The 133,818-nt window shown below is 39.1% G+C and overlaps 2 protein-coding genes and 1 long non-coding RNA gene across 6 annotated transcripts; 2 read left to right on the forward strand and 1 right to left on the reverse strand.

Moving 5' to 3' along the window:
• Positions 1-23,479: 23,479 nt before the first annotated feature.
• TRMT44 (tRNA methyltransferase 44 homolog) lies at positions 23,480-43,625 on the reverse strand. The gene is made up of 11 exons (XM_074587477.1): positions 43,164-43,625; positions 39,213-39,330; positions 38,257-38,476; positions 36,913-36,981; positions 34,139-34,246; positions 32,587-32,658; positions 29,306-29,412; positions 28,486-28,669; positions 27,449-27,836; positions 26,413-26,529; positions 23,480-23,938 (listed from the first exon to the last, which is right to left on the reverse strand). Exons 1-11 carry the CDS (start codon positions 43,591-43,593, stop codon positions 23,706-23,708), a joined length of 2,046 nt encoding a protein of 681 aa, XP_074443578.1. The 5' UTR covers positions 43,594-43,625; the 3' UTR covers positions 23,480-23,705.
• ACOX3 (acyl-CoA oxidase 3, pristanoyl) lies at positions 43,533-81,127 on the forward strand. Of its 4 annotated transcripts, XM_074587474.1 has the most exons (19): positions 43,562-43,701; positions 45,422-45,553; positions 47,138-47,316; positions 48,853-49,086; positions 50,140-50,211; positions 51,634-51,723; positions 53,697-53,840; positions 54,682-54,770; positions 64,310-64,406; positions 64,824-65,006; positions 66,417-66,539; positions 68,923-69,043; positions 69,545-69,664; positions 70,350-70,463; positions 72,130-72,245; positions 74,882-75,056; positions 75,566-75,633; positions 76,328-76,414; positions 79,872-81,127. In XM_074587474.1, exons 3-19 carry the CDS (start codon positions 47,149-47,151, stop codon positions 79,989-79,991), a joined length of 2,121 nt encoding a protein of 706 aa, XP_074443575.1. In that variant the 5' UTR covers positions 43,562-43,701; positions 45,422-45,553; positions 47,138-47,148; the 3' UTR covers positions 79,992-81,127. The 4 variants fall into 4 exon arrangements, with proteins under 4 accessions (XP_074443574.1, XP_074443575.1, XP_074443577.1 ...); XM_074587473.1 differs by lacking the exon at positions 45,422-45,553 and having other exon boundaries at positions 43,533-43,701; XM_074587476.1 differs by lacking the exon at positions 45,422-45,553 and having other exon boundaries at positions 43,677-43,701; positions 48,837-49,086.
• Positions 81,128-81,294: 167 nt separating this feature from the next.
• On the forward strand, positions 81,295-85,846 carry LOC141743411 (uncharacterized). Its single transcript, XR_012587035.1, has 3 exons — positions 81,295-82,120; positions 82,282-82,401; positions 84,236-85,846. It is a non-coding gene; the product is annotated as an uncharacterized LOC141743411 (long non-coding RNA).
• Positions 85,847-133,818: the final 47,972 nt, after the last annotated feature.

Consider the following 133,818-nt stretch of genomic DNA (forward strand, 5'->3'; position numbering starts at 1 on the left):
AGACCTCAGGTTAGCCCCAGCTCACACCTGACCAACAAATTATTTGTGCAAAGGCATGTTTACTTCTAGCATACATTCAGCCATTAAAATTTCTTGATGTTGTGCTAAATATTTTGCCTCTGGTACAGCCAGGTCTCAAACTGCAAGGAGCCATTTATTGCGTGTTCTTTAATGCTCCTTAATAAACACCACATGGTTAATAGTGCCAGCAATTTCAAATACTATGACTATCTGTGACATTTTCAAAGTGCTCCCCTGCTAGGAAAGACTGTCTGGGAATAGTTAGAGAGCAGTCACCAGGTCCCATCCAGTCAAGCCGGCATGAGTCCAGGAGAAGGGGAATCAACTTGAACCATTGTATTAGGTTTGTAATAATATTTGGAAAGTAAGTTTGTCCTGACATGAACTTCCTTCAAAACGTAGAGCTCCTGATCCCACGTAAATTGGCCTTGACATTTAAGCAAATTCAATTTTCAGAAGAGTTTATATGCAACTTGAGTAGACACATCAAAATATTTTTCTCTCCATACATCGTTATTCAGGCTCGCCAAAAAATTATTTTGTGTGGCTGTGGAGCTGTATTTAACTTCACTGAAGTGTATCAGGCAAAGAACTAGGACAGGAAGAGCACCTTCCCTTAATTTAGATATATGGCTGCAGCTTGGACTGCAGTTTTGCCTCTGAGGGCAGAGATTTATGTGGCTGCATGAACTCGAGCATATTCACTTTGTTGACTCTCTGAGGTACGCAGCTGGTTTCAGAGTGGATAGGCACAAGCTGTACCCTAGAGCTTAAGACTCCAAGTGCCATAGACTTTAAGACTCCAAGTACAGTACCATAGATAATTTTATTTTTTGATGGCTTGGAATTGCCACTTTACACAACCTGCAATACAAATTCCCTCTCGAGTCTTCTTTCCATCACCCCTCAGCACTTGGGATACACGGATGCTCTGCACCTGGATAATGCAGTTCCTGAAGAATCACTGTCACAGTCCCACTGTATCATCACCACTAGAGACAGGAGTACGTATTGTGACAATGCTTCGTGCATCTGTCTGTTATGGGTGATATTCAAATTCAACTTGATCTGGGACATGGTTCAGTGAACAGTGAACTTCTTCCTAGCACAAGGAAACAGGAACACGTAAGCCAAAGCCATTCCCATCACTTCACCTGCATATCTAATGAGGAAGGTGGCGGGTGCTGAGACAGTGAAGCAAGAAAAGAAAATACGGTATGCTCCCTTGAAGGAAGAGAAATGGAAATGAAGACTGATGGTTTTTGCTGTAAATCCACATAAAGGGCTCTTTAATCTCCATAAGCTCCGTATCCATGATAGTTAGCAAATAAATTTACTAACTGTTAGAAATCTATGGCTTGTGGATAGATTAGGATGCATGCAAGATGCAAGACAGAACAGGGAAATACCTGCCTTGTTTATTGCTCTCCCTCCCCCAGCATCCATTAGGACCACAGTCTGAGCTAGGCAGTTCTTTAGCCTGATACCCAGTTTGTTCCTCTTAAATTCTGATCAAAAGATCTATGAATCAAGACGGTTATGTTCTCAGACTTACATCTTGGAAAGATACACTTAGATGCTGGAAATCACTAATGAGCAACGCTCAGCTTTTTTTTCCCCCCAGTGAATCCCATCCTAACTGCAGCTGTGAGTGAGATATTTTAATGATTTAAGTATTTAGAGACTAGACTTTATGGCCTAATTTTCCAGGTATAGGCCCCTTTAAGTGATTTTAATTAACAGGAGGTGCTTGTATACACTGGTAAAAATAATTACTTCTCCTTCTTTACTCCACTGAAGAAAATAGATTTTCTGTAGGCTCAGAACTTAGCCTCATGATTCTTTTACAGCTGAACAGAAGAATCTACAACAGACAGAGGTCATGCTGACTACAGCCCTGAGAACAACACTATTTCTTATTGATTTCTTTTGTCCTCTAAAAAATAAATTTAAGTCCCTAGTCCACTAGCCTAATGTTTGATCTGGACAGAGTAACACTACGGTAGTTGAATAAATGACCCATAAATTTTCAGTAATACACACCCGTTTTATGTTTAAAAGCCCTCATATAAAATTTCATTACCCCATAACTTTTCTGTAGTATGTTGGTTAATGTAAGGAGAGCTCTAGCCAAGTAAAATACAGTTATGTCATTTTTATTATTCCCCTTCAAGTAATCAGACACAACTTCCAGTCCTGATGTAAGAGGACATATCTTAATCGCAGTCATTAGGGTCTGTCTTTAGCTCTTGATGTTGAAAGCTAGAAAGATGAAACCTGTTAGATGAAAGAGAATGTCGGTTTTTGATGTATAACCCTCCTTCTCGCTCCCATTCCTTGACTGTAAAATTTATATCCATGGAAAATCAGAACATTTTTCTAGCACTATTACCAAGCTTTTATTCCCCAAGCTTTGCTAGACATTTCACCTAAGAAATTATGAGGTTAATTTATATTTACTCTAAATCAATATGTTAATGACTCTACAGTCTTTATGTCCCTCACAGAATTAATGAGAGAAAAAGGCATCTCTCAACCTCTTTATTTTCTGTACGCTAAACATTCGTAAGAGTTGTTTAAATGAAATCAAAGACAGAATCTTCTTGGAAGTGCTCGTTAATGTGCAGAGGCCTGAAGTCAGAAAACCTATTCCATTATTATTTATATATAATAACGTACACATATATTTCTCTGGGTGAGAATTTAGACAAACTTGCACAATGATATAGCAAAATAAACTACAAAACACAAGTCATCAGCATCAATGAGGATGCGGATTCAGTAATTCAGTAACTCAGTTCCATTTCCTGCATCCATTTCTACTAAAGAAGAGACAAACGTTTATGTTGACAATCAGTTATACAATCGCCAAATTGTAAGCTGTCAAATTCACATCTTTTAGGAAGGTACTTCGGCAGAAGAAGGAGCATAAATCAGCTATATTATTAACTTACTACGTATTGCAAAAATGACTACAAACATACACAGTATCAGTCGTGTCTCAGCTGCAGATTCAACTAAGTAGGCTCAACACTGTTTCCGATTACATGAACATATCCGACTGTTCTCTTATTCCCTCACCTTCTCTAGCTCCGTGGGTAATTGTTTAAAACAAAATAGAACAGCTTCAACACACGACCTTCAGACAAAGAACTCTTCATCTCCTTTCTCCAAAGTGAAAGCAGATGTGGGTTCAAATCAGTCACTCCAGGAAGAAGCCGGACCCCAGGCTTACTATACCTCTGGGAAGTTCTCCAAGTGGAGGGTTAATAGCTATTCTAAGAGGCCCTTCCTTTTCTCCTTATGGAAGGAAAAACAAGACTTAAGCAGAGAACTTATGCAAGACTTTGCCCAAGCTAAAATGTGAATGAATCTATTGGTTTTCTGTCGGGACCTTTTAAGTGCTTTTAAAGAGCACTCCATCTGGTCTAAGTTAATTCACTTGGGTTTGAGGCTATGCCTATAATAATTATAATTTACAGGTGGACCAAGGTTGCCATGATTGTCCATATTGCTAAATTGTTAGCTTCTCTAGTACAGCTTTGGCTTATGCCAACTACTGATCTCCCAGACAATGTCCACGCTGGGAAATAGTTGAGGCCACTCTGGGGAGGGGAAAAAGCCAGATGCAAAAAGTGCCATGTCATTTGCCATCAAAGCCACAACCCTGGCCTTGGCACACTTGTTTACTGGAGCAGGCATGGACAGCCTGCCTTTCCTTGGGTACTTTATGCTGTGCCAGACTGTCTTAACTAGGGAACAGGTGATTTAGAAGTTCAGTCTTGCAAGAGATAAATATCTGTGGCAAAAAAGTCTTTACTTTCCCTATGCCTTCCTTCATTACATGTACAATGGAATAATTTTTAATTCTTTTTCCCTTTTTTGGTATAATTATGCAGACTGTACGCTTTGACAAACATCCAGCATCTGGCAATAGCCCAGTTATGCACAAAACCAGGTGAAAAATTAATCTCAAGAATCTGTGAATACCTCCATTATCTCGAAGACTTGAAAAGACAAGAGATGTGAACTACAGTTAGTATTTGCCCTAGATGCAAGGAAAGATCCTTGATTAGCAACTATTTACACACAAGAACAAAGTGGTCAAATAACATGATGCTTTTAAGTTGGCCTTTTGAGGGACTGCACATAAAAATGTGTTTGATAGATAAAACAAGTATTATTGATCATGAAAGAAAAAGAAACGAGCCCTTTACATCCAGGGGCATTTGCCAACAGTGTTACCTTGGTTTAGAAGAAAGAATATTCACAGATGGGGAAAACAGGTTCACTGGGAACATGCCAACAAGATGAAATTAAAGCAGCAAAAAAGTAGGAAGCTTTCAACAAATCACAAGTGAGAAAAGGCAGCACCTTCTCATCTGTGTGGTTGCCATCTGGGGAAAATTTTTATTCTGTTCTTTTGCCTTTCTTTCAAGCAGCAAAAGATTTTGAAATGCTGACTGAAAAAGCAAACAGACAATAATCACCCTCTTTGCAAAATGCATGCAGTGATTGCAAAAGCGTTGCCCAGGACTCTCCATGCTGAGGCAGGTGAAGGCAAGGGACCAGCTTCTGGGGAAGGGAGATATGCTATGGAGCAGCTCTGGGCTTTTTCTGGGATGGTGCAATTTGTGTTCCTGAGTGGTGGCTGAGGGCACAAAGTGGCCCCAGTTTCACAAGTTGTTCTGCATATCACTATGAGACATTCCTTCTGATAATCTAGTCCTAAACCATGAGCTGAATTTTAGCTCAATGCCCTTGTTCTTCTCTAAGTAAACACTGCAGGGAAAGGGCAGGGAGCAAGGGAGGGCATTGCATGTCTAGGCTATAGTAGTAGACCCTGTCCTCTGCAGTGACAAAATGGTCCCAGCAGGAATATGAAAGTAGGAATGAAAATTCATCATCAGTCAGGTGCCTTTTTTTTTTTTTTAAAGTTTTAAACGCTCTTTCATGAGCTTTCTTACAAGTAGATTTAAAATGGAGCAAATCAAATTTAGTTTTTGTGGGTGAAAAAATAGCAGCAGATGATTTCCTTTCTACTTCTTTGGAAATAAAACACATCATTGAAAACTAACTGTACATTTTTAATACAAAGTAGAAAAACGCCAAGAAGTAAGACTGAGAGAACGAATGCCTCTAGAAAGATGACTCAGTTACCCCACTTCCTGAATAAAGCAGATTTCAGTTCAAGTTTCTGCTCCAAACTGGGCATACCAGGTCAGGTCCCCCTGTACTCCAAAAAGTGCTGAATCCTGAAAGCCTGTGTCTCCTCCTTGGGTAAATGCCTTTTCCTGCTAACTATACAGATGAAATCTTGGCTACCTTGAATTCCGTGGCAATCCTTTTACTGAAACTTAATAATGATATAGTGTTATTAGACATATAAACTACCATTACATTAGGCTTCTGAAAGGAGAGGCAGGGTGTTTAGCAATTTTGAAAACTGTACCTTTTATTTATGTGCTAAGTATCACGTAATCTTCTTAGCATAATTATTTTTCATCTCTTCTGCGAATTCCTGACTTTGTTTTCCTTTACTTACTGAAAACCAGTTTGCCTGGTTTTGGTATTGTGATGTCCAGAATTGAAAACAATTCTGGTTCAAAAAAGTCACCGAAAAATGAGGCATATCTTCTCAAACCAAGGTTAAATATCCTCATGTCTTACTACTGAAGACACATAAAAAGAGTTTTCTTCCAATAAGTCACTGTCCACTCCTTTTTTTTTTTTTTGGGGGGGGGGGGGGAGGGGGGGGGCGGGGGGGCTGAAGAGTTTTATGGTTAAAATTCATATCAGGACTAAAGTAACATGACTTCTTTCCCTGATGTGCCAGAGAGGACTTTTATGTGCTTCAATCTGGAAGAAGCACCATGGCTTCACTTGATGAATGCCTCTTGGAACAGCTTGTCTGGTTTAAGCCAGAAAATTGCTTCTCCTCAGAATGCTCTGCCCTCTGAAGAATACATCTGTATGTGTGACAGCTTCTCAGCTGTAAAATCTATAAAAGAATGCCATTGCGTTATAACACAATGTATTATGAAGATAATTTCTCTGCTGTTTTGGAGTTGCATGAGTATTGATATGAGAATCATTACAGAAATCTAATCATAAAATAACTAAACTTGTTACTCTGCCATTCAGCGTTTAGTGGAAAATATCTCCCTACCACTGAGTTTTGCATTGTTTGGACTATTTATTTTTCCTCTTACATTAGATCATGTGGAATCAACTCTTTGCTACCTTCTGCAGGTATTCTGAATTGCCCTCATTTTCCTGTTTGACTTATTTCTTCATCTCTTTCAAAACTCTTCCAAATTTAATGTTATCTGTAGATATCATTAATGTTGCAGGTTTCATTTTTATTGGTAAAAATGCAGGACAGAAGTTCTCTTTGAAGAGAAACACATAAAATAACAGCTTTCAGTGAAAAAAACCTGAATCTATTTGCAATATATCACTGACCAAAATTATCTGTAGTTCTGCATAGGAATACTGGCTGTACCTAAATTATTGATAGGAACACCGCAATCAGGTATATTACACAGGCCCATTTCTTACCTGGCAAGATCTGATTCAGTGGACTTAAGCCAAGGATAAACCTAATCTAGCACATCTTTGCTGACATTCATTGAAATTCTGGCGTCATACATTAACCATCTGTTGAAATGATTTCATGACATGAGAATATCCAAAGCTTCTAAGGAGTAATACATTAAATTTATTAGCACATATGTTCAAAGAATTTAAGGCCAGAAACTTTGTAAATATTGAAAGCACATTTACTTAGTGACTCCAATGTCATTTATTGTAGCTGGGTCTTCTTTCAAAGTGTATGATTCTCAGATGCCAAACTAAGCAGTGCAAATCATATTTATTTTGAAGTGAACTTTAAAAGGCCTCTGTCTTGTGTAACAAATTGGTAAGGCAAAACTAACAGCACAAAACAAAACTAGTTTCAAATGTCCGTATGAAACTTTACATATGACTCCACAATATTATTTTAGATTTCTGATCCATTGGGTTTATTATTCTTGTATAATTGGTGTTGTCCTCTGACTTCATAATGCAAGTTGAAGACATGAGGAAACAAAACCAATTTTGTCTCTTGAAGTAAATTAGAGACAAAGATTATTTTGCTTCTGTTTCCACAGGACTACCCTATCTGCAGAAGAATATTTGCCCAGTGCTGATTTTTTTGTTGCTGTTGTTGTTAAATGGGTAAACGTAATATAGTAACTGGGCTTATTTTGAAATGAAACAGTCCAAAAATTTAAATTGGAATCTGTTCACAAAGCTGTACTGATCTTTGTGGATCGTGGGTGTATTTGACCTTTCTAGATATTTGTGACATCCTATCATGTCCCTCTACACAATTCTAGATACAGAATCATATGATAGCAATTAAATAAGATCAAACATTCAAGAAGTAATAGTGTACATGGATACCATGATAGCCCTCACAACATATTCAGTGCTGCCTAATAAGCAGTGTAGAGAAAACGTAGAGTAAAATTCTGAGATAAAGTAGTGTGTTCTGACTCTGATACTGCTGCTCATGTGCTCTGCTTGATACCCTTTCTTTTTGTAACTACCAGATAATCAATGCTTCAGGTTAAAAAAAATGTTACTTTTAACTATTTTCACAGCTATTTCAATTACGATCAAACAGGACAGAAGTGAGTTTAATTGCCTTAATGCTTCAAGTTTTAGAAGATTAGCTCTAGAAGCATCTAAATGCACATCCTCCCCTGCTTTCTCCTTGCTCCCTGGGAAGAGGGAGTTATCTGCCAGCCTAACCCAGCAATAAATTAAGGTACCCCCCCTACTGTCACAACAGTTATGAAGATTGCTTCCTTGCCATGCTGCTGCAGAAGGAGAGTAAGCAGGTGCATATATAACCTTCAATTAAGTGTATTGTAGAGCACCACCTGTGTGTACCTTAGAGATGATGTTCAGCAATCAGACAGCATGATTCCTTAGCTCAGACTGGGCTGCCTGCAGTCTTAGATGGGCAAGGTTATCCAAGTGGATCTTCTCCTCCTTTCCACTTTGGGCAGGGAGTTGAGAATTTACACATGTCCTCCAACTAATCACCTGACACCTCTTTTGAGGCATTCACCATATTTCATATTTGGTCTCTCCAAAGCATTATCATAAAGATGTCCGAGGTAGAATGAATCATTCTTTTGCGAAAAAGTAAAATAAATCAAGGAGCTGATTTCAGAAATCAAGTGAAATGGGCTATTTTGATAAATCATGAAAAGGTGTATATATTTTTCAAGTTGGAAAAGGTAGATTTTGAAGAATTTGCCACGGTTTTGAGGAACTGACACTTTATGATGGGAGAATAAGAAGTTCAATGAACATTTTCAGGTACCCCTGGTAGTAGGATCTTATCCTATATTTCACTGCACAAGCATACAATTTAGGTAACTCTTTAATTCTGACTCTCTGAAACCAAACTTTGTGTTGCCAAAACTTCTATCACTAAAGCAAAAGCTACATTAATTCCTAAATTGTGCACTGATGGAAAAATCTCTTTTATCTAAAGTAGAACTGATAGCACAGTGTGGCAAGGGTCATCATTTCATTTTGATTATGCGCCCCCAACTCCACAATGTTTCTAAATAAAATGGCAATTCTCCAGAGAAGTGTCATAGCTTAATTGTCACTTTTCTCCTGAACTGTGATAAATATAGAGTAATGTAATTAATGCAGCAGCAAGAAAAGTGCTGCTCCTCGAGGAGAAGAATTCATAAGTTCCCTCGTGTTGTCCTAGCAACTTTGCAGAGTTGACATAGATTCTTCTCTTTGAAGGCGGAGTAGGTACATGTCAGTTCTGAAACGTGTTATCTGTCATCAAATTACCTTGAGCACTGAACAGAATAAAATACTGGCTTTGTGACATGATTTTAAAAAAAAAAAAAAAAGTCCTGCATGCTAAAATTGCTAAGATAGATAATCAAGCAGATGAACTTAGTCCCACTTCAAAGTTCACTGAAGTAAACAGAAACACGAAGACAGCTAAAAGAACAGACTTTCTACACATGTGTAGAGAGCCAAATCCCTTCATGATCCCCTCAATTTACAAAAGAATTAAGTATCAACATACTTCAAAAACGGTGGTCCTGAATCACTAATGAGAAAAACAACATCATAATTATTGGCGTACAAAAATATGCCTGTGTGTTTCTGGAGATCACATAGCAACACAGAAGATAAAGTAAAATGTACAGTGGTATTGCATAGCACTGACTTTGACCATTCCTCCTTATCTACTGTAGATTCTTAGAGTTGGGCTGCTATGGGTTGTTTGTCTTGGACAACACTATTTACTGATGCCAGCATGATGTGCCCATCTCCTAGCATTCAAAGTACACAGCCCACCACCATCAGAGCAGCTTTCTTGTTCTGGTGGATGCATGTGGTTGCTTGGTCTTCTTCCTGCTAGGAAGCCTCCATCAAAAGTTTTAGCCAGATGAATTCTGTTTTAACATCAAATGAAGCCTGTAGTTTTATACTCTCTCCATAGTTTCATTTTCCATTCCCAGATCTGCAAGAGCTCCCTGTTCATCTTGCCAACACGCACTTCTGCCATGCTGTTCCTTTCCCTTTTCTAGTATTTTGTTTATTTTAAGAATTTCCCTTTGGTGCTCTTTTTTCCCTGATATGGCACCAAATCTCTTGGCTTAGACAATTCCTCCTCCACCTGCACGACAGCTGCAGCTTGAATCCAGTCATCTCTGGGGATGGCCCGTTCCTCCTCAGTTCCAAGCTGCCTCTCACCCACCTCTGACAATGCCTCAGAAGGGCTCAGATTTTAATTTCTCCCTGCTGTCCCTCTAGTTCTCAGTCGTAAGTTGTTGATTTTCACTGCCCCTTTCTGGTTTAAGTAGATTCAGTTTTATTTTCTGCCAATACAAAGACTGAAGTTGCTGCTCTTACCAGATTCTCAATCTATCCTCAGATCAAGGACACATGCTCTGAATTTCAATTGTATGCAGGTTGATTTGACTTCAAAAGGGGCACAAAAATACAGACAAAAATAATAATTATATCATCCTCCTGCTCCATGTTTTGTCATCTTGCTTTTACCACTGATTTGCTGTAAACTGTATTTAATGTTCTTTAGCTACACAAGACAAACAATTTAATTTAGAGGAGGAGATTATTTGGTTAAACTGGTATTAAGGAACATGTTAAGTACTAATAGTACTTAGGTTCAATTTTTTTTTCCTCCATTGAAAACATTATTAAAATAAAAAAGGTATCCTATGACAAAAATAATCTCTCCAGATAAGCTTTTATCAGTTATTTTGATGACGTGTTCAAAATTCTTCTTACATGTCAATGGTGTGCTACAGCTACCTGAGGAGATATCTGCTTCTGCTGTATATTTTCAGCAAATTCAGAAGATTACTAATTGGTACATATACCTTCAAGAAAGGCAAGTAGGACAGTCAGCATGACTACAATTAATCTAACATGGGCAAATTCTCAATTAAATCCTGTATCAGTTTATCTATTAAAAAACAAGTGCTGGAATATAATTACAGTCAGTAATGATGATTTTACAGAAAGTGTATCTTATTGACCAAATCTTATTTAATTATTGGATCAGGTCACAATTTTCATTAAAAAAAGATAACTGTGAGGATATATTTAGACTTTTATAAGGCATTTGACTTATGCATAGATGTATGATAATCTGATGTAAAAATTAACACTATACATTATTAATAAAGCACACATTAAGTGAATTAAAAAATGGCCCACGAATCTCTAGAAATGGTCACTAAAGGGAAAACACTGTGGAACCCAAGTAATTTTTAATATGATTCCTCAGGGTTGGCACTGGACTTCAGAATACATAACGTTTTCATAAATGATTTTGAAATAAGGCTAATGCAATCTTAAAACAATTACAGCTGAGAAAAAAAAAGGCGGAATGATAAAAAGCAAAGATGAAACAGTTATATAGAATGATCTGAAGTAATTCAGCATATGAAACTATTAATCCCACAAAATATGTTAATAAAATCACATTCACATTATACATCTAGAAAGAGAAGTGCAAATCATACCCACAGAATGGAGGGTGCATTAGCAAAGCAGTGACTTAAAATGGACAAACAAATGGTAAACAGAATTATTTTATCATTAGTTTCTGAGTCCTATGAAGACACAAGAAAGGCTAATATGTTCCTTCAGTATATGAACCTAGGAAAAGCAAGATTTTACTTCAGTGCATTTATTAATAGCACTGAAATGGAAATGCTGCTTCCAATCCTGGTGTCCACATTTGGAAAATCATGGCGCAAAACTGAAGAGACACAAACATGAAAAAATTAAAAGCTTATAGTGCCTACCTTCTCAAGAAGAGACCTACAAGGATGCTGAGTCAGAGCATGATTTGTAATCAAGCAGAGGCAAACCAAGAAGCAGTGGTCAAGTTGAACAAATTCAAATTGGAAACAAGACTAAGTTTCAACTGCAGGAGTGATTAAGCACCGAGACCTTCAATTCAAGACAGCGTACATCTTTGAAAGAGAGTCACAGACCTTTTACAACCTTTAGTTCTATCAATCTATTATAGCTTAATGAAGAAGCAATCAAAGGTAATAGGGATCTAGCATGAAGCTCATTGCCATCTGAAGACTTTTCCCATTGAGCTAAGGACTACAAAAAAGAAAAACTGTGACATTTATGAAGTTTTTAAACCATTAAAGTTAACACTTGAAATTGAAACAGAAGGTTCACTTTCTTCAGCTCAGCCCATTCTTTTCTCTGCTTTGGGGCTTTTACTTGCAAAGGGTGTTAAGCAAAGATGACAGTCACGCCACAGCATAAAGGACACAGCCTCTACTCTGTGTATGCCAGAAATAGACATATTAGGACAGATCCTTTGTTAGCATAAATCATTGTAGGCACTTTGTTTTGGCTCAATCTCACAGGAAAAAATGCAATTCCCAAAATCAGGGTTTTGTCAAACACGATTTTCACACGACCTAGAAGAAGCATTAACGTATCCCTCAAATAGTTGCAAGATGCTGCAAAAGGATTTTGTGATGCTGTCCAAGTGGCTTGGAAAAGGCTTTCCAGGTAAGTGAGTGTGAAAGAAGCTATAAAAAGTTTTAAAATGTGCCTAGGGTCTATTGATTCAAACAAATCATCCAACTCAGCTAAATGCTTCTTCCTTCCATAAAACCCAGATTACATCAGAAACAACCCACATCTGATGTTCAACTTGCATTTTAAAAAGTGCAGGAGTAAAATCTCTTCTTAGCATCCCAGCTTGGGCTACTCAATTGTTACAGTAGTCTGTTAATTCTAATGAAGGATCTAAGGAGGAACACAGTAAAGAGCCAGTAAGGGTGAAAATCCTTTCTCTCCCTTCAAAAGATAACATTCCCTAGACCAATGCATTGTTAGGAGAAATCAACCAAAGCTCACATATCTTGTCACTAGAATATAGCTCCAACAGTGTTAGGCTATTAGAAATGAGTCACCGAAAAATCCAAAGAGCAATACGTAGGCTTGGGGGAAGAAAAGAACCACAAAAAATTAATCATTATATTAAATCAGCTCAGTTGAGGATCCACGCAAGCAGACTAGTGCAAACCCTTGCCGAGAAAGCTGCTACCCACTGTGAATGCAGGGAGGAGGTACCCAATCTTGCTTCCATGACTGTCATGAATTTTGACAGATGACAGACAGCAGCCTCATAGTCACTGCGCCAGCACCCTCAGGTGAATTCCAACCACCCCCACAGATTTGAAGAAAATCAGCCTTTCTGAGTAGTCTCTAACCTGGTGCTCCCCGCTGTTTGTTGCCATCTCCTTCCCAAACTGCAGCAGTACATGCAGAAGTCAGGGAGCAAGCTTGCCTATGAACAGTGAAGAAGAAAGGTCTTGAGAATTTCAGCTTTCTCCCCATTGTCTATCACTAGACTCTTGTTCACCAACAGGCACATTTTTTCCTAAACTTTCTTTGGTAGTTAGACCATTTTTGGAATCTATTCTTACGATCGTTAATGTTCCCCGCTAGTTTCAGCTGCAGCTGGGCTTTGTCATATCTAATTTTGTCCCTAAGTATCAAAGCAATGCTTTTACATTCTTCCTTTTTTGTTTTTTTTTTATTGCTGTCCACCTTTTCCTAGATTAACCCTTGGAGAACTCTTCCTTCACCCCAATGATCCAGCCTCCCATACCATCAGGGTAAAAACTAAACAAACACATACATACATAAAGGATGTCAAAACAACGTGGTGGTGAGCGTGAAGATGATATGAATATGCAGACAGACATGAATACACAAACAAAAAAAGAAGCTTGCCTCTGCTGTTTTTTTAAATAGCCCTTTAAAGTCACCTTTACACATGACTAGGAGGTTAGCTGCAGGAGCACAGAACTTTGCACAGAATTCAAATTAGGAAAAAGTATGATTGCCAGACTCATTGAGACCTGTGTCCATCTGCTTCAGTATTCTCCATCTGACAAGGGGTAACAGGAGATGTTTCGAAGTAAGACAACCCCATTAAGGGCAACTATAGGACAACATGCTCTTTGAGAAATCAGTTTCCTCCATTCAGATGTATAAAGGATGTCTTATGTCCTGAAGCGTGCAGCTTTATGTCCTTTTTTCTTCCTAAAGTCTTTTTTATTTTAATCTCCTCTAATATGTCAGGAGATTTTCTCATTATCTATTACCCTTTTTTGATCCTATTAAGCTTCCGGCTGCAACGATATCAAGAGACAGTAGGGTTCAGAGGTTAATTGTGCCTTCTATTCGAAAAGTACTTCCTTTTTTCCATTTTAACTGTGTTCATTTTTAAATAATGCTAAAATAGGAACTGAAAAAAACCCTACAGCTCAGTTTAAAATAAAAATGAAAGAAAAGAGAGAGAACTAAATTATGACACTCAAATAATTCTTTCCTGTAAGCCTTGGGGAAAACTTGATGGCACTGAGAAGTTAATGTAAATTGCCACTGTTAAGGTTAGATTAGAAAAAAAAATTAAAAACTAACTCTTTTAATCAGCCCCTGAGCTGGCGTGAATCAGCTTAGTTCTTTGGGAGTTATTGAGCCTGATGTGATTTATATCACCTGAATATCATGCCCTTTGATCTTTAAATATCTAATAATTTTTTACAGATCTCCTGCGGCCTTCTTGTAATGTATGTACACCCTTCTTAAGTCACAGTGTACAGAACCAGACCTTCTACTTTACCTTTGGTCTCACCTCCTGCTTCCTATGCATCATCTTCCTGTTCATAAATCCCAGAATTATATTTATCCCTCTTTTGCAGCAAACACCATTGATCCCTATTCAGTTTTTGATCCATTATAATATCATCACCTAGTCAGCAATGCCCCATGTTGTATTTATAATGCCCCCTCCCTGCCTACAAACACACATCTCTCCCCATGTATTTAGCACTTGAACTTACTGGATTTCATCTCACTGATTTCAAATCACTTATGCAATTAATCAAGATAATTTTGAATTATAATCGTGTCTCTCCCTTTCATTCTTCCTCCAGGAACTGCCTCCTGCCAGCCAGGGACTTTGCTTTCTAGCTACAAACTCAGTTCTGCATCAGCGTAATTTAATTCAAGGAATGTAACAAGTAGCACAACATTGGCATATTGTATAGCCTCCTTGGAACTTGTTATACCAAAGCTCAAAAGATTTTAAGATTTAGTTTCCTCTTTCATAATATACATGCCACTGCATCGTGCATTTAAAACCTACCTACATAATGTGTTTTAATACTGAACCTGTACTCATCCTGCTTCTGTATTCACACACACAGCGGTTCTAACCATCTCGTGAAAAAGCGCATATTTAACTGAAGTCATTCACCCATTTTTGCTCGTCCCTACCTTTAATTATTCATTCTTGTTATTAATACTGTTGTCAAAATTCACATTAAAACCCCTTACCTTCTCCATTTTAAGCACTCATTTACCACCATCCACTCCAAAATGCGCACAGTATCTTCCATGAAGCATAGTCTGAAAATGTAATAAGCATAGCCTTTATTCCATCATCCACATTTTATAAAAAATTACATATTAGGATTCTAAAACTAGCACCTTTTGCATAAGGCCTTTTAATGCATCCTTCAGGCCTATTGTGTCTCTAGAAGTTGTATGTCAACCAGCTAGGAACAAACTTCATCTACATGGGCTTAACTCATTAGTCTAAGCATAACTATCTTGTGCCATTTGAGATATCCTAGGACAGGTGATACTTCCACACAAGATATGATAAAGGACCTAATGGAGGCCCTATACTGGCCCAGGAGGGCTCCCCTGGGCCAGAAGCTGGAGACCTGGTGAGATACCAGGAGACAAGATGTATCTCCAATGGCACTTCATGTTTAGGCAGATGAATTGTTCTTTATATATTTCCCTGTATTCTTATAAATATGTCATATAATGTGCCAGTGCTTGCTTATGTATAAGCCTGGAATCATGTGAAGGATGCTTCCATATGGAAGAAGACTACATTGCAGCTACACTCTTCTGAAAGAAAGTTTTATGCCTCCCATCTACATTCGCTTTTGACAGTTAATGAGTCAAAGGAGAATTGTTCAAAGCTGCTTGACTTATGCTAAAAAAAGTCTTACAAAGAACTGAGCACACACGGATCTCACCTCTGCCTGCACACCTTGCACTTGTTAGAGGAAATGCTGAAATGGTTGACATATTCAGAAACAAAAATTTCAGTCTATTTTCAGTGTCAGCCAGCCAGTAACCACTATTCCTGTGGACATATACTGTGCAATGTAGGCAGTAATTATTTCTTTCAGAAAGATCCAAGGAATACAAATGCAACCCTGAGTTTCATCCTCTAAAAACCTTTGGTTGTGCTCACCTACTGGGATCTATCTTATCTCCCTTTCTCTTCAACACACACTTGGAGGAGGAAACATAACCTATAGGTTTCTCTGCCAGGAACGTACAGCTGATTCCCTGCTTGACTCTCCACAGATGTAGACATTACTATCTGCAAAATGTCACAATGCTTGGCAGAAATGAGTTCCTGTGCAAAGAGCAGCAAACTTATCCTGACCCTACAGAAGGTCTAACAATGATCCACAGAGGAAAGTACTTCGAAGAACTAGCTGGGGCACAACCTGTTTCTTTCATCAGAAACATCAGTCCCCTATTCATCCAAATGGTGTGAAGCTGCCAGATTCTGTTCCATCGCTGATTAAACATCGACTATCATTATTTGTGGAGGAAACACACATAAAAAGCCATTTCCCATTAAGTGCACACATTTAAGAATAGCATTTCCAGCCAAAGCTGATTGCTTGTTGACAAAATTACAAAACATGTCTGGATTTTACAAAATTAAGCCCATAATCTACTGAAGTGCAGAGGTGGAGTGCTATGATTGATGAGTAATGGCAGCAAAGGTGTTCAAAGGAACCTGAACCTGCATCAAGGCTTGATCATGTATCTCAAAAAAGTTAACAGAAAATAGCTCATTGCCTTCGCAGGCCCTTAATAAAGGGTCCTCTTCTGGACCCAGAGGAGAAAAGAGGTGATTTTCCCTTTTTCCATAACACCAGTATCTGGCTGTAAATGAGGCATGGGAGCAGTGGGGCTTCCCATCCAGCTGCAGAGGTACCTCCACCCTGTGGTCAAAGCAACAACCAAGGGACAGATTCCACTCAAGATGCACTGAAGTGTAGCTTTATGGGCCTGTCTCCAGGTTGACAGTGATGTGATACATCAGCACTGGAACATTCTTTCCTGACCATCAAGTGCCATTTATACTGGCTTAGAATCCCTCTACCCAGAAGTCAGTCTTTGGCTAAATTGCTGTCCATGGAAGTTCCTTCTCCAGTTGCCCAGGAGGGGGACTGCTACTTCTTGTTTGGCTGTTCTTATGGTAGACATCAATATCACCCATTTTCTCTCACTCACATCATCACATTAATGCTTCCTAACCTCTTTACGATGCTTTCCAAAGTCTTAGCAGTGATACAATATGATGCAGTATCATCAAAGAAAGAAACAAACCACGGTAGCACAAACTGAAGGAACTCCCTATATAAATCCAAAGAATAAATATTTTCTGAGGAAAGCATCAATGTTTAAACAGAGGGAGTGTTTCAGTGACTGAGACACCATGCAAATCAGCTTTGCAAGCTCTGTGTCAGATGCAAATTGATGTTAAATATCTGGTGGCAAAGAGTAAGAAAGATGACAAGCTCTCTTGTGCAGTAAGTTGAGCTACCAGTAATTACATGGCTGAGACACATTTTAACAAGGTAACTTTGGCTGTGCTCAGCCAGCATCTCGCTGATCCCCTTTTCTTGCAGAACATCTGTAAGCAAACCAGCAGGTCTATTATTTTTATTGAGACACCTGGAATTTAGTATTTAGCTACTCATTTAGTCTTATTGGTTTTTTTACACTGTTATTTAGTTTTGTTGTTTTATTTTTACTGTTTTGAGGGCATGAAGTTCATAAATATCTTTAAACACCTTTTCCTATTGCAATGGTCATTTTACCTCCAAATGTTGACTGAGCAAGAAAAAAAAAAAAGAAAGAGTTCATAGAGGCACTTAACTGTACCATAAAGATACTTCTTCACATAAGGACTCCTAGGAGACACTAATTTGTACCACTGTGTGGCATTTGCCTGGTTTTGACCACTATAGCTACAGAGATTGCAAGAAGCCTTTGGAAAGGAAAGATTCTAACATCTCTCTTTATTTATCAGGAGGTATCAGGACAATTCAGGACCTTCTAACTTACCAGAAGAGAAAAGTTGGCAAAAACTGACCTTCTTTTCCCATCCTCTGCAAGACATAGGACACTATGGGTGTTTTTAGAAAAGAAAGCAATGTTTCAGAGGAAAAAAAGATTGCAACATTACTTAAATACCCAGCTTCTTAGTAATAATTGGAATTTCAGCTTGCCAAGAAATGACTTGAAATAATCTAGTCTCTTTTATCTAATCAGGGCAATTATCAAAATAACACCACTTACTTGTAATATACTTCAGTTACTTCACTTAGGCAGTTATATTTATACAGAAGGAAGATCCTAGAAAGAAGTAAATTCATATTATCTTCTCAAGGGAAAAAAATACAGGAATACCCTGGAAGAACGATGCAAGAACCAAACTGCCTACAACGTCTAATGAAATGCAACGCAGCCACCAGCCCACCGCCCCCAGCGCTGGAGAAGCAGCCGCACGACTCGCTGAGCTCTGGAACACACAGCTGCGGCTGCAGTTGCCTCTCTGCAGCTTTTTCACTTTCCCCACCTGCTGGCCACGCTGGAAAGCTGCACAGCACCAATATGAAAATATCCGGCTCAAGTGATTCTGCCCTCACACCGAGGTACTTCCACAGGCAATTAGTGAAGTTTCTTTGCATTTTTTTTTATTGTTAAAAGTGAGATCAGCATCTTTGATGAGACACCCCAGTAAAAAAACAATGAAAGAAAGGGCAAAAATACCCTATCATTAAAGCTTTTCAAAAAACAGAAGACATTCCCTATCTGCTTAGATTCCAAATACAAGAAAAAACATGACTGCTGGGCTAAACTCAATAAAAAGGGTCAATATTTATGTTCACATCAGTATCAGATCATTGCTAACAGGTGATGTGTTCGCTATAGGATTTAAAGTCTGAAACAATCTCACAAAACAAAAGTCAAATAAAATAGAAGACAAAAAAGGACCAAAATTATTATGTCTATACTATTCCAAAGTATAACAGAAATAAGGATAGCAATGCCTGTACTGAATGGATTTCCTGATGATGCACCAAAGGCCAGTGAAGACGGTGCTGCAGAGTAAAAGCATTGCCCCTGGGAAGGCTACATATTCAAACAAAAAAAGCGTGACGTACTGCCGAAGACAGCTAACTTGAAAACTCTCTGCTGTCTCAATATTTTGTACCTGAGAAAAAGGAAAACAGCTTTCCCTTCCTCTCTCAGTTCCATGTTTACTCACTGGATTAAAAACTACTAACAAAGCTGACAATCCAAAGCAATAAGACTCTCGTTGCACAGTTGTTGTATCTCCGTGTACACACCACTCGTAATATCAGTTAGCAGTGAGGACAGTTTCCTTATTGCTACTATAGCAAAGCAATCATCAAAGTATTCAAAATTCAGGGCAGGCTTTCTGGGAGAGGATTGTTTTGATTTTGTATACAGTGTCTGGTGAGCTGTCAGACAAGATGACTGACTGGCAACTTGAATGGCAGTGTTTTTGCAGCGTGGCAGGTGCTCTCAGCTTCAGCAGCCAACACCGGCCCCTTGAGCGGGCACAGCACCGCATACCTGGGACGAGCTGGATACACAGCTTTGTGCGAAGTTCAGTGCAGATGGGTCCACCGATCTCCGAAGAAAAATCTGCCACGATGCTCTCCTGCTGCAAAGGAGTATGAACCTGCACCTATTTAGAGCTGTTGAAACCTGTTAGAATAAAATTGTAGAGGGAAGAGGGGAGATGGGTTGCAATTGCTATGCAGATTTCATCTGGCAGCATTGCAGTAGCACCCCATTAGAAGCATCTTAAAGCAGGGCTTAAAAGGTGGGAAATAAGCACTAAAGCAGTTACATATTTCTACCTGATAAATATGAACAATAAGTTATAATACAAATGAACGGCATACACCCAGCAGGTCTAAATAACAGTGTCCACTAAAAATTACTTAGAACATGCAAACTCCAGCCATGAAACCATTGCCACGTATATACAGTGCTGCTGCGAGAGGCTTACAAAAGAAGAAATGCTCCAACACCCTGAAGGAAAAATCTTAAGATGCTACTCACATGTCCAGCACGACAGAGTGGCAGAAAAAAGGTGACTGTGAAAGGAATTTCCTCATAGTAACTAACATGACCGCATTACATTCTGGGTGAATTCCCAATTAATTGCAATTTTTGTATGAAAATAGTCTTTCAATTACATAAATAGCAGTTACCAGCAGTAACAAAACATAATGTCTGACTTCAGCAGATGCCAAATGCTTAGACACTTCAGTGGACACCTGTCCCAATATTTGTTTTAGCTGTCACTCGGTAGGATTGTCACAGATTTTACTTTTCATGTCTGTTGATTCTGAAATATTTGCCATTATGATGCCCTAAGCAAAGCTATTGATTGCTCATTCTTGTCTACTTTATCTTGCTAACGCTAGATTCCAGCTCATAAAAACATGCTGAGATAACCGAAGATGAAGAGTTATTTATCAATTAAAACCTTGCATCTGAACAAAGAAGCCCCAAAACCCGTAAGAAGCAGACTGATTTTATTACAAAGCATATCTAGAGGCCTACATTAGCTGTCAGACAAGCCATAAGACTTCCTCTAGGAATTGCTCTAAATCTGGGTTAATAAATTATAACATGAAGTAGTAACAGTAATATTGTAAACAGACGATCCAAATGATATATACACAAAACATTCTCCTGGTTTGAAGGGTGCCAGAAAATAGACAGTTCTGAAGCTGTATACAGATATTACATAAGTAAAAATATTGTGATTTTTTTTCAATTTTAGGGATCTGATGAAAAACTAAAATGCAGTCCTTTACTGAGGTTTAAGGGAGAAGGTAAACACAGATTTTTTTGTTCTTAATTTAGAATATTTATCTATACACTTAATGAAACTGTAGCTCACCTACATATGAAAACACAAAATCTTTAGGTCCCAGCATTTCCGATTGCAATCTGACATCTAACTTCTCTTTATGTGCTCACTTTTGCAAGGTACCTACAAGAGCAAGTTATTTTCCCTCTATAAAACAGGCTTCAAATAAAGCCAAATTAACTAATGGGTAGTGATGCTAATATACTAAGGAGTAAAATTACAGTGTCACCTGAATTATTGAGACTTCATGTTTGATTCCTTCATGGAGCAAGAGTTTTTATTATCAAGAATGAAACTGATTCTTACTCTCTATAGTACTTCATCCATTGACAAAATTGAATATTGTATTAATGCCATTTTAAGACTGTGGATCATAGAGCAAGCATCAAGATAGAGAATTTAGATAAAGTAGAGCTATTTGACGCCTTTAGCAGTTATCTTCACATTTAAATGCAGAATTATATAAGGATGGCATTTGGATGCAAAATGTTCTCTTACCATTTCTCCAAACAACAGGGAAGTTTCTGTAATTACAGAAGACTTTCTGGCTGGCTTGCCACCTGCGGTGATGCCAAACATGAAGGGGAGCCGCCATCCTGCATCTGTGACAGATCTGCACGCTGGTGAGTTCAGAAACAAAGTCTATAAAAAGGAGGCAGTGTACTACAGTAATACAGTGTGCTATGCTAGTTACCATAGCATTGCACATATAATAAAAAAAAGGTAGTTTTAAAACTAATTCACTAGTCATGTATATATTTGTGACTTCAATGAGTCAAGCAGGTTATTTCATTCCCCGTTTATTGTAAAGAAGGGGGGAAAAAAAAACCCAAATAAACCAAACTAAAATACAACCAACCTTCTTCCAGCTTCTTAATCCTGACTTCCTGAAAGCCCATCTGAGGGGCCCCACAGGTAAATTCTAACTCAGGAAATGACCTATTTCAAGTCAAACACATCCTACCCCAAGGTGAATCATTCGGGAAGTCACCAGTGACTGGAAAAGAATTGAAAGTCTGTTTTTGCTCTTGGCACCATCCGGAAACAATCTCATTTTGGAGATGGCATGAACTTAATTTTACAGGGGCCTCCTCCTCATCAAGCATATCAATATGTTTACTACAGTAAATAAGCATCTTGGGGAACACTTCTTACTCTGCACATAGCAAAACAAAGGTTAGGGCAACATCATCACTTGATTACACAAGTTTATGCAATTCCATGGCTTTTCTCAACTCTTGTCCCCTCGATAAGCTAAATATATTTCTGAGATTCTTACAACACTAACTACACTATCAATTGCATTCCCTTATTTTGCTGCCCTGCTTCATATGAGTTGCAGTTTACCTGGCTTATACTATTCTTCCCCTTAGTCCAATAACCTTAACTGAACTACATCCAATTTGCCCCTTAGAATGTGATTCACCTCTTCTTTTTAAAATGCGTAAATTCTGTAATGACCGCAACACAGCTCTGACTAGCACTAAATTCAGGATAAGGTATACAACATTGCAGACCAGAGCCACGGGGAAAAACGCTCAGAGCCCACCACAGCTCCTGTTAGAGGCAGGCCAGGTAGCTGCACGATGTGACATATTGGATAATGTGGTATGTGATGCATGAGTAAGGTGCTGCTGCAATCATCAGTCGCGATTATCCAGAAAGAGCCACCTCCAGGACCAGAAGAGAAATGTAAAGGGAGAAGGGGGAACACACAACACTTCAGTCAGCTCTTTGCTCCCACCCTGTCAGTAGATTTAGGCCCTGCTGCTTCTGCATGAGATGGACTGCAACCTGTTGGCTTAAAAGTTAGGGCGTGAGAAAAGTGGCTTTGGAACTGTTTTGAAAAGTGGTCCCAGTGTCACCTTTCATTTTTCCTCTGCTTTGTATTCAATTACTTCCTTCCTTTGTTCTTCAGATTCCCTGAGCTCCTAGAGAGTTCTCACATGGCTTACTCAGTTACCCCTAGACCTCTTCGTCCTGCAGTCAGTTTCTATGTCATTGTTCTTACCTACACATTTCTTCAGTAACTTTCCTGCCCCCCCCCCCCCTTGCCCTTTCTTCAGGAAGGTTTAGAATCAAAGTCTTTCTCAGCAGATCAGCGCAGAGATTCCACACTATCAGTATACGAGGCCAGAACCAACACAATTGTTGGTTCAGCAGATACTGAACTTTACAAGTACCTAGCAGTTGACAGATACAAATTACGACACATTCAATGACTGTCACTGAGTAATAATTAGGATTTCTGCTATGTTAAACCTTTTAAAGAAAATAATACAGTCTATCAAGAAAATCATAACCTGCTCAAGGTGCTAAGACATTCCTTTGTTATCTGATAAGCAGAAACCCTACCATTCCATTATTAAATACATTTTCTACTGTTACTCCTTACTTTAAAAAGAGGGAAAGGACAGTACGGCCTACAGAGCCCTAAAAACCTACATCTACATGTGAAGCCTTCCACAGTAATTTCCCAGAAAGTTATTCTTCAAACCAACACTCATTTTGAATCAGTAGGGGAAGGAAGGAAAGAAGGTGTGACCAAGAAAGTAAGGGTAATATGTAGTATTACTCCACAGTTAACATGGAGAGGAAGCTGTCAGGTCAGGAAAGAGCGAGCTCTTTCCAGTTTCTCACTCGCAAGTCTTAAGAAACCATAAATCCTCCTGGAAAATTCACAACAAAACAGCTGATTTTGAGGGTCTGAAAATGCTGCATCGTGTACATTTGATCTGATCGAGGATCATGAAGAACGTCCCGGGAAATTAAGTTTTTTAACTTTTCTACTTACACAAACACACACTAGACATGCCATGATAGAATCCAAAAATATTACATATATTTTACTATACCTTTTCCATGTTAATTAAAAAAAATAAAGAATTAAAAATAGAAAAGGACTTGTAAACCAACTGGAAAATAAGATGCAAAGGAATGAGAACAAAACCTCTATATTGTACAGATCTTCATGGACTAGGCAGTCCCAAAGTCAATCACAGATTCAGTTATGTACACAAGCTTAAACATAAGTGGATGCATTTTATTACTGTATATGTTTTTTCTTTTTAATAATCTGAGACTGCCTTAGCTCCTCAGTTCCATGAGCATATGGGCAAGATTCAGAAGGCAAAGAACAACCATCAGGATGATGAAGGAAAAACCAACAGAGACGTGTTTTAAATGCTTCAGCTGAAAGGCGTCGTTTCACTTCAGGCTTAGTTTTCCTTGATGGTTTCTCTTTTCTCCAGTCACGAATATGAACTCCCCCATTTAGAACTAAGATTTAAAAACAAACAAAAATGCAGCTGTTAATAGACAGCCATGGGAATTGTACTGGAAAAGATGCATAGTGACATTCTGTGAATAAAATATATATTCTACAAATGGATCGTTCAGGCAGAACCAAATGTGCCATTTGTACAGAAACAGAAAGAAGTGCAAAACAAACGGAGATAATATAGACACAGTCTAAAGAAGAATTGATTGATCTCCCTGTGAGATGTTTTACTGTGATGCTGAATAGTTTGAGGCACCTTTGTATCATCTTTGTAAAGGTTTGTTCATTTGTTTCAAATATAGCAGTTTGGATCATTTAGACTAAAATCCTGTGAATTTAGATTGCAAGTCCTGACAAAGAAGTTTCAACTGCAAGAACTGTAATCCTTCCCGTGTTCTAAACTTTATTACTCCACATTTAAAATGTGATTACCAGCAAAAATCTAGTAAAAGTCTTCTACTACTATTACTACACAGAAATGCTCTGACAAAATGGTTCACTGACCCAAAAATGCACTGCACCAAAGAGAGGACAAGTCTAATCCTTCATACGAATCAACAGTGAACTATAATTGGTTATTAAAGATTAGGCTTTTTCTTTTAAATTCATTTGCTGTATTAGTAGCATAAACTGCACACACACATTTATGAACCTCTGTCAAGTCCTTAAATGTGTAAACAGAAGAGAATAAAAGGAAGTTAGTAAGAGAGAAAGAAAAAACATAGATGAAAAACAATGGTGTAAATGAGGAGAGAAGAATCTGCCACTTCTAAGCTGCCATGCTCTATTTTCATATTCTGCTTCAATCATACGTTCTGTATCACACACTTGTAGCTTGGAATAGTTAACTGGTACTTTTCTACATTCTGATAATTGCTATTCAAAAGGTAACGAGTCCAGTTACCTTTCACACATTCAAGCCTGGATGAATTCATGCCTCCAGGTTTCCTTGTGATACACAAATAGATCTGTATAAAGCCAATCCAGAAGTGGGTTCAGCAGAGCTTTAAAATCTCTTTCAAAAGATGAAGAAAAATGAGCAGATATAATGCTATTTATGATCAAGCATACGTATTTTTTTTTCTTCGAAAATCAGCCCTGTATTGGACAAGATGCCTGATCAAAAGAAACTGACACAGGCTGGTTACTCTAAGCCCCTTCTTTTGCATGTGTGTGAGCGTGTATCCATCTGTTGTCCACGTCTTTAAAACACTTCAGTAAAGATGACAAAAGAGCTGTAGCCATGTTCTTCTCTGTCCTCTTTGGCACGAGCAATGTCCTTCTAGACCACTCGCTGATGCAAGTCCCTTGTTATGGTGACATGCTACTGAAGGAAAGAATCAAATGGTCTCTACTGAAGCCCCAGGGACTTCCCATGTGATGTAAATTAACTGAGAAAGATCTGGCCTTACTCCTAGTCTTTCTTCAGAGGTAATGCGCAGACAGCATCCACGTCAAATAAAAATCTTCGTTCAGTGTAACAGGTTGTAAATCTATTCCACCTATCCCTAATGAAAGGGAATCAAATTCAGACACATAATGAATGCAGTGTGACCGACTCTTTCCAATGCATGGTAATTCAAAAAGATTTCAGTATGGCTTCACATTTTATAATTGCCAAGTGTACAGAAATCCTTAGTGAACACTAAACTTGGTTAATTTAGCCACTGGCAACAACTGGGTTGCATATTCAGGATGATCTGCCATGGATTAGTTGGTCGACATTCTGCAGCTGATGTAGAACTGTTGGGAGATACGAAGCTCGCACGCTTACAAATTTAACACAGCCAAAAATATTGATAAAACCTTGAAGATCTTGTATTACTGCAAAGCTAGACCTTACTTTTGCAAAACTCCACACTGACAAAAAAACAACCCACACAAAATCAACCAAACAAAACCCACCGCCACATCATTGCAACAGGAAAAAAACACCCCAAAACAGTTATCAACAAACAACAGCCAACCCAGAAACTTGCTACTGAGCTCTTTCTGCCATGCTCCCACAGGCTACATAAACACAGTAACTCTCATAGTTACGGTTTCTTATGGAGACTAGTTTTATCTTGTGTTGGCATTTACACTGTGGGGTTTGGCAAGGCCAGACTAAGTCTCAGTTAAATGCTTTAGTGAACTTGCTCTGCACATGACAGCCCTAAAATCATCAATACTTTACTCAAACAATAGCATTAAATTAGCCACTTTAACTAAAGGGTTGTCTTTTCAGATACAGTCGGTCTAGAACAATTCTTTGCTCATAGATGCCTTATCAACCTAATTCAAAAGAATTTTACTAACAGTATCTTGGAGCAATGGGTACATAAAGACTATCCAATTTTCCACAAAAGTGTAGAAAGTAGTTAAAAAAATCACCACCATAGTAATTTTTTAGTTCAGTTTAACTGCACATAGAGAAGATAAAATAATGGTTAAAGAAAAGCAAAACAAAAAATCCTGAAAACCCCGTCTTTACCTTCGAATACTTGATGATTGTTCTTCAGTAGCGTCTGCAGGCCTCCATATTCACTCTTCAGCCTTTTTAAAGTCTCTTTATTTAAGTGTTCTGCTACTTCTTTCAAGGAAAGGCTTTCTGCAATAAATAATGGTGTAGCTATTAAAAATGTATATATATAAAATCCTAAGAATATCTAACTTCTATATAAATTAATAATTATATGTGGAATCTATGACTGATCTACAGTACTGGACCAACTGTTTGCTCCCAATATCATGCATGATACGTATTTTATATGTATATTTTCTGTAAAATAGCAGCTTTCATGCTACGGGACTCAAGTCAGAATCTCCACAGCAAGACACATTTTTTTATTTTCTTTGCCTTCTTTACAGTAGCATATAACCTTCACTGCAATAAGCATTGTTTACATGCTTGTAATTAGAGAGAAGAGAGAATGACTCAAAATATCTCCTGTAACAGTAACATATGACAAACTACAGTGAGTAAATAATAAAAATGGATGGAGGAAAATGAAAAGATGGCAGTAGTGAGAAGTGAATGCTTGTAAAATTAACAGCAACTTCCATTCTTCTTCTTCCTAAGACTAAACTAAAAATTCCTAATTATGTCATAACCAAACGGCACTTCGAGGCACTTCTTACAGAATTATAGCTAATTATTATGTGACTATCTAAAAAGACACTTAATATTCTCACCAAATAGATGTAGTGTCTTCTGTTTTGGTAAATGGGGAGGGGTTCTGAGTTTGGTTTGTTTTGGGGTTTTTTTTAAACAAAAATTGATTGATTCTGTCCTAGTAGTTAAGTGTAGAGGGAAAAAAACCCACACCAATTTCAAAATACTCTTACACACCTTATTGGCATCCCAGAGTGCAATAAAACACAGCAGAAAAAAAAGCCTTTGATTGCTACTGTACTGTTCTTGGCATTTCCTAAAGTCTACTTCACTCACTAAATGTACAAACATGTAAATTCATTGGAAAAAACATTGTCTACCAGCAGAAGATAATGTAAAGGAAAGACAATCTCACCTCCTTGATTCCAGGTATTCGTATTTCCACCATGCATATTAGAACATGATTTTTGGGGGGTTGCATTTAACAGCAAGTTTGCCACACTGAGGACCACATCATCTACAAAATCCCGAGGGAGTGAAGCACAATTCCTGATTTGTTCTACTTTTTCTCTGGGTTGAAATCCAGGCATCCAAACTGTACCAGCAGTTTCAGTCTCATTTTCAGGAAGTTCCGAGCCTGCTTCTTTGAATACGTCAGAGTGATCCTTATGATTAAATCCAACTCTTCTGTCATGTGTAACCACAGGACAGGTCTGACGATTATTAATATACTGTGTTATCTGCTTGTCAATCAAAGCATGTTCTGTAGGTGGATAGGTCCTATTTTTTCCAATAAGGCAAACCTGTTTTAGTAGAAACAGGTAAATAACTATTTATATCGAGTCCCATACTAACACACAGCCCCCCAACCTGCATGTCTCATGTGCAGGCTTCTAAATGTACCTACAGGAGATACCCATTTAAACTCAACCCTCATCAACATCTGGGTTTTTTTTAATTTTAGTTTTCAAATATTGGTCCCACAGAAGAAATCCAGTATCAAACTATAATCCAGCACGCCATACAAGCACAGAACAGAAAAGACTGTTCCCGATACTCAGATTATTTACACAATTAAAGCTGGACGCCTCCTCCTACTCTAAGAACGTTTCACAGCAAAATTAAGTAAAAATAAGCAAAATAGGCAGCTGGAAAAATTCAAGCAAAAATGGGTTCTGTAAGTTTTCCATCCTATAGGGCAACATAAGAAATAACCATAAAACCTTCCATTCTTTCTTGTCTCTAGGATTGTACCTATGACGTTAAGAGCAGGTTACTCAAAGAAAACAATGAGTACTTTTAGTCTCTCTTCAGAGCATATTGTCTCAAGTAATGCAACTGAGTATAGTCTGATCTTACAACAATAATAACGAACAAACATCCATATGCTTCAGACAGCTAGCAGCTTAAAAAAAAAAAAAAAGATAAAAACCCTACACAGTCCAAAATTACCCTTTTTGTTGATGGAATTCTAAGGCAATCTTCTTCCACACGAAAGCCGCATACAAATCCCACTTGGGCAACAAAATCAAGATATTCTCTGTACTGAGTTTTCTTGCTTTGTCTTCGGCTGTATTTTCCATGGAAATCAAAGAAGCAACACGGCAGCACAAAGTAGCAACATGAATAGGAAGACCTAAAAGGATAACAAACTGCTGAATGGAAAGTCATTTCAGAGAACACACAAATTTAACAAATAACCCATCAGATACAAGCAATAACGGAAATTTTTATTAAGTGATGCAGCTTCACAAAATAATATTTATATGTTCCTCTTTCAGTAGATCTATTAGCATAATCAAAAATACTGTTTCGCAAAGTATTTGCTGTAGCAAATTACTGTGCCAACTTGGTTTGCAGAACTAAATCTCTAGATATTAAGCTATTGCAGCTGGTTGTGAAGAGTACAACAGTTCAAGGAAAGGCAGAACCAACAGCAATTTTATTGAAAAAAAAACTCAAACAAACAAACAAAAAAAATCCCCAACCCTCAAACAACAGATTCACACCTAAAGGATAAAAATCAATTCTGTTTTCTTAACTTCAAAAGCAAAACGCTGTCCTGAATTTTATGAGAAAGTAAACACTACATCTGTGCTTCTCCAAAGGAAGAGAAACATTTTGTAAAAATAATCAATTTGCATCAAAAGCAGCAAGACCTGAAAGGAGAGCAGGTGTGTCTGCAAAAATGACAGCTCTCACCAAGCGCACATAGGTAATTACGTTTTGTTTTTTAATTCCTTCCCTCCCACTCCCCTCCCTCCACAAATACCTGGCTGCAATTACAGGTATCCATGGTGTTAATTCATCTGAATGGTTTCCTATGAGCCAGTCAGTGTCTGGAAAGAGATGACTGTCACCTGGCACGATTGTAGATTCCTAAAAAAACAAACAATACATTAAGTGAATTTTATGATTTCTTTAAATGCATTTTATTTATTAATAAAGCACTAAACAACGATATAAAATCATACAAGCTGACAAATACAAGGTGAACAAGAACCACAGGCACCAACAGTACTTTCCTCAATCTGCGCTTTTGCCAGGCAGTAATTTTTTATAGCTACAAAGAAGTAATTTAGCAATAGCTACCCACAAAATACTGGTCAGACAAAGAGCGAAATAACAATTCTGATTAAGATATCTGGCACCCTAAATATTTGTAAACAAATATACATTGGATTATGATTCCTTGAAATTCTCCTGTCACATGTATGTTTGCACTCAGTTTTTCAGAAAGGCACTTAATTTGCTATGTCTTACAGTCCTAGGACTCACATAGCACTTAATCAGAACAGAGCTTCACTGCTATCTTCTCTTCTTTCACAGACTCTTCCCAAATCAAAGTCTTACAGAACACCACCCTTCACACCCTATCATTCACATATAAAAAAAACTTATCCACCCTAACACTCTCCCTCTTCTCTATGTTGCCATTCCATCCCTTTCCAAGTTGTGTCAAGACTACCTTATGATACATACAACAATAAGAAAAAAATCGTATAGAGAAAGAAGATTTCTTTGGTGGCCTTTAGAATAGCATTTTGCCTTGTGGAAATTCAAGATATATGGATTGAGGTGACATCAGCACAGAGGTCTCCCCAACACAATACTGACTCACAGAATAGTGACTAGTCTCAAGAATACCCTATCCTGATATTCTTTAAAAAACAAAAAAAAAACCAAACAAAAAGAAAACAAACAAAAAACTAAAACCAACCACCAAACAGGATGAATTTTTCATACAGGTTAAATTTTAAAAGTTCTAGAGTGCCTTTAATGTTTCTTTCTCAGACACACATTTTCTTACCTTGAACTAAATACAGCAAAGAAAGTACTTAAAGATGTTGATACTATGAAAGTACATATTCTTCTCTAAAAACATGTATGAACCTCAAAATAATTATTGGTCATATTTGAAAAAAAGCTTTACATTTGAATCTGCACAGAATTTTAGGAAAAGCCCTGAAAATTATGCCTATACTCTCATTTCATATAAAATATGCATGCTTTATGAGGTCAAAATTCACATGTATATGTAAAATAGCATCTGTGTAGGAATTAAAACACACAAACAACGCTTACTAGGGAATTTCTGAAATCTCAGACCACCCCTGTCAATTCGCCTCATCAGAAAGCACTGCCAGGTGTTTTAAGTATCAGTATGGTGTATCATTGTCCACTTTAAATATGTATCTCTGACCATTTTTAGTTACATTATCTAGAAATGTATATGCACATGTAACAAATTTCTTTTTGGCAGGTTACTAGATGTTAAACGAAGTGTTTGATAAGTGTCTTCTTATGGTTGATTGAACAAGTTACTCCTACATCACATTTCAGTTTTGATCATTTAATTTTGGTATAGCATGAATTATCATTGCCATACTCCACATTTTGACAGTCAGCCATAATAAAATTTGTATTCACCATGTCTGACAACAGTTTGGCTATGCACAGTACCACCTGTTACATTCATTTATATTGTTAGTATTGGCACTGAATGTCACAGATGGCAATATTCACCCTACAACTCATGCTTTAAGTAAAGATCAAAACAAAATTAGCTTTGAGGGTAACAAAAGGCTGTGAGCAGGTGCCTTCCCCCTTAGCCACCGGAGCCTTGCAAAATCATTTCACCCTTCCTGTTCATTATATAAATCCTTGACACATATATTTGTCCTTTCCTTATATGCATATTTTGGATATTTTTATCATTTCTGTCTGCCTTTTTCAAGTGTTTTCTGTGATTTTTTTTTCTTTTAAAAAAGATGAATACACCCCATCCTTTTCTATTTTGTTCCCTCATGCTGCAGAGAGGGGCAGCTGATGCTCAAAAGCTTCCCTATGAGTCAAGAAATCTAAGAAACTGTAAACAGTCAGAGCTCAATGTGAATTCAATGTACAAAATTCAAAGATTTCCATAATACAGAAAAAGAGTCAGGAAAAGGAATATATAACATGAAGGAAAAGAGAAGATGCTGTTTGGTACGATCCAGGAATGAAGGAGCACCACAGCTTGATGTTTTGGATTGTTTCTTGAAGCTTTTCACCTGGATACAGACTGCAGCAAAGGAATCTGTCAGTTTTGGCAATCTGTACCCAAAATGGCAGAGTGGCAAAAAGAAACCTGCACAAGACTGTGAAAGCTCCACCTCCCATCTGTGAAAACGGCTGCTCTTTTGTTGATTTAATGTAAGTTGTCAGCATTGAAAGATATGTTGAATTAACTTTTAGACAAAAATACTAGAGAGTAACTACAGGCGGAAAATTCTTTTAATATATTGGAAGCTGGTAATTTTTGAGATAACAGAGTGAGAAATTTTATGAGCCTACAGCACAAGAAATCAGGAACACCTCACCTCCAAAGGGCAACTGTTGATCAGTAACACACTTTTACAAGTATTAGATCAAAAACAGCTGGAGTTAAAGTGAATGTTCCTGTGCTGGAATTCTTCCTGTTCTCATAAAAATGCTAATGTGGAACTTGAAATATAATCCCTCTTTCAGACTCATTTTCCTGTTCGTTTTTTTGAAGGCTATTACTGCAATTACTTACCACAAGGTCAGTGCAGCAGAGGACTGGTTCCTTTGAGGTTCAACAACAATTTTGTCCCCAAAACAGCACATAGCACTAGAAAGTCAGAATCACTTTCAAGAATAAACTACTCACAACTTTAGATACTAATATCTTTTATGAGGTACAGTGGTGCAAACAAAGCTGCTTGATGTTGATCTTCCTGTAAAATCAAAGATTGTTTTATACTGTGCTTGTCTGTACATGAAATAGGAAATCATGCTAGTCTTCTCAGCTGGAAAATACTTAAGTTGCAAATATGCAAGGGTATAATACAGCATTGCTCTAATAATCCCCTTTACAACTTACTTTATAGTCCCAGAGGACATATGGGTGGCATCATACCAAACCCACAGATCACTTTAGGAAGTCTATACACCAGTATGTTTGATTACATTTGCATCAACACAACCAGAAGCAATGAACAAATGCGTAAAATTACAAAGCAATAAGACTGACATACATTTGCATAATACCTCTAAATGAGTTTCTGGTCCATACATGTCCCATATTTTTCTTCTCCTCACATCGATTCCTCTACCTGAATGCTGAAATATTTGAAGAACAAAAAAGTATTGTTTTTAAGTACTACTTCTAGCAGAAGGTGTCAAACAGGCTCACTAAGTGTACATATTGATATTGATTATATCATTCATACTAAAATTTAGGCACATAATGAAACACAGCTTCACCATTCAGGCAGAAGCTGAATACTTTTAATCCCTTCTTTCCCTTCTAAATATGAAGGGAAAGACTAGGAAACATTAAGAATGTATCTGGTTTGAAATTTTACCCGGGAACACCTATTAAGACTGCTCTTGGAAATCTGAATCTCTGCAAAAGTAAAAGCATAACATTATTTTTTGTTTGTTTTTAAAATATCTTTCATAAGATGAGTATTACTGTAGCACAGAGAAGAGTGCTATTCTAAGCAGTGCTTGCTGGCAGAACCACCTTTTAACTCAATTTAACTCAACAGTCAATTAGGCTGTTGGAGTCCAAACACATTTTTCCCTGTGTGAACTGACAGGAACAGGAAATAGGACTGAAAAGCAAAGCAATAAATGAAGAATGCAGAAGTAACAGTATTTGAACTTCAAGAACCCTGTGCAGAACTAACCAAATTCAATTACTAAAAAAGTCTCATAAAACTCTCACACGTGATTTTTTTGAGAGTCAACAATGTTTGTCAGTGCTACAGCAGCGATGAGCTAATGATGTACGAAAAGAAATGTCTACAGGGAAAATAGTGTCTTGTATTAGATCAATTTTTTCTGGCCACACAAGGAAAGAGAGCTTGTGTTAGGAGAACTTGTACTTTTTTACCATGCACAATGACATCCATTGATCTAACAGAAGGTGTTAATTTCCCCTACAAATTTTACCATGTTCTCCCTAAAGCGGAAAATACAATTTTCTAAGAAAGATGGACCCAACTTCACTGGGTTTTGTTCAGTCTCACTGAACATTTTTGTTCTTGTTTCAGAAACTGTGCCTCAAGAAACCGAATGTTGCTGTTGCCACATTTTCACTCTCAAAAGCACAGCATGTTGTTAGGCATTTTCACAATTAACAAATCCCAGGATTGTTTTTAAAGATATAGAAAAACATCTTCAGGACATGACAAGTAGAATTCAACTTCAATAAAATTAAGTTTATGAAAACCTTCTCATTTAAAGGCTCTTGGGAAAGAGAAACTCTATGTTAAGATTCCTTATTCCTTTTTGCTTTGTCTACAGAGTAACTAAGTTACACCACCACTTTTTGTTTTCCTTCTTAGTTTCTTACCTCAGAAAAATAGCCTTGAATTGAAATGAATTGCACTAATAAAAATATATAAATAAGTGAAATAAGGTTTCTAAAGCTCTGCTAGGATTTTTTTTCCTGCCACTAGAGTGAGAAATTTGTATTTTAGCAACATGAATTAACTGAATTTTGGATATTTGTATACCAGATAAAAGGAAAGCATTACAACAATATTGACTGTCTCTATTTTTTAATTATTATTTTAAAAAGCAGTCTATTTACCCCTTCATTATTTAGAATATGAACCAGTAGACCATTTCCACATCCAAGATCTACAAATGACTGTTTCTTGGTCAACCCTTTTTCCTTTCTCTCTTCTTCCCAAAGAATCTAAGACAAGAAAAGAAAACATTTTAGACTTCTGCTCTCAAGTTTCCCTGTAACAAAGCAGCAAATGTTATTGGAAATGAAAGGAGAAAGCTGGGAGAGAATGCAGATGTGACAGAAGACACCCCCTGTACTCAACAGAGAAAATAACTTGAGAGGAGAAAAAAAAGACACCCAAACAAATAAAACTGTTTATGGAGAGGGCAGGAATTATGTTGCAAAGTATCAATCATTTTCTAAGTGCTAAGCACATCCTCCACTCCCTTCTGAATCACTGGAAGTTGAAATTTATCAAGGCTATACAACCCTGGGCTAGAGTAAGCATAAATGTACAATAAACTGCTAAGCCAAAGGGTGCAAGAGGAAGCAAGGGAAGTAGCAAGTAATCTTCAACAGTGTCTCTGCAAGTAACTCCACGGAAGCATTTATATCCACTGTATTAAAGAAAGAATTTGTGGCAGAGCTGAAAATAAAAACCAAAATGTTCTTTGTAATCAATTGGCTATATATTGGTACATGTAACATCACTTTCTCCTGAACAAAGTGTAATTTACCTAGTTACAAGTCCTTCCTTCACTTCTTCCTTCAATGAGAAGCTACAGACCACCACAACTCTGCACACTTATTTTTAACTATGACTAACAAAAATCAAGAGTATTTAACCACAAAAATTAGTATTTGTAATGTTCCTGCTTGCTAAATTGTCAGTGTTGCTAGAGGGAAAGAAACTGCAGATAATCCATGAGATTATCAGGCTGGGTTCACATTTTCAAGTGTACTACTTTTGCACTCCAGGCTGTATCCCAAAAATCCCTAATCACTTCCTACACACATCACACCTATCCTCCATCCCCTGCTGAGTTTCTCACAATGCAAACTGACTAGCCACTTCTTTGGGCATGTGCCTAGACAGTAGGTGATCTTAATATGACTGCAGAGTAAAATGAGGTCAGATGTAGATGCTGTAAATCCATAAAAATTTAACACTGGACCTACATTCTCTTAATCACCTGTTTAACGTACCTCCAAGTAATGAGTTATTGTATACCACCATATAGATACCTTAAAATTTTGCAAGGAGGTTAGGTTATTAATACCATACTTTAAGCTTTCATTTATATAAGACAGTTACTGGATTAGTTTAAGAAGTTTTTGAAAATTAGTGTTATGTCAGCTAAAACATATTATCGTTGTAAACTAACACTCGTCCACAAAAATTTGCAAAATATTTTCAAGAGTGTCATTACAAAATGTTCTTGTGGCTACAACTAATTTTTGACATCTAATATTATCATGGTGGTAAAAATGGTAAAAGATAAGACTACTACATAGCTATTTCCACAAGCCAGTATCACAGATTAGAATAGTTCCATTGGAAGGAACCTACAATGATCATCTAGGCCAACTGTCTGACCACTTCATCATGATCGTTTCTCTGATGTAAAAAGTTCTGTCGCACCAACGTGACAATCAAGATTTTGAGAGTAGTCTAGGTCAGTCAGGCTTCCCCAGACAATTTTAAAAATTTTCATGTGAAAATAAACTGAGGTTCTAAGTTGATAAACAGTCAATTATCAAAATAAATTAGTCCTCAACAAGTTCTGTAAATGAGCTGACTTATTTACAAATACTGACTTAGAGACAACATAAGAGGTATCTACATTATACTTCAAGGTATCTACTTCAAGGTAGACATGCTTTTAACTGCACTCTGGAAAACAGTCAAAAAATATTGATGTGCCTATAGAGTGACAAATTTTGATGCTGGTTAAAAAACTGAGGTTTCTAGTGATTGCAGGTGGCAGAATTTTCATAAATTCTTAAATAGCTAGGTGCCTTAGAAAACTGCACCAAGCATTTATCTGCATTCCTAGCATCTAGAGTTGGCCTTATTGCATTTGAAGACAGGATTTGATCTGAACTTTTATGAGGGAAAGACGAAGCAGTGAAAAACCTTTAGCATAAAATTAACAAGTTGGAGAAATATGTATAAAACAATAGTTTCTGATCTGCAAATCGGTCTGTCTAATCACTATTTTTCTGCTACGTCAGTGCTTTTTGCTTTATCACTTAAAAAAACCCCAACAAACAAACATCTTGTCTGTGTAGATCATAAACTTCCTGTGATGAAGAACTGCAAATCTTTATCATATCCTCACAAAGAGATTTTAGTACCCCTCTAAACTTAATTTTCATTGTTATTGTGGTGAATTGTGTGGTATGGGGCAGTATGAAAACCAAATCAACTGATTTTCCCTGTGCTTTGTGACATTATTTTTTTCCCAATTGTTATAAAATACTTACCTTCTGTAATCACTTACTATATGTAAATCCCTGAAACGCTATTGAGAGTACTACCAAAGATCAGAATACAAACACAACTTGAACAGTTATAAATGTCACTTTCAGTTTATATTACGCTTGTAAATATATGACCTTTGTCTCTCTGCTTAAATGAGAGCAAAGGCAAAAAAAAAAACAAACCCCCAAACCTCCTAAACCTACACTCTTTCTCCCACCCCCTTCCTTTTGCCTTGTATGGCTGTAGTAACTTCAGCATTCTATTTTAAAGAATGCAACAACTATAAAATGAAAATACCTCTTTAGAGAGGCTCTACGTCTAGGAAATAGAACCTTACAGAATATTATTAGGCAAAGCAGTTCCCTACCAGCAAGTAAGTGGCAATGGCAACGTCTTCATAAACAAATTTCTCAGGATCTGTCACTTCAGGCCACACCTTCAGAAAAGATAAGAGAAAAAATATTTTCTGCACCTTCTTAAATTACTTCAAAAAGTGCTCAGTTAGGTACTAATTCACTTCAATAGGCTTCTGCATGTCATCATTTTGCATTAGAACCTCATTAAAAATATACACAAAGAATGTAAATAAAGACTGTTTGTGAGTCACACAAAAGAATAACGGCGTAAATAATGTCTGCTGTCATACAATCAATAAAGTTTCCAAGAACATTATGGCTTCGTATGTGCAGCTCACAACAAATAAACTGCTGCATCTGTTCTGTAATAAAGCATGCATCCTTTTGCTTAACTCTCTCAGAAGAAAAATACTTATATTATTCCTGTTATGTGCAACATTGGTAACATGAGCGTTTGTAAATTTGTTTTCACAACATAACAGGCAAAGAATTATCCTGGCACAACAGAACATGAAGAATGAAATTGTGAAGTAGGAAGACAGAAAGTGAAAGTGGAAGTGTTATCCCTGTTTTGTAAATGAGGAATTGAAACAAAGATTTAAATGCTCAACACTACACTAAGTCTACTGCACCGCTAAAGGCTGAACCATTACCTTACCCACAAGTCCAATTTTCCTCTCATATATATGTTCCTATTAATACAAATATCAATGGTAAAACCTTTCAACATTCTCACAGTACATTTTACAAAAGCATTTACCAATTTTTTTGCTTGTAGACAGAGTCTGGTGCATAAGGATATAGGTATTACTTCACACAGCACTTAAGATAATCACTGTCATTTTTCAGGATTCCCAGGATAAAACAATACTACAACATTGCTCCTCTAACTCAGAAAGACATACTAACATTGCATCTAAATTTAAAGAGTAATAGGAAATTTAACCTGCTTACTAACCAGTGCTGTTTCCAGAATCTTTCAAGTTTTGGAGAAGGTGGCACTTTATTTATGCCTTCTAGCATGGATGACTTAGTATTTACATCCACTGACCTACTGCTCACTTCTTATTTCAAGGGAAGCATTCTGGAAAGTATTTAACTCCTCCAGACATTTTGTGTGAATTTGGCTCCAAGTCTTGCTTTTCCAGTTCCGTTCTTCCAAATACTGAATTGTTTGTTTCCCACATACACAGAAAAAAAACCCCAAACCACCAAACTATAAAACACACATTTCAATTAAATTGCTTTTTTTATTAAAAATAAGAATTCAGTAGAAGAAGCAGTTTCACTAAACAAAAAATAACAAAAACAATTATAGGAAAGCATATTATTACTGCATTTACTGACAAACTTACCTTAACCATCTCTTTGTATTTTTCTTTAAGGTCTTGATAAACTTTGCTGTATTTTGCTACAGAAATGAGTGAGAGTGTACTTTTAAACTCACTGGGCTTTTGCTCCACAGACCATTTAGCCAGTTTGGACAAAAGTTCATTTCCAAGCCATGCTAGTTTTGGGTATGCAATTCCATCTGAAAACCAGTCTCCGGGAAATGGAGCTACAATAGACAAAGACCTTTAAAAAAAAATAATAAAAACTTCATATACATATAGTGTATTTTATTATCTGAGCTACCCCCAAAAAATTAAAAGAATGATTAAGTGGAAAAAAATCAGCAGATCAAACAGAGGTGTAAAAGTAGACGAGGGAATAAGGACATAGGTAATACACAAAACCACAATGACTGAGGACTCGCAAATGATGAACAACCTGATTTAGCAATATATCCAAAGACTAATTAGTAAAAGTGAATTCATGTAATTCATGAAAACAACAGGAAGATTCAGGAGGAAAATACATCAGTTGGCACATTTCATTATTTCATCATCTCTAACTTTATCCAGATTTCATTAGAGCTATGCCCTCAGATGCTCATGGTCTATATTTCAATGATTGAACCTCAGCAGGTGCCAAACAGCAATTCCAATTTGACCCAAAACCTCACTAACAGCCACAGAACCTGACCTCTCTCACAAGCATAGCTAGTTTCTCGTGATCAGAATATGCATACTTTTTCTAGACCACACACATGTACAGTCAATGTACACATTCAAAGTTGAAACAGATTTGTTTTGTGTTGATTTCGGTATTGCAGATGTTTCATTTTCAACACAACACTATGCACTAAAATCACACCACTACTGCCATTTACTAATCAAGCATCAAATTATGCCTAGATATCAACGCTAAAACACGGTGTGATCCTTACAATAATTCAGGGTTTGCTTCCTCTCTCAGTCCCAGCACTTACCATTCCTCATCTTTTATGTGTGTAAGTTGAATTTGATAAATATTGCACTTTTTAATCTGGTATTTTCCTTCACTGTCTTCCTCCAAAGGCAGAAAGGTCACAGTTCCATTGTAAACATCTGAAAAGATATTTAAATAGTGATATATTATTCCATGGTGCAAACCATCCTGGTTAGCACCAAAATAAACTTTTGCTTCCTTACTACTTTAAGTGCAAACTAGTGAGACAAGATTTAGGACAATGCAGGAAGAACCACAATGCTAAGAACACAATGCTAAGAACTGTTTCTCAGTGCGCCTGACATCTGAAACTACTGAACTGTTTTGAGTGCTCAAAATTTTGCATTCTGCTGCATGATGTTTTCCAAAATATCTAAGGCTGATCAGTAAGATTATTCATGTTCTTTAAACCTAAACATTTGCATAAAGTAAAAGCTATGAGACTTTTCTAGCACAAAACTGCTGCTTTACCCTATCCCACACTAAACCTGGAGTCCTGGGAAGCACATTCCAAATTAATGGAGACTTACATATCAGCCTGGTACTAGATGAACAATCAGTGCAATATTAAAAAATAATCAACAGTATTATCAGTATCTATCAATTTTGCTATGTTCAAACACATGATCTACTGTGTTATTTTAATTAAGTATAGCTATGCTTTATGTTTAGCAACATGCAGCTTTCCCAATTAGAGCTCCCGGCTTAAGCACCGTGAAAAAAACCCCAACATTATCTGTCCTAAATTAGTATCTCATAACACAGAATCACAGAATGGTTCGGGTTGGAAGCGACCTTAAAGATCATCTAGTTCCAACCCCGCTGCCATGGGCAGGGACACCTCCCACTAGACCAGGTTGCTCAAAGCCCCATCCAGCCTGGCCTTGAACACTTCCAGAGATGGGGCATCCACAACTTCTCTGGGCAACCTGCCTTAGCACCCTCACAGTAAAGAATTTCTTCCCAATACCCAATCTAAAACTACCCTCTTTCAGTTTGAGGCCATTACCACATGTCCTATCATTACACTCCCTGATAAAGAGTCCTTCCCCAGCCCTCCTGCAGGCCCCCTTTAGGTACTGGAAGGCCACTATAAGGTCTCCCTGGAGCCTTCTCTTCTCCAGGCTGAACAGCCCCAATTCTCTCAGCCTGTCCTCATAGCAGAGATGCTCCAGCCCTTTGATCATCTTCCTGGCCCTCCACTGGACCCGTTCCAACAGGTCCATGTCCTTCTTGTGCTGAGGACTCCAGAGCTGGACACAGTACTCCAGGTGGGGTCTCACCAGAGCCGAGCAGAGGGGCAGAATCACCTCCCTCAACCTGCTGGCCATGCTTCTTTTGATGCGGCCCAGGATGCAGTTGGCTTTCTGGGCTGCAAGTGCACATTGCCAGCTCATGTTGAGCTTCTCGTCCACCAGCACCCCCAAGTCTTTCTCCTCAGGGCTGCTGTCAAGCCATTCTCCACCCAACCTGTATTTGTGCTTGGGATTGCCATGACCCAGGTGCAGGACCTTGCACTTGGCCTGGTTGAACTTCATGAGGTTTGCACAGGCCCACCTCTCAAGCCTGTCATGGTCCCTCTGGATGGCATCCCTTCCCTCCAGTGTGTTGACCGTGCCACACAGCTTGGTGTTGCCAGCAAACTTGCTGAGGGTGCAGTCAATCCCACTGTCCATGTCACCGACAAAGACGTTAAACAGCACTGGTCCCAGTACTGACCCTTGAGGAACACCACTCGTCACCGGTTTCCATGTGGACATTGAGCCATTGACTGCAACCCTTTGAGTTTTAGCCAGTTCCTTATCCACCCAGTGGTCCATTCATCAAATCCATGCTTTTCCAATTTAGAGACCAGGATGTCATGCGGGACAGTGTCAAACGTTTTGCATAAGTCCACGTAGACGACGTCAGTTGCTCTCCCCTTATCTAACAATGCTGTGGCAACAACACAGAATTCCACCAAATTTGTCAGGCGCAGTTTGCCTTTGGTGAAGCCATGTTGGCTATCACCAATCACCTCCTTATTTTCCATGTGCCTTACCAGAGTTTCCAGGAGAATCTGCTCCATGATCTTGCCAGGCATAACTCTGAAGGGAGGCTACCTGAGAAGACCTGGTTTTAAGTGAATGTGCATGTATTATGTTAATATATTAAGTTATGGTCAGCAACTGCACTACTGATCTCAATGGTATCTATCACCTGTGGAATAAAACATCTATGTCCAGTGACAGATTCCAAACACTTGAGATTTAGGAAGTGTCAAAGATTTTGGAGATGAGCTATGAACAGCTGCCCACACCCTTAAATATCTCTACCATATTTCAAGACGATATTCTGCAATTTTTGTCACAAGTAAAAACAGAGAGGGAGGAAAGCGTGTTCTTTTGAAATAACTTACAAATAAAAAGAAAGGAGACTGCAGCAAAACATGAATGGCACAATACAAGCTAGTACTCACACACAACTAATTTTTTTATCTTAACATCTTAATTTATTCCCTATGTCCTTCCTAGAAAGTGACTCTAAAAGCATTTACTATACTCCATATGGTATATGATATATATGGATAATTACTTTATAAACCTGTTGCAAAAATCTTTTTAGTTGTTTACCTAGAGTAATGTCTTTACAATAACTTCTTAAGTTCTCATTTTTGAAAATGTTTTTTCAGTTACCATCAAAACAAATATTCTGACAACTACAAACCTTCAAATCAAGAATGCTATATTGGCTAAGTAATCAAATTTCAGGTTGACTCCAAAATTTTCTGAGCAAAACAGGAAAAAACTAATTAGCAACCGAGCAAACATCAAGTCTTGCTATCTCAGACCATCCTTAGCCACTTCCCTAACATTCTGATTTTTTTTTTTTAATATTTTAAACATATTAATTAAAAAAAATTTCTCTTATAGCCTTTTTCTTACAGATAAGACTCTCCAGATGTAGTTCAGGAACATCTCCTCTTAATATCAAAAGAAAAAAAAAACATAAAAGTGCTGCGTATACTTTTTTTTGAAGGCATCAGAATAAGAATCGCTGGCCACAAGAGTATCCTGTCAGCTGTCCCCCATAAATGACTACAGGTCTTTCTGAATCATAAATTTAATTGGGTCTGGAATTCTGATTCTTGTCAAAAATTATCCAGAATTTATCTTAAAAAGGTGTCAACCTCTACCATATATGATTTTCTTTCCATTAGTAGGGTTTACTGCAGTGTATTACCATCATATAATGTAAGTGCCTAAAAAAATAATTAAAAAATAAATAAATCAAGCTTAATTTTCAGCAATACTGAAGAATAAGAAAGCTGACAAAAACAGTTCAGCTTGGCCAGGCAGGTGCCACAGCTGCCTACTTTTCTTCATTAACTCTGCACTTTCAAAGGCTACCATCACTCCTTACAAACCTGTAATTAGGTTTGCACTACAAGCAGCATTTTTGTGTGGGCAGCTTACTCATGACAGGACCTCGCACGATGACGGTCCTTCTTGCCTTTTCTCTTTAAAGGAAACAAAAAGATCAGAGAGTTTCTGTATCTCTTCCTCAGGAGCAGGGTGCCTGGCTGCCCTCAGTGCTTTTCCCACCTCAGCAGTACCTTACACATGACATATTATCTCTTCCCCTACTATGTTTTCCTCAGGTTGAAGTGGAGCTTGTTTAGAGTCAGAGTCCTACAGGTGTCTGACCTCTGTCATTTGTGTTTCAACTGCTGACACTTCCTGAACAAGGAAAAATAAAATCTAAGCAAACGAGAAGGGCAAAAAAAAAATATCCATCTGCGCTCCCACAAGTAAGGAAAAATGTGTCATTTATCTCTTTTGCGAGACAATCTCGGACGGGACGGGCCTGCAACAAAGGCGGCCCCTCACGGTGTGCGCTCCTGCATGGCGGGCGCCCCCGCTGCCCGCCGCCCCGCGCTCTCTCCCCGCTTCGGGGCCGGGCTCCCGCTCACCTTGCACCGCCAGCTCCCTCCTCGGCGGGGCGGGGGGACCGACCGGCCGCCCTCGGGGCAGCAGCGTCCTCAGCACGGCGCGAAGCTCGGAGCGGCGCCCCGTCCCGTCCCATGGCGTGAGGGGCGGCGGTAGGTGCCCGTGTCCCGCCGGCAGCTGGCCGCGCACCTCCCTCCACAGCCGGCCCAGCTCCGCCGCCCCGGCAGACACCTCTCGCCCCTCCTGCCCCCCGCCGCCCCACGCGGCGATGAGGGGGGAGGATGCTTCCCCACCTTCCCCGAGCGGCACCGTCCCCTCCGCCTCGATGGCGGCCCCGCACAGACGCCTGTTGGCCACCTGCGGCTTCTCCAGCCAGACGCGCACCGCCGCCCAGAAGCCGCGGGGCAGCGCGGCGCCGCCATCCCGCACAACCGCCGTCCCCACCAGCCCCATGGATGGCCGACCCGCCGCCACCACCGCCGCCGCCGCGCAGGGGAGGAGGCGGGCCGCGTCGCAGGCTGCTCCCGTCAGTTCCTGAGGCGGGGACGGCGGCGGCCGCAGGTAGGTACGGCGTCTCTTCACCCCAGGACGGGGCTTCGAAGCCGCAAGGGAGGCGGCGGCGGGGCTGCCCGCCTCACGGCGCAGCGGCCGCGGGCGGGAAGCGCCTACTGTCCGCCCTCCCCAGGCAGCCGGGCCTGCCGCTGGGGGTGCCGGCCTGCAGCTGAGAACTACGCGGTACCGCCTGCGCCCGGGGGCAAACGTGCGCTGGGGGATTTTTACCCGATTTCTAGGTTTTGTGTGAGGAGGGTCTGTGTGGTTGTGACAGCGGCCACGGTACCTCAGCGCGGAAACGCCTTTCTGAACGCGGGCTCCAAGCGGGGAGCGCTGAGTGACAGCCTGACAGGCCCCCGGCCACCACACTCCGCAAGGAAACAAATCTCGGTACAATTTTTCGTAGTAAAACCCACTACATTGTGTAGTCTTTTTTTTTTCTCTTTTTTCCCCTGAGAGCAGAAACGAGGCCCCGCCCTGAATTCACGCAGTTCAAATAGCGGTTTTGCAATGGAACCTCAAAGGTTTACTTCCCTGCCTTTAACCTCTCCAGTGCTGTCTCTCTTTGGCTAACTGCCTTCACCGTTTTTTTTTTAAATTATTTTCTAGCGGCTCTGCATTTGTGAGTAACAGTATTTCTGACAGAGTAAGGGTACAATATCCTTACTCTTGTCGACTACCAAGTGTCTTATCTTGGTAGCTAAGTGTCATCGTTATGCAAGATAATTGGCAATAATACACTGCAAACAGAAACAGAAATACTCCCTCAAGATTTGCAGACTGTTGTTGTCCAGTCATGAATTCTAATTACTCACAAGAGCAGCTTCCACGTAAAAAGTGTTTTCGGCTCAGCATTTCTCAGTGAAACTGCAGCAGTTCTCAGCAAGTTGAAAATAACATGCATTATTTTCTGCTGCCACATCCACATGCAGATTTCAGAATGTCAGTGCAAGGCCGAAATTAACACTAAGGTTATTCTTTAGGGCAGTCCTTTGTTACTTTCCTCCTGTAATTGCTGGTTTTCATTTCCTAATTAGTTTTGAAACCGTTTGCTTGGAACCAAATTATATTAAAACATTGTATGAAGGCAGAGAGAGAAACTGTACTTTTTTTGAAGTACTGTATCCTTTTTTATGAATGCTGAGATTTTCTCATTTCAGCAATCTCATTGATTTGCAAAGTAGATAAAGTTAGATGCAACAAGTGCAGTATTTTGATGTAAATTTTTCTCTGTTCTGAGCCAGAAGCCTTGAACTTCTGTCTGATTTACCTGTTTTCCAGCTGTAAGAGTAATGTCTGTTTACTTGGCTTCAGGTTGAAATGCTCTTTCTCAATGCCTTTCTCCCCCTCCCTTTTATTTCCAAACCTGTTGCTCAATAGTGGAACCGCACCTTCCTAAAACCAATTTGGAAGTCATGTGCAGAAATACTATCCTGCAGTCATCTTCTACTATGTCTGTACTGTCCAGAACTAGAAAATGACCTCCATAAGAAGATTAGGTTGAAAGAAAAGAAATGTAGCAAGGAGGCAAGGAAAAAAAAACTGACGGAAAAAGCAGAATGACAGACTAATAGTTTGTGTACTTTGATATGTTCATAGTCCATACTGAGCTCTTTGCCAGCCCTGGGCCCAGATGTCCTCCCAGTACCTTCGAAAATTGCTTCTTCCAGCCAGTCCCCTTGTGTGCCCAGCTTCTGTTCCTCTGCTCGATCATTTTTGCATTTTACAGGCGTAACACAGATCTCTGCCATCTGCATGAAGTGACACAAGTTGCTGGGTGTGATATGAGCAGGTAGCAGCAGAGGGCACTCAGACATCTGCTTCTGGAAGCAGCAGAGGCATAAGCCTACCTACTCCTTGGGTAGGTTTTACCACAAAGCGAGATTCCCCATCTCTCCAAAACCAGAGCAGTTGTACCTACTGATAGTGAAATCCTGCTGGTTCTGTTCAGTCTTGCAATACACTTGCATGACCCGTAGATCTACACGACAGAATGCTGGCAGGCTTCATGGGACCTTATGACCTCTGATCACATACGCAAGAGGGGTCAACTCAGCACAGAAAAAAGTGTATTCAGAAAAAAACATTAAGTGGGAAGACAAACTGAAAATGCAATAAGCCACCACATAACAGAAATGAAAATTTAAACCTCAGTGAAGAAAGAATTAAAAGTAAAGTTCAAGCGTGGTTGCAAAATTCATACTTTGTATTATTTTAAATTTATTCTCGAGTATGGCAATATGATAACTTAAGAGAAGTGCATACCAACGTGCTTACAGTTTTCCAGAACTGCATCATCCATGTAGAACAAAAACCCTATAGTTATATGTGTTTTGTAGAAATCACTACTGTGATAGTTTTATTTTACTTCATTTGTGCAGTCATTTATGCTGCCATAATCTGTACCTTTTACAGACCCATTGCAGACAGAGCCTTCTGCTTGTCCCATTCACCTGTTCCATTCAAGTCAGTGTTGTGATGGACAGTTTGTTGACATTGTTCTGGTTTACAATTCTGAATGTTCACCGTATCAAATAGCATAGAGGGTTTGAGGTGTTTATGTTTCCCCTATGTAAAGCTACCTATTTGTTTCTGCACCATACTCCTAATGATCTAGGCAAATATACCCAGATAGCATAGCGCTCACATAACTGAGTGGATCTGTGGGAGCTAACCAAACAAGATTAAATTAGGCAAAGGAGATGCAAATGTGCAGAATTTTACAGAAATTTCTTCGTTGCAGTTGGTGTACACGAAATAAAGGTTTTATTACCCACTTACTCTTTCATATATTCAACCAGTGGAAGATAAGGGCAGAGTTCCTACCATTTCCCTGATGTCTTCTGTCTCATGTTTATCCATGAACAATACTTCGTTACTTAGGTTATATAAAAACAAACCTTAATGTATAACCAACATGCCATTTAATTGAAAGTTGTTTAAATGTTAACTAGTAACATTGAAATAATACAGGCATCTCCTGCATTTGAACAGGCCTTTGTATGCATGTTTGGGTGCTTTATTATTTTGGGTTTAAGTTAGAAGTGAGGTAACAATTATTCATGTTATATTCTATAAAACATGTTATTTTCTTGCCTGGATCTTTTATCTCATCCACTCTTTCTTATTATGTAATATTAACCAATGGTGTCCCTGTTTCATATTTTGCTTATTTTAAAAGGTTTAGCTCATATTTTAATAAAAAAGACCATGTAATTCATTTTGATCACATTTGATCAAACACATATTTTTTTGCTTAGCTTGTACCAAGCCAATTGAATTAGAAAAATGGAAGGGCAAGCTTTTAGTTGGCTCTGCACTGCTGTACTCGTACATTTGAACAAGTCTGCATTTAGTTAACAATGCTTTTGATTTCTTTTAATTATTAAAAATTAGACATCTGTGGTGCTTCAGTTCATGATGTATCTTTTCTTGGTTGGTGCAGTTTAGCTAACAATGGCATCCACTCTAAATCTGAAAGAAGTCACTGGCAACCAAAGTTCATGGGATACTATGCTACCAGATTTCCCTAAAGGACCGCTTTGCAGATATCGTAAGAAAGCTTCCTTCAACTGGAAGGAGATGGCAGTGCTACTAGATGGCAAAGATATCATCCAGCTTAAGGTAAACTGCAAGAATTGTAAGGATGCTTTAATTTTGGAGATATCAGTAGAAGCAAGTATGTGATTTTCAAAGGGAGAGTACTTAATTTAATAATACTCTGTAGATATAGAGCATGAAGAAATTGGTTTTGCACATCCAATTTTCAGAACAGAACTTTCAAGCAACCTACTTTGCTGTCTCCTAAGGCTCATTTCATTACTAAACATCAGTGCAGGGGAGACCAGCAGGTGCTACATTAGAGAACTTCAGTGTTTATTTCAAACTGAGAAAAAAACCTATATTCTACCATACTTCTTTACTGTACTGCATGCATTAGTTCATATATGCCATGGTTTTGCAATGCACTTAAACTGAGCTAAGTTCATGCCACTGTTGAACAATATTTCTTTGACATGACATGATTTTCTGCGGTCTTCTGTGCTTGCATTAATGCTTATGTGGCATTGCAGTTGGACAGATGCTTACCTCACTGAAAGCTAACCCTACCAAAAAAAAAGACATTAATTGTAGCACAAGAGATTGTGTGGGAATGCATGATTTAAAAGATGTAGGAGGAGACAGAACTGACTTTTTTGAAGGTGGTATAGACTTACATGGATTTAAGGTGATCTTGAACGTTCGCAATAATTACTAAAATCTTGGAAGGTGGATCAAAGAAATAAAATGTTCTGCATCTGACTGGTATACATAAAAAAAACAGAAGTGCTCTGTGACTCAGGGAGTTTTTATGGGCAAATAGCATTGTTCATATGGAGAAAGGGAATGACCCTACATTTTAAAGAAAAGCACAGAAAATCTTCTGGTTTTCTTCCTTTTTACTCTGTCATTCTCTTCAGAGAGGAGGAAAGGACTTTAAAAACCTTTTCACAAGATTTCCCTAAGGCACTGCACTTTTTTTTATAAATTACATGAAAGATAATTAAGAAGATGTGGATATCTTGAAGACACAGAGATCTGAGGTAAAAAAAAAAAGCCATAGTATATCATCTAACGGGGAAAAAAAAAAGATCCAAATTAAAATGTTAAAAGATGCACATCCCCGTATTGAATGGCTGCATATGATGGTTCCATTAAATGGAGTACATTTCTGCTTTCATCTGGGAACACAGCGGTTGTGGTACCTTAATGGCTTTACCATTATGGCATATTTCTAACTGAATGTAACCCCTGGAGTTTTACCTTTGTTTTCAGATTGAGGGCCATTGCCCTTTAGATCCTGCCAGCAGCTTCATATAGTGAAATAATGAAGCTGCTATAAAAAGCAAGTAAGTTTTACCATACTGTTCTCTACATTCAGATTGAGTCAGTCCTATACATATTACTTCGACAAAGGAGCTTTCATGAAATTTAGCTGCATGAACTTTTTGTCAGACCTTTTAAATATATTTTTTAATTCTCTGGAGTTTTGGCTTTATGAATTTACATCTTCTATCAAACGATTGTAGTTTGAGGCCTAGTGTTATCCTAGAAGAACAGTAACTTGTTTTGTTAATTCTTTTCGATTAACATTCTCATGTCAGTTTTTTCCCCCTCAAGAACATAATCTTCTCTGCTCTGGAAAGTGATCCTCTCTTTGCACATCATCCTGGAGAAGATCTGTGCCGTGAGAAATATCAAGAGCTGACATTCCTGCGCTGTAAAAGGCTCTTTGAGTATGATTTTCTTAGTCGGCAAGAGATCTTAGAGAACCCATTAAAGATATTTAATATGGTCATCTGTATAGGAATGTACGATTGGTCTCCATGTCTCCAGTATTTCTTACATTGCGGTGTAAGTACAGTTCAAAGTTTATAGTGGTGCATATTTTAATTTACGTATCTTGTAATACTGTAGTTCTGTTGCTTTCTGCCTGTTTTATTAAAGCTATATTTTTCCCAGTCATTTGGTTTCAAAAATGAAATTAATTTTAACTGTTTAGAACAGTCAGACAGCTGTGGGATTAAGTTAGGAGATCATTGTCATTAAGTCCTGTCTCCAGTGGAATCCAACCTGGAAAGTAAAGCTGGAGCAGTATAGACAGAGCTACAGAAAGATATTTTGATGCCTACAGTTCCACCTTCTTTTGTCCACTCCTCTGCCTCCTCTCTATGGCATTTGCAGCCAAAGAACTTGATTATTGGGCCCTGTTTGGTGGCTATGTCTTTGCTACAGGTACAGGTATCGGGAACTTCCTTGCCTTGCCCTTGGTGTGTTGATTCAGTGTAGAATCCAGAAGGAATGGAAACCAGTGTAAAGTTTCTCACTGACATCAGTGTCTGGTATTGTGTTCATCGCTTGCTCCCTAGATAAATCTCTCAGAAAGAATACTTGACATAGCTGGTCAAATAATGTTAGTTAACTAATTATTACTATTCAAATGGCGGGGTAGGGTCTGGGAAGTACAGTTGTGTTATGTAAATATCCATCTAGAAAAACTGAAGGTAGCTTTAAAAACAGTGTTCTTGTCTGATCTTGAAGCAGCTACCTTCAGTTCCCAATCCATTTGCAATAAAACAAACTAGAATAGTCTTAAAAGTTTTACTTCACTCAAGGGGACATCAGTAAGGACAAGAGGAAAGTAAGCTCGTTAAGCATTTTTAAGAGTTTGCAATGAAGGCTTGAACAGGTTAGAGCTGTGAAAATTTCAATCCTCTGTAAAGGGGCCTTGACAAGATCAAATTCTGACATACATCCTCCAACTACAGGCTAAGTAGTAGTTTACTGCGCAGCCTACTTTCCCTGGTCTCTTTAATGGATGTCACTATTACAAATTATTATGCATATGTAATTTGTGCTTTCCATCATGGGGGCACTGATTTCATTCATAATTCTCTGTTTTTACAGGTATTCGCAGGTGCAATTTTGAGTGCTTCTAATAGGTTTGCAGACTTTGTGAAACAGGTTTATAGTATGGAGGTAATTTTATTTTTTTTTTATAACTTGTTAGAACTGGGCACTGTCAGAACCATGGCACTGCCTGCACCCTTGTGTTATTTCTGATCTATTTACATACCTAGGTACTACTAAATAGTGAAAGAAAAGACCAAGGAGCAGATTGAAGCACTGAGCCCTGACTGTCCTCACTTCTAGCTATTATGGCACTTCCTGGATGTGTTTTAGTTAACACGTGCAGACAAAGTTTGGGGACTTCTCCAAAAAGGCAATATAGAAGACACTACAACAGTTTTGTCTCTGTCCACAGTCCTTTTAAGAGTGCATCCTTGGAAGTTTTGCATGCTCAGACACTTCCACCTCCCACATCTACATTATACACTGTGCAACACATACCCTTGCCATGATGCTATAAAATGGACAATAATAATGACTTAATGCTACAGAAACACCACATAGAGTCCAATGGAGACTCAGGACCAAGTGTCCTGAAGAACAACTGCAGCCTATCTGTTACAGAAAGAGCCAATCCTATACAGTTTTTCCTGTCTGTGCCATTTGGCCATGTGGGCAACATTTCACTGTCTGGCCTGACCCTCTTTGGCTTAGCGCACCCAAACTGAGCTTCACGCTTCTTTTGTTATTCTTTATCACTTTTTATCTTCTTGTTTTGCCAACGATTCACCTTCCTTGCTTATTTAGTTTTCTGAAATTCTGTGTCTATCTGCTTATAGACAGCAATGTACTCCTACATAGTTGTGATTTGATACCCTGTGTTAAAGATCAGGATGCATTCTTTTAATGACTCTCAGTCTACACAAAATCCTGAGGGTATGTGTTTGTCAGAATAATTTTCCCTGAGGCTTCAGGTTTAATTATTTTTTTTTAATTTTCAGTTGCTTTTCAAGGGTTTGCTACTAAAGAGTATGTGCTACAGGCCAAACCAGGGAAAGGGATTCCAGTATGCATGTTTCAATGTGGCTTCAAGCAGGCAGAGTTCCCAAATGCTGCTTAGAACTAAGTGTGTGCATACATTGATCTGATATAAATTTAACCCCTTCAGTAATGTAGCCTATTCACAATTTTGAAAAGAAACAGCCTCACTCTGTTTTTCTCTTAACTTTGTGAGTTCCCAGAACTGCTTGTAGTGCAAGAAGACTTGCTGATTTTCACCATATAACAGTTCTTTCAACCCAGACAGCTGAAAATGTAGTCAGTTGATGTAATAATCTGTACCTGCCTGAATGAATCAGCCATCAGCAAAGGAAAAAAGTACCTGTTACCCTATTGCAGGCATGATGTCCTGGCCTTAGGGTTACATTTGTTTGGTTTCTTGCAATTGCAAGTTACTTTCCAATAGCTGTATTTGCGATCATTTGAAAATCTTACTATTTTAATTGCTGTAATAAAGTAGTCTTCAACTGTGCCTTGTGTCTCCTTATTTAGATCTTTGGATGTTTTGCTCTGACTGAACTCAGCCACGGAACTAATACCAAAGGCATACGGACTACTGCCACATATGATCGTAGCACTCAGGTTAGTCCTTAATGCACAGGAATAACGTTTGACACTGTTAGATTACATTAGTTGCTAGCAGGACAGAATGATTCAAGGATTTCTTTGACTAACAAGAAAGAATCAAGTTCAACTCCATGTATAAAAAAAAGAAAGTCAAATACTTACAACGCAGAGAAGAGTGTTTTTGGGGAGCCCTGGTTCAAGAAAACCAAAAGAGACAAGCATATCACGCTTCATGCGCTGTGGGTGCATCAGTTCATAGAAAGCTCGCTCTCTGCTTCATTTATTTCTAAAAGAAAGAAATACATTCCTGCAAAGAATACAATTAAGGTGGATGTGAGGATTTCAACAGGTAAGCATGTTCCCACACAACTTTCCAGTGTTTCAAAACAGTGTCTTCTGCATTAGTATTTTTGACTAGTGTAAATCAGTGCATTTAATACCAACAATACTTTTAAAAAAGAGGAAAGGGATTCCATTCCAACAGAACAAAATACAAGAAAGTGAAATGGTTGGCTATCGTATGTCAATATTTATAGTAAGTCCAGAAATTTCTGTTTTCTTGTACAAGTTAATTTAGCTTCTGGTTGTGATATAAAATAAGGATAGCATTGTTCTTCTTTGTTGTGTCTCATGAGGAATAGTTGGACATGCAGATTAAATTGTCTTTTGTTTTTAAATATGAACACTTTATATATGACAATTAGGATTATTTCCTGAGGATCAGAAGAAGAAATATGAAAAAGAGATAACAAGACTATTGAAGAGGCCAAAAGAACAAAACAATAAACTGCTCTTTCCAATAGGATACTGCTTACTATTCATAATTTGTTTTCTGAAATCAACACTGTTGCAGAAATAAATTAATTTTCCTAACTTTTTTTTCGGTAAATTAATAGAACTCTTTAGTTGTACATTAAGGGAGAAGTTAAGAGAGGAAGCTGATAGAACTTTCTCTCTCTCTTTGTCATCTAAATGCTTGGTTTATGCCAAGTTTAATTTAAAATGTGTTATTTAATGTCCCAAGAAGGTAGTCTCGTCATCTTCCCCAAAGACTGTGGCATTTTATTGCACTGTAATGTACAGAACTGGGTGCTATTACTGTCAGCAAACAACATCACTCATATCTGTAAGTCATAAAGTGGCTTCAAAAGAATGAGAAATGAGAAGCAACATTTTGAAACCTAACATTTTATATTCTTCAGTTGGATAGCATTCTAGTCTGCATTTTTTCATATACAAGCAATTCAGCGATCATTTGTGCAACGTGGACGATCAGATTCCAGAAAAAAAATCCAAACTTGTGAGTTTGGCAGTATGAAAAGTTCCATTTAAATAAATTGAGTTTTGTGCTTGTGATGAGTGCACTGCAGTAAAAGTGACTGAAATGACTAAATCATTCTTAAGATCATGAAACTCTGAGTTCAGATTTCTTTTACATCCAGAAAGCACACTATTTAGAATCTAAAAATCTGAATGTCTGTGTCTAAATGTCTAAGATACGTGTATTTTTCAGAATTCCCACTACTCATGGTCCCCCACATTGTCCAAGCTGGGAAGTGTGCTGCCTTTCACACTGTCAACCAGGCTTCCTTTCCACACAAAACTGCATAAAAAGGAGGTGGTCGCTGCGTAGGTTTCAGCCCTTGAAGTCCCTCATATGGAACCTAAGATATAGGAAATGCTTCCAAGTCCATCATTTTGCTTTACCTTTTTTAACTGCTTAAATGAGCAATTAAAAGGCTGAATTTCAGGCTTTACAATGAAGTAATGAACTTTTTCAGCTCTAAATTTTTCCAAGCTACATGTATTCTCTCTAAAGTTGAACACAATAAGAGACATCTCAGCTGCTGGAGTGAAATACAGAATTAAACCCTGACAATTAAGGAATGTTTTCAAGACATTACCATGGTCATGGAAAAAAAAAAAGAAAATACTGTGTGTTGGTTTTTATGATTTATATAATTTGCTCCTTTCTTTCCTGACTACAGGAATTTATCATCAATACTCCTGACTTTGAAGCTGCCAAGTTCTGGGTTGGTAATATGGGGAAACATGCCACTCATGCAGTTGTGTACGCCCAGCTCTATACTCCTGATGGACAGTGCCAAGGATTACATTCCTTCATTGTACAGGTAGGATAGAAATGTTGCTAATCTTTTTTTCTTTTTGGGGGAGTGAGTTCAAATTAAAGACTTTCTGTTATGCTGTTATTTATATCTGACCAGCAGATGCTTTAATTAATGCCTTCAACATTTATTGCAATTGTAAGAAGTGTAGTGATTTTAAATGTTCACTGATTTTGTGATGTTTGTACAGCCAGTTTTATACTGTCAGTTTTCTGCAAAAAATTCTGAAAAATACAAAAGAGCTGAAAAACCTCCAGATTATCACACTACATGTATAGTTAGAACTAACCTATGCTATATGAAGTTCTGAAAGTCTTGGATAAGGCTTAAGATGATTTATGTCTGCCTATGCTGCAGGCTGATCTGTGTGAAATCTCTAAGCTTCTACCACAGAGATCAGTTTGTAAGATTAAAGGCATCAGAAAATATGGCGATACAGTAGAGAAGTTGTACGTAGTAAAATGAACTAGTTGCACAATGAACAGAATTTATTACAAAATCGGGGAATACCTCAAAGCTGATTGTTACATAAAAGTTCCATTGATTCCTGCTATGTCTGTGTACACCTCAAGAAGGTTTCAATGCTAGTCTGATGACAGCATACTTAACACGGTGATGTAATTAGTGTCATATTGCCAAAATAATTTTCATTAAGGGAGCTATATCCTGAATTAGAGGATACATAGGTACAAGTTATATCCAGGGCTACGTGCTTGAAAAAAACAGAGAACTTTCTTTAGTGTTAATAGCAGAATACAAATTGGGAATAACTTCACTGTTTGAAAAGTTCAACCCATAACTTCCATTGTTCCACAACTGAAATAATATTTTGTTCCCTTCTATGCAGATTCGAGATACAAAAACTCTCCTACCAATGCCAGGTGTGATGGTAGGTGACATAGGAAAGAAACTTGGACTGAATGGCCTGGATAATGGGTAAGTCAATCCATCTGAAGGAGGAAACATTCTAGATTATATCACGCTGTGATATATATCCTCCTTTGTCAGTTCTCTCTTTATTTCTGAGGTATTCAGTAGTGGGTTTAGGTTGTTGGTATTTCTAAAAAAATCCCAGATTGAAAAATCTTGAATTTCAGTCTTTTCTATCTGAGTAACCGTAGTCTTTCTACTTCTCTCACTTTTTAAAGTGCCACTGATAACTCTCTGGATATCCCCAAGCATTCTTGCGGTCTCTGCAACAATAATAAAAAAAAAAAAAAACAAAAATCCGTTAAGTTCTAAGTAAAGAACTTAATCAGCCTCTCCACCCATCTGGGTGTTAGCCCTTAATTATTTTGTCTGTCGATTTCCAGCCCGCCGGAAGGCTAATGGAGGTCCACAGACAAGGTTTATTGTTAGTAAAGATGAGACCCACTAGCGAAACTAGGTGTCTTGTTTGAACGATGGTGTTTCTGGATTAATCCTGTTCACTGCAGAAGGGAAGAAGGTGATTAGTTTTTTTTTTTCTGTATTCTCTGTGTACCATTGAAATAAAAAAGTGCCTGGGCTCCTTTTCTGAGTCTTGGACTTCAGTGGCCTTGCTGTGTCTCTGCTTCACTAAGTGAAGGCATCCAATGGGGAGGAGAGACAGTGAGGAAATTGAGGTAGATTTCTGCATTAAAACAGCGATTATGTAATTATGATTTAAACCCCTGTATTAGTTACATTGCTCTGTGTAAAGACAGAGACCTAAAATAGTAAGGGTGGAGTGGAGGTCGCTTCTTTATGCCTCAAATGTACCTCAAAGAGGTAATTTGAGGTAAACTCAAGTTTTAAATCAGGAGGTAAGCTGTTGAGTGAGTTTGTTTCCCATGTATGTATTGTCCTTCATAACATGCCATTGCAGTAAACAAAGTATAGACATCCTAAGGTATCCTGCTTTCAAATGTAATGGCTTTGACTGGTTTTCCAGAAGGTGGTAGCTATTCTGTAGTTTGTTGTCTGTACCAGCCTCCTTCTGATGTCCCAAATAGCCTGTAGTGGCACTGATAGCACTGACTTTTATGTTTATGTAGCTCATTATCATTGATGCGCTGTTGCCTGAAGACACAGACAAAATAACGAAAAAAAGCGTCAAGTTTTGTAGATGAAAAATGTGAGAAAAGGCCTGGAAATGAAGGGGATTTGGGTTTTGGTGGGTATTTTTGCCTGCATCTGCATTACAAAATAGTAGCCACCAGGTGGCACAGCAGCAGAGGCCTGAGTAATCTAAATGTAATTCAGCTTCATGTTTCTGTAGAAATGTTCGAATTCTGTTTGTTCTTAATTTGCAGCATAGTTTTATGTGGAACACAGGGAAAGAGAAGAGTGTGCTTGTCACATAACATCAAAATACACATCATTTAAAAATCCACTTATCCTTTGATCTACGGGGAAAAATAGAGCATTTTAAAAATATCGGTTATAACTGAATAATCTGAAGTGATAATCCATATAATACACTGTAAATAGGAGATATCAATGACTTGCTAGCTTAATGTCAGATGGAGTCCCTTATCTTAGTTATGACATCACATGTCATTTAAAGCAATCATAGGGCACTCTAATCTTGCTGTTAACTTTGCATATGCTGCTTTAAAAAAAATATTATTTTCTTCTAACAAATAGCAGCACCCAAGGAGCCACAGTCATGGATCTAGATCTCTTAAGTATGGATTAAGACAGTCTCTGTACTAGAAAGCTTAAATTTCTTAAGACAGCACCTGCAGATTAAGATAGAGGGATGAGGAAGGCCAAAGTTATCAGTAGATACCCTTCATTCAGCTGAAAACTCTAGAAGCCTGTGTTCCTGATCTACCTCAGCTATTTTCCATGGAGAGGATAGATGCCAACGTTGTTCACAAGAACTAGAGAACTAGTTTTCACTTCGCAACCTTCCTGCTCACATTGAGCTGTCAAAAGTGTCAGGACTTGTCCACATTGCTTGTCAGAGGTGCATGAAGGCCTGGATGGGGCTGGAGAGGCAGTAGCTTCACAGCTCTGCATTTGTTTGCAGAGATGACAAGCTGTACCAGTCATGTTGTTTGCACGATCTGCAAAGTCCCAGGATTCACAGGGAGACGTTTCAGTAGACACTGCCTTGTCAAAGTGTTCTCCTAAGCAGTTTAGTAATTTTATATCCTAGCTTATCCCAGAGAGAGCACAGCCTGAAGTTCTTGTGCAGTATAGAAGCCTGTTGTATGCGGTGACAAGAAAACATTAAATTATGCTGTGACTACAAGTGTTAGTCTCTGCTGCATGCTTTGCCAGCTTTTTGCATGTATGTGGGAAATCTGGTTTAACTACCATAGACAGTTAGTAAATCAGATATATTTCCATGTAGTTACACTCAGAATAAATGGTCAGAGTGAAGATCGGAATCTGACATCTCTGGCAGAGTTGTCAGATTTTGTTCCTGCACTTCAAGAAGTTTATGCTACTGATTTTCAATATGAGTACAGGCAGTTAAGCTCCTGAACACTTATGTAGGACATGGGGAAGAAATTCCAGAGCTTTCTTGGAAAATGTCATTGATTTATGCTATATAAGAGAACAGAGTAGGTGATTGTAGTTGTCCCTTCTGGCTCTGGAAAACAATTAATCTCTTGGGTTGTTTGGCTGAAGGCTGGTTTCCTGCTAACGAAGAGTGTAATGTTTTCAGTAAGAGAAAGAATTTAAGAAGTGATGTGGGAATTTTTGCAGTTTATATCCAATTGACTAGCCTGCTGCTTCTAAGTCTGTCTTTCCAAGTAATTCTCATAGATTCACAATTGAAATGACCAAAAATCCCATGGGCTTCAGCTACCCTGGCAAAAAAAGGCAAAATCGCTTTAAGATATTTTAGAATATTTTTCTTTCTCTTGATCATTTACAACAATTTCTGTAATGAATACATAAATGATTAAAAACAGAACTCCAGTTTTTCTTGTGAAGCATTTAGACTGGGTTTGTGTTTTGTTACTAAAAAATAAATCAGACTGCCACCAGGGGATGCAAGTGCTTCAGTCTTTATTTTCATATAAAAATGGCCACCTGTTCCTAGCGCCCTGGCAGTCTTTGAAATGTGCTGTTCACAGAAGTCTCGAAATGGAAATAGCTGAGGAAAGAAACACTGAAAAAACTCTGGGTATTTGGGATCCAGGGACTTTTCAATAAAATGCATGGCAGGCATAAGAGGAGGGACATAAAGCAAGAGCTTGGGTCAGTGCTGATGTGCTTTTCTGTTTCTTCACTTTGGGTTTTTTTTGTCTGCCCTGGTTAATGTGACATTACCAAAATTACCCCTTACTGACTGCAGTGCACGTCAGTAAATGATTGCCGTTGAATTGGTGGTGAACCAATTTTATGTCCAGTTGTAACAAGCAGCAAATTGCTGCTTTCCCCGCTCCAGAAATAGAAATGATGCCCAACTGAATCTGCATGGGAAACAGTTTGAAAATCAGTTATAATTGTGTTTCTGAAGTGGTGCTTAACATGCCTGTCTTTGTAGAACGTGACCTGAGCTCATTCAGCTGATAACGTGTATACAGTTTATTAAGCAGACAAAACCTCTGATAAGGGAAGACCTAGTGAAATGAAGCTATCGAAGGTACAGCAAACCACTGCCAGACAGAAAGCTATTTATTTTAATGGAATTGTTTGTTGGGGAGAAATGGATCTTTCTGGGGGAAGAAGAATTGTTAGCTGTATCTACTTATAATTATGGACTTTGGAAAACTGAAGGTTTTTTATCAGCTTTCATGTAGAATTAAAATGTGATTCATCTCTCCACATTTATAACATGCTAAGACATTCAGCGTGTTCTCCAGCAATCACTGAGGCCAGATTCAGTTTTCTGAATACTGAAAACAAAAGAAAACACCCAAGAGAAAATGCATAAAGGGGTTCTATTGGGCAGAAAAGCAATAAATGGCATAAAAGAATGCCTCCTGGAAAGAGACTGCAGGTTCGGAAAGCCCTCACTACAATTCCTTGTATATTGGCAAAGATGGCATATATCACACAACCTCCAAGCCTTTACAGATTACTTTTAAATGGTTAATTCTTTTTTTTTTTGGTTACTATTCCAGTGTCAGTGCCAATAATACATTAAGATTCTGCTACTGCTAGTTTAAGGGTAGAACAAATAAAAGTCTAGTCCTGCAAAGGGTTTTGGTCTCCCCTAGTATTTATCCTCTTAACTCTTATTTAGGTTTTGCAATGATTGCAGTTATTTCACTAGAAAGACAGGAGCTGTAATACGTGGTTGAAGCCGAAATAGTCTCTTGGAGCTCCATCTTACAATCTGAAGCAGTGGTTTGGTGAAGATAATTTCCATACTCATCTTCTTTGGTTGTTTGCTTCTCTTCCCACACTGGCTTTGTGCTGGGTCAAACATTTGTCTAGCTGTGTAGGGGACTCAGCTAGGGAACTGGAACTGCCTGAAAACTAATCTGACAAAAACAACCCCAAAATTTGGCTGTCTTCAACCAGATCATTTGTCAGGTCTGGTTCATTGCAAGGCCACAGAAGAGGCTGTTCCAGTCCAGGGAAAGGGACAGTACAGGGAAGTGAATAAGAAAGCAAGTGTAGAAGTTAGTCCTGCTTCTCAAATAAACAAGCTTATGCTTGTTTAACATTTTTATTGTTTTGCAGACTCTGACTAGAGTCACAAACAATTGCAGTATTAATGAAGCAGCTACAAAATAAAAATAAATGTTAGAAATGCCTGTACCTGTGCCTGCATTATCTGAATACAGTACCATCAATCCTTCCATTCCTTGTGAATGCTGCCACTTTCACAGTTAAACCAAATATTTTGCAAGATACATATTTCATATTTGCAATTTAAGTCAAAACAGTGATTTTTGCAGTGGAATCATTGATATACCTGTTTGCCCTCTCCACTTAGTTTCTACAGTCAAGGTCAGACACTTATCTGGGTACATACAGCGCTGTGCACATTGCTAAGATGTAGTCACATTGCTAAAGAGTGCTGCCTTATCCCCTGATTTTTGTCGCTCACAAGTACCTCAAAACTGTGTAGCCGTAGCCAGTTCACACTGACAGGCACTTGGTGGTGCTAATGGGGAAAGGCCGATTCAGATCTGGTCACGCATTTGTTTTATCCCCCACAGAAATATAGGTCTCGCATCTGCAGTGAACCTGTTTTCTTCCTTAGCAGAGCTCTGTCAGCTCCCGACAGTTGCAGGAGCCTGCACATCCAAAACTCCTTGAAAGACTGGCACTTAGACTGTAAGAACTTTAGGGTGCGTGGGTCTTTGTGCATCCACGAAGTCTATTAAGGCAGGATTAGGAGGCCTATAAAATGCTATGTTGTTTTATTGTTGCTATTGAGCATTACTGTTAGAGAGCTACATTCTCAGATTAAAGCTTTGATAGTAGAAACTAGAGCGAAAATATTGCCTTGCAGTTTTCCCCAGCTTCTCGGTAACTCTTCTCAACTCTAACGTTTCTGTGAGTTTCAGTCTGGAGTATGTCGCTGTTTTCTTTCCTTCTGCAAGTTTTTTAGCAAACCCCTGAAGTGTTATTCTTCCCAAGGTTTACTGTATCCTATAAACAGCCATGAGATCACTTGACTCGCAATCTTTCAATACCACTTACCTACTTTCTGTTTCTGGCTGAAAGGATTGAAGGAGCTGTCACTGCACCACCTCTAACGTAGTCAATAACGAAAGCTGGCAGGAAAGGCATTTCAGTGAGTCTGAAATTCACCAAAGCATGTTTGAGCTATTTGTACTATAGGTAACAGCTTATTAATTTAGGACTGGCAAAGGAAGCTCGTAGCTTTTCAGCTGCTCCTTTTTTATCAGCATTACTGCAGACCAGATGAATTACTATTGCGTGATTTAAAGTCAGTGAGATTAACTTTGCTTGAAATGTTCCCTAACCTAGTGGCCAAAGAACCCACACAAGAATGTTGCTATTGGAATAGTGCTTCAGTCTGCTCAGCTAATCTATGGAGAAATCTGTGTGATACAGGTGTTTTTTACAGGCTAGATGATGCAAAATTGCACATTGCTATAGAGCCCTATGATATATATTTAAAGTGGCAGCTATCTGTCTGTCTTGCTGAGAGGTCTTAATCTCAGTCACACTATTTGCTATGCAGAAGAGGCCCTAAATAGGGTAGCTTTCAAACCTGTGGTCTTGTCATCAGCATGTGAAATTTAGCCATTTTCCAAACTTGCTGGTACATGATATCCCCATGACTATGTATACAGTTCCATTATTGTAAGGTATTTCTTTAATTCTTGAAGGAGATTTTTCCCCTAAGTGCGTTGACAGATGTGGTCCATGTCTATTCACAATGCTTTCTAGGCTAATAACCATTAGAAATGTGATCGTTGACTTCATTAAATCTTTACTATTTATTTTTAATATGTTCCAATATCAAGTTCAAATTGGCTAGTATGTCTAACAATTTCAAATAGCGAAGTTCTTGGAGAAGAAGCATAACAGCAGTTGGCAATGATCTCACAAGGTCACCTAACTCCCAGGTCCTGTAAGGTTCTGCTTTTATTTTCAACACTGGTACTCAAAGGCAATATATCTTATTTCTTTACACATGGGAATTTTCTGTGTGATTTTTAATTGCTAGTTCTGTCTCTCTGTTTTCCTTCTTAAAGTTTTTGTCATCTTATATGCATTTATTTTGATAGCAGCTTACAAAAAAAAAGAAGGAAATTCTGTATCTGTAATGGACAATATCAAGTAAAAAATCTAAACTTTCAAAAACTGTTGTTTGAACTAATTTCATTTTAAGAAAATAGATTGTTATATAATGATTGGAAATTTAGTATCCTGGTTCACTAGCTGTGAAAGAAGTTATTATAAGAAAGGTATACATGTGGTTTTTTAATCAAAGTAATTCTAGGTAATCTTTCATGTGATACAGAATTAGCTACTTTATGTTGGACAGATTATAATAAAACTTTCGACAAGATTTTTTGCTCTTTCCAATAAAAAACTTCCTCTAGCTGTTTGGGATTGTATCACAACAGATGAAAGTGAGTAAAACTGTTTATTGGGTCATTTTGGGAGGTGTTTTGTTTGGCACACATCTGCCATACGTTCAATATTAGTAGGCTTGAATTTCCTAAAAGTAGGTTACTCGTATATAAATTTCTATATTAGTAGATTTGAATTTGCTTTTTAAGAACCCTAGTTTCAAGCATGTATCAATATAAATAATTTTCTACAACTGCACAGCTTTGCTGAATGAATTGAACTAATCACTACAGTGTAAAACACAAAAGGACAATTTGCCATCTTGTTTATTGTCATTACTATCACAAATCTCACCGTTCATCACACACAGGACTAAACATGCTGAAAATGCGTATTTGCAAAGAGAAGGCCCGAGAGCTAGAGCCCTATGAATTTCTTCCTAGTCTGTGCCCCAAACATTGTTAGGTTAACTCTTCCTTTAGTCTGGCTTCTGATTCCAGTTTTTATCACCCATTCAATAGCTTTTTAAAATAATATTTCATTGCTTTCTTCTATGCCTCTTTTCCTAGTTGGGAGGGATCCTTTATAAGCATCCATGAAGCTCCCTTACTTTCATCACTCAGATTCCTCCTTAAAATTCTCGTTTGCTCTAATGGCTTATAAAAAAAAGTCAGATGGCTTATAAAAAAAAGTCAGTGCTTAGCTGCCAAGGTGCTGCGACTGGCAGGTATCATATCAAGAAAGTATTCTTCAGTAGTTAGTGTCTGCCTCACTGTTTGTTTGTACACATTTGTAGCTTCTTGCCTTATGCTTGGATTGTAAACTCCTAGGAGGAAGCACCTCCTTGTAGTTCCATGGCTGTGCAGTAACTAGGAAAAAAGAGTCCTAAACTAGGGACCTAAACCTTGTGACACACACTCTCCTGTAATTAAAGTAATGAGTAATAATAATTAAAAAAGCTCAAGTTCTGTCTAACATGCATGCTAGTGCTTAAAAATATTGGAGTTGCTAAACAGTTTTAGTTGTGATGGATTTTATTTGCGATATAGTGAGTAGAGAATGTGAATTTAACTAAAAGATCTTTTTTGAATGACACTTTTTATTTTGAGCGATATGAAGAAATATTAATAAAGATGGAAATCAGATTTTTGGAAATTCTGAATTTGATTCTGTTACAAAGTAGCGTTTTCTTGCTGAAACTGGCACTTAATGAAGCACTTTTTAGCATCATTAAGGCCACTAAGCAGCTGGTTCTTTGTTGGGATAGCACGCTTTTCTCTGTGGCTAAGTCCAAAAATACTGTGTATCTCTAAGGCTGAATAAATTCAGTATGCAGATATGTTTCCTTGGAAACAACTTGTAATTTTAAAGCACATGCAGCAATGCAGCCCTTATGTAATTTATTAACGTGAAAGACCTGGCTCTCGTGAGCCTTATTAAATAGATCAGCCTGTATTGGCAGGAAAAAGGAATTTGCTTTGATTACAAATACAGCTTTTCAAGTGCTATTAGATACTGAGATATTCGTGAGTGGAGCTGATATTACTGCTATTGTGCCAAGTTGTATTGCCCATTTGGGTGAAACAGTTCATATACTTTCTTCCTGAGGAATATGAATACTCAGGACATTCTGCCTGTTCTAACAGCTTCCTTCTTTACTGCTGCTAGCATTCCACAATTTCTTGCTCTTCCTTTTTCAGATGCCACATTCCAGGGAACAGAAATCTTAGTTTGAGTTTAAACAAAGGAAAATTCTCCATTCAGTTGCTTCTCGGGGCACTATTTCAGCTATGTCCTCATTTGTATTGCAATAACACGAATGATCCTCACAGATCTGTATTTTAGACTCATAAAAATATACAGTGTCTCTATTCCAAAGCAGTCTCCAGACTGGACTGACCAACACTTCAGTAGAGCATATGGTTTAGCAGAATTGTTTGTGGCAGGGAATTATTAGGAGTCAGAATGGCCCAGTCAGGTTCTAAGCAGGAGAAGGAAGTTATTCATCTTCCCAAGCTTTTTGTTAGCCGAGTTATCAAGCTAAGTAACTTACTCATGCAAACTGAGAATTCATTTCAAGTTTCTGGGCTGTCGGTGGAAGTGTCTGTCAAACTGCCTCTGTATAAGGTCTCTAGTAAGTAATTTTACCTGTCCTTCACCTCAAACAGAATACATTGCTCATCCTTCCATTAGTGGTTTGCTTCTTTACTTATGAAGCTGCTGAAAGTGTCTCCTAGAGTCCATGAGGTGTTTGTTTTGCTTTTGTAAGCATCATCTTTTTTTTAAAAAAAAAACAAACTGAAGAGTTATAACAAATAATTTTCCATCTTGAATTTGCTCTGCTGCCCAGAGTCTGAAAGCCTTTGTTCTCCCAGGCATACTCTCCTAAATTTACCTACCTGGCCTGATGGGCACTGTTTTCAATTCACTGATATGCCTGAGATCATTGTGCAATCATGTCTTTGTTGTGACCTTTATTCTGTAACATAGACACCTCAGACTACGTTGAGGCAGATTTTACATTTCCTGTGTATTTGTTTAAACAGATTTGCCATGTTCCACAATGTCAGGATACCTAAAGAAAACATACTGAATATAGCTGGAGATGTCACAGCTGAGGGAAAGTACTCAAGTTCAATCAAGGTATGAATCAAGGTTTTGTCTCATTAATACAGTTCATTAAATATACAAAGGTATAAGTAGGTTAAGAGATAGAGCATGGATCTCTCATGTTGGGAAGTACTAGATACCTTGACTTAAATAAGGCTGTTGATGCTTTCACGTGAGATAGTCAGAATGCTGGTTTTTTAATTGCCTTCCAGAGATTTCTGAGCTCACCTTACTGATTTTACTGACTTCTTGCTCTTTGTGCTACCCCAGTGATCCCAAAGGAGTTTAGAGAAGCTACTTTGAATCTTGCCTGAATGCCTTATCGGAATGTGTCAAGAAATAAAATTGGCTAGTCCTCTGGGCTTCTGATCATGCTACCAGAGTTGTCTCTTTCTGGGGAGGTAAATGAAATGTTAGCCTCACCATTCAGGCTGTCTCTTATTTATTCAGGATGTTAAAGAGCGTTTTAGTGCATCTCTGGGGTCCTTGTCCACTGGCAGAATTCTGATCACAGCAGTTTCCACGACCAATTTAAAGCTTGCCTTATCGATAGCCATTCGCTTCTCAGCAGCTCGCCATCAGTTTGGACCAACTGATGAAGAAGAAATACCTGTTCTTGAATACCAAACACAGGTAAATACTTTGGCATTCACCTCTACAGACTTTTATGTAATGAAACTAAGATTCAGATCAAAATAGTGACACTGAAGTTAGTTAGTGAAATTCAGGTTGTCTATGTCATCTGAAGGGTCATTCTAGTGCAGCTGTTCTAACTTAAGAACTCCTTACACTTCTGCTGGCACGATCAGGCTTTTAACATAAGTTCTTGTAATAGCAAAAACCATAATCCTGTTTCTCTGAAGTACCTAGAAGCATTTGTCTTCTGAAATAGTAACCTTTTCAAAGAAAGACTGTCTTCTATGCACATGTGAAAGTACTGCAGATGTAGAAACTAGTATTTGTTAAAAAATGTCAGTGCCTCTTTTGCTGCTATGCTAGTTTTCTCTTTTTTTAGCCTTTATTCTTTTAAAGTATAGAAATTAATGATATTCATTGTGGTGAAGTCTCAAGCTACTAGTAATTTGGAGAGGAGTATAACCATTGTTTTTCTGCAGAAACACCTTTTGCTCCGAAAAAAATAAAACAAGAATATGTAGGATAACTTGAAAATAGAGAAAACTCTGGTCTGCTGAATGAGAAAAGTTAATTTATAGAAAGTCCTGAAAACAATCATGCCCAGTTTGTCATTGCTCAGTGGATGCTTTTTTCCAGGTTTGCACTTAGTCTTGGCACTTTGAAAGATTTCATGGGTTTCTACAAACTGGCGGAAACTGCCTTCTTTACATCTCTTCCAAATAAGCCAGGGTCTGCTTCCCACTATTCTTCAAGACACTCAGTTTTGCTCAGTTTTGGCTTGTTATTTAGGCTCTGCTTGCTGAACCTCTCATTCTCTTCTTGCTCTACCACAAACGCTTCTTGAAGCAGTTTCTTCTTTCCTTCATGAGCTCTATCTGAGTTGCATGGAGCAGCAAAGATGCTTTTTTCTCTGCTTCCTAGCCCTGTTTTTTTTCCACAGAATGCAACCAGCACTAACTTACATTCAGCAATGAAGAAGCAAGTGAAACAGTTACAACCTCTGTCATGTTGGTACTGAACAAACACATGAATCATGACTGGCCCTGGCATGCCAGACATTGTATAAACATAAGGCAAAAATATGTCATTAGTCCCCAAAGCTTCAGTGAACTTTTGCACTGGTTTAACATAATGTTTATCACAAATTCGTAAAACGCATGAACTAAGAACATAGAGCATAAAATGCATGAACACAGAATGATGTAACTGTAACTTGTGTATAGAGCAGTTATACATAATTATGTTTATGGATAGTTATTGTTAAGTTTTGTTCCTTATAAAACAGTTTTCCAATTTGAACAAAGTAAAAATGAATGGGTGGGTTCAATATTATAAGACAGTTGCATATATATAACTATTAAAAATACATATCAATTTGTGATCAAATCTATTTAATTTTTATTCTAGCAATGGCGTCTTCTTCCTTATCTGGCTGCTGCATATGCCTTAGATTATTTCTCCAAATCCCTGTTTGAGAACTTTGTAGAATTTTATGCAGGCGTATTGACAAAGCAAAGGAGTCAGAGACAGGTGAGATATTTACACATTTCTTCTTAGCTGAGTTCTTACTGTAATGAACTCAAAATTGTTAAATGAAGGACCTACTTAGAAGTCTTAGGCCATCTTACAATCAAGAATGCTAGAGCAATCTCTCGGAAATATGGGGCATACAAAATAATGAATTAAGTTGCATTCCGAAAATTAGTTTTGATGGAGTGGTTAACGTTTTATTGATTTCCGTGCAAATTAAATCTATGTTCCCTTGCAGAATTATTTCTCATAAATATATGATGGTAATGCAAATTCAGCTTATAACTTTTAAAAATGATACTTCAGGGGGGATGTATCAAAGATTTTCTGAAATAATACTATTAATTTCTGCAGCGGCTCTATGAATCTGGCTTGAGTTTGCAATTCATATTTATGCATTGGGATAAATGTTTCTGGAGAAAAAAATTAAGACTTTTGAGTCTCAATGCTGAATTTTTCGTCCACAATCAGACCATTGGAAGTAACCCCTTTACAGAGGAAATAGTTTGACCTGTCTCTGTGCAAGGACTGATTCTCAACCAAAATAACTGCAGTATGGTTTTTTTAATAGCATATAAATGTTATTTATTTTTTTAAATTTTGACAATATTCATTTTTAGGACCTACACACTGTCTGTAGATCTCACTTAAACAGTCAGCCTTTTTTCAGCTAAAATAAAGCTCATGAAAGATTTGTGTACTAAATGGCTGGGTATTCTAATTTCTTCTCTTTGCACAAACCACAGAATAATCTGGTTAATTTTTTTAATCTGATATTTTATCTCTGGAGGTCTCCAATGCAGTCACTAACCTTTGGCAAAACAGTGGCTTTCAGAAAAAATATCATGATAGAGAGAAATCTGATTGTTGACAATGTTAGGAATGTAATCCCTATGAATTCCTTGTGTTCTACAGGAGATCTTAAAAAAAATACAATCCAAAAACACCCAACCAGGGAGTTACTTTTAAACAAGCTTTGGTAGTATCAATCCACTATCTCCAGAAGCTGGAATTCCAAACACATTTTCAAAGGAAAGCAACAGAGTTAGTGTAAATGCAGGCTACTAGAAACTGAGAGGGTACATTTAAGTTTTCCTGCTCTTTGCAAAATTAATGCTTGAAAGATCAATGAAAACCATGTAAATCAGTAAATGTTATAAATACCCCCTTGCTGACTGGGGAGAGAGGGATTGCTTATGTCACAGAGGGAATAGAAGATTCGTCTGGACATGCCACCTTCAACCACCTACCTCTCCATCTTTGGGAGGGACAGGTTGCAAGCAGTGAACTATCGCATGTCAGTTGGCACATCTGAGCTAAGATGTACGCATGTATCCGTTACCTGGCACAAATTATGGCTGTCCCATGTAAGAAAGTTAGTGCTGAATGTTTTTCAGTTGTGGGAGGGTTTTTTTGTGGCAGCAAAAATTATGCTTATCCCTTACATAGATTTCAGAAAATTTTATGTATGTATTGCCAGTTATTCTTTTCTACATTATAAAGCAGTACACATCCGAGGGCAACTGTATGAGGTTTAACAAAGCCAAGTGCTTTGCACTTGGGTCACAACAACCCCATGCAATGCTACAGGCTTAGGGAAGAGTGGCTGGAAAGCTGCCTTGCGTATAAGGACCTGGGGGTGTTGATCAACAACCGTCTGAATATGATCCAGCAGTGTGCCCAGGTGGCCAAGGCAGCCAGTAGCATTCTGGTTTGTATTGGAAACGGTGGGGTGAGCAGGCCTAGGGAAGTGATCGTCCCCCTGTACTCAGCACTGGTGAGGCTGCACCTTCAGTACTGCGTTCAGTTTTGGGCCCCTCACAACAAGACAGACATTGAGGTGCTGGAGCGAGTCCAGAGAAGGGTAACAAAGCTGGTGAGGGGTCTGGAGCACAAGCCTTATGAGGAGCAGCTGAGGCAACTGGGGTCGTTTAGCCTGGAGAAAAGGAGGCTGAGGGGAGACGTTATAGCTTTCTACAGCTACCTGAAAGGAGGTTGTAGTGAGATGGGTGTCAGTCTCTTCTCCCAAGTAATAAGCAATAGGACAAGAGGAAATGGCCTCAAGTTGTGCCAGGGGAGGTTTAGATTGGATATTAGGAAAAATTTCTTCACCAAAAGGGTTGTCAAGCCCTGGAACAGGCTGCCCTGGGAAGTGTTTGAGTCACCATCCCTGGAAGAATTTAAAATACATGTAGATGTGGTGCTGAGGGACATGGTTTAGTGGTGGACTTGGCAGCATTAGGCTAACAGTTGGTCTTGATGATCTTATAGGTCTTTTCCAACCTAAATAATTCTATGATTCTGCATAGCCATGGCTTTAACCGGTCACAGACTTACTTTGTGTAAAAGTTATTACTCACTTGTAACTTGTTTTTTCACAAAGGCTGATATGGGACGTGAGATTCATGCCTTATCTGCTGCCAGCAAACCACTGTCATCTTGGACTGCTCAGCAGGCAGCCCAAGAGTGCCGAGAAGCTTGTGGAGGACATGGTTACCTTGCCAGTAAGTTACAGACTACTGCATACACTGATCAGAAAAAGAATGGTTATGTTGATGTGTTGATGTTTGGCTGTTGTTGCATCATGGTGTCTAAATTTTAGCTATATGTTTAGAAAGGACTTTTTCCTCATATCCATATTTTTAAAGTTTTTATACCTGATACCACAAAAAAGAACTAAACCTGTGCAAGCATCTGCACCAGCATTTGGACGGCCTGTATATGTGATTCAGTCTCAGTTCCAAAAATAGAGATGCAGACGTTAGAGATGAAAATTCCCCTTGTAAGATTAATGCCACATTTTTCTAAAAACTTTATTCATTTTCATAATGAATATTAATTTTCAGAAGCTAAACAGTGAACTTTCAAGCTCATTTGTTGGTAACTATCTATACATACAGCAACAGACAACTCTCTTGCACTTTGTCACAGAATAATTATTTCATCCCTCTTAGCTTCCATTAGTACATTGCAATATATTAAGTTGTGCACTTGTTCTTATTAAGTGAATCGTCTGGGTGAAATCCGAAATGACAATGATCCAAACTGCACATATGAGGGAGATAACAACGTCCTGCTTCAGCAAACTAGCAACTACTTAATGAGCTGGATGAATTGCATAAGAGGTAAGTTTTCATTGTGGAATCCTATGCTGGACCCAACAGCGTGTAGTTAATGGAATTAGGAGGTAATTTCATACTGAAAGCAATTCACAGTCATTTAATCATTTTGTAGAACGTAAATAATGTGCTACATACTCTGTCGTATGATACATTCACAATACAAAGATACTTGCTGCAAGAAATATTCTTTCTCCTAAGCCTTGCAGAAGTTAGCTAGATGTTTTGCCATCTCTAATCAGGTTAAGTAGTATCTTACTCCCTGAGAAATGCAGTTGTGTTCAATGGAACTACTCCTGAAGTCATTGTAAGTCTGGGTACCCTCTGCTCATTGTACTTAAAACAGTTCACATTGCCTTAATTGGTAGCAATATCCATCAGTACATTTTGTAGTTCTCCAGATAAAGATTTTGTTCCAATTTTCTAGCAGTGAGTTTCACCAGCATCTTATAGAACTGGAAAACTCAGCAATAGGAGTTGAGTGTTCTGGGGCTTACAGGCAATGATGTCAGGTTTTTCAGCACTTGTCCACCAGTCCTCATTTGGCTGCTCTAGGCTATAATAAAATAAATATTATGGCCTAATTGCATCTGGCCTATCAAGCATATGCATGGCTTTGTAATAGGTTTTTAGTTCCAGAAAGTCTGATTTCTTTTCTCATAAATCATTTTTATTTTCTTTGGTATTTCAGATAAAGCTCCTTTTGAATCCCCTTTTGGAACAATAAACTTTTTGCAAGACTACCATCATATCCTTGGCTGGAAATTCACACCCATTAGCGGTGAAAATTCCATGGACTCCTCAGGTAGCCTTCTGCTGTTAAGCTGATTCGAGAATCTTAAATTCCTTCCCAAAGGAACCAGAGATTTGAGATTCGACCTCTGCTACTTAGTAGATATTTTTCACATTGCTTTTTTCCTGACTTTGTTTGTATAATATGCATTTCAATTTACTAAGAACACAGTTTGCATTTCAAAATATGTCCTATTGTCCCCAGCTTCAACTCTGGAATGTAGGATAGCATCAGATATTTTCCTTCCATTTTTGTTCCTCTAAAGTAGAATTTCTTATCTATTTTTTGGCACTGTATTGTTGTTTTCAAGTGAAACTGCTGTAAGGGGCATTGATTGCTGCTCACTTATATCTGTAAAATATCTTATTTTAGAAAACCATACAAATTATTTAGAAATATGTTGAAGAGGCTTAAAGTGTGGCTGGTTTTGACAGTTGCTTTTGGTTGCATGAAAGAAAATTCCCTGCAGTTTTTCTGGCTTACTCTGCTACAATCAAATCAAGTATGACATCGGATGCCATTCCCACTTTTGTATCACTGTGAGCCCGGATTGGCCCTTGGAGGCAAAAATTAACGAAGAAATGAGAAGATAATGAGATAGTGACAGGGCATTGAGCAAAAGTGAATCTGTGAAACTGAGAACATACTGGGGGAAGAAACTCCTGTCCTAACATATAAGGGGCAATCAAGTTGATTCCTAGAATTCGGTAACCACTTCAGTGCTCAAATAATTGCAAAAAAGCTGAACTTCGGATAGTGATGCATAGTACCAAGTGACATAGTATCATAACAGCTATGGGGTAAAATCTGAATAACTTCAAAATACAAAGACTTATAAGAAAAAGACTAGTTCAAAAGAACTGCTTGCTTTCTACTTTGTTGTATGTCTCCAACTTGTGAAATCCAGCAGAGCACAAACTGATACCTAAGCACGTGTTGTCTCTTCTCTTGTAATACCTACTGAAACAGACTATGGTTTTTCAAATATCTGAATCTGTTTATTGTCCCATTCTGTTAGAAACTGGACTACTAATTTAGGTGCCTGAATTTAGGCAGCATGTGAACACTCACGATTGCCTAAATAATATTCTACGTTAAATCTTAAGCTAAGACACAAGCAAGCAGGATTCATACAAGGACTTTATGCTGAAGTACTTTTTTCCTTAGTAGTTCCAGGCTGCTTTAAAAATATAATGTGCTTCTGTACAAAGCAGGTCATTCAAATGCGATTACATTCAGCCACCTTTGCGATGTTAGAAGTCACATGCTTTCACAAAATGTGGACTGTCTTCTGTTCATGTACACTCAGAAGAGACTGAATACCTTGCAGACCTAAGTCTTAATATGGGAAGAAAATAACAAGCTAAAAAAATTTGATCAAGTCAGAAGTCTAAATTGAGTTATGGATATACCTTGCCTTTTAGCTTGGGGTCAGTTTGAACTAGTGTATGGTCAGGCATGGTATGTCTTCACTGTACAGTTACAATCTGACTGTCTTGCCTAGATGCCATTTATTACATCTACAGTAATGGGCAAAGTGTCACGTTAATGGATTGATTAATTAACACTGTCACTTTTCATCTCGGGTAACAAAAACAGACACCGCAGAAGAATCTGCATATGACTTCTTGCATTATAAATGTGAATGTTAAGAATTTTGATTTTCTCTTTTTCACAGTTCCTTTAGCAGCATATAAATGGCTGGTTTGCTACCTTCTCCAGGAAAGTGACCTAAAGCTGAGCAAGGAGAAACAGTCTGGGCGAAGTGATTTTGAGGCAAAAAATAACTGTCAGGTAATACTTATTTGGCTTTCTTATTTTATTTACTTACTTTCATCCAAGTTTGTCAGATCCTGTTAGTTTTATTCTCTTCTGTCATGAAGTACCATTTCCTCAAGCATAAAGCAGCAAGTCAAATAACTAATAAAATTTAATACCTGTCCATGTGCATTGTATTGAACATGATAGCAGGAGGACAGTTACCATCAGCAGAAGTCTTTCAGCATATATTTCCCTTCAGAAAAGTTGCAGGCATGTGGTGGGTGATGTCTGTAATTTTGATAGCACAGCTTTTGAAGACTAAGTCTACTACTATTAAATCTACTGCAGCATCTGATTATTACATCTCCATCTGCTCTTGCGGCCAAATACATACTGTAGGAAAGAATCTTGTTCTGGCAGGTAGGTAAGCTAGATGACCTAATAGATCTTTTCCATCTCTAATTTCTATAGTGCAAAGTAGTCATGAAAGATACCAGACTGACAGCATTGGAACCTGAAAAGGAAACATTGACAATCTACATATAGCAGATCCACTATCTCACCAATGACTTTTAACAGCTAGGAATGGCTTAACTCCAAATTTCAGTGTATATCCCCAAACTCCCCAAATTCTTCCATTGCCTCCATGAGAAAAACTGGCTTGCATCCTAGGAAAGAACAGTTGTCATTTGTCACTGGGGAGAGAGAGATCTGTTCCCTGAAGATGGCCAGTGTCATTCACCTTCTCTGCAAAGCTCATTAAAAAACATCAGGAAGGAATATTTAATTCTGCACCTAGAAAGAGCCAGCCTAGCTTCAACAGGGGATGGTCTGTGTGAAACCTATGGTAGAGTGGAAGAAGTCTTCCCTGGTTTTACCCTAGAAGCAGCTTAATTAGAGAAACTCTTCAGGGTCAAATTCAGAATGGGTGCCAGAAATTCAAGCCTGATTGCCTGTCAGTTGGCCAGCTCTTGGGAGGCTGGTGCCAGGGCCAGTGTGTTAGAGAGAATCGTTTGCTCAGAAGTATGAAGGTTCTCTTCTATTTTATGTTCAAATGTGTTAAAATATAAAGGTACTTAGGCACACAACTGCTGCTGAGATAGGCATTGATATACCTTAGGTCATTAGATTTTCTTTTCTCCCTAAAATTTGTCTTCAGGACAGCGGGATTTTTTATTTTAATGGCATCCTCAAAAACATCTGAAAATTATTTACAAGCTGTGCTTTAAAGACATGTACATATTTGATTTAAAATTTTCTGGGCATGAAGAAGCACTTTTCTGTCAGCCCAGTGGCTGACTAATATATAATATTTGTTCTTGCTATGGGAGATCTGGAAGAGATTCCTAACCTATCCCTAGGCTATTTTGGTTTGGGGATAGCCTGATAGAAACAATACAGAAGTACAAGCAGAGGTGAATAAGGAAATAAAATTACAGGGGAGACGCATGGGGAATTAATGCTTCATTTGGGATACTGAGACTTATTTCATTCTGACTAGGGAATTGATGCTCATATCTAAAAACGTCCATCTAGTGAGGGGGAAGTTCTCCCTAATCCTGCAGAGAATAGGTGTGTTATTTTGCGTTCACACTTGTATCTGAGCTTGGAGGTAAGTATTCCACTGACCAGCTATCAAGAGAGAGACGGCAATCTTTGGAATGTGCCTTTTTTAAATCGCATGGTGGATTTAAATGCAAGGATGATGCAAGTATTCAATGGAAAAAAGAAAAACTAATCAACTAACTCTAAATGAAAAAAAACCAAAACTGAATAAATGGGCTAAAACCAAACGCCAGTTTGCAGCATTGCAACAAATCAGCCACAACAGCAATGGTTTTATAGTCCCCTTCTGTTCACCAACTAGAGTGTTTTCAGGCAGTAGACTATTTCATGGTAGGACATATGCGGTAATACAGCAAAGGTGAAGTAAGTAAAAGTAGAAAAGTTTTCCTATGTGAGTACAATCACTTAAGGCTTTATACTTGGTATTAACAGTAACTGGTTACCTTTGCCTTGCTGATCAGATATTTTGCAAGGATTAGTTGGATAGTTCTTTCAAAACATACTACAGTCTATCACAATCCATAAACAGAATGCACTCATGCTAACATGATCAGATTTTTTATTTATTATTTGAGTGGACTGTAAGAAGTTTTCAGTAGGTTACTGCACCACTTTGAAGATTTTACCCTCTTTATAAAATTCTGTATATTAAATAAAGATGAACCTACCTTTATCTTATTAAAGTTTTATGGGTTTATTAATGACCCTAAAGTCAGCAAACCTGATTTTGCATGATCTTCTCTCTTATGTAGCTACTTGATCCCGTACAGTCTGAGTGCAACTGCCAAATTGCACTGGTAATAGACATACAATCTGCTCTCCCTTTGGATTGGCATAAGAGAGTACCCAAACTGGAACACAATGGAAAATTAGGGTCTTATTCCTAAGAGGCATTTCATGAGGCATTTTATGACTAACCTCTGCAAAGACATTTTAGAAATGGTTTTCTTCTGGAGTTTCGTCTTAGACTTTCTTTAATCTCAAACTAAATCTCCAACAAATCAACAAATCTCCAGCTTCACCAGAGCAATGACATTTTGCACCAGCTGACGTTTGGTTCCTTGTATGTTGTTACTCAGTGTCCTTCTTTTCTGTTTCCTAAGGTCTACTACTGTCGATCATTAGCCATTGCTTTTATTGAACAAACGGTCTTACAAAGATATCATGACTTCACTCATGATCCCAACATACCATCTACTCTGCAGCCAGTGCTTAAGAATCTCAGTGCTCTGTATGGATTCTGGTCTTTAAGTAAACATCTGGCTGTGCTCTACCAAGGTGAGATCAGCTCCCTGAATATACTGTACATGTTACTTCATAAAAGTCCTAACTTAAACATTATGAGGATTTTTTCCCATATTGTATCTCGGCAGGGGGAGGGAATCCTAATTAGGATTTAGATTAGAGCATTTTCTTATTGCCTGTGTGATGTAAAACAACCATTCTGGGCCAGAATTTCAGGAGCAGGACCCTGGAGCTATGAATTAACCCAAAAGACTCTTTCTTAGCTCAGAGGTAATGGAGGGCCCACAACTTTTGATGTGGTCCGGTGCTTGGGAGAGAGGACGGGGGGTAGGCAGCAAGATGTTGTAGTGTAGCTTGTTAATGCAAAAGCCTTCAAATGTCAAACTAAGACAGTTTTACGGTCAGGTCATTAATGAAAGACAGTCAGTCGAATTACACAGGAGAGCCTATTTAGTCTCTTGAATACTGAACTGATAAACTGTAAAAGGATTGTATCAGTGTAATCTTAACTGGTATAAGCCTCTTTGTGAATGTATTTGCAGGTGGCTATGCTTCAGGTGAACAAGCTGGTAGATTTATTCAGAATGCTATTCTGGAGCTCTGCAACACAGTAAGCCTTCAATATTGTCTGTTGTGATTAAATAATAATATAGTATACAAATACTGAAAAAGAGACGTATCGGTTATGCTATACTTCAAGGGCTAAATTAGCAGGATATTACATTAATAGTTTCTGAATAACTTTCTGTAAAGTTTAGTAACTCATTGATCCTGAATATAGTCATAGTTCATTTACTGAAAAATGATAAACAATGTATCTTACAAAATAACACTCTATCATTTGTGGCCTTGCAATCTTCATTGGAAAGCCAGTGAAATATTGCAATCCAGTGCTGTTTATTTCATTATTGTGTTAGCTCATTTTTTTCTCAGCACAAAAGCTTTTAAAACTGGATCATATTCTTTGCAGATAAATAAAATTTCAGTGAAGAATCCGGAAGTTATGTTTTTAAAGTTCTAAAATACATGTTTTTATGTGTGTAAATGGTACCATCTTGGTTAAAATGTGTTTTAAACCCATAAGGAAAGGAGGAAATATTTAAAATAGAGTCTCTCTAAAATACGTCCCTCTTACCCTGGGAGGAAAAAAAGCAAAATAAACCTAGATTCCTTATTTTGGATATCTTGTAAGTTACCAAGAGATGGTACTTTATGAAAATAACCTTTTTGCTGCTCTGTAGTTCACAGATAGCCATAGACAACTACAGAAGTTGCCTAATACTACGTCTTCTGTTTTTAAACAGTTGAAAGATGATGCAGTTGCCCTGGTTGATGTCTTTGCTCCTCCTGACTTCATCCTCAACTCTCCCATTGGTAAAGCTAGTGGAGAGGTAAGAAACCCATTTTAAAATTTGTAAATTTAATCATTAAGAAGAGCATTGCCTGTAAATAGCCATAACATATCCAAGGCACAGCTACAAAAGAACAGGAAGACACTATTTCAGTGGAAAGTACCGTAGTTAAATTGATGTCAGCAGAAAATGACGTTTTGCATTTGCTGGAGACAGGCTTCAATGAGAAACTCATACAGTATTGCTCTTACCATCTCCTAAGATTCCTTAAGGAGTAACATGTCTTTAGTGTATAGCTTGATATCTTGGAGAGGGAGTAAGGTGTGTTTTTTCTCTGCCTAGGACTTTTGCAGCCTTTATTGGTATTCGCATTACACCCAGTTTGTGTGATGTGCCTATAAATGTTGTAGAAATCATTTCTTTCTTTTAATTCTTCATAAAAAGAGAAAGGAAAATTTAAAACTTGTTCCAGTTAAAAATTATATCAGAAATAGTGCAATTCTTTGAGAATTCTGTTTATCCAGTGGGAATTCTAGGATATGGCAGAGTATCTTGTAATAACCAGTGCGAGGTACAGCATTACCCAGGGGATCTTGGTAATCTTAATGCAGACTTGAAGGATGCCGTTTTGTTAGCACCTCTCCTTGCTTTAATGAATATGTAATCCCTCCTTGTTAAGGCTGAGAGATTGCGAGAGCTCATCCTTAACAAGAGCGAGAGTTGAATCAAGAACTTAACAATGGCCATACTGGATCCAGTTCACAGAACACTCTAGAAAACACTGTATGAAACAGATGAAATATTGAAGTGTTCTTTTCCTTGTGTCTTGGCTGTTGGCAGTTGGTGGTTTGAGAGATATCTCAAGCCGTAGGTTGTATTTGTGTCATTCTGTTTAATAGTCACAGATGTATCTAGCTTCCATTCATTTTTCCCATCCATTTTCAATTTCAGCTGTGTTTTGGCTTCCATGACACCATAATTTCCATATTGGGAGTATTGTGAAAAAATAACTTTCTAGTCCTGTTCCATATACGTTTACTATCTGTGAGGGCCTTTTCATTCCTGTGACAGGCCTTCTTTTGCTTCTCTGTATCTTTCCTTGTTCTGACGTGTCCTTTCTGAGGTATCATAACCGAACCTACAAGCAAGATCCAGGATGTGGGTGCACCATGGATTTGGCAATACTAGGTCACAGTCCCGCTCTGCTTTTTTTTTTTAACTTGACGTACTTAAAGAGCTGTATTTCATTCCAAAGTCTCAGCAAACCAAAATTCTTGCTTACTGGCCAACCCTACTCAGCAGAGCCAAGCTGTGGGACAGCTATTGTGTAGAGACTGGCGTCACAGTGCGGTAGTTTGGTTTAGTGTGGATAGACCCTGTAGAGAATCACTAGAGCCTGGGGAGGCTGCCAGGAAGTTTGACAGGATTGCTGAGTCAAGTGTACTCAATGCTTTTCAATATTCGCTGTCTGTGTCTTCATGTCTAAAGTTGTCCATCGTTCCCATGGTAATCAAGCAATACAGAAGGCAGCCCAGATGTTTCTAACAAGACTGACCTAACAGAATTATTAACTTTGGTAACAGAGTCTCTACAAATAAAGGAGGAAGGGCTAGCTCTACATATCCAGCTATCTCAACAAGAGGACTATAATCATAGCTGGAAACCTTGTTTCCGTTTCTGTAGATTTTGGAGTATTAAAATAATGAAAGAGAACACGGGAGGGAAGCTCCAAAGTTGACTCTAAGAGGAGCATCATCTGTAAGAATGTTAAGAAAGAATATCTGTATTGTCCAAAAGCAAATTTTCACCCATTATTCTGTCTCTAACAGAAGCTGTGAGCAAATGCTATAGGCGGAAATATAAAATATGGTGTAAGTACACAGTGGTCTGTTCCTAGAATACTATCTGCTTTCTAGCAGTCAGCTGGAGATTTCTTATCAGCAGCTAATAAAGCTGTCATGTAATGGATTTGGCTAGCTCTTCCTTGGCTAGCTCTTAGCTCATACAAATACAGAAGCCACAGAGGCTTTTTAATATTAGGAATTAAGAATAGAGATAATATTAGGAATATAATATGTGAGACATGCCAATAGGACTCTAAACTCTACTGGCTTCCTCATGCGCTAAATATTTGGTAAGGTTTTTGTAATTTCATTGAGTCATGTTGAGAAAATAATTTCATGCAGTGATATCCAACCCGTGTTCTGCAGAACTGAGGAAGGTTTTCTGAACTGTCTCTAAGTCTGTGGTTTTCAACTTGTGTAAATATTTTCAACTGAAATTTGAAAAAAGGCTGCCAATCCCTCCTTGAAAGAAAATACTTAATAAAGCTCCTTGACTCCTGACTGTCTGTATTTAATTCTCTATTTGTTGCAATCTTTGCAACTTGTAAAAAACAATGCAAACGTTTTAGTAAAAATTACAGCATGGTAAAGAATAGATTATCCAAGCATAACAGGAAAATTAATTTAATTCAGGATAAGCTATGTTGTACTGCAGTGGAGTGCCTTGCACCGTGAGCCACAGATCATAATCGGAGCAGAAGAAACGCTTCCAAATTTGTTATGGGCAGCTGTAAGCAATGAATAAGAATTCAGATTCTCTTTAAAAGAAACTTAGGTGGTGTGGACATCATTTCCCCATAGAAGCTTTGACAATCTCAGCTTAAGTATGTGAAGTTATCGCCACATTTATTTCAAGATTAATTAAAAATTGTTAGACAATATTAAATCAAACTTGGAATGGAATAAATAGTTAACACTAGCCCCTGTAATCAAGGTCAAATATATTTTATATTAAATATATTATATTTCAATATTTATTTTCATAATCTCAAATATATAGGGCCAAGCTATCTTTTGATGTAGAAGAAGGGCTTTTCACTTTACATCACTGACTGCTTTTATACTACATTAATATTGTATTATACCGTACTTCAGCTTACTGCTGAAAATATGGCCTTCCTTTCCTCATCTTTCTATAATGTTACTTAAAGTTTAAGCTTCAGTTAATTATGAACTGCCAAGAATTGCTAAAATGATACTTCTGCAGAATTTGCTTCCATGTACTTTTTTTAACTGTTCCACATAAAATTGCAAATTGATGAAGATGATGAATTAACAATCTGCTTATAGGAGAGAGGAATTTCTTATGGTCAGGTCGAACAGTTCACATCTGGGAGAGAAGTTATGTTACTTTCCAGAAATGTGTTGAAATAAAGGTAAAACCAGACATGCACGAGTGCTTTCAGACACAATCTTCAGGTTTTGACAGAACAAAGATTAGCTTAATATAACCTTATTTCCAAATTTCTACCTTTGATAATACAACTCATGTCAAGTTGAAAACAAGAAATTACAAAGATTACTGGTTTCCTGCTCTTATGCCAAGGATGGTCTAAATGATTTACACAGGTATATAATGTTAGATAATTTAACTTGCAGAAATTTTCTTTCTTTTCTATATGAATTAATCCTTTTTTATTATTATTTTGCAGTTATATAAAAATATGTGGGCAGAGATCCTTCAAGTCAACAAAGCTCTGAACAGACCTTCGTGGTGGGCAGAATTTTGTATTAATAAACCTGTTACAGGCAGGCTGAGGTCAAGATTGTAAACCAAACAAGTTGTAGGAGGCTGGATGGGCCTGAGATGGATACCGCATTTCAAACATCAGGAGGAAATGAGACCATATGTCAGACATTGAAAATGAAAGAGATTTTCATAGAGAAGTGCCAAGTTTTAAAATAACTTTGAAATCCAGTCCAACTTGGTCTCAGGGACTGTAATAATAATGACAGAAGCAAGAGCAACACATCTGCACACTATTCGTATTTACTCAATTAAATACAAAAAAATGAAGATTCATTATGATCACTGCTTTGCAAAGTTCCTATAGAAGAAATGTTCTAATCAGTCTCTTGACTTTACTGTCATATTACAGAAGTTTAATAATTAAAAAACATTTCCCACCAGGGATTATGAATAAACTGAACAAAAGCAAAATAAAAGAGAATTTGAAGAAAAAAGCAAAAAGACATCAAGAACACCAACAGCGATAAACCTGTATTAAGGGATGTGAATCATTTCCGACAGCCCCTTTGAAGTCTGTGAAGCTGTTCTGATTTACTTCGTATGCCTCTGTGTTAAACTACTTGATTGCTCTTTCAATGCAGGAGAGGATTGGGATTTTAGATAATCTGTCTTTGAATTGTGTATAATTCTGTAGATAAAATTAATTGAAAACATCTCATTTATACATATTTTTTTTTAAATGTATGGCAGTGCAAACTTGTAAGTTTTATATACCTTCCTGGTTAGTTGTAACATTATCAAGCCTGGGATATGTTGACACACAGAAACCGCATCTATGTTTTAGGTCAGAATTATTATAAATATGGTTTTATAAGAACATACAACAGTAGTAGGCATTATTCAACATACTAGGATATTTCTCTTTCAGCTGTATTAACTATCAAATATTTTTATTCACAAATGGAAGAGGCACTAACAAGGCTGTGAAGGTTCAGAATATTTTGTGTTTTAGATACGCTGTGAAAAACAAATTCATTTTTTCCTTTATTGTATCTATAAACTGAAGTACCATTAAAACCTAATTCCTGTTGCCCTTACTGTTGTGAGCAATCCCATCATGCCAAAGAGATTATTTTATAAGTTAAAAAATTCAGTATTGTTTATGGCCAATCAGAGACGAATTGTGGTTTGGGCTACTAAATAAATATGATTTCAGTACTTGAGTGTTGAATTCTACTCGAGCAGAATGAGACCCTTGTCCTTGTGGGGTTTTATAATTTCGTTTGTTGTTGCAGTGTTAATATACAGAAGTTTGTAGGTCTTTACAGGCTGCCTCAATGTGACCGAGTAATTCTGCAGTCTTCTTTGATTCCATCAAGTCCATTGAGGACTCCCAAATGCATCATAATGCAAACACAATTTAGGACAGGCCAGACAGAAACTTTATGAGCATAGTGTGAGAACATTCAGAGAGCATCTCCCCCTCTGCTCCCCTGTTCTCAGACAACTGATTACTGAGACCCAACCTATATACCATTTCATGAAAAACAGAGAGGTGAGAAAAAGCAATCATTTCAGTGTTAACAAAGCCAGATATCCATCACTGGAGGCATGGACTCCTTGGGGAGCTGTCTAACTGCCACAATTCTAGGAAATCAAACAGTAAATAACATGACAATATGAAGAGATGGCTCTTGGTGGAGCCTGTAGTAGTGGGACACCCCATGTTATCTTGGCTCAGAAGACAGGAGTTGGAAACAATCACAGATTGTTAGCTTTTAGTTGAAAGTAATGTTCTTTTAGTAAAGGTAACTTCTTAGACAGACCTCGCAATCTGAAATATTAATGATTTTACCACTGCAAGTTCAAGGTCAATTAAAGATGATAGCCCTCAACACACTGCAGTTAAAAAAAAAACCCCACAACACAACAAGCAAACAAACAAAACCCCCAAATGACAAAATGTTTTTTGTAGTCCCTTTGGAAAAATGGGTATAAACTATCTTGTTAAAGCTTGCCTGTATTTTTTTTTCTGAACTTCATTTTATTTGCCAGAGATAGTCAGTGTTGCTTGTGCTTTTTCTACCTCTATTCTTTCTTCTTTTCTAGTGAGGTGCCATAACTCAAGATGTGCCAGTAGAAGCTCCTTGTCTAGCAATTGAACTGTAGGAAACAATCAAAAGTTTAGCTGCCTTTGCTGAAAAAAACCCGGTATATTTATTTTTTGAACTGTTTTGCCTCTTCTAATAATGTCCAATAGGTGGCATCATCCCATGGAAAAAAAATAAATCAATACAGCTAAATACCTATAATTAGATATTATAGAATCATGGAGTCTCATGATTATCTTCATCTGTTTTCTGTGTCAATAGGGAACCCAGCAAGTGCCTACTGCTCGCATTTGTGCAGACCTGAAGGAAGCAGGGAGAGCACATTATGCCCAATACCCAGTGTGAGCACCAGGATCTCTGACAGTGAAAGGAGCAAGTGGGGTAAGAGCTGCCCCACTACATAAAATGCAGAGACCAGTAGCCTTGATCTGTCTCCCCACATTCAGCAGGACAATTTTGCTTACACGCACACAGTTTCACCATCACCTCTGAGCTCTTCATAAGTGATACGGACTTTTCCTGCCTCCTTCCTCATAGCTGAGAAACAGACCTTTTATTATATAATCTTGTATATAAACTGTAAGTCTATTTATGAGGCCTTCGTAGCCCAGAAGAACACACAAAAGTGTTCGGCATGTAGCTTAAGTCACCTTCATCCAAAAAAACCCCCTGAGAAATCAGCTGTGTCACCACAGAATAGAACTGACGACCTGGTGAGCCCCAGAAATAGCCACCAAACACATGACTGCAAAAGCAGACACCTCTGTAGAAATACATCCCTGAGCTCTTCCTGCTAATCTTATTTATTATGACTATTTAGTCAACAGCCAAACTCCCTGATAAAAGCTGAGTCCCAACGTGCTGATAAGGCCTGTACAAACTGGCAGGAAAGCGTGCTCTTTGTTCTGAAGAGCTTCTAACTCTGACTAGAGCGAGCACTGCAGGGAGTGCATCAGCAAGAACAGGATGATGGGCAGGCAAAATGGGATATTCAGTGAAATGCCACAATTATGGACACTAATAGGAGCTGTCAGACAGCTTGCACTAAGCTTAGAGCTTCATGGGATCCTTGGATACCCGCATCCGAGCACCAGAGCTGAAATTAGTAAAAGCTAAGCAGGGAGGCTGTGAGGCCTTGGGGGTTTACTCTTTGTAACACCCCACATCTCTGTAGCCCCAGCTGCGGGGTGATGGTGGCTGCTCACCAAGACTGTTTGCAAGGTCAGTGCCAGGTGTTCCGCAGCTGTTGGGCTTTATCTGCTGCCAGCAAAGACTATCTCCCTTTGCTCTGACACCCAGCACAAAGCCACAGCACAGAAAAGGCAGGCTCTGGGCCATTCTGTGGGCCAGAGCACTCAGTAATTATCAAAGCTCTAATATTTTCTGTATGAATATCTGGAGAACCATTCTTTAATCAGTTATGACTATGAATTTCTGACCTGATGTTAAGCCAGACCTATGTAATCAAATAAGCAAAATATCCTTTTCCTCTGAAGTCAACAATGTGCCAAAGGTTCTAGAGGTCTTCTGCATCCAGCTGCTCAGAGCAGCAGCAATTGTAAGTCTGAACTTGTAAAGCTGCAGCATGGAGGGAGAAAGATGTCATGAAATTTGGCATCCAATTCTCTACTAAATCACAGGGCAATAATTCAACAACTACCACAAGATGTCATTATTATATGCAGTTTGTTTCTCTTTACAGGACATTAAATAAAAGAGGCCTCTGGCAGAACAGAAAAGTCCTTTCCCTCCCAGTTCAAACGCCAAATAAAGTTGGATGTGTCATTTAAACTTGGTTGGGGAGCTGGGCCAAAGGCTGTCAAACAGCTTCAGTCCGAAACAATTTGGCCATGGGAATCTGTCCTTTCAAGCTGTCACATAAAGGCAGCTAAATCTGTCACCAGAAAGCTGAATCCAAGTAGGCCTGAAAGAGCCTCAACCTACAGCTTCCCCTGTGCCCATGATGGCTTGTCTCTGGATAGTGGCATTTTTCTTCTTTCTCACTTTGTGAAACCTCCTACCTGACAAAGGTATTTCAAACTGGTTTCCTCTGTCATGTGATATTTCTACTGATGTGACTCAGTTAAAGCGAAAAAGCTCTTTTCTGTCAGAAAAAACCCCAAATTGTTCATGTGCAGTAGGACACTGCATGCATGCACCTCCCTTGCTGATGTGGCAAGATAAATACATGAATATTTCACATTACCTTTTGTAGGAGCGATGGTGTCAGGAGAAAGTCTTAGGGAGCCAGATGGAAGCCCTGCCATCTTTACAGCTGCAGTTCTGTGCATACAGGTTTCCCAGAGGTGCGTGTTTTCTGCAGAGATAAGTAGACTCACTTGCTGCCATTTCTGTCTGAAAGCTTCTTTCCCACTGTAGTAAATGATTTATCATGCGTTCTGCAGGGTAGCGAGTTTCTCTTCTGCTTGCTTTTATTCATGTATTTTCTTTACTGACTTAATGTGTTTTGAAACCTGAGTGGTGATTTAATACTAGCACATGCTATCAGCATGACCGGTCTCTCTCAGGTGCGACCATATGGACATCACGGAGGTCTGTGTTTCCTCTCGTAGCACTGTACCTTAGCAATGTTTTGTTGTTCCCAATTCTCATTAGCCTGAGATCAGAGTAAGGCTCCAGACCATTTTAGCTCGGTTCACTGGCCTGAGGAGCACCATAAGCAAAGGGGAGCTCGCTGCATGAGACATCCATGTGATAGTATAATCTGAGACAGACGGATCCAGACAAGGGAAGGTCAGTTGTGATCACAGCAGGCTGCCCACAACACTGTCAGTGGGAACAGAAGCATAAAGCTTCAACCTTCTCCAAGCAAGGCAAGTCACAGGTTTATCAAATACAAGCAGAGCACTTCACATAGTTTCCTTTCAGAGGCAGAGAGATGAATGCAGTTTTTGCTGAGAGCAACTGTTCTGCTGACTACCTTGCCTTTTTCTTTCCCAAATTTTTGCAATCTGGTTGCCTTTGTTCAGCATTCCCACAGCATGAATCTCTCTTGAATAAATGCAGTTTCCATCAGGATTTACTTCACTGTGTTTGTCAAAGAACAGACCAGCAAGTGTGTGGCTAGAACAATTCCCAATGTATTTCCTGAAGCAAACTTACACGTTTTTTTTACATTTTTATTTGGCAACTATGGTCAACTGAGATTTGAAGAAAAGTCCAAAGACCCAGTGTCAGTGGGCAATAGCCCCCTTCACATGCCCATGTTCTTCCACCCTCCTGCCCTCCCAACTCATTTCTCTTGCTTGTCATCTTCTCTGTACTCATAGCTTTGCTAAAAATTCATTTTTGCCAAATCATAAAATATCCATTGCTATTCCTCCTTTTACGCAAAGAATATTTTTAAATTGTAAGTCCTTTAGTATAGAAAATTCATCAATTCATAATGACAGTATTGTTTAGGAGGACAGTTGCTTGCGGTGTACCTGCCATGGAGAGAGAACCAGGAGTTGGAAAGCAGCCCGTGGAAGGCCCAACAGGGAGCTCTAGTTTGGTCAGACCTGTGACCACAATAGAGACATGCCTCATGCTTTCAACAGGTGATCCATGGGCCAGGACACCTTCTAAAGCATCCAGAGAAAAGCAACTCTACTGCCAATGTGCCGTACAGCACATACTGCACACTCGCCCTGCCACCTCCACGAGGTCTTTTGGGGCAGCCTGTACATTAGTAATGGAAAACCATTGTCTGAGAACAAGACCTGTTTTAACAGCGTAATACATTATTTTTGTAAAATGTAAGAATCAAACCAGGAGTCTATAGACACACATCATTCCCCATAGCAAAAATACGAGCTGTGATGACAAAATTGTTTATAATGAAGCAAAAAAAAAAGTACTCAACAAGTAGTTCTGCTTTGTATTTCTATGCTTTTATCACCAGGATGTGATGAAATACTTTCTAGTCCCTTCGTAACCCAGGAGGATGTTAAGCAACACTTACTTACTATGGTAAACAGTTTAAAATCAGCAGACCCATATAACTGGCAACAAAATATTATGAAAGCTTGACTAGGAAGACTTGACTGGCCTACTCATACTCATTTCTGTTATACTTAAGAGTAGCAAAGAAATTCCACCAGATTAGAGTTTGCTGAATATTATACCAGTATTTTAAAAGGACAAGAAAGTGGTGAACATGATTCTATCACAAACAAAATAATGGAAAACATGAAGGAGGATCCGACTAAGAAAACATTTGGCATATAGTAATACAGTAAGTATCGATCAGAAATATTATAGAAAATAGACTGTCAGACAAACCTGATTTCATTCTTGGAGGCGTTCCCAGGTATTCTCAGACTTCGTTTTTTGAGTATTATGTGACATGCAATGCACATACACACTTCTAAGACACCATAGATAGTGTTATATGACACTATGAGTGAAAAATCAGCATTTTTTTCTGTAACCATGATGGACTGTGCAGGCTGGGTGTATTTCTCCTTCTCAAGTAGAGTACAGCGGGATGGCACTGCACCACCTCCAAAGTATCATCTGGTGACAGCTGCAGGGCCACCCTCGAACAGAGCCCACCAATGAGACCAAAGAGTGGCTGTGACTGGATCCGTGCCAATGGGTTGTGTCTTGGGTGAACAACACTCAGTGCACACAGGAAAACACACTTTAATTGGATTAGGAACTTCCTGACTGACAAGATCTCAGAAAGCGGAGAAATTATTGACCTACCAGTGCTTGTTATTTTCCTCAGTGAGCTGAAAGTAATTGTAAAATCTCTTTTACTAAAATGAACAAATTGGTTGACTGGTAAATAAAGGTGAAAAAAGACTTGACATACAGCAGAGTCTGAAATGCTTTGTATGTTTAAACCAGTCTGGTTTTGCTGAGCTGAGTATCAGCTCCTTCAAAATTATGCGGAGAAAGGCAGATTTTGTCAGCTTAGGTCAAACAGAGCTGAGACAAGGTGAACACTTTCCTCTCCACATTGGCTAATCACTTTCAACAACTGACCTGCACTGATGTATTTGGGAGAGAAAGATGTGGTTTACAATTTTTTAAAAGTTACAGGAGTGTGACAGGAGGAATAAGAACATGTGTGATCCTCACAACCTTGACATAATCAGAGAATTGTTTCTTGTCCAGCTCTAGTTCCAAAAAAGCCACATCCAAAGTTAGACCCACAAAAGTGCTGACCTGCCTGGAAAATGGAAACTGTGTTGTGGAAAGTGAGAAATTCTACAAGCAATTCTGTCTCTGTGCTTGCAGAAACTGAGTGCCCGACTGCTGCTTCCTCAGGGCACAAACCAGAAAAAAAGAGAGAGCGCAACAGTATTGACTTCAAAGCTGGAGAAAAGTGCGTTACAGCAGGAAACTGGACAAACTCAATGTTTAGCATGTCAAAGAGGAGCTTAAAATATGATGCGATTACAGTATTATCGGCTTGTCCAAAAGTAGAACAAAATGTTGAATGTCAAAACAATAATTTGTGTGCGATCACGAGCGAGAGACTTACGGAAGTGGTTTACTTTGAAAGAAAGTGTGTGCATATACACCCATTATTTGGGCTGACCAAACAACGGTCTATGCTTTTGTTATATGCTGTACCAAGATCCTTTAAATCTCCTTTTCAGAACAGCTGGTGCCATTGAACTGCCCTCCAAAAAAGTGCTTCTCTGAGTGTCATTAAATAATGATTTTTTTTAAGCCCACACAAACACTTGGCTTTTTCCATCTAGTTTATCAATGATGAGTGTTTGCGAAGTCCAGAACTGAGCACTGGCTGTATTTCACTAATGTGATGGAGGAGCCAGGAAAAACATATCTCCTGGGGAGTATTCCCACTTGTAAATTTATTTTTGATACATATAGGGTGGAATTGGGTTTCTGTGCTTGTTTTGATCTCTTTACAAATTCTTATTAAAAGAATGTCTTCCAGCTCCACAGAAACTGTAAATCCTGTTCCAGTACAAAGCTGTGGAGAAGTCCCACAGCCAGAAGCGTGGGGCAGCGGGAGCACAATTTTCACAAAGTATTTCTGTAGAAAAACTACCTTTTCCACCTGAGGGAAGGGTACCACCACCTGATCTTTGACAAGATCATAAAAAAGAAGACACGCACAAGTGCCTAAGACACTGAGCAAGCGGCAGCCCAGTCCTTCGCTCAACACACGAATATTCGCGCAGTTGAGCTATGCACTGCAGCAGATGAAAACCATGTATTTTTTTCAGAGCAGTCAGTTGCACTGAGTGTTGTTCACCCAAGACACAACCCGTCAGCACGGATCCAGTCCCAGCCACTCTTTGATCTCACTGGTGGGCTCTGTTCCGGGGTGGACCTGCAACTGTTGACACATGGTACTTTGGAGGTGGTGCAGTGCCATCCCGCTGTACTCTACTTGAGCAGGAGAAATCCACTCTTAGCCTGCATAGTCCGTCATGGTTATAGCAAGAGCATGTGTTCAAGGAACTTCCCTCTGTATTTTTGGCTCACTTTTTCTTTTGGGTTTCATTTGGGAGGTTTTTGACAGGGAGGGAGAATTCAAGAGAATGCTACCTTTACCATCTACCAGTTTGTTTTGGAAAGCAAAGAAATAGGCACAGCATCACTTAACCATGTTATGGTTTTTCCTCTTCAGGCAGTGTCCTTTTTTCTGGTGTCTCCTCATTATACTTCAGCTGTGAGGCCAGTTCTACAGCAAAAGTTGGAGCATTTGCAGTTTTATTTCTGTTGCCAGGCTCCCTGATCATTGTGGGAGGATTCCATATGCAACCAAAGGATGATTTTCCTCTCTGTTAAGAAATAGTTTTGGCACTAAACTATTTGAGTCATCTTTCTGTTTGCTTGACTTCTCCCATAATAATGTTATCCAAAACTTGATTCACCAGCTAATCTCACAAGACAGGATTTTAGATGTTTAAAGAAAAAAAATATATCTTTTCCTGTTCTTTTTTTTCATTTTGACCTAAGAAAGCTCAGAGTTGAAAGAGTCGTGCTGCATTTTGCTTCAGTTGAGGTTAGGTAGCAAAAACTTCTACAGAAAGGTACATTCCTTAGATGTTCAATTTACAACATGATCAATTACTTTCTGTTTTATTTGGGAGGAATGTGGTAGCATCATCGTTAGTGTTGAGGTGTGTCTTACAACTTCTCAGAACCATCATGTTACCTCTGAATTACCAGAATGATTCTGTCATATGTATCCAAATTCCCACTCAGGGATGCAACACTAGTTCAAGAAAAACAATTAGAAGGTCCCATATGGACTCATTCATAGATGTTCCTACCTCATAAAAATTAAGGCAAGTCAAGATGTCATCTGGTCAAAAGTTGTTCCTCAAGACAATGTTAACTATATCTGTGTTAGTCCTTAAACCTGACATTTTCTTGAATACATATTCAATTTTAAGTTGTAATTAACATACTGGAATAGGCAAGCATAACTGTTATTCTAGAAATCTATTGTTTTTTCATCACGTGTTTTCATGGATTGTTGGTGGAGAGAGGAGGAGGGATTATTGTAATGTGAAAGAGAGGAAATCACAGACCAGGGTCGCACCATCCTCAGTGCTGTACAAAGCTCTCACAAATATATCTCCAAAACCTTGCAATTTAAATAAAAGACAAGAAATAATGCACCATGAACAAATTAATATGTCAGTACTGGAAAGCATTATGTGTAGCAATCTCAATGTTCCAGTTGCCATTTTTAACCATAATTTTTATAAGCATGGTGTCAGGGGAGCTTAAGGGCAAGACGTAAAAGAAGCTAATGGGACACTTCTCCGGAAATTTTCTTAGAACTTCCTAATTTGGAAAGGAAACTGATGAGAAAATAGGTAGCCAGCACTTGGCATGAAGGATGGCATCATGGAGGCTGGAGTAAATACCCCATCAGTGAATGAAAGATTTCAAAATTAGGATTAGGCTATGGTGAGTCTTGTGAGCAAAGACTAAGAATTTACACTTAATCTAATATAGCAGACAGGGGAAGGGCACAGAAAGGGCGGGACAGTGCCAAGGTCCTGTGCTAAGAGAAAGTGCAAGTAATCTCTTGTATTTGGCATGGAAATGATAAGGACAGAGGTGCATTTGCCAAGGACAGAGAAAGGGAAATAATCGGCACATACTTCAATGAGTAAGTTTTGCTGTATGAAAGAGAGGGAAGTCAATAGCTTTTGCAAAAAACTTGAAGTTTTAAAATTCAGAGATAGCTTGGACATAAGGACCAGACTGACTGACAGTAAGCTTTCGTCCAGAGTGGAAGTCTCTCCTTAAACCGCTACTTTAAGTAATTACATCTGTGGCAATTTCTGTTCCGTTGTTTTTTTGCTTCCATATGTATCTAGGCAACACCTGGAATAATATTATTCTCTAAAAACCTCTGAAATCCAGTGGTTCATTGCAACATGTTGCAACATTTTCATTTTAAAGATACAGATTTCATACACACACACACAGACGCAGACACACAGAGACACGCATTTATTTACAAAACTCAATCTATGCATGTGTTCAGATGCAAAAATAAACAATTTTTAATCAGGCTTAGTCAAATAGTTTTCCCTCTGGCTGTTATTTCTTTTTGTCAGAATTCAGCAAGAAATGAATGTGTAAAGCTAGGTGTGTGTGTATATTTTTTTAACAAGGAGTCATAACATTACCACAGTGATCAACTCCTTATGAAAGCATTATGAACGGCAAAGAGATAATAAGGAACTATTTCTGATATGGTATATTAATTAGGATTACAATGAAGGTTAATAAGATCATTATCTCAAGAATTATACTATAAAATGTGGGAGAGGGAGTTCTCTTATTACCTTCAAGAATTTCAGCAGAACTGCAAGCCTTTTTTATGTTTTAAGTTTATGAAAAAAAAAAAGGGGATAATCTCATTTGTCTGATGAAGTTGAAGTTATATTTTTGAGTAACAAAGTCACGTAGGGGAATTCCTGTTACTTTAACAAATCCATCCTACAGAAGATATTATCTCTTAATTACCTCAAGATGTTTAGAGCTATTTCCTTTTAATTAAAAATCAGAGGACATAAGAGCAGTGGTATGCCCAAATAGCCCAGGGAAATCATTTGTTGATCCGTGGTTGCTATGAGAATATTCAGACCTATATATTGTCTGTGGATTAACATATAGCTATGTAAACTAGAAATGCTTTGAAAAGCTTGAAGGGTTCATGCAAATTGAATTTTGATGCATACACCCTCCCTAATTACTTAAGCACATTTCAATGTGTTTTAAATTATTACATTGTACTGTTTCCACACTTCAAAGGCAAACTCTGTCTAAAGCCCTTCCTTACTACACAGTATATGACTTTCCCTACACAGCGCACTGATAAAAACTGCCATGTCTCGTGCAAGTGACAGTGCTTGTGTGTGGCAAAGCAAGCAAGTCAACATTTAAACCACAAAAAAACCCCACACCAAAACCAGTCTATGGTAAGGAGTGGTCACTGGCCCAACGGTTTTCAGTTTATGAAGGGTCCAGGACTTTAAGGAGAAGCGGGTGGCCCCCAGCATATTGGAATCTGCCTCCCCATCAGCAGGGGTGTGCGCTGGACAAGCCCACGCACGTGGGAACCTGGGGAGGCAGAAGAGCCAGGGCGGTAGAAGCAGAACTTTGTTATCCTCTAGCTGAGCCGGAACATATGGACAGGCCACGTTCACGCGCCACCAGCTGGTCTGACAGTTTGGGAAACCTCTCGTTTCTTTGCCCTCAAACTTCATGAAGGGTGTGTGTGATGGGGTGTAAAACTCATTAAATCTGGCAACGATCACAAGTATGGGTTAAATCTGAGCCGCAGCGGCATGGATGTTGGAAGAGCTGCACGGCGGGTACGAAGAAGACAAGCTGTGGTTTTCCTCCTAGCAGCAAGCATGAAGTATAAGCCACGGCCTGAAACCAGCACCTCTGGCCATGTGGTTTGACGGCACCTGCCTGTCCCCAGCGGTCCAGACAGGAAGAGCATCTGTGGAGGCTTGGGCTGAAACATCTGCACATCACTCCATAAACACAGCTTACCATATGTTACCAAATTACCAAGGCAGCCTGTGATTAGAGAGGAGGACTTCCGATGAAAGCAGAGGAAGAGCGTATGATAAAAACCTTTTTATCTATGCTACAGGGTGACCAGAAGCAGATTTATAATTGCATTAAATTGTTTACGTAGCAATGTGACAGCTGACATTGCTTTTATCTCCTCCCACTTGTCAAATTCCATTTTATTTTTGGCTACTTCAACATTCTGGTTATTTTTGTTGAAATACATTTTACCGTATTGCTTTACTGCCTTCCCTGATTTGCCTCGTGATTTAAAGACACTGTGAAATCATTAAAGTCCCAAATATGGGTAAACTGGCGTGTGTACCATTACATCCGCCTCAATGGTGAGAGAAACAGGAATTTATAGAGAGAATTCATCCCTTTTGGGGGTCTCTGCTAAACACAGGAGGAAAGCTCTCTTTAGAGCTGTTACTTTGCAAAACTAAGTAATGCCCTCCAATGACATTACACCAGCGGCTGAATAGGATGAAGCAAAGTTCTGCCTTGCCTGTCACCTCTCCTGAAATATTCCTATCTCCAGGAAACAGCATCTCAGAAACCACTGTCCGTCTGCTGCCATCTGGCACTTTTGTCTCAGTAGAGGAGCCAGAAGACAGCCACGAAGGCTGAAAAGCAAGATTTCTGATTTGTGTGCATTTTTGGTCCAATTTGAACAATTACCCTGGGTTTGTTGCTTTTTTAATTTCCCACAAACAACTCCACAGAAAATCAGTTGCAGAAACACTGCTACACGATCTTCCAGAAACTACGTTCCAGATTCCTCCTACTCCTTTGAAACTGGCCTACTGTTGTGTCGTAAGATCTCAAAAGCTTTACCTCCGGGTAAAATGTGGACACGAGAAAAAGTTGTTCAGCCCCTCTCTTGTCTCTTCCCTTCATCATTTGTATACCCCCACCTTTCTATAAGCTTACCTTCCTGTCCCACAGCAATGTAGAGGGCAGAGTTGCATCCATTGTTGTCAGTGGACCATACTGATGGGCCACTGGCTCACAGTGCTTGGCTCTAGCCTTTCTTTCAGCCAGGTTTCTTCTGCCGTAACCTTAGTCCACCCTATCACACCCACCTCCAACCCTTTAAGTTCCCAACACCACGCATCTGTATACAAAATCACATCATGAGGTGGCCCTGTGGGAACCTTGTGCCTCAGATCAGGTGACAGATACACATCAATGAGCCTGCCTGGTCACAGCAGGCCAAGACATACTGGCTCATGGGATGGTGAAAGGAGTATGTGGGGGTGGCAGAAGATTTGCAGTGCTGCACTGAGGGTGTCTGAGATGCACTCACCAGGATGCGTGGCTCTAAGCTAGTGTGTCATGTCACCCTGGTTTCCTGTACTTGAACGTGTATTCCGTCTCAGGAGACCTCACATTTGGCCTATATGAAAAGGAAAAGCAATAAATTCAGTCACCGTAGGGTTAATCAAGCTAGACTTGATGGGCTTGATGACACAAACCATTGGGAGCAGAGAGCCATGGCTCTTCAGCTACCAGCCCAGAAATGTGAGGATGTGACAACAAGTATGAACCACTCGGCATCTTGCCTTGCTTTATCGTAGAATCGTTTAGGTTGGAAAAGACCTTTAAGATCATCAAGTTCAACCATTAACCTAGCACTGCCAAGTCCACCACTAAACCATGCCCTAAGCACCACACCTACATGCCTTCTAAATGCTTCCAGGGTTGGTGACTCCACCACTTCCCTGGGCAGCCTGTTCCAATGCCTGAAAAGCCAACAAATATTTATTTCCCATCAAAACAAGTCTTCTCTTCAACCTGATGTGACCTTCTCAGCTTCTCCCGCTCTGCAGCCAGGCCAAGCCCAGGATTCCCACAGCTTCCCTCTCATCCCACAGTACCCTATCCATTGCCCCCATTCTCCTTTACTCCACTATGTCCTAATTCTCCTCCCCATAAATATTCATGTATGACTTTCACGCTATTCTTGTGCCACTCTATCGCAGTGCCACTATAGTTCTTGACACAGTCAAATTAACACACTGGAAATCCTCCTTTGACAAGTGCATTTATAGACAGAGACTTCTTTTCTTTCTTTCCTGGCTCTGGGGTTTTGCCAGTGGGGACAATTTACATTGACGCAGGCTTGGCATTGGTAGGACTCCTGCTCATGTCCCCTAGAGTCAGTGGGTACGAGGTGGCCCATGCTCTTCTCAACTACCTGGCATGTTAGCATTAAGTTGTCTGTAGCATATCTCTTTGCTGGGAACTGTATTTGACATAGTTCCCCCAAAGAGCCAGAGAGAACAGTAGCATCATCCTGTACACATAAGTAAATAATAAAAGGCAACCCATGTAGAAGCTACTGCCATTTTTCTTTTTACTTCCACCCACTGTGAGTAGCTAACCAAGGAAGGACTTCCTAAATGTCCCTCTGCTAGTACTGAGCAGCCCTTATCATATTACAGATCTTCCTCATGTAGGAACTCTACAGGCACATTGAGCTGAAACTATGCACTCACATTTGAAAATCTAAGCACTGGCAAATTAGATATCTGCGCTGAATGGCAATGGAAGCATAACCATCTCAAGGGTTTTTTTCAGCATCTTAAAGAAGCTGGTGACTTGGGCTAAGAGTATATAAATTGATAGTTTCTATGGCAAGACGTTCTTCATCCAAGATAAAGGTCAAGCACATCTGGAAGACATAATAGCTGCGTCCTATAGAGACTACATCAACTATCTTGCTGCCAAAATCTACTATAAACAGGCACAAAGGGCCAATCTGCTGATTTTCCCAGCTGTCACTGGTTTATTTAAGAGGCTAAGTCGGTTTTCAATTATTGTTCTGTTAAGAAAAAAATAAAATCTATTGTGTAAGCTCTGTGCCAAATTACCATTGCTGCATGCTACATTTCCTTGAATTTTGAAAAGCTCATTTTCTGTTGTCCTGTTTACCTCCTTGGACTCTGTATAATTATTAAATGGTCCCTAAAATCTTTTAGCCATTTCACAGAGCACAACAAATATATTTCCTTGAAATAGTTATAGCAAGAAATCTGCTTTAAATGGGACAACCGTTCGATCTAAACTGTTCAGTACACCTTTTAAACATTCCAATATTCCTTCGAAAGTGCTCGACTAACTTACTGTAATACCATTACTCAAAACTGTGTGGCACAACTATGGGTGAAAAAGGTATCATAAGCAAGAACACAAAGTTAAGAAGTTGTGTGTATGTATTATCAACAGGAGAGGTGCAGGACTTGCTAATAGCAGGCACCCTGCAGACAGATGCATCCAAACCCTGTCTCTTTTCTGCAGCTTCAGACCCTGTTTCAGGGCAGCACATGACACCCAGGAGGCTGCAGAGCCCACAGCCCTCCTCTGTGGGTAAGGATGAGTCTTTAAAACAATGCTGCCAGCAAGGAGGCACTGACCTTTTAAGTACCAACTCAGGGAAGGGAAGGACCACATCCAGCTCCCTCCTTAGTCTGAGATGTCTGAAATGCACTTCCTAGGGTATTTGCTACTGAATGGTTTTGGAGTCCCTCCTGTTGAAACTACACCCACGTGCATCCCAAGGTGTCAGAAGCAGAGCTACAGCTCGGCAGCAGAAGGTTAGACTTGGTCCATGGGTCCCGGCTCCTTCTGTGCTCAGCAAAGCCCCCAGCACAGAACCTCCCTCCATTTGCTTGGCTGAAGCCAAGCAGGAGGAGTGTGGTCAACTGCAGAATTGCATTACATCTTTGATGAGGCTGTGCTTCTGGCCAGGGTCTTCACTACCTACTGCAATTCAAATTGCTATCAGTTTGTATTCACCAGATTGGACATTTTTTGTGTTCAAAAGAAAATTTAGAACAGTGTCAGTCTGATATTCGTTTGGGTATTTCATTAACCACCTGTAAAGAAAAGCATTGCTTGAGTGCTTAAAAATTAGCAAAGGAGTATTAAATGCAGAGAAGCATTAAAATGGGTGGACTTGCAGCAGCTGGTTTGAATGGACCAGCAGGAGGTGAAGGACAGCATCAGACACTGATCTGTCTTTATTCCTAGAATCAGAGCAAGTGAGAAACTGCCATTGCAGCTGCTTCTTTTGCACCAGAAATTTTATTACTTTAGGGAAGTAAAAAGTAAAATTAGAAACAAAAGTCAAAACAACTTTTGCTTCTAGTTTATTCCACTTATTAAATGAAGAGATAACACTTGGTGAAGAAGCTACACCATAGAGAGTTTGCTAGTGATTTACAACTGCCTGCATACTTACTTGCTCATGGCCTCAACTAAATTTTACACCACTGCCCTTAGTGAATTTTTCTTTGACCCCAAATCTGACTAGGTCTTTGGCTACACTTTGCTAAAACAGGTCAAATTGGCCATGTACAGTATATTTATAAAAATCTTTTTCTACTCTTATTCTTTTTCACGGACTAGGTAGAGTTAAACGTTTGTGAAAATGATGACTCAGCTCCTTTATTTACACAGAACCTCTGGAGATCACCAGAGGTGGAGGACTATTAAATGCCTGCCCTATGATGTGATTGACGAAGGGTGATTTGTTTTCCTGGGAACCCTGTGCTGCTAGAGAGGGTAGGGTCTGGACTCTATTCCAGGAGAAAGGGGAAGACACAGAGGGGGAGAGGCTCTGATGAATCAGCACATCTGAGACAACGGCAAACCCAGACCACAACCAGTATGTTGACTGGGACCTGTTTGAGCAGCAGGTGCACGTTAGTCAGCATCTACCAGGAATATTCACAAATCCAATCCCCAGCGTGCCTCACTGGGCACAACCCCAGCTCCTAAAAATCTGCCGAAACTGCTGATTCTGTGACAGGAACAATCCTCAAACACAAATCAGGCAGGGTGGGAGGAAAGCTTGGCCTCGGTCTGCAAGCTAGTCATTGGCCAAAGGGCCCTGAATACATCGGGGTGTGGAGGCACATGTAGGAGAAACAGAAGATTTCACCTCAGATTTTTACTCTGTGGATAGTACCCGAGTGAGGAAATCACTTACGGTCTGTGGCACTTCATCAAGCTACGAGCTGAGCGACCCTCCATCTCGACCTGCATTTAGCACAGGGGGTTGGTGTCTGAATCAGCCTCTCCTGGCCTCAGATGCCTTCCAAATGGTGCACCTGAGGTGATCATCTCGAATCCCTTTATAATCAATGACTAGGAACAGGCACTTACAGTGTATGGTTCGTAACAGCTGTTTCAGAGGTGAGATGAGCAGCAATCTCTGCTGACACTAACAAAGGTATTAATTTCCAGAATGGAATATCTGTTAGGGGAGATACCTGTAAGTCTACATTGATATGCCCCCAGATCTGCTGCAGTTGCACCCAGCCAGGTCTGGTGAGATCCAGAAACAAGCCTGTGAATATCCACCTACAGCCTCAGCCCTTTTCAGCGGTCATGAGGGGAAGAAAGAGCATCCCACAGATGGCGTGATGGTCCCTCGGCTCCTGAAGTGCTGTTACTGAGAAAAAATATGGCCGTGAGCCAGAAAGAGAGAAAGAAGATGAGAATAGCAACATTTCAGATTAGTTCATTTTTTGTCTCTCAAGAGATGAAACTTTAGGCAACATCTAAGACTCTTTTGCCGGGGGGTGGGTTATTTATTTACTGAAGTCCTATATTGGATATCGGACACATAGTTAAACTGCAAGTTCTGTAGGAAACAACCTGTTTATCTGGAGGGATAACCCAAGAGGGATGAATTGGTATTATTCCACTTTATGTGGTGTTATAGACAAAAGTAAAAAAGGAACCCAGCCTGTACCTGCCAGTGAAAGGCACCTCTGCAGACCCCGAGGTTAAACTGCTGCTGGCAGATTAAGCAAGTTCAAAAAGGCCGTCAGGCGCTCCAGCCAGCTGGCACAGAGCAAGCCCTGTCTGCTGGGGAGATCATCTCTCCTCCGAGACAGGGCAGCCACGTGTAGCCACCACCCACAGGGAATGGCCCCGGCAACTGCTGGGGAGAGCGGGCTGTCCCCGACCACCCCACCTCAGCTCCACGCCGCAAACAGCCACCTCGGCTCCCACGGCCAGGAACAGGGCCTGGCATTCCCTAATTATTCATAGGAATGTAACCGGTAAGTGAAAACGGGCATTTAGAGTGAAAGAAATAAAAATAAAAATCATACTTTCACCTTTGTCTTGAACTGCAAAAAAAAATATTTAAGCAGGAATTTTCAAACATGAAGTGACCCATGGATACTGGTTTGTTCTTTGAAAGTGGTGAAGAGTAAGGAAAATCTCTTATCTATAGAAACACACTTAAATTCACTGGGATGATCAGAGATGGCAGAAAATAAAGAGGACCGTCTCTAATAGCGTGCAAACATGCCTTGGTTTCAGAGCTGGAAAAATATCCAGTATTCCAGATGGAGAGCAAATTGAAAAACATTCTTTGTTTATATTTATTTGTTCAATCTCATGGTGTCCTTGGTTGCCCAGAGGAGCTACTGAGAGTAGTTTCTACTGTGCTGGTGGTTAGAGTTAGGTTACACACGCTTTTAGAAATTCAGCTGTCTGCCACTAATGAATTGTTCAGCGTAGCTTGAGGGTAATGATGCAATTAGCAGAAGTAGGCCAAAATTGTCCCAGGTGAAAGTCTACTGATGTCAATGGTGTCATTCTCGATGATGTGCTTGTTCCAGTGTGTGTAGAGACAATATATAGAAAGAAGAGTCTTGCAAAAGGACTTACACAGATTCCGTTTGTCTTTTCCGATACTAATCCTGCATTACACTGAATAAAATGTAAAATTGCAACGTTTGCATTGACAGCAACAGTGCATTTCTATGGATTGACTCACAAGTTCAGCCCATTAATAATTACTTTATATTTTTAACAGTGTCCTTTGTGATTCTACCCACAGGCATATAAAATAATAGTTGTTCTGTTCCTTGACTATATGCAAAAGTGAAAAAATTTCTGAAAGTCCTTGTTACCCCTGGCTGTTTTAGGAATGGATTTGCTTCAGAGGAGCCCATAGCTGGACCATGGCAGGCAGAAAGAAGGGTGAATTTTGCCTTCACTGCCCTCCTGAATGAGGCACTGTGTAAAACGAAGCAACAGCCTTTCCCTGCCCCAAAGGCTGCTCAAGTCTGTTTCATCAATTATTTAAAGACATATTGCATTGCACTGAAGGTACCAGGGCTTCATGACTGGTAATCTAATAGATAAGAAGGGGAACACAGATCACAAATTGAAAGCACAAACCAGCCGTTTCACCCAGGTCAAGCAAGACATCCGTGTCAGAGCTCCCAAACCATTCTGATTCAGGGTTACTCAATTATTTTTTCCGGACTTCACTGGAAAATTGTATCATTGTCCCCTTGGTAGAAAGCGAAGCCTTGATGGAGGTCTCCCTGGCCAGAAAGGCTCTTCAAGCTGCAAGGAGCATTTGCCTGCACTGGCATGGGAGACATCAACATCTGAGGCTGTGACAAAATCCAAGCAAATCGTGTTCCTTGTCAAGATTTTGTCCATAACACACCAGCTCTATTTTGGTGTCTTAATTAAAGAGCTGTCCTTCCTCTTATGGCTTTCTAAACAATGACAGTAATGAGGGCAAATTTATGACTAGTGGGGTAGTCCACTTGATACTAATCCAAAAAGTACAACATACGGTCCTCAGTTTTATTATTCCTGAAAAAACCCAGCACTTTTGTAATGGATCTGCTTAAGTGTGACCTCTTAAATTATCTCTGCTAGCGGGCTGTAGCAACAGTTCCCCAGCTGTGCTGTTATTCATCAGTAACCATAGAAATTAAAGTGCTGCCAAGTATGTGCTCTTTGTTTTTTTCGAAGGGCTGAAAGATGATGCGGTGATGTCTTTGCCCCTCCTGACTTAATTCTGAACTCACCCCCTGGCAGACCTGATGGAGAGGTGAAGACGAAACCTGCTGTCGTTGGAAAGCTCCGTCACCAGCGAGCTCAGTCAACAACGCCGCTTCTGCGACCGGGTTGCTGCTGCTGCGTTTTCAGAACGCCTGCAGCTAGAAATAGGATGTGGTGGAAAGTCATATCCTGTTATTCTATAATTGCAGCCCTTAATGAAAAACTTTTTTTGTTTGTTTGTGTATTTCTGTTGAGATTGAAATGAAGCAGTCCTGGTATTTTTAGCCGAATGATTTGTTTTCGAAAGAAAAAAGTTGTATAAAATCTCTCCTAAAGGAATGCCTTCAAGTTAATTATTGGCCCACACTGATCTTTGAGATTTTATGGGTAATTTTGTTATTAGGATAGGATTCTTTGACTCTGAACTGGCATCCGGGCTTTTTCAGTAGTCAGTAGAGTGGCACATTTCCAATGGGAAGCACTAATCATGTGTTAAGATAGGACAAATCCTCCTTTTCCTCAGTCATAGAGGCAGGCAATTAGCTGAGACCAGACTCCTAACTTTTGGGCAGCTACAGTTGGGTGAGAGAACTACTCATGGTGGCTTACTGACCATTTAATGGGCAATTCAAGGACAAAGAAACCTTGGTATTTCACTTTGTATTCCACTGGTTGCTTTTCTGCCACACTTTGTATTGTCCAGTAAATAGCCAGCTATCCAAGGGGAATGCCTCACCCAACGTGCTTTTCCTTTTTGTTGGGTGTGCTTTTCCTTTTTGTTGGGTATGCAACATCTGTCCTACAGAAAAGGAGACTGCTTCCCATTTGCCCAGGAGAACTTAGAGAACATCTACAACGTGCAGACAAGCGTGGTGCAGAGATTTCTGCAGGAGCTTTTCAAGAGGGAAATCACATGGGAGGACTTTCTGCCTTGGCTTGGCAGCAATAAATAGTGCACACCAGACTCAGGTGTCTCTGAGCACTTCTGGCTTGGGATGAGCGTGGGAGGAAGTAAATTGTGTATCTCTACAACCAGAGTGAAAATAACAGCACCCTGAACTTGTTCATCAAAGTTAAACAAAAAGAATAGATTTGGCAAAAATTTATAGTTTCCTTCTGTCACCCTTTGAGGGTTCACTAACACCCAGTTTGACCTCTTCCTCATGGGAACTTTGTCTAGGGGGAAAAAACATCGGATTTTAAATTTTAACTTGTAATTATCAGATACTCTGTGCTGATGTGTACCAAAAATGTTGGATCACTGAAATGCTTGGAGTCTGTAAAAAAAAAAATAAAAAAGCACTTCATACTGGTTCAAATAAGGAAATCGGTACAAATACCACAAAGACAAAATGGCCAACTCCAGATTCCAAATGAATCAAAAAGTCTATATTTAGCTCCCATTTAGCTCCTACTATTTCTGTTTCAATTATAAAACATTTCTTGTTAAATACACACCATCATCTCAAATGCTCCACTTGACATAGTTGCTTGGAGCCCCATAATTCATCTCTATTTTTAGTTTGCTCACAGATAAAGGGATGGCAAAGGACAGCAAGTAAATGACTCAGGCTGGTGTTTTTACAGGGCCTTTACAGTTGCTGCTCTAGGAATTGCTCTGGAAGCAATCCAAACCTGGCCCAACTCCCATCAAACAATTTCCCTTACAAAGGTGTCAGATCTTAAGCAACCCTTTCCTTGCTTTTGGGAAGGGTAGGAGAAACGGGTGCATGAATCCTTGGGAGAGCAGAAGCAGCAGATTTTCTCTGTAGGCACCTGACACTAAATGCTGCTTTGTGGCCATGAAGGGGAGGGCGAAGAGGGTCACCCCTTGAACGAGTGAGATGTTTAATTTAAATGCCAGGCCTGGATGTTACAGGGGGTATTAGGCTGTTGGAATTTTTTATCCCAACTATTCGGATTTTCCTGAAAGATTTGCAATTCCCTAATTGCAGATTAGAAACAGAAGTGTTTCCACCTTCTAATAAACTCTAAACTTCTTACCAGAATCATCCCTTCAAAATACTCAGCATATGTTGCCTGTGGCCTGCAGTCTGCCACAGAGGATTTCAAATTTACCTGTAGGCTGGACTCGGGAAGTGAAACAGGGAGGAGAAACACAGCAACGAGATTCAGTCCCGGTTGTGGTCTGAAAAGCAGGTGGTTTTTTATTTTATCTTATCTCTGTAAGTAGAAAAAATCAATTTTTTAGCAGTTTGCACAAAAAAAAGAAATCAAATTGATGGAAGATCTGGACGGACAGTGGAGATGTGGGCCCAGGCTGTCAGCTTTCACTCAGGCTCATGCCAAGGCGTGAAGGAAACTGTTCAGGTCTCAGGAACCCCCTTCAACACTTTTAGGGAAATGTCTTTGCTTTACCACCCTGTCACGTACATGGTACTTTTCCAAGCTCAAGGAAGTTAGACTCATCAAACTCGAGTTTAGCCAGCATCAATTTGGCTGAACCGGATTTGGCTTCATTGCTTGGCATAATTAGACAGGCTTTCATAGGATGAAGTTAGGAAAAAGAAAAATTTAAACTGAAATACAATTTCTACCAGTAAAACGAAGCGGAATGTGAAGTAATCCCATAAGGAAGGAGGCTGATTCTCATGTCCAAAGTCTTTCAAAGCTGGACCACACAAAATCCTAAGTACTTCTCTCAGGAGCAATCATGGACGAGTGGGAAGACGGAAGGGATGAGGTAATATAAGATAGATGTCAAACCCCTCTTTGAGGTACATGGAGGGAGGTATATATCCCCAGTACAGAGAAAAAGGCAGGCAGCGAGGTTAAAGGCTAACTCCAAAAAAGTCAGCTATAATTGCCTAATAATGTAAATTCATAAGTGTGGTGCGGAAAACTCTCATTCAGCTGCTGTTAATCCTAGACACAGCTAAGTTTTACTGGTAGCTCACTTTCTCTGCGATTTCAGCCTTAATTTAGCTACACTATTAAGTATGGGCTTCAATCTCCTATTAGAGCTACAGACAGGAGCAGACGCCTCATTGTCATATATCCAAACTCAGTCCTAAACATTAAACTGCTTAACTGTACTGGAGCATGTATACACAAGCTGTCTAGGAGGTAGAAGATAAATGTTAATGTCTTCGAGTTTACATGAGAGTAAAAGCAGTTTCTTCATGTGTGTGAGAATAGTTTGAAACTTACAATATGGAACAAAAATTATCACAAGTGTGATTTTTTTCATGAAATACCTTTATCAGAAGGTTATCCAATTTGATTAGAAGGATTTTAGAAAGTAGAATTGGCTTGAAATAGCTGCACATCAAACAGCTACTCTCTCAAACAAAATTAAAATATACCACTCTGTCACGTACAGGCCAAGTTAACAAAAATGGTTCAGTGCTTCTATGCTAGACAATATTTACATTTAGAACTATTTTTGAAACAAATTGAAAATGAAGAGAAGTTTGACACTGTAGGAGATCATTTTGGGCAGCGCTGTGTTTTCAGCAGCATACCTTAAAATATCAAGAAAATGAGAAGAGTCTTCTAGGGAATATCAAAGACCTTTTTAATAAAAGCAACTAACAAGAACAAGGGAAAACAAAACCGATGACTTCCTTGTGACCACAAGCTTTGACTGAGTGCTGAATTTGCACTTGCAAAGTCATTTGTTTTGCAAAGTATAAAATTTACTCTAGCCTGTGCTGAACTGCCTGTGCCTAGCACATTTGTTTCATCAGTATTCAAACAGCATCTGATGCCGCTGATCCCTTGGAAGATATTTGTTATGTAGAACTCGTCCAAGTCCACACACCCACTGATGTCTAGTAGGCTCCTTCTCCTCCTAAGACAGACTGATCTCTCATTTGTTGCAGCAAATTCCTGAAAAAGTACAGTGAACTGGAAATCATCCTAACTCAACTGCTTCTTTTCGGAATGACACGTACTGACTGGCTACATTAAGAAAGACAGAACATATATAACCTAATTTTGCGATAGGTTGTCCCAAATGGCATTGGAACAATTCTCTAATGATTTTTATTCTCCTCAAACTGATACCACACATTCATTCCAACTCAGTGTGAAATCCGGGCAATATAATGAATCATGGAAGCCCAGGCACTGCACATACAGATTTATTAAGAGGCTGCAGAAAAGACCATAAAAAGCAACAAAAAAGCATCCATAGACTTCAATGAACTTTGGGTCAGACCTTGAAAAGTACTGCCTTTTTTCTTCTCCAACAACCCACAAATTAAAAATAAATTAGTTGGATTTACATCTCACATGTTCACTTGTGAGCACAGAAGTAAGATCATTTGCTAAATGAAGAGTAAAATTCCTGCTGCTTTGGAAGATGTATTTCTTCACCAGTAGATGCACTCGTAGTCAACTTCCCTTAATCATTAGTGGATCATCTGAGTTGCAAATAATGCCAGGGTGGACAGGCAACTAGCTCCATCAACACACATTCTTCTGAGATGTCTCTACGCCACATCTCTCCACTGTGTTTCTTCACTAGTTTGGACATGAAACTGTTGCTTCTGGTCCTAAGGCAATTCCATATATTAGTACAGGAGTTTATAACGGGTTTATAATGCTCTCTCATAAGCTGTTACTCAGCAACAGGCCAAGTGTGAGCTAGCCAGTCCACATCCAGGTTGGTTTTATTTTTTATCTGAATGTCCTAGGCTTTCATTTCCCTGCAGCTGGATATCTGGCTGCAACTTAAATAGAATAGAGGATTCTTGGCTAAAGTTAGATGTTGTTGTCATCTTTCCCCAAAAGAACTAAAACATCAAGGATTCATCAAAGCACGGCGATGCTTGTGTTATCCAAAATCAGATCACAAACAACACAATTCTAAGTGCTCGTGTCGGGCTACCAACATCAAACACTTGGCGTGCTCGACATGACTAGCTTTTGAAAGACACTGCAGAAAAATTGAATGTTTCCAATGCCTCGATTGGAAGCATGACATCTCTTTAAACATGTTCGCTTAAGGACTCTTCCCCAAATGCAGAGGAGAGTGAAAAAATGTATAATTTGTTCACAAAAAAATGGTCAGATCTCTAAACATTAAGGTTGGTGCCATTTTGATGTATTCTGAAGAGATGAGGAACATGGGCTTGCCTAGACAAAAGCCTATCCTCCTTCAGCTGCGCCAGGTAATGGTATAAACATAGATGCACTTATGTACATATGCTTATGCTTCTATAGCCGATTTTGGCCAGGAAAGGAATTATACTTGTAAAAACCTTTTTATTATTATACTTTCATAACTGCATCCAAACTAGCATTATGCCAGCTTATATACACTGGAAAAATAATAACACTCTTAAACAATCCCAGCTACAAGATTATAAGCACTGCCTGTCTCCTCAGATAGCTTCTTATCCCTCTTCTGAACATTTACTTTAAGGATGAAACATATCAAAGTGGATTGCACTCTACCTTTCCTGCAGAAAACAACATAGGGTAGGGCCCATTTAATGTCTTGAAATAACATCAAGTGAACCAAAAAACCTGAAAGTTGGATTTGACGTGTGACATACTCGTAAATCAGCTTTCCACCGCATCAGTCCTCCATTATTTTTAGTAACGAAACTGATGTTGCAGCCTTTACCTAAGTGAAACATTCACTTAATATCACTGAATATTTCAAATGAGTATTCAAGGCAGGAGCTGGTCTGTTACGCGATATATGTTGTGCTTAGAAGCTGAGGAAAGTCTCAGTCAAATTGAAGTCAGTAAGAGACTTCCCAGAGGCCACTGGCTGTGTCAGCAGCTCTGCCGCAGGGCAGGTGCCACCAGGTGTATGCGCCCGGGAGAATTCCCAGGGGCAGAGCAGTCAGAAAGGTCCACCTCACTCTTCCTTGCTTGCTCCATCCTCAGAAGTATCTTTATGTATGAATATTATTCCAGAATTATTCTTTACTGGTTGTAAGAACTATTTAAAATTGTAAAAAATTCAAGTGCACATATATGGTTTAAAACATCAGTTACCGTTGTTTGGAGGGCTATTTTCTAAGGGCTTTTGGCAAATTAGGAAATTCCTGATGCAGCTGTGAGTACTTCTATTTGAACATCTGAAATTCCACAGCTATCAGCACATTAGCTCGAGCCTTGGTGACTCGTAAATCTTTCGCAGCATTTTATTTCATGAGGTCTAGTTCAAGCATTAGATGGAAATTACATTTTGCAGAGACCATGTTTGAACGACATTAGTTAAAGAGAAGCAAATGGATTTTTACTTTAACAGTAGTCCAGGTAGATATTAGCGAGTGTCCAAAAAAGCAGAGATCCGGTTTGAGCTAGAGAGCAGGTCTTTAATAGAAAAAAAAGAAAGATAGAGATATTTTTATCATTAGTAACGACATGAAACCTCAGGGATATCTGGAGATCTGAGATGAGAACATATTGTCTAAAAATGAAAACTTGAAGGCAGACTCTGACATAGCACCCACCGTGCCAATAGCTGGTGACAAGCAGATCCACCCACCCAAAGAATGCTGTTTCAATTCCCACTTCTCCAGCCATGCTTTCAACACACCCTGCAGACAGCAGAAGGGCTACTTGCAGCATTTTGAAGCTATCGAGTGCTACCCAAGCCTGCATAAGCACTTTCTAAACACCCATTCTGGACTGACTTATGATACAGGTAATGGCATGCCTAGTTAAGAAACAAGAAAACTGGTTTTATGATGTTCCCAATGGTTTTCCTGCGATTGCTATCCAGACATCCATTTTCCCTGATCATTAAAATCCATGGCCTGCTTGCGCCTGCTCAGAGATTCAATGTTTTTCTGCTTTAATTCAGTCTAGAATAGCCCCTAGACTGGTGGCTAGGGACTTCGGCTCAGTCCCATGGATGTGAAACTTCCCAAACTTCAGAGAATCTACATCAGATCTTCGGCTTTCTATTCCACCATTGGCCTATGGATTTTTTGCCACATTCCTGAAAATTTAGGGGTTTGATCCTCTTTCTTAGGATCCAGGATAACCTTTGCCTGGAATTAGGCCCAAGCTCAGCCCAGCACTTTTCTCACAAAGCACCTTAAACGAAGATGCAGAGCCCTCTCACTGCCAAATATCCAGACGATCAGGGCACTCATCTAGGTAGGGGAGCAAGGTTTGTGTTGCCTACACACTGAGCATGGTGCATTAGCAATGGTAACAGAGAGACTTTTCATCACTTTCCACCACAACGCTGTGATTATTCGTCAGCTTATGCACAGTGAAACAATCCATCAAGAAACCTCAAGAGCAGCACGAGTCAGTCTGTGCACCAACAGCCCGATGGTTTGAGTCCTCTCCTGACAGAATGGCGGGCAATTAGGCATGCACTTGTTCTTCTGTAGAAGGTGTTCACCAAAGACTGAGGTGAGCTACAGACAGGAGAGGCTTCATTGACCTATGTGAGAATGTACGGATGGATCCCAGCAAAAAACTCTGGGCCAGACTAGACAGCCTTAATCGCTGCTCCGTCAAAGATTCGAAAGAGATTTCACGTCCTCCTCCAAGCTTTGCTCCAGGCAGAACTGCAACACGTCCCAAGAGCATGGCCCAGAGGACAGGGACCTTGTGAGTAAGACTGACAAAACGTTTGGAGCCTGGGAACCCTGAGAGTACTAAACTTACTGATCTGCTATCAGGATTTTGAAAGAAATCCATATTTCCAAAACGAGAAATGTAGACATCTAGAAATCTGCACTGATGGGAATCAAGTTTCTTTGAAAGGTATGAAAAAGTTTCAGAGATCTACGTTTTGAATTTAAGTACCTTAAGCTCCTTTGCAGACCTTGGCCTTTCTCTTTTAGCTCTGACACTGATGTTATTCACGGCTTGTGTATTTTTACAGGGCAAGTGACATAATAGTCTACCCCATCCAGTCAATAAAAATTCAAACGGAGCTGCAAAAAGCAAAAGCCTTTTTTTGAAACCCTAAACAGGGATTCTGTGTTGTTTAATGGACTACCTGCCGTGCAGGGAATTGCTTTGGGGCAGGTGGAAACTGGGTCCAGAACTCCCAAATATATTCAAAGCAAATCGTTTCCAGACAATGGCAAGGTTTTCAGGATTAATAACACAGGTGATGTAGTGCAAGTAGGTAGCCTTCAGAGATACCAGTCCTCCACTCCTGCTTCCTGAAAGTCAGGTCTGGAGCTTTTATTGACTGTGTGACTATTCTTTCCAGTGAATTTCCAGGCGGATACTGCTGTCGGAACATTATGTTTTTCAGAATCAGCAATATGAAGTCAGATATGTGACACAGGCTGCTTAACTGCAAAATGACAGCCCTTTGATGCCTCCGTTTTCACCGATAATGCACGTGCTTATGGCAACACCAGCCACATACGCTCTATCACTGACAATGCAGAAAAGTCCAGCACATTAATTACATCAGAAGACAATGAATATCCTTCTATCTCGCTTACATATTAAAGATTTTTATAGCATGCCTGCTGAGGAAGGTTCTGCACAGAAATGCCAGCAAAGGTTTTGGTGGCTGTAGTGTCGGTTTGTCATCCATTAATGCAGTGGGTAGAGCACTCACGCAGCCTGTGAAACACCTATTTCAAATTGTTTTCTTAGCCTGAGGAATATCAAATACACGTGTCCCAGGAATAGGATCCAAACATTGAATTGCTGGAGGATGACTTCATACACCCTTCTAGAGAGCCAGCTTTCCCTGGAGTTGTAAAAGATTCACTAGGCCAAGAGATAATCCTTCTTTTTTTCAGTTTAAAGAATTCCTTTGTGAGAGTGGACTTGGGTTCCAGTCCTTGCTGTAAGACCCATTTAAATATCTTGTCCAATTACTATGGATACTGTAGAAATAGGATGCACCGTTCCTAAATGCAGTAAAATTGAAAGAGCATGTTTGCGTCTTCCAGGGAAAGGATCAAACCACTAGATTAGAGTGTTGATTTCATTACTTCTGTCTCATTCATTTTTCCTTGGGCAAACCTTAAGAGTCTGATAAAAACTTATTACAGTACCATTGATAGACACTCTTTTCTTCTGTCTTTAGAGGACCACATTCTTATTTCACTTCACTTCTAGTTTTCCCATGCCATAATTAGCATAGAAACACACTCCAAAGCATGCTCTCATTGTTTTATAAAACCAGTTTATATATTTGATTTATATAAAATCAAATCAACAACAAAAAAAGCCCAACCCTGATGTTATTGGGCTTCCATCTTCGTTCTTGCAAAATATTTCAGAGTCTGAAAAAATTTAGTATTAAGCAATAATTTTAATATTCAGCTTATAGTTACACTGAGTTCATCCTCCTTACTCATGCCCCTTGGGCTATCACTCCCCTTGCTGTTTTCATCTTTAAATAAATACTTTTAGCAGGTTTTCTTTTCCCTCTTAGTCATCCTTTGGCCCAACTTGATTCTTTTTTTTTTTTTTTTTAACTTTCAATATATGATTTGTTGAACTAACCCTTTGACTTCTCATTCAATACTGTTACTCTTCAAATTCAACATATATTTCTTTATTATTTTTGCAATTAAATTATTTAATACCTATTTAAGCTTTACATATGAAGCAGTAAAACACTAGACTCTGGAACTATTGTATGTTGAAAGCTGATTTTTACTCCTTGATCTCTGTTAAAACTTCTTTATTGACACTAAGATTTCAAAATATCTTTCTCCAGCTGTATATCTCAGCCCAAAGCAAATCCAATGGGGAACATAATTTAATCTTTTTCTAGATTTAATCGCATTTATTCATCCCAAAAGTACTTCAGTCATCTAACTACATTCGTCTAGGCTTTTTCCAAATCTATAGAAAGGTGCTTCTGGACAGTGCATCCTTCCTCTTAGCCTTGTCACTTCTTTTTCAGGTACCTTTTTCTCTTCATTTTTTTTCAGGAAAATTTAGAAAACTAAAATGTTCTAAGCAAGTAATACTCAGATAGCTGAAGCTAGGCAAGATGTCTTCTCCACCTTCCGTAGATTTTTGGCAACTGCTTTGACTTCAGTGTTCTTTAGTTTCCATTAACATAATAAATAATAGCTTTTAGTAAAGCTGGGCCTAGCACCAATTCTTGCAATACTCCTTATGTTCGTCTTCCCTTCCAAATTGGTACAGTGCCATTATCATTAACTTTGATTTATGGTCCCTTGTCTGCTTGCCAGCCTACTTGAAAGTGTAGTTATCCAAGTCATTTTTAATTCATTTCTGAAATGAGACTACATGCCATGCTATTATAAAGTCCAGATTCAGCAAATTTTCCGAATTCCTATTGTATATTAATCCTGCCACTCCAATTTACCAGAGGTGTCATTTTGAGAAGAACACAAAGCCTAAGGAGTGTTAAGAACCAGCATTCCCAGCACAGCAAGAATAAGGGAAATAGGTCTGACAGGTTGAAGAGACAACTCTAGATTTCAGGAATACTCATACGCCTTTTATGTACAGCAGTATGGACCTTCTATTTTATCATTATGCCAAGGAGCCAGCATGAAATTGCATTTATTCATTTTCCTCAAGAATTCATAAGCCTGGGCTCCATTCATCTGCATTATTAGAAACATAGTTCATTTCTATAGGTATTTGTCTTCTAAATACCTTCAGGAAAGTTGGCATTCTGAGGGGGAATTAGTTTAGTATGATTATTCTCAATTTATTCAATACAGCCCCATTATGCTCTAAGGACTAAAACCTCTTTTCCAAAAGTTTCTTTTAAAATAATGTTTGTTCTCAAAAGGCTTACTCTTTAATAATCAGTGAGAGAGGTGGTTAAGCTTCTCCGCACTGAAAATTCATCTCTGCTTGATTCCTTTGCACCTTTGTCTTTAGTGATAAGAAGGGTGGAGGCAATTGAAAATCTGATTCATACGTGCAGGAACTCTGAATCTAGATAAGGAAAAGCCTTCTCTCTGCAGTGGGGCAAACAACCCATCACCCCACAGAAGAGCATCTAAAGTGCAATGCAGTGGCTGGAGAGTTCTTGCATTTTCTAACTCCTATTCTGCAGAATAAACCCGCACCAGTGGCAAGAGGTAAAGAGCAACGGTCTCAGTTGCTAACCCTTAGTTGTCATCTTACTTCAGGGCATCCCGAGCACAAAATCTCATCAGACACTCATCATCAGAGAGAAGAAAAGACAATAGGAATTCAAGAGCGGGTTGGGAATTAGCTAAAGTTGGTAAAAGAAACAACTCTATACGGTAATGAGAGGTGGGAGGGTATCTTGGTTGCTCGTGAAGTATGAAGAGGAAATCGTGGTAGCTATGAGAGCTGGGTTATAATATGGGCATTTCAAGACATTTAATTCTTTTAGTTCCAACTCTTTTTTTTTTTTTTTTTGAGAACTCTAGATTTGTAGAAAGAGGGAGACGGAAAGAGAGAGGGAGGGGACAAGAAGGGGAGGGAGAAACTGAGAGAAGCCCATCCTTTTATCAGTTTGTCCACCAGCTTTACCTGCCAAAAAACCACCTCTTTTTGATCCCTGACTTTTCATTCTATTCTCTGTTTGCTTGCCCACCAAACTTTCAACACAAACTTTGGAAAGCCTTAGTGGATGTATTTGTCTGAAACAACTGTGCTCTTTTTTCTTTGTTTTCATCCCTACTACAGCTGCTTTCCAGCAACTGAGAAAGAATTTAAGTCTGCTAGATGTTAATTATTACACTGCTCTCTTACTCCCACCTCCGTACACCCTGATCCTGCTCTCCTTTATCATAAAAACATCACAGAAACTCCACTACATGGATAGAGTTACAGTAAAAATGTTTCTACACACAGAGGTCCTTATTCAGTTATTGCTCAATACTCTTTAGGGGAAACTTGACTTCAGTGGGAGTTGGTCCATATAATGACTGAGCAGAGATTTCAGGGCATGAACTGCAGAGCACAGGAACTCCCACCAAAATTTTATTTAGCACATGAAGGTAGTGAAGCTTCGCCAATAGGCTGTTGTGGGAATACTGACACCACAACTCAAAAGTGTTGACTTCCGCCTCTGCTTATGAAACGTTGCAAGATCAGAACCTACATTTATATATCAGCTTAAGGCTGTAAAGCTTTTTATGACTTTTCAGGTTTCATAAAAACATATTTGTTACTATTTTATTATTACTTTTAGCATGATCTAATTTATAGACCTAACAGTAGATTTAAGATATTCTATAGGTGGAGTTGGTAGCACTGCCTACTATTAAACTTTCCTAACACTTCCACTTACAAGACACCATAGTCAACAGCTTATAACTTTGCCAGACCTGAACCATTTGGGCTGAAATTTGACATATTTCTCAGAAAATTTAGCCTTAGGCTGAATTTTACTGGCAAGTATCAGCCAAAATTGTGCAACTGTTCAGCTTTCTCCAAGAACAAAACTGAGAAAATGAAACAATTTTTGCAATGTTAAAAGAATACAGACATTTTCTTGGAGAAGCTAGAAGCCTACACTACAACACAGAAACAGTGAAAATAATGCTTTCTTACAGGGAGCATCTTTCACTGTTTTCTACTAAATCTAGACAAAGTTTCACAAGATAAACTTCTACAAAATCACAGATTCAATGGGCCCAGTAGAAACAGCTTCTATTTTAAGAGCTAAACAGCACCAATTCTGTCCTCACTGAACAGTCTTAAGCTTCTCACATCTCCTGTAGTGTTGCTCTTTCAGCATGAGAAATAGGGTATCTCTCTCTTCCAGATTCCTCCCTTTTTTCAGTTCAGAAAACTAGGCGATGCAAATGCAAATGAAACATGAACTTGGATATGAGGAAGCAGAGAGGAGAAATGGTCTACCTAAGAATGGGAGAGGGGACAAAGACAGATCAGTGAAGGGAATGGCGCTCTGAAAATGAGTGAACAAAGATTTAAGACTTTGCTGGAAGATGGGAACTGGGACTGGCCAAATTACACAGAATAAGAAGCCCAGGAGAATCAATGCAGTCATAGGAACATGTTGGAGAAGGTGAGACACAAAGTGACAAGTTGGGAGTCATAACATACTTTTTTTAGCCTGTAATGGATACCCAGCTTCCTAAGTCTCATCATTTGCTGTTGCCAGATAGTAGTTGTGAAACCCATTTGTGATCTATGAGCATTTTTCTCCTTCACAGCTGGTCTCTATAAATTATGTCAATTTACTTCTGCTATAAATTATTAAACTGCCTGACAGCACCCTGCTGAGTTCTGCAATGACATATGATGAAATACCTCTACTTCTTTTACAAGAAAAGAAATAGGAAATCATGCCTAGTCAGACATGGGTACCATAGTTTAAGATGGCACTGCTCTTTATCCCAAAAAGTTGATTATTGTTCCTCTGGTGGATTTAACTGTCCCCACGGCTACATCATCACCAGATGAAGCGCCTAAAAATGTCTCCCCAACATCAGTTTGAATTCTGGTGACTTTTTTGGCTGAAAGATGGCTCAGACCTGACTGACGTTGCAATGAACCAAAGAGCATTCACACAATCCAACCACCTAACTCATAATGACAGTAATGTCCAGATAGAATGTGGCCTAGAACACAAAGAATAATGAAATAATTTGAATAGTACATAGTCCAGAACTCAGAAGTCAGTAGAAAAATAATAAGTAGGTCTTTGTTAATTCTTTTCACACCCTGATGATGCAGTGAGCCTGTGGAAAATGTTGCATGATATCAATGGAAGAAAAATGCTTGTGCACAAAGAATTATTTTCTAAGATTTCAGTGCCTGATTTTGGTCTCTAAATCTGCCTGTGACATTTTAAAAGATTCTGCGTGTGCTGGCACATATAATTCCCTAAAGTATTAGTTGTTCCTTGTGCATTGTTTTTTTCATCACACCAGATTTCCTTATCTCTCTTCCTGGTATAAGAAATTTTATTCTGGGTACCAGAATTTATGCTGTCCAAAGTTCAGTTCAATGTTCAGTTAAGTATTTGTGAAACCAAAGTAGAAAATTACAAACCATTCTGGATACTTTTTCTGAGATTTTTATTACACTAAATCAAAAAAACCCAGAGATTTCTGGCTTTTTGGTTGGAAAACCTAAGGTGCTATTTCACCTACAGTTGAGCTTAAGAAGAGTCAGTCACTGTTTTTTCCACTCTTTGGCTTGGCCTCTAACTTTGTACAGTTTTACTTGGTGTCCACCAGAGCACCAGCAAAGCTTTCCTTTTCATTCAGCATCAAACACAGGAAACTCAACTCCATGGATATCAATTCTCCCTCCTGTCTACAGCAGAAAGGTTGAAGCTTATCTTCAGCTGAAGCAGCTTATATTTTGTCTTTGCTCTCCAAGGCTTCACACTGCAAGGCTCAACAGAAAGGTTTCAATGACTTGCTAGGATTCTGATCAAGCACTGTTAGTTTGGGGTTTTCTTAGAAAAGCCTTTTCACCTTCCTGAAATGGAGGAAATCTGAGAACAATCACCAGAGGAGGAAATCGGCCACAAACTTAAGAGCCCACAGGCTGCTTATTAAAGCAGTAATACGCATTTGAGGAGCAGTGGCTTTGTAGTAAGGCTGTAGGCTAGACTGAGGTGATGTAGATTCAGTCCTTAGTTTAAATAGTATAGATGTAAGCAAACATCTTACCAAAGAGGTCCAATCACCTAATTTAGAGACATTCCTAATCTCTAGAAAATCCTAATCCTAATAAAAGACATAATACTGTTCATATACATAGTACAAGTTTTCTTCGCATATTCTGTTCAAAGAATATAAAGTGCAAATTTTAGCTGTACTAGAACAGACCAAAACCCAAGACTGCCCCCTCCACACTAGCCACAAGCTGCAAACCCCTTCTGGCTTTGTTGCCTGCTGGACCTAGGATTCCTTTCGGCTCCAGTTCTCCGCAGCATAGACCAGGAGACCAGGGCACTGGTATCCGGAACGAACAGCATGGTCAAATGCCTTGCATTCAGTGTCTGTCTGGACCAGCTCTTTTGCTGGTAAGTGCTTAAAGCATAAGACTATTATATAAAACAAGGGTACCGCTTTCGTCTTCTATTTTTAAAGAAAAGCACAAGTGTTATTCTTTCAAAAACCAGATGTAAATGTCTAGCCACAGAAGACCCTAGGCTCTAAAATGGATGGATACACCATTCTGTAGGCTTCAATCCAGACTCTATGCTCTGGAGAGGGATAGTATTCATAACATATAAAACCCCTGTTCTTACTTTTTCCTATTGGTTAGCATTAATCTTCTTCTTGCTTAATACATGTGTTATGTATTTTCCAAGATGTCTAATTTTCCCCCTGCTGTTCAAAGGGAGCCTACGTACTTCATACACACTTCTTTGCACTCAGAGGGTCAATGAACTGAAAATGCTGGTGTCTAAAGGCATCAAAGTCTTCTTAGGAAACCACGTCAGAGACCTATGGGATAGGTTCATATCATCAGCTTTCTTGTCTACGTACCAAAATTTTGTATCTCAGTTTACTTGGCCTATCCAAAACATCCACAGCCAACAGACTTACCCTCAAAACAGAAAAACAATTTATTAGTGTGACAAGCAAAATATTTACAAAGCATATTACAGAATCTAAACACCGATTTTTTTTGGACACAGAAAGGGAAGCATAAAGGCCTTCTGTAGCAGAGTCACAGCAAACCACTGGCTGGAGACTTGCCACTTTGCAATTCCAATTAAACACTTTTCCATCCAACCACTGAAGCCATCCAGCATATTCTGCTGAAGTCTGTGCAACTGATTTGCTAATACAAGTGGATGAAATAGCTCAATCTATAATCACTTCTCCTTAATGTGAATAGGACTACAGAGACAAATACTATTACACTGGATTCATCCACATTTTCCAATTACTGTCGTAAGTGTTACACATGCCTCACCACAAGAAATGAAATTTCTATTTCAGATTCCCTCAACCACATCAATTATCATCGAATTATAGAAATGTTGACTGTAAAGGACCTCTGGAGGTCATCCCATACAGCCTCCCACTGAAAGCAGGATGGTCACCAAAGCTGGATCAAGCCACCTGCAATTTTGTTCAGCCTGGTCCTGAAAACATCCAAAGATAAAGACTCTACAACTGTGCAACCATGACTCAACCAAACTGAAGAAGCCAAGCAGTTTAAGGCTGAATGGAAGGCACCATCCCAAAGGGAGAACCAGCTCTGGTTGTGTAATCTAGCATTTTGTCTTTGAGAATCCTCTGCAGATTCTTAGGGGGATTATGTTAAAGCAGAGAGTATGTAGACTGATCCTCTTATAGCAACCAGATAAATTAATGAAAGGGAAGTCTTTTCAGGAATACTATTGCACACAAAAACACAGACACAAACCTGAAGCTCAAATTCCTCAAGTCACAGGAGAATATTTTGCTAGGAAAACAATACAAGGACTACATATCACTGATTACTTGCCCTGTTCTTACTCTCTTTCTTTACAAGATGTTACTGGCTACTCAAAAATACAGGGTACTTGGCTAAAAAGACCTTTATTGTTTCTGTACTCTCTAAAGTTCACCATCAGTGTTCTTGTTCTAAAAAACAACATATTAACTGCCGCCCCCATTTGGATCACACTCTTTAATCTCATTCTATCAAGAAAGCTAAATGTTCCAAAGTATGAGATCTTAATCATAGGGATCAAGACAGAAGAGGAGACTTAGACATTTAAGGGGACTACATGTTTTTTGGCTGTCATCAGCTTTAAGCTACTACACTGTTGGTTGTTCTGGGTTATCTTTAAATGTCTGTGCCTCTGCTTCAAAACTTCAGTAATAACACTGCTTAGAGATGTTTCAAGAATATATACCTAATGTATCTTAAAACACTCATATGTCATGCTAATAGATGTCATTAATAAGTATCCAGGAAAAAATTAAAATTGCATCATTATGCATCTGAGGTATACAGGTTAAAAACAATTGCCCAGATCAATTTACACAGTAGAAAATTATAGAACAAAAATACGATGCCAAATTTAATAACAACTTTGAAATGGCAAAACAATAATTATTCCACCTCCAAGACTTTGAAAGGCAAATAGCACCACTTTGATACTGAATATACTTAGTGTTCATGTAAAATTATGAAGACAACAAATTCCAGCAGATTCTCTTGCATCGTTTTCATCTTTCTGTGCTTGTATTGTTTGTACACCCTTTGGTTTCTCCGTCCCTGACTCAGACATGCATCATCTCTATTTCTGGGAAAATATTATTGACATTTAGTCCTTGGGTGTCTGTCACTGGTCGGGGGCAGGGCGAGACTATCCAATGCATGGAATGTAGGTCATGAAAAGCTGAGGGCACTCAAGATGTTTTTGAACCAGAAAAAAAGGCTTCTGGGATGGGAAAATAAGAAATTAGACAGCTTCATGTGATTTAATTTTAGATGCTTCACTGAAACGCCACAGCTGCTCTGCTGGTAACGTCTTTTCTGGAGACAATGAGCTGAGTATTCTTACAATGGCTTAGTGCTGGTAGGCAAACTGGGCAAAATTCAGCAACTAAATAGAACTTCTTTTTCTCTGCAGAAATACTGGGGACTCATCTTTCCTCTCCTCCCGTTCGGCTTGCGTGTGCGCGAAAGCTGCTAGGTATATGCTAAAGCTTAGACGCTACCTCACCACCTCCAGCCCCATCCAAGGCAATCAGTAAAGAGCACTTTGCATTACTGACAAAGGAATTTGGGACAGTTGGAAAGTGCTTCACAAGTTTTTTCCATTCCAGTTCCTCTTTCTGGGCGGTCCTTACCAGAGCCTGCTCTGGGTTTTGGCTCCTCTTTACCCAAAGCTGGCCAGAATAATTTCAGTTATATAACATTTGCCAGACACTCCTCTATTCTTCAGACTGTTCCTTTTCACTACATTATCCCAGATTTCCAATTAGCCTAATAGCATTTCCTCCCCTACCTACTTTATCAAATTCTCTCCTTGGCTGCCATTATCTCTGCAGGAATTTCTACGTAATATTAAAAATTATTTTATATCCCTAACTCTTACTTCTGGACTGCAGAGTTAAAGCCTAATACTTCTCTCTCCCTGACCACACTCGAATGGATACCCAACAACAAGTTACAAAGGGAGATTTTCATATCTCAGTCATCAGCACCTATCTCAGGAAGCTCTCGTTTCCCATAGTCAATGAAGAATAGTGCTTTTTCTAACTTGGGTACAGGTACTAGGCATAGTAAGTAGCCTTAAAAAATCCAAAATATGCGACACAGAAGCCTTAGAAGCATTTAGGTAGGTAACATAATTTCCTTCTAGGAAAGCAGACACGTCTCCTTTGTGGTTCTGTATTCCAGCTAAATTTTTAAGGAACTAAAAGGAGTGATGACTTGCAAGGTATAAATATAATGTTGTTGGTCCTTCTTGTTGGTCCTTTTGACATTCTGCTCCTGTCCCTCTGCCCTTATCAAGTGATGTGTGAAGAGCATCCCTTTGGTTGCCAGCTGTCAACTCCAGCTCTCAGGTGTTAGTCATAGCCTGGGCATGATCCTGAACCCACATCTCACAAGTGGTCACTCATGTCCTGAAGTCAGTCTTGTACATCTAATTTCTAACGGTAGCCAGGTGGTTACTGAGGATTTTGAAGACTACCGAACCTACTGATTTCCAAACCAATGTTTATGGAAATGGGAGGCACAGGATGTTTAATGTCTGTCTGCTACATTTCAAATGCAGTTACTAGAAACTGTGCAGTCCTCTATCATTATTTAATAGCTCATTTGAGAACAACAGGGTGATTCCCTTTTCAACAGTTGTGGCCCAGAAAACACAAGTTTACATAACATCAATCACCTATTGACAGCTTACAAGAGAATAAGTTAAAAAGGTCTTTGGGGATTTGGAAGTTTCTGCTTGCTGAAGTCTAATCCTAAACAAAGCAGCATAAAACATTACCAGGAAATAAGAGACATTCTTCCAGAGTTACAGACAAATGCATATTGCAGGTAATTTCTCAGTAAAAATGCCTACTAGAAATCCTCGAGTTTGTCTGCAAATGTAATAATGTGCAAGAGAGGAAGCAATGTCGTAGATAAATGACGCAGAAGGATCTCTGCACTGACAATGAGAAAAATGATACCATTTAGTCATTTGAAAATACGTGATGTTACTTCACCTGATTTTTAACAATAAGGGGAAAGAATTACGAAGAATAAATTTTAAAGTGCCAATTCAGATGTACATATGTTGTGGTAGATCTACTTGGCCCTTATAAGAACTCGAAGGTAACTGTTGCAAAGGGTAGATCAGATTAGAATATTATTAAAAAGGAGAAAATGAATTTGCATCTAAAAATCCCACCAGAAAATAGTAGATCCAAGGCCCAGACATTTCAGATTTTCCTGTAGTATCCAAAGTGTAAGACAAGAGAATGTACTAAACTGACATTCAGCCCAAGGGAAAAAGTTTGGATGGATACACTGGTTGAACATAATGTAACTCCAGACATGAGTGAGGCTGTCAGGATACATTTTCCTGGGTAATTAATCCACAGAGAAGAAAAGTTCAGAGGTAAAACAATTAGGAATGACTACACCAAACTGGAGAGACAAGTTAAATCAAATGGTTCAATTGCTGACATGGCCGTATTTCATGTGTCCTTTATCACCCAATTTGCTATCAATAAAGAATCTAATAAATGAAATAATTAAGGCCAATACAGAATGCAAGATAAACCTTGATTACAAAAAAAACCCCAAAAAAACCTTTAAACCCAATTCAGCTAAGGCATAATACTTAAAACTCTAAGACTGGTAACTTCTATCCCAGTTGTTCAGTTACAGGCTGAACTGTAACCTTTGAAAATTAACAGACTCCCACAGGAATGCAGAATTCAAAATATAGTGCTGCTGCATGTCTTTTTCCACTCATCTACCTGATACCAAACTAGTAGATTAAAGTCATATTGAATAGGAGTTTGAATTTTAACACTCTGGATATGTTATTAAATGCAGACAATAAGCAGTAGCAAGCACATAGGGAAAATTCTACACTTCAAGCCATGATTTTTCTTTTCAATAACATTTTTGCAGCCCTGCTCTTTATACAGACGGAGACTCCTCAGATTCAGTCTGTCCACTCTGTAATTCTCTGGTGACACAGTCTGCAAACATGCTAAGTACCGAAGCCCTCAAATATACATACCACTACTTCAAACCCTTTGAAAACCAAGCCTCTTTCAGCTTTTCCCTTGACAAGAGCTAGTGTGACAGACACACCAGCTGCTCAGACCTGAATAAGGGCTTTTTGAAGCAAAACCCATGAGCACACCAAACATTCAAAAAGAGACTGTAGCAGATGCATACTGCCTGAAAATCAGGGATAAGTCCAGAGCTGTGACACCTACAGCGGTATTTGTATTATATAGGCAATATTAGTAATTGGCAGCACCTTGATTTAAAAAATAAATCAGCCATCCCTTTGACTTGGCTCGCTGTCAGGTTAAAGAAAATAAGTGCCTGCAAAGCTCTGAGAAGATCTCAAAGTGATAAGAGGTTTACAATTAAAACCATTTCATGCCCGATTTCACCACGCTGAATGCTTGCAGTAGATAACTTGCACATCTGCTAATGGCATACGTCATCCCTTGACTGTTTCAGTTTATAGCACACTTTCCTCTGAAGAAAGCAATCACAGATTTTTAAAACTTTGTCTCTGGAAACTTTCCCTTTTCCAATGGCTTAATTTCTGAAGAAAAGACAAATCTGCTTTGGGATGCCAGTATATGTCTGTGAATCTAGAAAAGACAGTTACAGTCCCTGAAAGGTCTTGCCTGGTCAGTATTGTAGTTGCTTTCCGTTTTCACATGTTTCCTCCATAATAAGGCTGAAAGGCACTGAGATTTCTCCCTGACTGCTTGCTATATCTGTGCTATGGAATGAATACAATCACTAGAGCAGCGAGATTGGCCATGGCTCTCATGCTGATACTAATGAGGTTCCTGGTATCATTTCCATACCCCCTCTAAGCTGACACTATAAATAACAATCAGTGCAGCCTTACATGGCTAAATCTTGATAAAGTTTCTGATGGTGCCAAAATATCCTATTTCTCTGCATGCCAGATGCTTTTAATAAAGCGATTTCCATCTTATGGAACTGTGTTTGTATTACCCTCATCCCCCTGAGCTGCTTACAATGATGCTTACAGTTGGGTCAACTTTTTTCCCCTGTCTTGCCCTTTTGCCTCTGTATAAGAAATAGGATCATTCTCTGTAGCCACTCACAAAGAAGAAAGGATGTGTATGGACAACCTCTTTCTGAGAGCATTTCACATTGATTTAAGACTTTGTTCCATTCCTCTGCTTTTAGAGAAAGGTCTAAAATTGGCCAACAACTAAGCACAAATGAAAAAAAAAAAAAAAACCGCGTGAAAGGAAAAGAATTCTAAAGCTGACAGAAGCACAGGGACTTTGTGTCCAGGTGACCTGCTGTGAAGTACTTGCTCCCAGAGCTGAATTCAGAAACCTGTGCTAGGTCCTGACCACCTGAGGGGCATCCCGTTAAAGCTGTCTTTTGATAAAATTCATTAAGAGCCAAGGACCAAGCCTTGGTCACTCTGCTAAGTAAGCTAAGGTCATGCTTGTTGCTATGCCCTTGTTCAGAAATGACAATTCTTAAATCCTTTCTCTCACAGAAGCACATTTTTTGCCATTTTCCCTGACAGTGAGTTAGTGAAGCCAATTGACTAGAAGATAAGAGACGTTAGTTTGAATTCCCTTAACCAATGAATGGAATCAAAGCCTGATTCCACATTTCCTGGGCAAGTGGCAAAGTCACAAGTATGTTGTATTGCAAAGGTATATTCCCTCCTAAACATGTTTGTTTGTTTGTTTGTTTGCTTGTTTGTTGAAAGAGGAAGCCACCACAGGGAGACAGAAAATACCATAGCATAGCACCCCTTCAAGAACACCTACAAGAACAAGCTGTGGAGCAGAGATTCTGACATCCAACTTCATAGATTTTGGCTTATCTACAGTACTTAGCCTCATCACAGCTGCACTGACATAGGGTAGATGCAGAGATGCAGCTGTAGGTGTGCACATCTTTGGGGTTTAGACGTTTGTCAACATCAACAGCACTTGAGGAGAGATGTTACAATATTGCAGTACTGGATCGCAGTGCCTAATCTCAGTTAAGACTTATTTGAGACAGCTTCTCAGACCCTAGTCCTCATAATCTAATCCCATCAGGTCATTGTTCTTCCTCTTGGGGCAGGAATCACACAGCACTCTCAGGACACTGAGTAAGAAATACCAGTTTTTCCCATTCTTGCTTCCAGTGCCATTAGCTAACGCATTTGTTGTAATTTGTGAAAGGGATCTGTCAAGAGCTTAAAGGTCAACTGGTCTGAATATAACTAAGTCCATCTCCTATGTGGAAAGGAAGAAATAAAAGACATCATGGGAAAAAAACAACCGACCAAAAAAAAAAAAACCCAAAACCCAACCTTTCCATAATGTTCATGTTCCAGTAAGTACAAAAGTGAAGCAATTGCTGTCTCTTCTCGCTCTGAATGAGTAAGCACATTGCTGACTGCAGCACATCTGCTGTAAGGGGTGGACTGGCAGATACTGCCCATAGCCCACATTGGGATAAGGCCTTCAACAGAAGATCAAGGGAACCGAGGAGATAAGGGTTTGCACGTGAGCCGTAGGACTGGTCCCAGAACTGCTCAGTCCATGACTACTTACGCTCGCTGACTTCTACCTCTGTGGCTCCCCTGTTGCACTCTGGTCCGTGTTAGAAAATTTCACAGATGAAGTCTTTTACTATTGATGAGGGAGAAGTAGTAAAAAAGAAAAAGGAAAAAAAAAAAAAGTGTATTCCCACACTCTTGCTTGTGCGTTAAGCCATATGCCAGGCACGCAAAAAATCTCAGACTAAATTCTCTAAGCTTTTGGGAAATATATCAAACCACAAACCCAGGCCAAGTCAGAGTGAGTGTGTGTCAATGCGCCTATTTAGAGTTCAGTAGTAGCTGGGCTCTGGCCGTGAGCTTCAGGCTGCACACGCACAGAGTGAAGCCGGTTGTTGCTCTGAAGAGGCTCCAGCCCGCAGCAGGAAAGGAGACCCAATTCACTGCAGCGCACGCAGCAGTTAGATGTCTAGTTTTCAAAAGGGGAATTTGAATTCATTTATGCCCCAGAAAGGAAAATCCTAATAATAGCCTTATCGGAACTATGTCTACTTTATTTAGAAGCAGAAAGTAGGGTTGCAAAGGTTATTTTCTGAGATCTGATAACTCTTTACTAAAGGATAGAATTTTATTACACACTCTTCAGGATCGGACTAAAGCTATTCTATCGGAGTCTTCTTAATCTTCCATTATTGGTCATATTACCTTCTGCATCACCATAAATGGATTTAGAAAAGTAACTGGAAAAAGAGCTGATCTAATTGCAGAAGTAAGTACACCCTCAAAATTCAAGGCAACAATAAGATGCTATGGGTTGTTTTTTTCGGTTTTCAGCCAAAGATGTAAGAAGCCGCATTTAAAAAAGCATTCTTACAGAATGCCACCACTAATTGGGAGATTCTCCCAGAGGAACAAAACATCTGTTGTAAAGAAACAGTTGCCACAATATGTGGAGTTAAAAAGATACATCTATGTCATATTCAAATCCTGTGTGAACAATAAGATACCGTTGCAAGAGATGTCACGAGAATAATGCGCACCAAAAAATGTGCCTCCAGGCTATAGGAGACTATGGGCAATTGCTGAAGTTGAATCTTACTATCAGTATATCCAGCTCCACAACAAACATCGTGAAACTGGCTTCAGTGTTGATTCAAATTTTACCCTGCTTCAGCATCAGTATTGAAAATACAATATTTTGTTAGTTTTGTATTTGTATACCTGGAGCAGACCAACAAACTCTCATGGTATTGGAGACTAGGACCAGATTTTGCTATTTCAGCTCATTCTAATTATACATTGCATCTGGCATTTTGAATAGGAATGTAACAACTTTAATTATCGGCATACCTCTTCATTAGCCTCAAAAAAAAAGTACAATGACATCTGGGCTATTTCTGTGGAACCGTGTGTTCTGTTTCTCTGTCAAGTAATCACAGTTACTTGTGCCTTTATATTCCTCACTTCAACAGCAGCAATGGCTATCTATTTAGTCTAAAAGCCTTGCTCATTTAGGAAATGTTAGTGTAAAATACTGTAGCCCATCTCTTCAGTGACAACTTGGGTACAACTCTGACTCATGACATACTCCAATGAAGCCCAAGGTCGTAATCCCTTTATTCCCAAATGGTCAATATCTGACCTAAGTATATTTAAAATTCGGGATACACCTAAGCTGTTCTGGAATTCATCCCGATGAGGGTAAAACTCCTCTGATTTGCGGGCAACATTTTCCTAGAGCTTAAACTTACTCTGTTTTATTTAGCTAAAAACTACAGACCTTTACATAATCATATTACTTTTACTGACTGTATGCGCTCCTTCGGAAGAGTATGACAAAGTAACACCTTGCAACTGCCTCATAGCATTTTTATTTGTTACCACGTTAAGGGCAAGGAAGGACAGGACAGGACAAGACAAGACATAAGAAAGAATAGGGTAGGGTAGGATGGGATAGGATAGGATAGGATAGGATAGGATAGGATAGGATAGGATAGGATAGGATAGGATAGGATAGGATGGGACTAGACTATCCTCCATTTGGTTTGATGTATCTGCAATTCGACTCTTGCAACGTTTCAAAAGGATCTGAACATTTTTGGCTTGTTTCTTCAGAAGGAGTCAACGTAGTAATTTATACAGATCCTAAAACTGGCTGTATATTTTCCAGCTGGCCACTTGGCTCAAATCCAGGTCACTCCTTTACATAAAATTATAGCTGTTTCACGACAAATGCAAAAGGACTTTGTTGCTTTTAGTCCAGCTCTCAGCAGTTTATAATCGTAATGACAAAGGTGAGTACCTTGTCTGTATTTGCAACAAAGATGGCAGTGATTGACTGCTGTCTGGATTTACTCTTTGCTGCCTTCATATCGTTTCTCAGTGTCACCACTGAAAATAGTTCATCAGTGTTTATCAGATAATGTTTTGGGGGGGGGTTTCCACAAAATCAAAATCAAAAGTTTATTTTGAGGAAATTACTATTTTCCATATTATAATGAAGATTTCTTATTTAGCTTCATTTCATGATAAGGTAATAAATAAATCTTGCCTCACTACATCCCCCCCTCTGATTTACAATATTGTATATAGGTAATAACAAGGCAGGAACTCTTGTAAAAAGTTAAAATTTATCAGATTTTTCTGTTCGTAAATCCTCCCTTTCTTTGCCTGACGTTTCCCCAAGCTTGCCTGCTGCAACTATTTGGAAAAGATGGCTTGGCAAAAAGCAACTGGTGGGAGTGGAATGACAGGGATCATGGAGCTAGAGGTTATTTAATTTGATGACCTAGCCTAAGTGGTGAAGCACAGAACATACAGCTCCAGTATAATCCCTAATGGGTCTTCTGAATGCTTTAGTAGCAAAAAGGCTGGACGCTTTCTTGCATCTTGTGGAATCAAAGAAAATGGAATAAATCATGTCTTCGATTTTCCTCCTCAAAACTGGCTTGCTCAGAAGTCTTGCCAGTATCAAAATAGCTGCCTGATGAGTTTATACTGTATAATGTGCACAAATTACTTGGCTTATATTAAAGTCACCTGCTGCTATATTACTCCCTGCATGAGAATGGAGAATACCAGCCAGTCTACACATATTCTGCTTTTTAACAGATTTACGAGGAGGCTGACAGGTGACTCGTAGTTAACCGCTTCTAGCGCACCTTGAAACCCTCAGCTGGTTTTCATAGCACAAACGCTCCAAATGCTCCCAGATGTTTCAGACCTTGCAGAATCAAAAGCATTGTTAACGTGCATAGATGCTTATGGGGATTTTTCCTGTTCCTGGTTGTTTGAATGTTGAGTTCTTTGCAGCTGGCTGATAATGAAGGCTGTTTTCCAAAAACCCGACTTTTTCAGACAAATGTCTGCTGTTGTTATGCAGATAAGATCTGTCAACACAGGCACGATTGAATCAGTCAGGCCAGTTAGCTACTGGCCCACGGGCTGACTTCTACCTGGTTGAACACAGTTTGGCAGATGCATCACCTTTCAAGCACTGGATGCAGCTGGATGAATAATACCATGAACTTCAAGAACCTGCCTTTACTTGCTATCTTTTGTTTTTTGGTCTTAGATGGCAACACATCAAATTAATGAGCCTACATGTCTAAGTATTAATGCAAATCTCTTTCACAAGTTACTTCAAATGTTTCATATCATATAATGAAGAGAGCAGCAGGTCACATTTCGCGAAGAATTTTCCACTGGAAGCAGATTTCATTGGGATTTTTTTTTCCTCCAAATCCTATGAATATGGAGAGCATCCTTGCCCTCTGACTTCTCCCAGTTTTGATTCAAGCACCGGATGTTTCATCTCAAAAGTTTACAAGAAAGTGGAAGATTTTCTGCTTTGAGTTTTTCCTATGATACAAAGTTTAGCGTTAGTTTACAGATGTTAAAAAGAAATGTTCTAAGGGATACTTTCATTTTATTTTTAGTATTCTATCTTTAAATTATAAGAACCTTAATATCCTACTAGAATTTTCTAGTTGAGACTTGACACAGAAAGAAAACATATATAAAAGAAGAAGAAAAAAACAACGCCAAAACTGACACTTTATGATAAAGGGGAAACACAGAATGTGAATTTGAGCCAGGAAAACAAAACCTGTTGGAGAATGGATGCTGACTTATCACAGTTTAAAAGAAAAACATTGAAATTGAAACTGTCAGCTGAAAGTCAGTCCAAATTAAACGTTAGGAAGCTTAGAGACATCCCCCTGAGTAATTGGGCAGGTTGCCTATACCCTGCTGAGGCACTGAATTCAGACTTATATAAAAGCACATATTCATCCATGAGCTAAGGTTTCAGTGAAGAGAGTGAACACCAGAGAGGAGGCAACGTCCATTTACACATCTGTCTTCTTACAGACCACACAGGCTCATGGAGTGTCATTTCATTTAATCACGTAGTGACAGCGTTTGCAGTTTGATAGTATAAGCTTATTTGCCTGAGATTTCAAAGTGCTTCATGTTAGGAATTGCTACCAGTCGCATCTAGTGGATGCAGGAACCGAAGAAGAGGAGGGCTTGAGCAACTAGTCCAGCATCAATCACAGCCTGGAATAGATTTGAACTGCAAACCCCCTACTTTTCAAATAAGTTGCAGAAAACATTTTATCTGTATTAAAGTCAGAGCTTATTTACCACAGCCACCTCCTCCCTCGCCCTCTTACTGCCATGTGACTCTCATTCCTGTGGTCTGCACAAAATGCAATCAAAATCATCCTTTCTTTCCAGACAGTTATCATTTCCAGTTTCAGTTAATTTTATCAGCTGCAAAGTTATTAGTCTGACTGTAAAATTCCATCAGAATCTACCCTTTGGTGCTTATTTATAAGTTCAACAATTAGAAGCCCTTAAAAATTTCAGAGCTCTTCCAGTCTCACTCGGAGCTACTCATGGAGCATGACCACAGTTCTTAGGTTTACAGAAAGTTAACATGAACTATTAGACAGTTTAGACGGCTTTTGAAACAGCTACAAGTTACCTGAACCTCCTGATCAAATAAGAAAAAGAAAAAAAAGAAAAAGAAAAAAAAAAGAAAAAAAAAGGAAAAAAAGAGGGGGGGAAAGCCTAGTTCTAGATACAGCTCTCTGTACTTCATTCTGAGCTACTGTTAAACTGGAAAGTATGTCATTATTATCTGCCACATTTGCTATTATCTCATTTGATAATACCTCTGTATCACAGAAGGAAATATCTGTCAGGCAACGTTTTAAGCGTTATTGCCAGTACTTCCACCAGTGTTTTTAACTTATCGAGGGTAAGCAGAGCTCTTTTCAAGTTCCCAGTGTCAGATTTTTTAACATCAGCTGCCCACAGAATTCATTTTTGATCTTTGCATTTCCCTGATGAATACTTCTACAATTATTATATTCTTATTTATATTCACTTCCCTTTTTGTATGTTACGCGTGTATAGACTGCATATGTGCATGCAAAATGAATACATGTGTATGCATCGTGTATGGTTTATAGTATATATAACGTGGAGGTAATTAGGTTTGTGTGCTATGTCGCCGTCACTCATAAGACCAGGGACACTATGGGCTTGCTACTGAGGGCAGGTGAAACGCGCGTTGGGCTGGCTAACGGTGATCACTCACTTGCAGAGATTCGGAGGGCTGTTTTAATATTCGCATCATGAGAATTCCAGTACGGACCAGATTTCGATGTTCACCAGCGTATTAATCACATGCTTAACTTCAAGCATATGTTTCGCTTCACAATTTTAGGATCAGGGCCTAGGTTTCTATGGTGTACTTGTGCTGGACCCACAGACAGTTTATTTGTTAAGCAGACCCAGCTCTGGTGACTAGAATTCTGAGGAGCAGACGAGTATTAACTGAAGAGATAATTAATCTACCTGTTCTCTCTTTCAGGTTTTTGGTTGCACTACGTTGTCAGTCATTCTTCTGTTTCCAATGAGCCAACGTGGCGTTTACCCAGGCTCTTGAGACTGAACATGGAAAATGAGCAGTTATTTTGATTCATTGTTGTAACAGATTGTAAACCTCTCCTCTGTTTTTAGAAACATTTACCATAGCAGCTGAAAAATGATTTTTCAAAATACTACTGCTACAGCCATGGGCTTAGATCTTGGGTTTAACCCAAAACACCCTCAATGCCGCTAAGACCCTCTTTTCTAATCCTCCTAATCTCTGCACACACACACGCACAAAAGAAAGTTAAATAGCACGCTGACTGGGGTTTTCTTTTCTGTTTTCAGGGGAGAATTTCAATCTAAACCAAACCCACCCTATGCGGTGCATTACAATCAATATGACTTTCTATTTGTTAGTGTTGGCACAAATGGAGGTGGGGAATTATCAGTGAGAACGAGCTGAAGTATTTTTGGTACTAACAGCAGAAAGACTTCTGCTACACATCGTTAAGCAGTAAGTTTTAATTTCATGCAGCTCTTTCCTATTTTGTATAAATTTAAAACCTGAACATGAAGCAAATTCTCAAAATGGTGCAGTTTTAGCTTAAGACTCGTCCTACAGAGAGAAACCCCATTTTTTCCTTGTTATTAATATGTTGCTGCCATTAAAAATCTGACAAATTGTGTACAGTGACAAGACACAATTGTGATGGATGTCTTTTGCTTGCCAGATGTTGGTAAGATTTCTTTACGTAATACTCGTCTAGAGTGTGAGATTTGGATATATCATCTACTTACTAACAAATTTCTGCGCTTTATAATATGTGAAATAAAAATGTCTCCTTTCGCCCTACCTTCGATCCAGGTTTTCTGTGTGCTCTGCGATTATAAATTATTGTCTTTCTCGCTGAGCTATTGCTGTGTTTTTAGGGAGATAAATGAATATCAAAATATGTCACTGTGATTGGAAGTGTCGGGATGAACTTGTGGGAAATCTTCGCTCCAAGAAAGATGTTTACATTCTAACTTGTTCTTCCCTAAATCAGGACACAAACCAGTGCTGTGGTGTCAGGAATTGCCACACACGTATAAATTTTGTCTTATGGTCAGTCTCTAGGAAATATAGTACCCATGAGCCACACACAGCGAATCACATAATCTATAAGGTATTCATGGCATACCACCTACATCTTCTGGAGAATCTGGACCTCAAATGCCTTGGGAATGGGACTGTATAAAGACAGAGACAGTTAAATAAACCTCTGCATCATCCAGCCGCTCCTAACCCCAGGAAGAGCTAGCTGATGCTTCAGATTACGATTGCCTTTCTCTTCTGCTGCTTCTTCCTCCGTGCTAATAGAGAAAGCAGGATGGCATGCAGCTCATTTTTCACTCTTTGACTTCTTCCTTTCCCTTTTCTGTAAAAAAAAAGGACCACCGGGGCTTGATTTTTCAAAGGATGCGTCTGTGGCTATAAACTCACGCTGCGCATGCAAAATTAAAATGTGTCAACAGCTCCTTCTGCTCAAAATCTAAGATTTTTGGTGGCACAACTCCTTGCTACCTCACTGACCGTCTGAAGCTTAAGCATCTCTTTGCATTTACCCACCAAACGTCATTGACCCAAACAGGACGACAGCTGTAGCAAATGTTTACATGTAAAAAGAGGAACGTAGGTGTCATTGAACAGGAATCAGAGTTTTCTGGAAAAAAGGAAACTCTATATTTGATGCTGATTTATCATCTGCAGAAGTATGTTCTCAGACCTGGTCAGATGAGGTTGATAAGGAAGGTCTTTGCTATCAGCAAGCTGAGGGAGGTAACTTCTCCCCAGCTGTTGTAATTAATAGCAGTTGCTGCAAACTTGCAAAGCCTTCACAGTTACACGCAGAAACAAATTATGCCTGACCTGCAGCAACCTGCAGAATTACAGAAACCTACCCAAAGTCCATGGAAGGGCTTTGCTAGCTGGCAAGCAAATTTTCGGGTATCTTTTACAGAGCCTCTTTGCCTTAGTCTTTCATTTCAGAGCCCGACTCCGTGCCACTAGGGTTGACTGCATTAGCAATTTACTCGGTGGGGTCAAATTTCCTCAGTACTATGCAAAATAAATGTTGTGTTATGAAAATATTGCTCATTTAAAAAAAAATAATCTTAGTCCAGGTTCACATTTCTCTTAAGAAAATACTGATTTTATTTAATTACCTACCATCTTCGGGGGTAAAACAGTTCAAAAAGTAAGTTTTGCAAATATTGTTCCAAATCTGTAATGCCTAGCAATGCAAAGTGTGTAAAGATTACTATCTTTCTTTTCCACACTATATATTAAATTGCTTCAGTGGTAGAACTAAGCTGTAGAAAAGCTTGCTTTATTTTAAAGGGGTGGTGGTGATTTACAGAAGTTTGCCAGGCTGCTTTCAGGGGCTGCTCTTTTTCATTTTTGCCAGGATTTACTCATGTGTCTACCTTTTCTGCAGCTGCCATTACAGATGTGGAGCAAAAAAAATACAACCCAAAGCAGGTCCCTCAGCTTTCAGACCACATTCCGTTTCTGTTTGTGGTTGTTTAGCCTCATACCAATGACACCAATGACATCGATTAGCAAGAAATCAGAGAACTTCTTAAAAAATCTCAGAAGCACTCAGACAGTTTACTGCAACAAACCCAGTAAAAATGTAGACCATATGTACAGATCTTTGGGGAAAAAATGAGAAACAATGGTATTTATTTATCATTGTATTTCCCATCACTTCCTCAAACTCTGCCCACCGATTTCTCCTCTTCATATAACATCTGACATCCCAGACCACCGAGAAGCTGTAAAGGGCTTTTCAAAACAGCAGAACTCCCTTAATCTGCCACAAAATTTTCTCTGCTTTTCCCTAAATGGGGGATTTCATTGTAAGATTTATGGGCCAGAACAGCAATATTTTAGTAGACGAGAATGGCAATATTTAATCCCAGTGGAGTAACGTATTTCAGATGTTGAAGTCTTGCTGTAGAGGCACAACTGGCAGCTTTATGCCCCTAATGTAAGCAATAGCTAGTTTTCCAGTGGGATATACAGCCCTGCGTACTTTGCAGTGGGAAACAGAGTGCAGGTGTCTAACCGCAAAGACTACCAGCATGATGGACTTTCGCACTCCGATATTTTTGTGTACATAAAAAATGTATTTGGAAGCATTTTTGGTGGTTTAGGCGTATTTTCCTATGTTCCTTGCATCTGGATTTATAGATGGGAAAGAAACATCTTTAGAGGTAAAATGGCTAGAAAGGAAAGTGTAATTAACACATTTCAAACTCTGACGGATAACTTTTGGTAGGTGGCTGTGGTAGGCACGGCATGGTGTAGCGAGCTTGACACCTGAGTGAGGCAGGGTCCATCATTTTACTCCCTTCGATTGAAAAACCTACCCCAGGCTGTCTTAGATAAACCTAGACAATACCATGAAATACCATGTTTTACTCCACTCAGAAAGAGTTCATTTCTCCCGTTGCCCCAGAACTTTACGGATTACTTCTGCTGGACACAAGGCAAAACTGCGATTGTTTTTCACGCATTCAAAATTAGGATTGAACTTTAGCTAGTAACCAAAGGCAAAAACCTTCATTTTTCTGAAACCGTCTTAAGATTGTAGGGTTGAAAGTCATCTCACCTAACTTGGGATCCATACAGCACAAATGCGTACATCAATCCTGGTCATCTGAGGCCCTCTTTACAGGAAGGAGACTTTATAGTAAATATTTTTAGGATACAACTTTTCAGGCCTGTTTTGAACCTCTACTTTCTGAGAAGAGAAAAGCTACTGTTTCTTCCCCTTGATGCAAAGGGAATCTAGACAGGTAGCTCAGACGGAATGACTGGCAGTCTATGTGGCACCAACCCTGAGGTAGACTTCCTCCCACAGAAGGAGGACAGACCAGTTGTCACTCCTGCTGTAGCACTGCACGTCTTCTTGACCAAACAAGACATCAGAAAGTCATCTTCAAAAGCATTAGCGCTATATGCTGTAGCTTCTCTCTCTGCCTTTGGTGTTTAGGTTCTTACTGAGAAGATAGTTGAAGGCGTCTTGTTTTCTTGTTGTGCGTTGGGTTAGTTGTTAGGGTTTACTTTTGGGTTCTTTCCCAAGCTGCTTCTGGGATTTCAAGCAGCAAATCATCGTGCCTGGCTATTTATAGTTACGGAGGCAGAAGACCATTTTGTAGTGGAACACAGCTTCAGATGGAGGCAATCGCGGAGTCATTGAACTTAGCAGCTGTGCAGCTGCGTCACCAAACCCCTCGTGCTGCCCAATTATTTTCCTTGGCGACTGCTTCCTCTAAGAACTTGTTTTTTCCTGACTATGCCTCAGTGGGCTGTTTGTGAAGGCCTGGCCAGTGTTTGTTGAAGAAAGAGCGAGCGAGCAGTTGCTTCTGTTATTCTCTAGAGGACTTTATAGGGAAAACGCTGTTTAATATTGACATATTCTCACAGTCTCTGGAGGAGCCTTTTGACAGAAAGGGAGGGGAAGAGGAAGGGAGGATGAAGGGAGACCTGCTCTGTCTGGCCTTGCTCCCCAGAGGATAAAAATCAAAAGAGAAAAAATAAATATCTTTTTCCTCTTTTTTTGTTTGTGACTGTTGCAGCCTGAAGCCCCGCTCCCGTATGCATGCTGCGTGCTCCCCAAGCGTTAGCTCGCTGCTAGTGAATATACTATTGAGCATTTTTAGTAGAAAAATGCAATATAACATTACCTCGCTTGTTTGCCAGAAGGCAAAGAATTGGACCAGCCAGCAAGATCTTCTAAGCAATTCTGCCTTACCTGCTGGTGCTGCTTCTTTCTGCTGAGGTTTACACCCCATGGCATGGCCTGGAAAGTTCTTCTACAGCAAAACCCCACCATGCTGTGTCTGCTGGGAAGGTCTGGATAAAAGACCAAATCTACTATTTGCAGAATACCAAAGTTGCAAAAAAAATCTCCTGCTGTGGGAAGAGGGATGGGAACAAACACAGACCTGGATGTTTTCCCCAGTCATGTCCAGTTAAATGAAGATTACAGAAACCCAAGTAAATAAGGGGAATAAAATAAAATAAACATGCTACACCCCCTTTCCCTTCCCTTTTTAGGGCTTCTTCCTACTTCAAAGCAACCCTCAGACTTTAGTCCTACATGTGGGTACAGAAAGCGTACCCATACTATCCATACACTCCCTCTCTGGGATAACCTCTCACCCTTGCGTGTCTTTGAACACCAGTTTCTGGCTGGTGGCGCCTAAACAGAGGCAGCATCACCTTCTATATCTTGCAGCGTCTTGTGGTTAAACAAACTTTTCATCAACCCACTGCCCTAGTATTATGCTATGGACTCGAAATGCTCAGCACAGCAATCCAGACTTCAGAGCCTGGGAAGAAAAAAATAAAATTCGCCTTTTTTCTGGATTTCTGCTAAACCAACAAAGCCTCAAGCACGAAACAAGCAGTCAAAACAAAATTAAAAGAG

This window comes from Larus michahellis, chromosome 5, assembly GCF_964199755.1.
Source record: "Larus michahellis chromosome 5, bLarMic1.1, whole genome shotgun sequence".
Taxonomy (NCBI): domain Eukaryota; kingdom Metazoa; phylum Chordata; class Aves; order Charadriiformes; family Laridae; genus Larus; species Larus michahellis.

Bases quoted from the DNA above. Each gene is read 5' to 3' on its own strand.
- TRMT44 (XM_074587477.1), bottom strand. From the start codon at position 43,593: ATGGGGCTGGTGGGGACGGCGGTTGTGCGGGATGGCGGCGCCGCGCTG. The intron at 32,659-34,138 runs GTAAATAGACTG...CAAATATTTCAG, and splicing joins ATATTCTAAATAATGAAGGG to CATTCAGGTAGAGGAATCGA. The intron at 28,670-29,305 runs GTATTTGTGGAG...TTATCCTTTTAG, and splicing joins ATACCTGTAATTGCAGCCAG to GTCTTCCTATTCATGTTGCT.
- ACOX3 (XM_074587473.1), top strand. From the start codon at position 47,149: ATGGCATCCACTCTAAATCTGAAAGAAGTCACTGGCAACCAAAGTTCA. The intron at 49,087-50,139 runs GTAAGTACAGTT...CTGTTTTTACAG, and splicing joins AGTATTTCTTACATTGCGGT to GTATTCGCAGGTGCAATTTT. The intron at 70,464-72,129 runs GTAGCCTTCTGC...TCTTTTTCACAG, and splicing joins AAATTCCATGGACTCCTCAG to TTCCTTTAGCAGCATATAAA.